Source organism: Xyrauchen texanus, chromosome 6 (genome assembly GCF_025860055.1).
Source record: "Xyrauchen texanus isolate HMW12.3.18 chromosome 6, RBS_HiC_50CHRs, whole genome shotgun sequence".
In the NCBI taxonomy this organism is placed as follows: Eukaryota; Metazoa; Chordata; class Actinopteri; order Cypriniformes; family Catostomidae; genus Xyrauchen; species Xyrauchen texanus.
In genome coordinates, this window is record NC_068281.1 from 22,899,720 (window position 1) to 23,043,898 (window position 144,179).

The following is a 144,179-nucleotide window of genomic DNA, read 5'->3' on the forward strand; positions in this document are numbered from 1 at the left end:
CACTGACCTGCTGTGTGCTCCATAACATTTGTGAGGAACATGGTGATAATTTCACTGAAGAGCACCCAGACAGGACTCTAAACATTGAGCCTCCTGTTCAGACATTACCTGAACGTGCGAACACAGAAGGGGCTGGCATCAGAGCTGCATTAATGATGCATTTTAACGGAGGGAACGAGTGATTCTTTGAATACACCAATGCCATATTTTTGTAACACTGCCGTTTGTGTTTGAGGACATCTGCACTTTCATAAATTGTATTATATCCTCATCCATTGAATAAACCCTATTATCTCTAAAACTATGCATTTTGTGTATAATTTCATTTGGATTTTAGTCATATTTAATGTTGAAATGTTATAGAATTTTATATGCAGCTAATCGCTTCACCTGATTAACATGTTTAATATACACATTATTAATGAAAAAACACCAAATCACATTAAAAAAAAAAACACAAACCATATACGATATTTGCCTAAGTGTTAAAGAAACTGAACCAGACATTTGTATTAATAAACATGTTTATTTAAACAAAAACAACCAATACAAATCTTTATCAAACTTTGAAAATGTAAAGTGCAGTTAAATAAAAAAATTTACATAAAAAGCAGCAACCAAAAATACTGTGGTGGTATATTTGCAATCATTTTTGCACTTGTGCCTCCATTACGGCCACCATGCGTCCCATGAGTCCAAGCAGAGTATGTGTGTCCGCTCTCATGTCCTGACGCAAGGCATCGTCCATTTCTTTCCTGTGCTGCAAGAACCTCTCATCTGCCCTTTCCAAATATTGCACCAGTTCTGAGGTATTGTCTCTCTTCCTTTTTCCTGTGTACAACAATAATAGCAGAAGACAGATCATCAATGTGTTGTCATAGCATTGCAAATAATTGTTTTCTGCAGGGAATTACGGGTATGCATCTGCTATATTAGTTATATAAAAAATATGTATAGCATCATACTACATCACTATCACTTCAGATTTTGCTCATGTCCATATAAAAGCATCAACATTATATTGTATATAGCAAGTTAATAACTTTTCGGGGCTGGCAAGTTTCAATCCCTGAAGAAGCCTATGGACTAGTGGAGGAGTGATCCAGCTCTTAGATTTCATCAAAAATATCTTAATTCCTGTTCCGAAGATGAACGGAGGTCTTACAGGGTTGAACAACATGAGGGCGAGTAAATACTGACAGAATTTAAATTTTTGGGTTAACTAACCCTTTAAATTAAGAAAAAATATAAACATTTCAGTACCTGATAATATATAGTAATATACAGCCACATCTCAATGTTTGCATAGTGTATGATGTGACCAGTTGCACACCAAGTCTTACCCCATTCTGAAGATGCTTCTCCAGAGCTGCTACACGACGGCACGGGAGAGCTGCAGCCCAGCGGTGGCGGCAACTCAACGTTGTCATCATCACGGTCGGTGATGGCAGACAGTTCTATAAAAAAAAAACAAGACAGTGCTTTAAAAAATATTGTCCATTACACTTTACACACTGTTCTGTGCTACTTTATACAATGATATCACAGATAATACAATCCTAGCTAGCCACATTGCAAACACTGATGTAAGAAATTAGAACCTCACTAAACAGCTAAGAAACATGCTCGGAACAAGTAAAATAATCTAAAAAACAGAACTTACCAGGATCGGTGCAACTTTGCTGTAGCGAATCATCCACCATTGACTCGAGCATTATTGTTGCCGAGTTCAGCGCCCCGGTCACCTGGCATGCCGGCCTATCGCCGAGAACATCGAAATGTGGGTTTTGACGAGGGCGACCATTGCCGCTTCGACCGAGGTCCTTTTTTTGGTCCCTGTAGTCCTTCTTTAGTTTTAGTTTTTTTAGTTTGTTGCTTATCTGTTGGAGGTTCTGGTCGAACCCCGCTACAGCTATCTCTCGCTGAATTTGCTGCAAAACCGGTTTCGTCCGAGAAGCCCCGTCTAACTTACCCTGGACTTCTGCAGAGGACCAGAGTGCAACAAAGCAGCTTGTTTCCTCCTCTGACCACAACTGTTTTTGTTTAATCGCGTCCATCGTGTTTATCTGCTAATTCAAAAATGGCGGTCACAAGTTTCTGTTCGTCTTGATGGTCACGGTAATCCCGCCCCCAGCCGCTGACGTAAGCGGTTCTTACTTCTAGACCAGCAATGATTTGGTGCTACTTAAGAACCACTTTTACTGGTTTGGAGCTGGTGCTTTGGTGGTCGAAAAACAAAGAACCGATTTGAAACTAGGCTCTGGCTCTGAACCAGCACCAGCTCTGCCTTGGTGGAAAAGGTGTATCTGAACCAATTGAAGTTTATTTATTGATCTTGCTGGACATCCTCCCAGTAATGCGTTACAATAATCTAGTCTTGAGGTCATGAACTCATTAATTCGTTTTTCGGCATCAGCAACAGAGGGCATGTGCCGTAATTTAGCAATATTTCTTTAGTGGAAGAATGCTGTTCTACAAATATTGGTAATTTGATTTTCAAAGGACAGATTGGTATCAAATATAACACCTAAGTTCTTCGCTGTTGAAGATGATGTAACAGTACATCCATCGAGAGTCAAATTATATAGCGGCTTATTTTTAGAGTTTTTTGGTCCAATAATTAGTACTTCTGTTTTGTCGGAATTGAGTAGAAGTAAATTTCTGGCCATCCAATGATTTATTTCATTGATACACTCTGCTAATTTGGAGAATTCTGAAATCTCATCAAGTTTTGAAGAAATATACATTTGGGTATCGTCAGCATAGCAGTGGAAACTTATTCCATGATTCCTGATAATATCTCCCAGGGGAAGCATACAAGGAGAGCAGATGCCCTAAAACTGATCCCTGTGGCACTCCATACTTTACTTTTGTTTGGTTTGACAATTCCTCATTTACATAGACAATGTGGTAGCGGTCTGCTAAATCTGACCTAAACCATGCTAATGCAACTCCACAGATACCGACATCATTCTCCAGCCTATTCAAGAGAATGTCGTGATCTATCGTGTCGAATGTAGAACTAAGATCTAAAAGCACTAGAAGAGAAATGCAGCTGCGGTCAGATGATAAGAGCAAGTCATTTGTAACTCTGATAAGTGCAGTCTCTGTACTGTGATGGGGCCTAAATCCTGACTGAAATTGTTCATATATATACTATTTCTTTGTAGAAATGAACATATTTGGGAGGATAGTAACTTTTATAGTATTTTCGACATAAACAGGAGATTTGAAATCGGTTTATAATTAGCCAGTTCTCCAGGATCAAGTTGTGGCTGTTTAATAAGCGGTTTGATAACTGCCATTTTAAAGTTTCTTGGGACATGTCTTGGGAATAAATAATAATATTTGCAAGCACAAGCTTTGTTGATGATAATGAGGCAGCATAAACACTAGTTAAAATATAATCTAAACATTTACACAGCATACATTTTAAATACCTGCTTTAGCCGAAAAACAGCATTTGAATGTAACTAAAACTTGCTTATTAGAACATATTTCAAATATCAATACTCTGAATCCTGGCTGACAAGTCTGGAAACAGTCCCACTAGTAAAATATGTATATGTTTATATAAAATAGCATGTCAACACCATGCACCAGCAGTCCAGCTCTTCTTCTGAGGAAAATGTGAACTCTTCATCACTATCCAGTTTTCTCACTTGTGTATCGTGCTGTCTTTCAAACACGCAGAAAAATGAACGAACTTGTTGTTTTTAAGACACAGTCGGGGGCGTTCACCATTTGCATTGATCGCCTCAGCACATTAGCGTATGAATGGCGTGCTCTGCTGGTGGGTGTGATCACATTAGAGATAATTAGATGAACCAGTAAAACATTTACATTGCTTGTTTTCATACAGATTGAATTGCAGGAGAATATTTGTTTTAAATTTCAATTGTTTTATTTAAAAGTAGACATTTTCTTTAAAAATGCAAATGTGCCATGAAAAGAAAATCCAGAGGAGCGTAGTAGAGACGAAAGCAATGTCAAAGCCAGGAGATCAGTTAACAAGAAAACAAAACACGAGACGAACAAACAGGTAGTTTAAGCGAAACACTGGAGTTAGCAAAGCAGAGTGACTTACAAGCAATAACCAATAAAACTAAAGTGAACAGGCAGGGTATAAATAGAGAACAAAAACAGTGCAGGTGAAACTAATATTTGGGTGATTGGGAACGAGTATGGGAACTGGAAGAAGCGGGGTGGATTATGGAACTGGAGTTCATGACATTGTGTTGCATTTATGGCACATTCACTTTTGTTTCATGCATCCTTGGCTGAGTTCAAGCCTTGGTCTTATTTGGTAAAATATCTGGTATGCGACATTTAGGAAGGAACTTTAAAGTGCTCTCATTCTAACACCATTATATATAAAGATATTTGGTATGCTAAATTTGGAAGGGAATTTATGAAATATGTGAGCTATGAACTAAATTAAACTCTCCTTATTGTAATTTATTAGGAAATGAAATGTATAATGGAATTAGTCTAGTTATACCTATTAACTAGTTTATTCTCCACCATTGAAATCGTAATCCAACATCTAGTTGTATCAGCTCACAATTTCTAATGTAAGGAATTAGCTTTTATGATTAATTCACTTATTTGAGTGATATTATTCTCATGGCTTATTGAAAATAAGCTTTGAAGTGAAATCTTTTAGAAACAGGGATGAGATTATTTATTAAAATATACCACAGTCATGTCATCTTTGAACACAGACAAACTTTATTACTATTCTAAACATAAATCTAATCTAACACATTTATACATGAGACAGGTTGGTGAAAAGAGTGACAGAATGTGAAATAAATGATCAGTACAGTGAAAAGGAACTTTATGGAGTCTGTTGACAATACCTTAAGAACCATTTATCCTTCTTTGAGTCTATATCGATTTGCAATCGGATTACCCACATGTTTTAATTAATACACCAGCACTTTGAGCACAATATTGGTGATGTACTTAAGTGTCTTTGTTGTGTTTCCTTGCATTCTTTGTGTTGCTTGGTTCTTGGCACTTGGACGATAGTTCGTTCCGTCGATGTTTTGGACCTCTGTAAGATCAAAGTTATTGCCTGTATGAATGATGATTTTGGCTTTGATGCGAGGCCTTCACATGGGTGTGTGAACCGTATGGAGTAACGAGTTTCTCGGGACGTTGAGTCCTTCATGGACCTCACATGGCATTGACCTGGCAGTCAGAGGAGCAACCAGACAAAGCACGTGCAGGCAGAAGAGAGGAAGAGAGAAGAGAAGAAGAGGCTCAAGAGAGAAGAGCCGAGAGAGAAGAGAGCGCGTTCTTCCTGTTTGGAAATATTTTAACTGAAATTTGCTGCATCCCCAAAGATGTCCTGCGCCAATAAGAAGTGACCTTTCAGAGTCACATGGTCAACTGTGCTGTCTTTTCTGACAGTTTATTTATGGTCCTTTTTTTCAGATTCTTACAAACCTCTCGCTCAAAATACCAAATATTACATTCTTTCATGAATTGTGTACCTGTATGTAACAAAACATGAAAATCCCAGGTTACAAAATCATATTGGTTTTACACATCATCGTATTTTATCAAGTTAAGCCTTATAGTTTCCATTCTTAGTAGAATGAAATGAAACGTACAAAATTAAAGATTATATTTATCAATTGTAAGTGATTGCACATCGCTACACACATTTTAAAGAGGTCCATCAGTCTATAATCATTAATTTGTCAGGTACAAACGTTACCACAGTTAAAAGCAATTTTCAGCAATATCTAGCAAAGCTAGATTAAGATGAAATGTCTTAGAGTTGAAAAAATCTGATGGTCCTTGTAACCTTACACAGAAAAGCCTGGTTTAACTCTGTGTGGGTGTTCCTGCCGAGGGCCTATAATTTATGACATTGAAACATTCCAAATTGCAAGGCTGGGTTTTTTCCTAGATTCAAATCATGTTGCTGCAATTCTTCTGCATATATAATCTTACAGTCTCCAAGTTCAAATCTAGCAATCTACCAGATGTGCAACTGCAGTAGCTAATCACATTAGAAAAAATGTGTAAACATTGGTGAGTCTGTAATCCAAGCATTAAAATGTATCCTTTCTAAAATGATGCATTGGAGTAAAAGTGTGTCATTATCATAACCTAGCAGGGTGTGAGTAATAGAGTGAAAAACAGTTTATACATTTATAAAGTCATAATCAGCTGTTGTTTTCATGATTTGTGCAAAAGTAGCACCTCTAGTGTTCACCAAACCATAAAACTGCATCAAAACTTAGAATATGTCAAGTAAAACTCAGTTTTCATAAATGTGTGTGAGTGTGAGGCTGGTAATTTTTAAGGCTTCTCCGAAACAATAGGGGACAACGGTGTTCAAAAACATCCACTGCAGACTGATCTCCAGTGATCCAGCATGTGAGAGGAGAGCAATTTCTTTAAGTATAAAGCCATCTAAAGGTGGATCCTTGTGGTCCTGTTTGGGTTAGGCTTTACATCTTGTAGAGGAATCCTAATATGTTGTGCTGTATTCTAAAAATTGTAAATACATCTGTACTGTGTACTATTCAATAGCAGTCAACATGAGCTAGACTACTGGGGCTGCCGGAGGGAATGAGCAATTTCAGGCTCCAGAGTAACTGTGTGGAGGGAGCACAGAATGTGGATGCTATCAGTTTGAGAGAGAGAGAGACCATCTGATGTAGCTCTATTGTATGTCCCTGTCCCTGGATGGATGGATGGATGGATGGATGGATGGACAGAAGGACAGATGAATGGATTGATTATGCTGTCTAAATGAATTACATGCTTTCAGTTAAACTGTGTATGTGGATGGTGAGGCATTTATACCTTAACTTATTTAAAGCTCTTACTTTAAATGGCAGAAAATACTGTACTGTATGTGAGTGGCACACTTAATTGCAGCAATGTGTGATTTGTCAACTTTTTAGAGGTATGTAAATTAAGATGCATGTGCATTTATCCTGTGCTAATAGCAATCTAAAACTGAAGGGGCTACAGGTTAAGAGCTAGGTTAGTGACATAATTCCGTGTGTAAAAAGACTAATTATGACAGTAAGAAATTGACCATACTCGCAGAGGAATTGGAGGAGACGTCCAGTTTACAGCTCACAAATATCAAGATGTAAGACAGACTGGCAATCATTGGTATAAGTCAGCACTCTGAGACAATCTTTCCAAGGACACAATTGTGTGAAGAGTGGCAGATAAGAATTGTCACGCTACAATAGGAAAAATATTTTAATAGTTTTTTTCTTTTTTTCTGATTAACATTTTTTTATTGATTCACATATTGAACACAGAAAAACAAAAATATATAAACAGAATCAACAATTAACCACCACTATTACCCCTCGCCCTCCCAATCCCCAACCCCACCCTGACCCCCAACAACATCCCAGTGGTCATACATGATTATAGACACACATACAAAAAAAACATTATAATCACACATTCAGAAACATCAGATATCCTCCCCATTTCCCCACAAACAAGTTCAATTTTTCCAATCTTCTAAATGACGCTTCTTCAAAGGCTGCCACCCTCCAAATATCCGAGCACCACTCCTTAAATGAGGGCACTCCAGCTGACATCCATCCCCTTAAAAGTATCTGTCTGGCGATCATGACACTGGTTAGGACCCAACTCCGTGTCTATTCTCAACATCGATGACCACCCCATTGCCCAAAATACAGAGTCTGAGGCAAAGTGAAACCTGAGAGCCCAATATATCACACAAAACTCTGAACCTTCAACCAAAACTCCTGAATCGTAACACACCCCCAAAAGACATTGGTTAGGTCTCCATCCTCTGATTGGCATCGCCAGCAGATGGGTGTGTCTTTAAGACCAAGCCTATACAAACTAGAGGGTGTCCAATAGAATTGATGTAAAATCTTGAATAAGGCGCACCCTTGCGTCTCTAGCTGCAGACTTGACGTCTTGGCATTTGGGGTTCAGCCATTTGCTCGAGGCAACATTTATAATACAAATAAATGTCTGAATTAAACACTCTAGACACTTTTGTCCATACTGAGTGCAAATGTGAGATAAATGGGTGTAATTTAATTTCTCCGGTTAGTTTGATAGAAAGGCTTAGCAATTGTGAAATCATGTTCATTACAAAACCAGGGAGGGGCTCTCTCAAGTGGAAGCGGCAAATTAGTCAAATGTCTGAGACCTAATAAAACAAAATCTTGGTTAGGCCTAGCCCACCTTTGTCAATCGGCCTATGCAGTTTACTGAAATGTAATCTGGGACGTTTCCCATTACAGATGAAGGACTTTGCTATGTATCAAATTGCTTGAAATAAGAGAGAGAGACATCATTAAGGAGAGATTGTAGCAGGTAGTTGAATTTTGGAATAAAATTCATTTTATTAACATTAACCTTCCCAATCATTGATAAATGTAACCCACCTGCCCACGTCGCTCGAAATACTTTTTATTAAAGGGTTTAAATTAACTCTAACTAAATCATACAAATTTGCTCGGATAAAATACCCAAAAACTTAATGCCCTGTTTGGGCCACTGTCCTTTTTAAGAATCAGACTGATCCAGGCTTGTGTCATGGTTGGTGGAAGCTTTCCATTCTTTAATGAGTCCATATAAACTTCTAGCAAAAGTGGAGCCAATTCTGTAATATAAGATCTAAAAAACTCAAAGCCATCTGGCCCAGGAGACTTGCCTGTAGGCAAAGCCTTAATTACCTTGCCAAGTTCCTCCAAGTTTATCTCAGAATTTTAATCTAAATTTTTTGCTCAGTCGTCAGTTTAGGGATGGTTCCACAAAGTTTCTAATATCTTCATCAATAGACGAAGACGTTGAACAAGAGATCAATAATTCTTTAAAACCATTCATAATAACAGTGGCCAGCAGATTTTACTGAGGGAATGGTAGAAAAAGACTCCCTCTGCATTATATATCTAGACAAAATCTTCCCTGCTTTGTCCCCTGACTCAAAGTATGACTGTCTTGTCCTGAATAGCCAAAACTCCACCTTCCTAACAAAATTGTATTATATCTGTATTTCAATTGGGTTAATTCTCTGAGGCCATCAGATGACATTCAGCACTTCAGCTCTGCCTCCCCTCTAACTTCACAAGTTCTCGTTCTTTGTATTTTGATGAATGATGCATACTGTACTCCTTTTTCTCTGTATGTGGCAACATCCCTAAACTCACCACGGCGTGATCTGAGACTAAGCTGTTTTCAATTGAGCAGTCAACAACAGATGAACTTCTGCTAAACAATAATAACTCTTCATAATTCATCTATTCATTACTCTGTTTGATACATTTGAATTGTAGTCTCCTGCTCTTACCTGAGAAAGCACTGAAGACATTTTCCAGCTTCCTGTGGGAAAGGCGCGTTTATTGAAGAAACAATATATAATATTTTTTACATTTAAGAAAATAAATAATCTTCATTCTTTTCATGGGGTGCCCCAACCCATTCACTTTCCACGTGGAGAGAGACAAAATTACTCATATTAACATTTGACATTTTGACATATTAGATAAAATTGATTGTGTCAAAAACTAAATTATAAAGACCACAATCACACATTAGTGCAACAATCTGGGCGTGAATAATAAATATATCGTCATCCGCGTCATCCTCCATTTGCCTGTGCAGAGCAAGAGACGATGCCCCGGGAGATTACATCAAGTGCTGGACTTACTTTTTCAAATAGAAAATGAAAAAAAGGTATTTAACATGTGTTGTCAATATTGTCTATTGAAAGTCTAAATGTTTTAGTGAAGAAGAATTTATTACTTGTAATTCAGTGGAGGGACACACGTGCCTCTCCAATTTCCACAATGTGAATGGCTCAACCGAAATAAAAAATGATGGCAACTGGACAAAAGAAGTAGCACTTCAGCCCACTGTCCTCAGCGATCATAAAAAAAACATTGGCGGTGTTGATAGGTTAGACCAAATGATAAAATATTATGACATCGTACAAAAAAACTCAGAAGTGGAGGAAGACTCTTTTTTCCACTTCATAGCCATTGCCGTCATCAATAGTTTCATATTGTTTAAGGAATGGCAACACATTCATGCAGCACCAGGGGATTAGCATAGACTGGTGAACTTAACCCAGATAGATTTCAGAGAAAACCTGGCTCGTCAGCTGGGAGGTATCGATAGTCACGTAAGTTTCCCTTTCCAAACACTTAAGCCTGTTGTCCCTCATTCGTCATAACTCCACACAGCCCATGTCCCTAAATTTGAAGAATCCTCTAAAGGATGTTGGCTATGCTATCGGAAAAGTAGGACTGAATATAAAACTAAAGTACCTTGTACCATGCCAGAATGTAATGGTAAAAGACTTTGCTTGGTTTGCGATAGGAACTGTTTTCAGTCTTAGCACTCAGCTGAGTGTGACCAGTTTCGCAAAGAGGCATAGGTTGGGCTGTGTTTACTGGTGGTGTTGTCCTCCCTCCCCTCTTTTCTCTCCACAGGTATTGTAGTTGTTGAGTATTTATGAATTTATAAATATTCTGTTCCTGCACTATTTATTAAAAATGTATTTACTGTAGATAATTTGAAAGCTTGATTTTGTATGTTTTGCTGTATAATTTGTGTGTAATTCTATTGTTCAAAATAAATAAGGTTTGTGTTTTATTGAACACATAAAATGTATATTTCAGTGTTTGAGCCCTTCAATTTCAGATACAATTTCAATTTATTATTACAGGTGCTCAAAAGTAGTATTTGAGGGGTCGTCATGTGAAATGTATATTAACATTCTAAAGGTTTGTTTTATTCCGTTTTCACACTAATCACTAGAATGGTCATAACTTTTAAACAATAGATTATATGTGTTGTGGAGGTAAGTGAGGACCCAAGAGCTATGTCAATGAAATAGAGTCTTTTAATGAGAATTCTTATGCAGCAAAATGATGAACACAAATCTTCTCCTTGAGAGGTATAGGTCAACATAAACAACCCGCAGAGAGGGCGATAAGTAAAGGAAGCTTCTTCAGAGCTCTTAGTGAGTGTCCCTTAAGCAGCAGTCGGGGGTTGTAGTGTAGCGCCGACAGGCTGTAGGCTCCCCAGGGGTAGACAAGGGTCGAGGCGAGACAGTGGTGACCAGACCTCTAGCAGCGCAGGGCGAACTGAACAGAACACAAATATATCCAGATAATTATCAGTGAACAGATAGCGTAGTGAGGCGGATGCCAATAGTGCAGGACTGGATTGCGACAAGCAAGACAGTGGTTTGTATCTACGTGTGAAACTCAAGTGAGACTCAGACAACGACAACAGCGAAAGCAGAGAAAGAAGTAGAGATCTTAATCAGCGGGAAGCAGGAACAGGTGGAAAGAGAATTTTTTGAATTTTGGGCTCAGGAATTAAAGGTTAACCCCAGGCACAACAGCGCAAACTGGCGTTCATATATCTAAACTCAAACAGTCCATATACACCTACCAGAGCCCCCACGACATCTTTGCTGTCGGATTGCTCAAGTCTGGTGTTTCTATACAAATTTTGTGATAAAATTGCATAACAGAAAAAAAGTCAATAAAACAAACTCCAGCCAATAGGCAGGATAAACACCAAAGAATGTGTAGATTCATCGACAAAACTGTCCCAAAGGTGTGTTCCTCCACAAAACAAGCTTCAGTCGCTAGTGAAACCAATACACAAAAAAAAATTTGTTCACTTTCCTCAGGCAGTCAAATGAATGTTCAGTGAGCCGGCTGTTACAAGAGTGCAGCAGATGACCAAATCACTCCAATGTGCTTTAAAAAAATACTCCACAAACCAAACTCCAGCCAATAGGAGGCATAACCACAAAGAATGTGCAGATTCATCCATAACTCTGTCCCGAAGGAGTGTTACTACACAAAACAAACTCCAGCCGCTAGGCGGAACCAGCACAAAAATAAACAAAAAAGGCACCCTGCTTCCTTGGACGGTCAAGTGAATGTTCAGTGAGCCAGGCCCACTCAGCTGCAACATGAGAATCACACAATGACTTACTCATTCCATTGACTTAATGAAGGAAAATGCTTGTTGGGGACATGTAAATACTTTGCGGCTATCCTTAGCATCTATTCTCAATTTGGCCAGGAACATCAAATGTTGTGGGAACAAGAAAATGCTGTGGTTTTTCCAAAAAAGAATGCTGTGGTCCTTCCTTTACTCCTCGCCTCGTGTAACACAAGATCTTTTTCTGATGATCTCAGAAATTAGGCCAGAACTGATCAGGGCCTGTCTCCCCAGTGTATTTCCAAACCAGATCTCAGCGAGCCTGCCTGACCCCCAGCCAACAGCCTGCCACGTCAGCAGACCGGGAAAATGCCCATCCAGAAATTCCACCAAATTCTGACCCTCTGCTCACTCAGGAATTCCAACATTTCAGATTCCACTTCACCAGTGACGATTCTCAAGGTCTTTCAACTCTTCCCAAATGCACTTCAAGTCAACTCCTGTTGCTGGAGTGGAATGAGAACCTTGACCTCAACCTTTCAGACAAAGAGCACTCTGTCATCCCCAATTACTGTTGTCATACCCAACATTTAATTGGGGAGGTTTGGTTCCATCTCTGAATGGTCCATACATTTATTGAGGGGGGTGCTGGTTTGGTGGGCTCAAGCCGAAATTAGAAATAGCACTGCCGAGATTGATAGAAAGCAAGTTGATTAGGGGACAAGGGATGATTAAAAAGCTTGCAGAAAAATGAAAGGGACTCCCAGGGGAAGTGTACAGAGGACACAGAGCAATAATATTAAGCAATATACTGTATTTGTCTTCTCATGTGCTAGCAGGAATGTGCTGGCCTCCTCAATATGCCATTGGATTCTCATAATCAATTGCAAAATATGAGTTTGAATTTTCTTCAGCAGAAATATTGTTCTCATTATTCTCTATGTATGCATGCGTGAAGCAAACGTGCTGACACATTCTGAAAGTAAAAAAAGAGCTCACAGGATAGCACAGAATTATCTACCCTTTAAGGGTGTCTTTTGATTACTCTTGCATGACTTGTCTAATCTGTAACAGCCTACAAAACAGAATGCATAATGTGAGGAAGTGTGCATACATTAAAATAGCAGTAACTGGGATAATTTTATGCACAATCACTATGTAAAATAGCTATTTTAAGAAAAAAAAGCTGTTTATACTCCATCTAGTTATGTTTATGTTAGTTGATGAAATATTTCCTTCCTTTTCTAACCTCATTGTTTAAGCATTCTAGGACATCTCTCTAAATATGCAGTCCTCTTTATGAGTAGAGCAGAGTCAATTGCATGGAATAATTTAATACTGTGACCAGCTCTCAAAAACACATTCTCACAATTTAATCCAAATTGACTAATTTTGCCACAGTGGTGAGCTCATTGGTTTATTTTACCCTTCCAACATTATAAAAAAATGAAAACAGTGGTAGATAGAGTGCTTTGGATGCTTTTTCTTTATAAGGTGTGGTGATGCCCTCTGGGGGCCCTACTGAAAAGATCAGCATTGCTATTCACCATTTTGTGTTTTGGGTGTCTGCACATGGCTTTTAAATTTGTTTAATCTTAACCAGATTCACCAGCTAGGTTTTGCTGTTGAAAAGCAGGGCTGTGCTTTTCCACCAGCTAGACCAGCACTAAACCAGCTCTAACCAGCATAAAGCAGCCTAGACCATCATGGGACTTGCATGCTTGTAAAGCTGGTCTTTCAGCAGGTGTAAACACAACACATTGTTTTAAACGGTGGGCTATATGCATTATACAAAGCTTAAGATAAATGTAATAAAACTGGCATTCAGTTTACTAATTACTGGACCTGTAGCCCATTTGTGATCATTAAGAATAACTTATATATCTAGACGAAACAGCATTTCCCTTTGTCAAGAAAAATGTAAATCAGTAAGCACAAATCTAAGATTTTGCAATGAGTTTGAAATAATTTAGATGTTATACAACTGTGTACTCTGGTAAACATAATGTGCACATAAAGACAACACTGCCCATCCAATTACTGAGAAATTCATTTTTATTGTCAATATATCTGTGGATGAGGGTGTATGAATCACACATTGTTGTCAGCAACTAGGTGGAGATGGACTCTTCCATCACATAAATGAAACCGCTGCACTATGATACATGAATCAATATTAATTTCAGTAAAGAACAGAGCCTTAGAAGTAAAGCCTCCGATCTGCTCTCTCCAAGTGGTTCTATTTATCAGGAAAATAACACTCACTTGGCAGGAGAGAGAAAAGCTTTTCATTACCTAACAAAAGGGCATCACTGTATGAAGATAGAAAGACAAAAACATGGTGCGCTTCTCAAAACTAACAATTTGTTCCGCTTTTCGGTTAAGAAAGACTGTAGTATGGCTACAACTTTGTGTAATGTTATCAAGTCAAAATATTTTGCAACAATTACAGGTTAAAATTGACAGAGATATTACAGTACATAGAAAACGTTTTGATGTGAGGCAAAGGTAATGTCTAATTGTAATATATAATTTTATAGCTGCTTCACCTGAGGTGCTATTAACAGGTCTCATCTTATGTATATTTGTATGAGTGGCAATGATGTGAATTGTGCTCAATAAACTTCCTTTCCACCAAGCCCACAGTTGTCAAAATACTATATATTAGTATAGTCTGTTATTTAGTTATTATTTATAATGTATATATTATAGTTATAATCTGCAGCATGTGCATTCACTCAAAATGGTGTGATCTCAAAACATTCATAATGCATCAAAGGTTCTCACTGCTTCTGGAAATTATGTGTCTGCAGTGTTATTCCATTAACCCTTTTGCTGTGTTGAATTTTTTTTACCTAATTTGGTGTTCCCAATCAGAAATGACTGGTCTATTAAAAATAGCTTATAATTCACTCGTTATGCTATATTATCACCAAATATTGGATTATATATTTTTGTTTATTAGAAATTAGAAACTTAATTAACACAGGTTTTGTATTTCTTTCTGTAACTTATTGATTGTAGGCCTCACTGACCTGAGCTTAAGCACCTCAGTTTTTGAGAGAAAAAAACATTATTTGTGGATTATTTTGGTAATATTAAATAAATTAGAACTATTTATCACACTATTGTGTTTTAATGTTTAACCATGAAGTTTATTGTGTACAAAATGGCACATTGTCTCTTGTGGTGTGCCAGGTCAATTAATGACTGGCCATTTAAAATTAATGGGGGAGACCAAAAATAAGATAAAAATGTAGTGTTCAGGAGCATGCTCATCATGTTCACATATGTGCATGTGTGCTTGCAAAAATAAAGGTCTCAGACCTGTGCATGTGCACATACACACACACACGTGCATGCACACACAAACAGACATGATCACATATACACATTTGAGTATTACATGCTTTTTTGCACAGAGATGAACTTTATCCTACTCTGAACTGCATCCAACATCAACAAATAATGCTTTTTTCACTCAAAAACAGAGGTGCATAAGCTCAGGTCAATGAGGCTTACAATCAATAAGTTCCAAAAAGAAATACAAAATTTGTGCTAATTTAAAGAAAACAAGTTGTCAAAAAGATCTAATCCAATATTTGGTGATAATATAGCATAATGAGATATTTATAAGCAATTTTTACAGTCCGGTCATTTTTGACCAGGAACACCAAAATTATAACAAGGTGAAAGATCAAAATCACTTTTTTGAAAAAGTACAAAAACCTTTGTAACTGTTGTTTGTTGATGGAGAGTAGATTCACAACTTTTGACTGCCATCTGTAACAAATTATTGCATCCTTCAACATTAAATACAATACATGTAATATCACCCCCTTGTGGTCTCCCAAAGCTATTACTCCAGAATACATTAAACAGAAAGCCACCTGATACTGAATTGGAAAGCACGCAAATTAGGCTTCAAATTAAAATCCGGCTAATGTTAATATATCAATGTCTCAAAAACATATTGAAAACAACTTTCCAATCAATAATTATATATATCACAAATGAAAATCATGTGAACTGCCAGGTGCCATTTTTTTAAGTTAAAAAAGGCATATGAATAGGCATATGAGGTGTCAGTATACTGAGAACACTTTTAGACCAGCTTTTAATTTGGAAGCAGAAGAGAAAGAGTGGAGCAGGTGCAGAGGCTTACCTCTTAGTCCCACATGGTTGGTGAATACACTTTTTGGTGACATATTTAGAACAATGAATGTGCATGTAATTCAACAGAGACTATAATTTTCATAGGTATCTTACAGAAAACAATGCATTTGTAGTGAGGGGATGGGAATTGGGGCCTTGTTATGAAGTGGAAAATGGAAATATTGCAGAAACAGCCATGTGATGTAAGAAAAATGTCTCTCATTTATATTAACATTACCTATTTATGAAGCAACCAAGACTGTAATTAAGGACTGGATTATACTGCTCACAATAGGGGAGGAATGGAGTGTTGTAACAGAGGATGGATTGTAACACCATCACTTCAACAAATTAGAAATTAGCTACACAGTGTCACGATTCCCTTGTTGTCTGCCCTGGGTTTCACTTGTCATTGTTAAATGTACTACACTTCCCAGAATCCACCTGCCATCACCACTGCCATTTTGTTCATTGTTCTCACCTGTGTCTAATTCAGTCATCACTCCCTGGTTATTTAAGCCCTGCTTTTTGTTCACTCCTTGTCGTTCGTTGAATGTTGTCAAGCCTGATCTGTGTTTCCCTGCCTGAGTTCTTAGTTTATGTTTGTTTCCCCATCGAGGGTTTTTGTTTTGTGTTTGTTTAATAAATAAAGAAGCCTGCATTTAGATCCTCTCTCCTCGCTGCCTCATTCCTAGCACACAGTAACTGATTACAGCCTTCACATTGTGAGCAGGAGCCACAAGGTGTAGCATCCCAGATTCGGCAATGAGAGGATAGTTTCTTCGTTGAGCCCATTTATGCCACGTGGCTCACACTAAACTTGTCACTGTTGACATTGAAGCAACAATTTACATTCATATTTTCAAGGCCACAATGGACAATACCCCACTGAATATTGAGGTTCAGAGTTACGGAGTGCTGTATAACCCTCAGTATTTATTATACAAGTTTTATTGACAAGGAAAATGTTTCGTAAGCAGTAGCTTCATCAGTTTTGTGCAATAAGTTAATGTTTAAATTTACTGTTATGCATGTTATGCATTTATATCATAAAAAATTGTCTACCTAACAAGAAATGCAGTTATTTTCTTACTTATTTAATAATATATGGGCTGGATGCAAACTCACAAACCAGGGACACTTCTCTGTTCTCTGACTGAATGCAGACAATTTAAGCACCCAATATTTGTTTGGGGGTCTATGTGAATTACTTTCCATTGTGATGTAAATTTGGTCCTACTCATGGACATTTTTCATGTACAAAAAAATGATAATTTATGGCCTTTAAAAATTGTTTGTAAGAAACCAGAGATAATTTGGGTAAATAATTTTTGCATAAAATAAATTAGCATTTTGTGGCAATCAACATTATGCAACAAATGGTGTAGTGGGGTAAGTTTGAAAGCACTCTTTGTGCTTGACACTAATGTACTCAGTTCAGAGACATGTCTTAACTAGGCCTACTTTATTTTGTAGCCAATACATATGGGAATATTATATCAATGTATACAAAATAAAAAAAATAAAAATAAAACGACTTGGAAAAAAAGGATCTGTAACTAAACCTATTGTAGTTATTAGCCTCAGTAAAACAGATACATACATTGATTCAGATTCATTTCAAAGCTGATTCAAAGGTTGACATTGCATGTGGTAAGCTTTGTGAGATACTAAATCCACTAATTAGAGAGATGTGGAAAGGATGTTCCAGTATTCTGGTGTAGGTCAGCAAAGACCTCTCAAGTCTGTTCTGAGCCTATGTGTCCTCTGCAGAAAGCATTGCATTTCATTCTGAACAGACAAGTCTGGTGTGCTTGATTTTGCATTCTCATTTGAAGTAATCTGACTCAGCTGGTGGGTACATGTTTGATGTGGATTTTGTGTAATGTGAAATTTTTTTTTTTTGTCTGTGCAATGGTCCTAGACTGCATGTAGTAACAAAAAGCTAACTCTTTGAAGTCTAAGTCAACTACAGTACTTCTATACGTTTTATCAAGGACATTGTCAAGCATCTGGTTGACATTATCAGGTGACAAAAAATAATCTCTGCAAGAGCTTGTTCATGTACAGGTGAAACTCAAAAAATTAGAATATCGTGCAAAAGTTCATTAATTTCAGTAATTCAACTTAAAAGGTAAAACTAATATATTATATAGACTCATTACAAGCAAAGATATTTCAAGCCTTTATTTGATATAATTTTGGTGATTATGGCTTACAGCTTATGAAAACCCCAAATTCAGAATCTCAGAAAATTAGAATATTGTGAAATGGTTCAGTATTGTAGGCTCAAAGTGTCACACTCTAATCAGCTAATTAATCCAAAACACGTGCAAAGGGTTCCTGAGCCTTTAAATGGTCTCTCAGTCTGGTTCAGTTGAATTACCAATCATGGGGAAGACTGCTGACCTGACATTTGTGCAGAAAACCATCATTGACACCCTCCACAAGGAGGGAAAGCCTCAAAAGGTAATTGCAAAAGAAGTTGGATGTTCTCAAAGTGCTGTATCAAAGCACATTAATAGAAAGTTAAGTGGAAGGGAAAGTGTGGAAGAAAAAGGTGCACAAGCAGCAGGGATGACCGTAGCCTGGAGAGGATTGTCAGGAAAAGGCCATTCAAATGTGTGGGGGAGCTTCACAAGGAGTGGACTGAGGCTAGAGTTACTGCATCAAGAGCCACCACACACAGACGGGTCCTGGACATGGGCTTCAAATGTCAAACGTCTTACCTGGGCTAAAGAAAAAAGAACTGGTCTGTTGCTCAGTGGTCCAAAGTCCTCTTTTCTGATGAGAGCAAATTTTGCATCTCATTTGGAAACCAAGGTCCCAGAGTCTGGAGGAAGAATGGAGAGGCACACAATCCAAGATGCTTGAAGTCCAGTGTGAAGTTTCCACAGTCTGTGTTGGTTTGGGGAGCCATGTCATCGGCTGGTGTTGGTCCACTGTGCTTTAAGTCCAGAGTCAACGCAGCCGTCTACCGGGACATTTTAGAGCACTTCATGCTTCCTTCAGCAGACAAGCTTTATGGAGATGCTGACTTCATTTTCCAGCAGGACTTGGCACCTGCCCACACTGCCAAAAGTACCAAAACCTGGTTCAATGACCATGGTATTACTGTGCTTGATTGGCCAGCAAACTCGCCTGACCTGAACCCCATAGAGAATCTATGGGGCATTGCCAAGAGTAAGATGAGAGACATGAGACCAATCAATGCAGAAGAGCTGAAGGCCGCTATTGAAGCATCTTGGTCTTCCATAACACCTCAGCAGTGCCACAGGCTGATAGCATCCATGCCACGCCGCATTGAGACAGTAATTAATGCAAAAGGGGCCCAAACCAAGTACTGAGTACATATGCATGATTATACTTTTCAGAAGGCTGACATTTCTGTATTTAAAATCCTTTTTTTTATTGATTTCATGTAATATTCAAATTTTCTGAGATTCTGAATTTGGGGTTTTCATAAGCTGTAAGCCATAATCATCAAAATTATATCAAAATAAAGGCTTGAAATATCTTACTTTGCTTGTAATGAGTCTATATAATATATTAGTTTCACCTTTTAAGTTGAATTACTGAAATTAATGAACTTTTGCACGATATTCTAATTTTTCGAGTTTCACCTGTACATACCTGCGTGATGGGCATACTGTATATCAAACTATACAGGAGAAACCTGGCCTAATTTTCACATGAGGAAGTTGTATATATATATATATATATATATATATATATATATATATATATATATTTTTTTTTTTAATGATAGTTTCAAACACTTTTTGCTTGCTTGTTTGTTTATTTATTTGGTGAATTCTGTCCTTCAAACTGAAATCGCTATATGATCATATTTTGTAACAGCTGTTCGATAAACAATTGAACACATTAAAATCACTCTATAGCATACACTGAGGAAAAGTATGGTTAAGTATGTATGGTAAAAGTATGGTATAAATGTATGGTTAAGTCTATCTGAAAAGCTGAAATGTTTTCACAAAGGTACTCCAAGTATGTTTTCTAAATGTCAGGTTGGGGTAGGTTGTCCCAAAATGATCCCAAATGATAATTTTACATTGTGTTTCCTTTTATATTGTTGCCATTTCATCAATTGTTTCATTAATATGTTTTGCTGAAAAGCCTCTTCTATTTAACCTAGGTGTAGGGAATTGTTATGTATACCTTGCCTTGTCTCACGTTTGCCCTTTGTTTGTCATTTTTGTCACTTTCGTAGTTCCGTAGTTTTCATTTTGTCCCTTTTGTAGTTCCATAGTTTTCTTGTTAGCCTCGTGTTCTCTGTTCATTGTTTGCACCTGCCCTCGTTAATTTGCCATTTGCCTCTGTTTGTTCATTGGCCCCTTTTTCTTATGTTAATGTATTTATACCCTGGTTTTTGGTTCAGTCCTGGTCAATCGTTGTATGTAGATGAATGTTGTCAAGCCTGGTCTGTGTTCCCTGCCCGAGTTCTCAGTTTATGTTTCATCGTGTTTTGTTTATTGTTTTCACATTGTGGCTGTTTCCTTTGTGTTTATTTGTTTGTTTATTTAATAAAAGTTAAAGCTGCATTTAGATCCGCTCTCCTCGTCTGCCTTCCAAGCCTCCCGTTCGTGACAGGAATAAAGGAAATGCGACATTTAGGAGTGAAGTTTAAATTAATCTCATTCTCACACCAGTAAGGATATTTGGTATGCTAAATTTAGAAGGGAATTTAGGGTCTCGAAATAATATGTGAGCTATGGACTAAATTAAACTGTCCTTATTGTACCGTATTAGGTAATGAAATGTATAATGGAATTAGTCATGTTCAACAACCACTATAAATTAGATAGATGACAAATAACTAGATTACTTGTCTCAATAGATTTTCCATCATTGAAATCGTAATACATCTAGTTGCTCACATTCTACTGTAAGGAATTATCTTAAATAAGTGAATTATGATTAATTCACTTATTGGAGTGATATTATTATCATGGCTTATTGAAAATAATATCACACATATTTAGGTACAGCTTTGAAGCTAAATCTTTTAGAAACAGGGATGAGATTATTTATCAAAATATACCACAGTCACGTCGTCTTTGCACACAGACAAACTATCAGACAAATGCACACAGACAAATATCGTGCGCCCGGTCCCCAATCGGCCTGATGAGGCGCGCGAGGGATAAAGGCGGCTGGTGACGATGGTTCGAGAGAGAGAGAATTACGGGCATGTCCGTCATGTGTGTGTTTATGTGGTCTTTTGAGTTTATCATTAAAACTATTATTTATATTGAAAAGCCGGTTCTCACCTCCTTGCCCATATTTGAATATGTTACACACATATATACACGAGACAGGTTGGTGAAAAGTGACAGAATGTGAAATAACTGATCAGTACAGTGAAAATAAACTTTATGGAGTCTGTTGACAATAGCATAAGAACCATTTATCCTTCTTTGAGTCTACATCGATTTGCAATTGGATTACGCAAATTACTGAATTAATACATTAGCACTTTGAGCACAATATTGGAGATGTACTTGCATGTCTTTGGTGTTTCCTTGCATTTGTTGTGTTGCTTGGTTCTTGGTCGAAAGTTCATTCCGTCTATGTTTTTGACATCTGTATGAATGATGAGTTAGCTGTGAAGCAAGGCCTTCTCACACCTTGAGCTTCCATGGATCTCACATGGTGAGGACCTGGCTGTCAGTGGAGCGACCAGACGAAGCATGTGCAGGCAGAAGAGCAAAGAGTCGAAGAGCCTCAAGAGCCATGAGAAGAGAGGATGTAGAGAGAAGAGACAAGAGGGCATATTCTTCCTGTTTGGAACTATTTGAACTGAAATTGGCAGCATCCCCAAAGGTGTCCTGCGCCAATCAACAGTGACTTTTCAGAGTCACATGGTCGACTGGGCTGTCCTTTCCAACAGTTGATTTTAAGGTCTTACAAATTTTCCGCTCAAAAAAAGTGCATATTTAATCATGAGCTTTTATATCTTGAGAATGGTACAAGAGACATGATATTAGTTCTGCCCTACAAAGGCAAAACGCCGTAACATCATGTTTGGTCAAAAATGAGTTAATGTCATTTTTGGGGTATTCAAGACCTCCTATATCATGTGAATAAATATCGTGAGTCAATTTGATTGTTTTAACGAGAAATTAAAGGGCTATGACAACCGTAACATCCAAAACCATACGAGAAACCACAGCAGAACGCCGTAACAGTTGTTACGGCTCTTAGCCTTTGTTCCGGCACGCTGAAGTTGAGTTAAGGTGTTCTGACTTTGTTTCGCCTGGCATCAAGAGAGATGTTACGGTGCCGCTGTGATTTTACTGTACTCTAGCTTTGTCATACTGTCAAAGATTACCGCTCTTTTATTGTCACCAAACCACGTAACATACACACGACACATCTTTGAAATAAAGTGTAGACTGCCGACTGCTTGTTTGTATTATTACTCTGTGATAGCGATGTGATAGGGCGATGGTTCAGATCTGTCAATGTCAGTGACAGCCCGGAGCTTGCTAAATTTAATCTGTGTCACGTAAATTAGCGCTAACGTTGACGCTGACACTCGCCTCACATCAGATGCTGAAAACCAAATATTAAATACAGAGGCATCCTACCTTTCCATGCAATCCGATATAATCCATAGCAATGCACATCATCTGCTGTATCCACAACAATCCATACGTGTTTGAGCCATATTTCCTTCTTGCAGGTGTTCACGTCAGATTTTACAGCTGGTTATCGCTAACGTCCGTACAAAGTAGGCTAACCTAAATAGTAAAAGTAATTCCAACTTTTTTTCGGTATACTAAGTCTATATTATCTCAGAATTAAAAAGTAGTAATCCAAGTCGAGTTCGTTGACTGAGCATCTTGAGCAGTTTGGTGGCCCTTAACCCTTTAACTGTCACCCTCCCCTTTTTTCGCATAGACATGAAAATCACTATCCAAACTTAAATGGTTGTATTTCAAGAATGCTTTGTCATATATACCTATGGACAAGTTGTGTTCCAAATTTTAGGTTGATATCTCAAAAAATTAGCTTTCAGTAAGATTTTATTTGGAGCAGTAAAAAACTTGGAATGAGCAGTCTCTAATCTCTAATGTATTGGTCCAATGTTTAATTAATTATTACTCTATATCTTGCATTTAAATACATATACCTTTGTATTCAATTATAATTAAATTATCTTTATTGTGAAAATATTTATTGTATTTATTCATACTGTACATACTGTACTGCAAAGTAACTTATCTGTTATACTGTTTAACTGTGTTAGTGTTGCCACACTATCCTGATCATTATAGCACTAAATAGGAACAACCAAAGGTCTTCTATATAATTTAAAACAAATACCATGATGACTAGACCTTGGTTAGGTGTTCTTATAATGGATGTAAGTATGGTGAACAGCAAGTATTGATTATATGTCAGTTACGGCCTTTTGCCTTTGCATGACTCCTGATTTTTGGCACATGATACAAAGGCAGAGTACAGTAACTGCCAAACAAGGGTCAAAGGTCAATTTTGAGCTCAACATTTTTTGCATACAAACATTTCTTCAGTATAGCAACTAGTTGTGAAATTTTGGGAGTCCTACCTATAATACGTTTGTCTGGACAAAACATAAACTTTAAAGTCATTTTTCTCAGTTTCACACTCTAGTGAGTTAAGGTCTTTTGCTTTTGCAGGGCAGAGTTGTCAACAGCATACACCAGCGAATGCCTACATACTAAACATGACATTTTTTATGGCTGTTATACGTGTAGGTAACAAAACATGAAAATCCATGGTTACAAAATCATATTGGTTGTACACATCGTTGCATTTGATCAAGTTAAGCCTTATAATTACCATTCCTAGTAGAATGAGATGAATCATACAAAATTAAATATTATATTTATCAATTATAGGTGATTGCACACCACTACACACATTTTAAAGAGGTCCATCAGTCTATAATCATTAGTTTGTCAGGTACAAATGTTACCACAATTCAAAGTGATTTTCAGCATTATCCAGCAAGGTTAGATTAAGATGAAATGTCTTAGAGTTGTGAAAATCTGATGGTCCTTGTAACCTTACACAGAGAACTCTGCTTTAACTCTGTGTGGAAGTTCAGGACATCAGGCTTCAGAAGGGCCTTTCTGACCAATAAGAATGCCTGGGGCGTTTGATTTATGAGGGTGAAGAACCTGTATAATACTACTTAGGCCATCTGTGCCCCCGACCTGTTGACCACTTCGAACATAAAAGGCTGGAGAGCTAGATACCAACGGTGATCCGCAAGTTGGCATCCTTCATGCGATGGAGCCATTGGAGTGGGCCGTGGTCCGAACAGATGTTGAAAGGACGCCCCAAAAGATAGTACAAGAAGGTGAGGTCCAGCCACTTGAAGGCCCAACACTCCTTCTCCATTGTGCTGTACTTTCAACTAATGTACAGAACAGGGTGTTCCTCCACCTCCACCATCTGGGACAGTACCACTCCCAACCCCTGTATAATTTGTCCGTCTGCAAGATAAAAGGGAGAGAGAAGTCAGGAGAGTGCAATAATGGCCCACCACAGAGTGCAGCTTTTACTAGCATGAACTCCTGCTGACATGGCTCCGTCCACTGGACTGGATCTGGTGCCCCTTTATAATAAGATCAGTCAGTGGGCTGGTGACGGTCAATTAATTTGGCACAAACCTATGATAAAAGACAGCTCCAGGGTCTTGGGCAGGTTTCAATTACCACGGTCTTATCAATTTGCGGCCGCACCTGCCGCTCCACTACTGTAAATTATGATATCATCCAGATAGGCTGTGGCATAAGCAGCATGCAGTCTGAGGATTCTGTCTATGAGCCGCTGAAACATACCCGGGGCCCTAAACAATCCGAAAGGAAGGGTATGATGCAGTTCCCATTCTGTCACTCACTCGACATTGTGTCGATGTAGTGACACTATGGGTCACTCTTGAGAGCCCCGAAACACCTCATATCTTTGAGAAAAGGCCAATGAGAATTAGCAATGCCACTCCCCAGACATACGGGTATATAAGGAGCTGGAATGCCCACTCTCATTCCGATTTTTTCTTCGGAGCCGAGCGGTTGTGTATCAGTGAGCTGAATTCCACTGCTGTTCCATTCACCTCTGAAAGAAGCATATGCTGTTAGATATGCGGCGCATTCCAGCGGCTTTCTCTCCTTCTGCACGATTAGTGCAGATTTATGCGTCTGGGCACATCGACATCACTACTGAAAGAGTGTATATTTCTGAAAAGAGTATATTTTCCTCTATTAGAGCAACACATCTACGTGAATGTCTTTTTAAGACGTGCCATTTTAAAGATGCCTTTCCATCTTTGTGTGATTCCTGGATGCGGTAATTATCTCTCTGTTTCAAACAGCCACGGGCGCTGTCTCATGTGTCTGGGCCGCGATCTCACTGAGGCAATGTTCGTGGATGGTTTGTGTTTGCATTGCGAGGACATGACCATGGCAACACTGCAGTCGCGGCTTTCCTTCTTCAGGGGGAAAGCCACTTCAGCCATCCTGGCGATGTCGGACACCGAGGACTCGACTGGGCTGCCACCTTTGGTCTTGGAGTGCCTGCTCAGTCTGAGGCCGAGGCAGAGGTGACCAACATGCTTGCCCGGGCTGCAGCAATTGTCGGGTAGAACTGGAACTCTCTGTCCTCCCCTGAGCCCTCACGGCTAGATGATTGGTTCCTGCGTTCAGTGTGCCACTCGGTGCACCTCTCTGGCAAATTCCCCTGAGTAAGGACCTTATCACATCCACATCTCTACAAGGTGTGTGGCATCCTCGTAGGCACTGGCCAATGGCACCTCTCTAGCAGACATCTGCAGAGCAGTGGGCTGGGCAACATCCAATACCGTTGCGAGATTTTACAATCTCAGGGTTCAGCTGGTTTCGTCCCATGTTTTGTCAGGTGCGAACAGATAAGATCGTTAATACGGAACAGCTGGGCAGTTGTATTGCTTGTGTATAGCACCTTTCTCCTCCATGAGGGTAACACGGTTAAGCTGTTGTGGCATTTTTCTATAGGGGCCCCTAGTGCTACTACATCGACACAATGTCGAGTGAGTGACAGAACGGGAACGTCTCAGTTACTGTTGTAACCTTCATTCCCTGATGGAGGGAATGAGACGTTGAGTCTATATAGTGACACTAGGGGTTGCTCTTGAGACCCCCTAAACACCTCAGATCTTTGAGAAAAGACCAATGAGAATTGGCGAACGGAATTTGCATGCCACTCTTCCGGACATATGGATATCAGAATCAGAATCAGCTTTATTGCCAAATATGCTTACACATACAAGGAATTTGTCTTGGTGACAGGAGCTTCCAGTGTACAACAATACAAAAACAATACAAAATCCTCAGCAAGACATAGATAATTAAAAACAAAAAAGAATAATAAAAATAAATAATTATACATATACTGTAAGTACATACACTCACCTTCATGCATATCCACATACACACAAGTAGTGCAAATCTATTACAAATCCGTTATATAAATAACAAAAAAACAGTATTTTATGTACAGTGCAATGTATGTAATGGCAGAAGTGGATATGTTGGATAATATAAATAGACTTAACTGTGTATTGCACATAATTATTGCTCAATGGGGCAATTTAACTGTTCATGAGATGGATAGCCTGAGGGAAAAAACTGTTCCTATGCTTGACAGTTCAGGTGCTCAGATCTCTGAAGCGTCGGCCAGAAGGCAACAGTTCAAAAAGGTAGTAGGCAGGGTGAGTGGGGTCCAGAGTGATTTTACCAGCCTTTTTTTCCTTACTCTGGAAGTGTATATGAACAAGACTTTGTTTTCCTCTTGCCACAATGCTGAATCTAGCCCCTAAAATGGCCGGGACTTTGTCTCGGCTCCTCAGCACAAAACCTGAATGAGAGTGGGCATTCCAGCTAATTTCATACCCATATCTCCAGGGGATTGGCATGCAAATTCTGCACGGCAATTCTCATTGGCCTTTTCTCAAAGATCTGAGGTGTTTTGGGGGTCTCAAGAGTGACCCCTAGTGTCACTACATCGACACAAAATCTCATTCCCTCCATCAGGGAATGGAGGTTATGACATTTTTTCACAGGACATGGGACTTAAGGGGATCTTCCAATATCCCTTTGTTAAATCCAGTGTCGAATAAAAGCAAGCTATGCCTAACCATTCGAGTAGCTTATCAATCTGAGTCATCGGGTATGCATCAAATTGACTCCACATTGACTTTTCTATAATCCACACTGAACCGGACTGAGCCGTCTCTCTTCAGAACCAACACCACTGGGCTGGCCCAGACACTATGTGATTCTTCTATTACCCGCATATCTAGCATGACCTTTAATTCATCCTGAACCACTTTTATTGTGTTTGAATAATCGGTAGGGGTTACTACGTACCACTACCCCGGAGTCATATTGATATGGTTCTCTATGAAATTTTTATGACCGGGAAGAGGCGAGAACATATCGGAGAATTCTCCTTGCAACCTCTATGGCTTGTGATGTTGAGAGGTGGTCTCCACAAGTGAACGGGGTGACTTGATCGGTGACTTTGAAGTTCACCTCCAGTCCGAGCTCCTCCCTATCCAGAAATCACCAGTGGATGGGGACTGCCTCACTCCGTGGTTTTAAGAGATTGAGTTGGTAAATCTGATGTTCTCTGTCTCTATCCGTTTACCGGCAGATTCTCTAGCTGGCATTTATGGCATGCCACACACCTTCTTTGAATATGCCTGTGAATGCCCGGCCAATAGAAACGGGCCATTAGATAGTTTAGTTTTTTTTAGCATTTCTCTACGGCTCTTGGGTACTAACAATTGGGTTGTATTTTCCTTTGTCTGAGCATCCTGTGTCACTTCATCCTTGATAATTGAGAAATACGGATATGTGAGTGCAATGTCTGGCTGGAGATGGTGACCATCAATCACTTTCACTTGTTCAAGGGGTGCCTAAGGGTCTCGTCTTGTGCCTCCTCTAGTTGTCTGGACCACCCTTTAAATCACTCTCCACTTTCATTGAAAACACAGCAACATAAAGGCACACACAGTGTGGCCATGTCTCTCTCTCTCTCTCTCTCTCTCTCTCTCTCTCTCTCTCTCTCTCTGGCATCCCCGGCTCTTCCCTTATCTCCCTCCCGCTGATTAGGCTACTTAGCACCTGGCGTGTATCCTCACGGCACGGCCACGCCCTTCTCCTCGTCACAATAACTTTTTTTTGTTGTTGAGAAAAATAGAAAAATATTAACCTCCCAAATAAAGATTGAGAAACATTGAAAATGTATAAAGCTGTTTTACAACAAGCATTACCTTAGCAGAAGGACAATTCAATGTTGATACAAGAAAAAATCTTATAGCGTTCCTGGAGCAAGACCTGTCAGAAGTTAAATCACCCTTATTTTATTGTATTAAGAGCCTGACTTGTATGACAATTAAAGTTCAAACTTGTCTGTCTCATTACAACAAGACTTAGATCTTGACATTTACAACCTACTTAACATTTCTAAGTGCAATAATGGGCTTGAAGAACTGAAGCCAAGTCATCTTTCTAAACACTGGTAATGTAACATCTCCTCTTTGGAATGTGAGAGCACAAAAAAAGCCTTAGATGCTGAAAAAGGATGGAAATGGAAAGTGGAAATGTGTTTATGAAGAACATGCCTTATGCGATCAACCAGTTGATTACACTAAAGGAGAGCCAGAAATTGTGAAAGCCAAAAATGCATATGCAGCCGGAGGAGTAGAAGTAATTTCCTTTGCTGTTTTTCAGTCTTTTTATGCAGGCATTGAATAAGGCCATGTATTCATTTTGTTACACACACCCATGTTAGAAATGACTAAATTTTGTTGGGTCCAACATTTTTATAATGAAAGAGTAAGGTGTACAAGTAAGTTTACTTGTTCTTTGAGCTGTTGTACAAAAGCAATATCACACTCGCATCATGCTGTGTGGCCCTAAATCAGCACAGCTGTTATTCGTCCGCAGGTAATATACTGATTTATTATTCTTTGTAATTTTGGTCATAACAGTACTGTAACTGGGCAATAAAATCCAAACCTAAAGAAAAAGGGAAGATCATTTATCACAAACATAATAACTTTATTGTCCAAAGTCTTAATTTTAGTTATAGACACACGTTTATCTAATATACTGTACATAACTGTGGAAGAGATTGTTCAAATTATCTTGTAACAAATCAAGGTATTGACAAACAGGTACCATTAAGACCTCCATCAATGACACTTTGATAGAAAATGTCAACAAAATTTACATCTGAATTTACAGGCCAGTACAGAATTACTGGAATAATAATGATAAAAAAAGAATGTCCACAGCTCTGATGAATTGCTTGTATGTTGGTGTCAGTGTGTAACCAAAACTTTTAGACAGGAAGACAGCAGGACCACAGAGCCTGTGACTGTTAAACTGGTGGCAGAGGGCAGGAGGATATAGGGGATCACCACAGAACTGGTGCAAACAGATGGGGCATCAGTGAAGAGTACTAGACTGTGACATACTGTTTTGGGAATTGCCCTCACAGAATTCCTCTTAAGTGGTTGTAAATATGTTTGGAAAGAGTTAGCAGGGTGGATGACTTTATTAAATGTGATGTATATCATATTTTCCTCCCCTCTAATTAGTCCACTTGAGCCTCCGAGATCTCTCGGATAAATGCAAACAGTCAAAGGACAAATAAAAGCAGTTTATGAGGCACTTTTCATTTCATAGGGGTGTCTCAGAATCCCCAAAAGAGATTTGTTGGTTCTTTGACTCTAAGAAATATAAAACCGACCTTTCACAACTTTCAATCAATTAATGAATGGAAGAGTGTAAAATATGCATGAGGTATAGGAAAGGGGCATAGGCTTTCCCTAGCCATAGGAATACTTCTTGATTGAAGAGGCATGCCTGAAATTAATATATGTTGTATTTTTCACAGAGCTCCTGCAAATGCTATAAGTCCAGTGTCTCATTTAGTGCCTCAGTCTATGGTTTAGTTTCTGAGTTCTCTGTTGCCTTAGACTCCTGCTCTTTAAATATCCCAGCCAGTGTTTTGAAACGAGGCCCCCAGTCATAGATGCTTCTGTAATCCTCCTTGGAATTAAGCACCCAGGACTCAGTGGAACTGAGGGAATCTGCAACTGAGCCCTCTCCTTCATATGCATATGTGACTAGAGAGTCATATAAAGGTGTTGAGTTACTTATTTGATTCTCTAGAAGACAATGATGGATGTAAGATTGGATGTCCTCACTGTCCTCCATGTGTGCATCAGTCTGATCCTCTGATCTTATTATTTGCAGCTGCGCAGTCTCTTTGAAACCTTTGGGATTGCGTAATATACCTATGTCAAAAGCCTGGGTGTCCTCCTCCCCGCCCCCCTCATCATGGTAGTGGATAACACTGTCCCGAACATCCTCTTTGGACAACATCAGAGTGTCCTTCTTGTGTCTTCTCAGTCCTATATAGAGCATCACCATCACTGCAAGAGAAGCAAATAAAATTTTTACTTACACTTAACTTGCTCTGTGACATTATGTTTGACATAATGTGCTTTGACATGCATACAGGACCCTTAAATGATAGGAGACTGGTGAAAAAAAGGGAGGTCACATGATTCAGAGCCATTAGCTGATTTCTTTTTTTCTTCTGACGTGGGTTTTCAAACCGTAACAAAGAGAACGTCAGCCTGAGGGTTGCCATAATGCAGTTTTGACATGCTGTCTGTCACTATTGTGGTGCCTCTGTTGTGTGAGAGGAGGGGAGGCAGTTTTTCTGTGCTTTCATCCCCCTCCTCAGAGGCAGAGAGTGCTCACTCACCCCACTCCACTCAAAGAAATTAGGGAAGAGTGAGAGGGATTGGAAAGCACAGACTCTGCTCAAACAAGAACTTAATATTTGACATGAATTAAATTAATTTAAATAAATTCATTTAAAATGAGGCAGAGGGTAAAATTGGTGAAATAAACCTGCAATTTGTTGTTAAGGAAAGATTTTCTCACATATTGTAGAAAAGATGCATTAAAAGAAATCAAAACAACTTACAAGAGTTTTATATCTCTAATCTCTGAGACTCGATATATAATAAAGTAGCATTTTCATGGAAGAATTTTGAGGCATGTTATTGCATATTAAGTTTGAAATATTGTTCATATACAGTTCTCATGAGATTAGGTAACGTAATCAAGTATAAGCAAAATGTCATTGAAAGTGACATAAATACCCCAAATATTTCAAATTTGGGGGGAAATGATTGCCCCTAGAGTTCATTTCTTTGTTTTCTTTGTATTTATTAATTGTTTGTTTGTGTGGTTGTTTGTTTGTTATCTAATATATGTTATGTACTGTTTGATTAAATTCCTTTCTAGACGTATGTCTATTGTGACTCTAAATTAATTTATTCAGTTTAAGAATTTGCATTACATTACATTGTATGTTAGAAAAATAAATATGCCCTCATAAAGGTAAAGAAAAAAATGCCCCTGAAAATAAATTCTGAGGAGCCCCTTATTAAATGTACATTTATGATACTTATCAATATAACATGTTTTAATTGTATTTTCATGCTATTAATATGCCTTTGGGTCTCACAGATCCCAAAACAGGAGGTAACCCCTCCATTATTTTACAGAATCTTCTAAAAGACTATTTAGCACATTAATTGCATATGTCTTTATTTTAATTAAATACATGTGTCAAGCCACATGACACAATATACTGTGTCCTGCACATTGTACCACATGGAACTCACCCATCAGAATGATAATGCACAGCAATATGGCCATCAGAGCTCCAGTGCTGAGTCCCATGGGAAAGAAGTCTACTTCCACATTGCAGGAAAGTAGGGAGCCATTGGTGTCGCAGGTACACACCTGCACAAACACTGTCCCTGTGCTGCTTTGGATTGGGTACCCACCATCCTTAACCACTACTGGCACAAGATACATATTCTGCTCTAGTCTCCGAAACCCTCCTCGCCTGGTCACCACTCCAGCTGTGTTGTCTGAAATTGAGCCCAAGAGACCATAAATCATTAATACTAACAGATATAGTTGAGAGCTTAAATTATTTTACTTAATGCATTTGCATCCATAGATCATCTTGAATAATCACACTGATGCTTTTGGGGATCATAAACTGGCATTCCAACATACTATTTCTCTGTGACTAAATATTATGAATTCTCTGTGCTGCACAGCAACTAGTTTTATTCCAGAATAAATAAGAAAAGTGGATGCCTTTGAAGTGCAAATAAGTGCAGAAATAAAGTGGTTCTGGTTAATAGTATAATAAGTTTACAAGAAGTACTCTAGGGAAAAGCATGCTACACCTTTCTAAAGGTGTCTCCAACACAGCTGGATTCCAAATAAAGCTAGGATACACAGAAGGCTGTTAAAGAGGGTTTTAATCTTAGTAGGATTTCTGGAAATTACTGTAATTCATATTGTTAACTGTATATATAACATCGTCCTAATTGAAGTTTTACATTGGTTTGTGTGGCCTAGTGGATACAGTTTAAGGCTGATAAGAAAAATGTTTGGTGCCTTTAAACAAGGCACTTAAACCCAGGTTGCTCTAGGGGGATTTTTCCTGAAGTATGTGTACTGTAAATTGCTTTGGGTAAAAGATTCAGCTAAATGATAAATTACTAATTACCACTTTCTGTATGTCTGCCAGAATTCGTTTACTTCTACAGAGAGTCTATTTGCTCCCCGGTGTAAATAGTATCTGCTACACTGGGCAACTATCTGCACCCCAATAGTCTGGTGAAACCACAGCAATATACAACAAATTAGCCAATAGATGTCACTGCAGTGGTGTGGATTATAAAGATGGTGTATGAGTGTGTACTGCTGTCCTAACAACCCCGGTTTGAATCTGACTTTTGTCTCACTCTTTTTCCCATCCGATTTCCTGTTTCCACTCTTAATGTTATTTTTAATACTACTTAAAATAATAGATAAAAATTCATTTAAATGTTGATTTCATTGCAGTGATTTGGTCACAGTGAATGTCAGGGAGGGCAGAGAAGAGTTTGATCCAGAGGCGGGGTCTATCGATAGCACTCATTCCTGTGGCTCGGCATCGCTTGTGTTTACATTGTATCACTATATTACTAATATTGTAGTAAGCATGTTTTTTTTTTTGTGAAGAAATCATCTAGGTTACGGATGTAACCTCCGTTCCCGGATGGAGGGAAAGAGACTTTCCCCTTCTGTCGCTCACTTCGACGTTGTGTTAAAGAAGCGACACTGGGAGTCCAATTTAAATCACACCATGTGCTGAGCCGTGTACGTGTACTGCTGACACAGGAGCGGGCAGGTCATATACGTGACACGATAGCAGCTATATACACCTTCAAGGTGGAGGGGGACAGCCTCCCCTCCAACCTCTCCTGCAGGAATGAAAGCACTGACCTAACTGCGGACCTCTGTGGGTCTTCAGCCCAGGAAGAACACCAATTTGTGAACAAGTGCCACTTCAGGGCGTAAAGTTGCCTGGTAGAGGGAGCTCTGGCTTGGTTGATTGTGTCTACGACAGCAGGTGGTAGATCTGCTAGATCTTCCGCGTCCCATCCAGGGGCCAGACGTGGAGGTTCCAGAGGTCTGGGTGTGGATGCCAGAGCATGCCCCGTCCCTGAGAAAGAAGGTCCTTCCTTAGGGGGATTTGCAAGGGAGGGGCTGTCGTGAGGAGTACGAGATCCGAGAACCAAGTCCGAGTGGGACAATAGGGAGCCACTAGAATGACTTTTTCCCTGTCCTGCCTGATCTTGAACAGCACCTGTGCAAGCAGGCTCACTGGGGGAAATGCATACTTGCGCAACCCCGCGGGCCAGCTGTGTGCCATCGCGTCTGCCCCGAGGGGAGCCTCTGTTCGGGCGAACCAGAGCGGGCAGTGGGAGGTCTCTCGGGAGGCAAACAGGTCTACCTGGGCCTTGCCGAACCGTTCCCAAATCAGCTGGACCGTCTGGGGGTGAAGCCTCCACTGGCAAACTGAATTGCTTAACTGAGTCGAATGGTACTGGCCAGCTAGCATGACGGATTGGGAAGCGATAGCCTTTTTTTTTTTTACGTACCCAGCGGGCCTTCACAGTGGGGCGGAGTAGGTAATGTGGCGTCGGGAGGCAAAAACACGTCTCGAGGCTCTGGTGCTGAGAGAAGACTCGAAACACTTATCTCCCTCCGCACACCCGGCGCGGGGCGGGTTAGTGACTGAAGAGGAGGTCCCGCGGAGGCGTCCTCTAGACTCGTCAGAACCGGCCGGCCGGGGGACAACAGTCGTGGGGCTGGAGGCGAGAGGTCTGCGTCCAATGTGCCGGGACTGTTGTGGTGTTGCGCAGAGTGCCGTGAGAATGGCATTTGCAGGCCAGGTGACCCAGATATAAAGGGAATTGCTCTTATATTGAGAATGTGGGTACCGCAGCCTGAAGGGGGAGCGGAAAAGTAAATAAACTTAACTGAGTGGTCTGCTTACCAGATCCGGAGCAAACGTCTTGGTCCTTGGGTCGTCCGTCTCAGGAACGTTTGGGAGCCTTCCGGGTCCTCAAAGTGGTTTGTGAGACGGGGGGCATGCGCCTCCTTCGGGGTGCTCGACGCTGGGGCTGAGAGCTGTGGTGTATTTTTTATCAAGTTAAGTATAAATTAATCAAGTATAATCAATGTAATTTTATTCTAAACAGTCGTTTACTGTATGTGTCTGAGAGATTTTAGAGGCCTATGCAGGAACAGGAATAGCCTCACATATGTGCTCTCATGACTGCTGAGAGAATATATGGTGAGGATCTTACACAGGTGTCTCCAGTCCACTTCTTAAAATAATTAGAGTCAAAGAAAAGGATGATGGATAATGGTGACACTTTTGGAATGTATAAGCCACACCTTGTTAGAGGACGTGTATTTAAATGAATGAAAACCCAGAGATGCTTCAGTTGCTCTGCAGACTGACTCGGCTTGTTATTTCTAATTATAAAGTCACATTTTCTGGCATCAAAACTTGAATTTGAGAGTGATTCTTCACAGATTAAGGCAGAAACGACAACAGTCGGGTTGGGGTGGCGCTGTACGTTTATTAGGTGCTCGGTGGGCAGACGGGGCACGCCCCGTGCTGGAGGTGCGACAGGGCATGATGTGAGATATGGACTCCGTCTGCTCGATGGTGTCGCCGAAAAGGCCGAACTGGGAGACAGGTGCGTCGAGGAAGCATGTTTTGTCCACTTTGCGCATTTCGACCATGTTCAGCCACAGATGAAGTTCCTGAACCACGAGAGTGGCCATTGCCTGCCCGAGTGACTGTACTTTGACTTTCGTGGCCCTGAGGTCGAGGTCGTTCGCTTAGTGCAGTTCCTGCAGCACATCAGGATGAGGACTTCCCAAATGCAGATCTTTAAGAACCTTGGCCTGGTAGACTTGCAGGAGGGCCATGGCATGCAGGGCGGAAGCGGCCTGTCCGGTGGTGTTGTAGGCTTTGGAAGTCAGTGAAGACATCATCCTACAGGCCTTGGAGGGGAGCACAGGGTGACCCACCAGGTGGTGGCGCTCTCGGGGCACAGGTGGATCGCAACCGCTCTGTCCACCTGGGGGACCGCCGTGTACCCGTGGGCTGCTCTGCCATCGAGGGTAGTGAGAGCGGATGAGCGAGAGGCACGGTGACGGATGGAGAAGGGTGTCCTCCACAAAATCGTCAGCTCATCATGCACTGTGAGCAACACGCAGACCTGAGGAACCAATCATCCAGCCGCGAAGGCTGTGGTGAGGACAGCGGCCCGGGAAAGCATGTCGGACATCTGGGCGTCAGCCTCAGAATGGGCGTGATGACGCTGTCGAGTCATCCTGGTCAGACGCCGGACCACTCTCCGATGCAGCGCCAAGCTCATCCGGCTCAGGGGGCTCAAGACGATAGGCAGTCTGGCTGTGAGGCGAGCCGCTGTTGCCTCGAGTCCGGACGGAAGTCAACGAGCGTGTCGGGGGGCGGGTGGTTTGCGGGGTTGTACCCGGCGAAACAGAGCCCGCTGCCATCCCCAAATCGCCTCCATCGCCAGCCAGGTCATCCTCAATCCCGTGGGAAGAAGGAGCAACGCGGGGGGCGGCTGGAGTGGCATTCCTTCTTAGGAAGGAATACCGTGACCGCAATGTTGCCATGGTAAGATTCTCGCAGTGAGAACACGAACCATCCACAAACGCTGCCTCGGTGTGAACGCTGCCCAGACACACGAGGCAGCGCCTGTGACCGCATCCAAGAACTACATAGGGGCGGAAATCTTTATAAAGATGCCTCTGTGTATTTTGCTCTTTTAGAGAAAATAACTCTTTTAGAGAAATAAACTCTTTTAACTGCGCTGTCAAAGCGCCCAGGGGCAAGCTGCACTACTGTGCAGAGAAGGAGAAAGTCGCTGATATGCGCCGTAGATCCAACAGCAATCACTCAGAGATGGGAGGAAACAGACTGTGACTCGCAGCTCGCTGCATACACAACCGATTGGCTCCAAAGTAAATTTCTGAATGAAACGGACGCATTTCCCTCCCTTTATACCTGTATGGCCGGGGGCGGGACATGCAAATTCTGTCTGCCAATATCTCATTGGCCTTTTCTCATAGATCAGAGATGCAAAAGGCTCTCAAAAGAGACCCCTAGTGTTGTTTCTTCGACACAACGTCGAAGTGAGCGACAGACAACATTGTTTTAATGCAATTAACCATGGTGTTAGTACAGGAATATGATATGCATATTTTATCATATTTTATTATATAAAATGCCATAGTGAAACCAAGGTTACTTTAGTAAAACCAAGGTTATTTTTTTGGGAGATAAGGTTAAGGTTAGGTTTAGATATCTGGCACTATTTGCAATGGGGTGTAAATAGCATATACCATTATTTGCACCAGGGTGAAAATAGCATCTGCCCTAATTTAATATCATAAATTGGTGATTTTTCATTTGTTTTCAAAATTTTAAAAATGTAACCTCTTCAAGGTTTTTCTGTGTTACATTTTATTCAAATGGACTTAATCAACTTTCAAGTGGATTTTGTTATAATGTGTGATTAAAAAATATATATATATTATGTTGTGTGTTATGGTAATGACTTTATTGTTTTTAGAGAAAAAGTTGGATTAGCCTTGAACTTGCTAACATAACAAGTTAGTTACACTGTAAAATACAGTACTTTTTCCCCCTGTTAGAGCTACAGTAAAGTACAGATTGCCAACCATTTTACTGCAAATGTACAATATACTAAATGTAAAAATATCCAATACACTCTTTTTATAAATTTACTATGAAGAGAGAAAATTCTGGAGTCCAATGTAAGGAAAATATGGTAAATTTAACAATTCAACATTCCTACAAATTAGGGGGGAAGTATTTAAAGAGACACACTGTAAAAAAAAATAAAAAACTACTACAATCTATTGTTTAAAACCTGGAATGTTTTTTTCTTCTTCTTTCTATAAAATCATCCCAGGGGACGGAAAACTTCCCTAAATTAAGAATCACCCACATATCAGCAACAATCTAAAACAGGTTTAAATGTGAAATGTCAAGGAAATTTGGACCACCCTCTTTTATTTCCCCACTTTACAAACACTTAGTCTAGCCAAATGTTCTTTGTGACCCAAAGGAAATTGTAAATAAATTTAAACCAAGCACCGAAAAGGGGGTAAGGTGCCTGCTGGTGAGGTAACGTGTCGAGATGTGCTTGTCTTTGCCTGGAAGGTCAGCTGACCCTGTCATCAGGGGTTTGTTATGCCTGGGCAACTGGGGGATTTCTCTTGACAAGGTAGGGGCCATTAAAGCACACCTTGTGCCTGTTTGGCTGCATAGCCCTGCAAAACCCTGTCTCTGTAAATCAAAGTTGATGATATTCATGTGGTGAGAACACTGGAGACTGAGCTTGGGAGCATAGCAGTGAGGCTGTAGGCATCTGTACAAATGGATCACGCTGTTCTGCGCTGAGACCTGACCACTATTCGCAGCACTAATTCAGTAAGATTAAACGGATACTGTCCTCCCTGTAGCAACTGCTTTCTACACATTCTGTGTGTTCTTTATCTAAATAAAGTGGCAGATGAAAGCTATCTATTATCTTGCTTTTAGAAAAACATCACAGCAATAGGTGATGAATACATACTGAACATCAATAGTATCTGTGGAGTTTTACTAATTAACAAAATTATACAACATTTTTAAAAAATATTAATTTAAAAAATAGCAACAAATCTGTAACTTTGCCTTTAATAATTTCTGTGCCAACAACACCATCAGGCAGAATTGCAAAGAGCTTTCCCAAAGACTCCTGCGGGAAAAAAATGGAAATAGGCAGTACATGGGAGCATAAGAGGCAAGGGGATGAGGGGAAAAGGGCAAAGACAGGGCCAAGATGGAGCCGGAGACCAGAGCGTATGACGCAGAAAGCTAGGAGACCCAGAAGACCAGAACATATCAGGTGGACAGCCACAGGACCAGGGAGACCAGAGCAGGTCAGGCGGATGGCCAGGAGACCCATCAGACCAGAGCAGATCAGGTGGGTAGCCAGAAGACCCAGAAGACAAGAGCAGATCAGGCGGACGACCAGGAGACCCAGAAAACCACATCAGAGTAGACACTGGATCAAGAGGCCTGGTTGTCAGCCACAGGGCCGAGACAGGATCAGGAGGCCCGGAAGGTGGCCGTAGGGTCGAGACAGAGTCAGAAGGACAGGAGGCGGAGTCTCTGGGGGAGCGGGCGGAGCCGCTGGAGGAAGGCTTCCAGCTAATTGGCCGTGGCAGGCTGAGGTGAGATATTGCATGGAGCAGGCTGATGCATGACATGGCATGGAGCAGACTCAGGCGTGGAAGACGCAGAAGCCAAAACCGGGATTGAATGAGATGGTTCCTCTGCAGCGAGTGTCTTTAAAACCAGCCTCACATACTCCTTCCATGTGCAATCTCCTGTCTCCGGCAATTTCCTCCACCGGCATGTTGGTAGCCCAATCCGGTACGTGGTCTTTAGGGTTGTGTCATCAAAACCAGTGTGGACGGCAACGGTGGAGAAGATATAGGAGGATTCTCGGATTGTTAAATCTGCCTGGCTTAGTTGGACGAAGTACGTCGCTAGATCCATTTGTGGTCCGTTGTTCTGTAACGCTTGAAGAAGATAGTCAAGACAGCTGGATCTAGCTGCAGCTAGGGTTTTTAATGAAATGATAAACAAATATAAATAACGGGTAGACACAGGAACAAATAAAACATCCATGATGGCAAACCAGAACATTAACAGGTGCAAACATCTACGAAAGGCAAAGGTAACACACGGGAGGTCAAACACATACAACAACTGAAATGGAATTAGCAGACAACAGGGCTTTGAATACACAAATGATAATGACTAAATGAAACACAGGTGAGGAGAATGATGGACAGCTGGCAGTGATGAGAGCAGGGAATTATGGGAAGTGTAGTCCCCGGACAGCTAGATGACAACAGATGACGGGTGAAACACAGGGCAGACAACAGTGAATTGTGACAATTGTACACAATTTAAGTGTATTTACTGTAAACACATTTTCTGTTTGTACATAACTGAGGGATGAGTGAAAACAATGTTACAATTATTAGTTAAAATTAGTTAACTACATTAGTTTACCTTTTACTAACAATTAACAATATTTTAACAGCATTTATTAATCTTGGTTAATGTTAATTTCAACATATACATTTTGAACATTTTGAATACATTTTGAAAATGAAAAGTGATATATGCTAACATTATTTAATGCATTATGTACTAGCATGAACCATCAATGATTAATAATTGCATTTTCATAAATTAGCATGGACCTAGATGTATAAAAGCCGTAATAAATGTTTGTTAATATTTAGTTAATGATAACTAAATTTACTATTTACTATTGTGAATAAATACAACCTTATTGTATAGTGTTGCCAACGTTGTCTGCGGTAATAGACAGCATTAAACAGATAGTCTAAAGACATTAAGTTGAAAAAAGAAAATAAAACCTTTTTATATACCTGTAAGTGATGCGTCATGTACTTCTTTAAAGCTTTCCAACTTACTTCCAAAATCCCTGATTGTGAAGTTTCTGTTTCTGATGTCTGAAGGGTATTTGAAGTAGAATTGGTGTTCAACAGCGGGTATGTCTCTGTCTGTGGCACTGATAATCTGAATCACCTAGAGAACAGAGAAGAGAATGATCTGAATAAAATATCTGGGAAACACCACAGATAAGAGCTTACATATTTCATTAAAGCACTTATAATATTTAAAAGCCAGCAACAGAGCTGACATTTTTGAGTAATCAAACCTTAGATTAATCATTTTGAGGTTGCTTACTGCCTTTATGAGTCATTAGCATGGGGCATAACTAATGACTTGAGAGCTGTCAGCCCAATAGACCAAGCATACTGAGTAAATGACTGAATGATTTAGCACAGCAGAAAGTTTTTCTTTTTTTTTTTTTTTTTACAGTTGTCGGTAACAACTACGGAACAGTTGTTTTTTTACATTGTTTATTTTATATAAAATAAATTAGAATTAAAAATATACTATAAATTTGCACAAAGAATTTATATTTAATGTACTAATAAAGAACAATACTTTTACAGAACTTAATAATCTTATTTAATGTTATTTTCAATCTGTAACAATACAATGAAATGAAAAGGTGTGTAAATTAAAATAGTTAAAGGAATGGTTCACCCAAACATTTGAATTCTCTCATAATTTCCTCACCATCATGCCATTCCAGATGTGTATGACTTTTATTCTGCTGAACACAAACAAAAATACTTAAATATTGATCTGTTTCTCACCGACAGTTAGCTTATCACTTCTGAAGATATCTGATGTATTTAAACACCATATGGATTACTTTTATGCTGCCTTTATGTGCTTTTGGAGCATAAAAATGTTGGTACCCATTCACTCGTATTGTATGGACCTACAGAGGTGAGATATTCTTCTAAACATCTTTGTTTGTGTTCAGCAGACGAAAGAAAGGTATACACATCTGGGATGGCATGAGAGTGAGTAAATGATGAGACAATTTAAATTTTTGGATGAACTATTCCTTTCATGCATTATGAACTAGAATGAACTAACAATAAACAATTGTATTTTGCATAAATTTATATTAACCAAGATTAATAAATGTTGTAAAAAAAAATTTGTTCAACATTGCGTTGTGTGTTGTAAAGTTAATAATGCACAGCATGAACTTAAATGGATTAAATGGATTGAATCTTTATGAAAAGTGTTACCAATAACTTTAATTAAAACATCAACTAAAATTACACCATTATATAATGCATATCAGATCATTATCTTTAATGTTAATGTTCAATTAAATACTTCAATATGCTCCACATTTTGTAAAGAAAATCCTGTATGTTTTACATATCTTCACTCAGGACCCACTGCAGTACCTTGATGGGCCCCTGGGGACCACAGAGATTGGTCTGCACACTTTAATAAAAAAATCTTGTTGCATTTACAGTAAAAAACTGCTGTGGTTGCCATAAATTCACAGTAAATAAAATAAAATTAAATGGTAACCACGTTTCAGGCTTCACAGGATGTAATTTTGAGGCCTGTGTATTTTAAAGTGTATTACTGTTGTTTATTGTATTAAATTATGAATTTGATATATTAAACTTTTGAAACTAACAATCTGCTTTTCTCTTTATAATATATTGTTAATCACTGTAGTAATTACAGAAGGGCACACGATGACATGAAGTTCATCAATACTGGTCTTTCAGAAGCAATGACCAATAAATATGTAGAGACATTGCTCAGTGTCACTCACACAAACACTAAACACCATCAGGGTAACACATGTGAAATTGAAATAATGTAATAAAAATTAACTAAACTACATCAGGTATAACACAGAACACCCTAATGAACACCCTAATGTACAGAACTAATATTAAAAATAAGAAGAAACATAACTATTCCCACAAAATATAAAGAAATGTAATGTGTCATGCAGGGAATCCTGGGAACACCGATTATTGTTTTTTTACCATAATTTTAACAACAATTTAATGTAAAAAGTACATGTACTCTCTTGTTAAACATAATATACATTTTTGGCATTAATTATATGGGAAAATCATACTTTGTTCATCAAAAACATTTTATTTTTACAAAATGTTACTGTAAAACTACATGCAGTGTCTTTTTAAATATATAAAAAAATTTTACTTTATATTTTAAGGTAACTAGGCTACCTGTCAACCAATTAAGGTTTTTATTTATTTTATTTTTTTACTGTAGCATTTTTAGACTGTGTACTTATGTGACTAAGACTTATAGATCCTAACACATTTTGCATTTGACAAGAATAAAATGAGCCTGTGAGAGATATAACCTCTATAGTCAGGGTTATAATGTTGTGTGCCTTAGTATTGATTGTTTAGTTAAAACATTGAAAACTTTTCTTTCCTAAAACATTTCCAGTGAACACAAAACTGTGGAATACATGGGTTATATAAATTCTATCATCATTTAATCATCCTTATGTTGTTCCAAGCCTGTATGACTTTCATTGTAGTGGAACACAAAAGAAGATTAACAGACTAAGTTCACTCACTGTCATTGCATAGAAATAAAAATAAGAATAATTGAAGATCATGGTTACTGAGACTGACCAACTTACTGCCTAACATCCACGTCCAAGTCAAATGGGTTTGGAACAACATGAGGAAGAATAAATGTTGACAGAATTTACATTTTTGGGTGAACTATCCTAAAATAGCAATACAAATTAAATTGACATTTAAATGTCAGTAAGCGTCAGAAATTAACTTTTAAAAGGTGCCCCTCGGAATTAGACAGTACAACCTTTTAAACAGAACGGACATCTAACTCTCACAGGTACATTTTTATTTTGTGTCAAATTGAATATTTTATTTTCCCCGACTAAGGTCCGTTGCATCACAAAAAAAATAAAAAATAAAAAATAAAGGCATATACCGTATTCTTTTCCAAAAAATTGTCTTGATTGGTTGACTTTAACTGTATTTACTGAATTGTGAAAATGCTTAATTGTGTCATCTATTTCACACATTTTTGCATGAAACATGTTTTATTTTATTTTTTACTTATCTAACAGAACTTAGAGTTAGGTGTAATGGTCTCCTCCATAATTCTTGTACTAGAAGTAAACTTTCAGAAAGAAAGAAGGCGGCACACTTTTCTAACATAAATTCACAAGAGCACTAATCAACAGGTCCAAGATCTCAGACATGAAGCATGGGTACACACACATGCACACACACACACTTACCCGCCCTACTTTTGTATTTTCACAAACAAACGTCTTGTATAAAAAGGCAAGCTCTGGAGGGTACTCATTGACATCAAGCACCTTGATTGTGACAGTAACTTTGCTGGACAGCAGGGGGTTGTCTGAAAGATCACACAATATACTGTTCAGTGAGAAAAGTAAGACTGGGAATTGCAAAATGTTAAAATTTTTCAAAAGACAGGGCTAATGAAAGTCTTCTACTTGTAATACTGACACTCACTGACACTCTTGAGGATCTGATAATTTTGAAGTTGCTTTCATGTTATAACATATCCTTATATGGAATTTATTATAGCTACAAAAGTTAAAACATTTTCAAAATGGCTTGATTAATCTGTTTGTAGCTTGCAGATGCATTGTATTATTTTTACAAATTGGTAATTGACTTATCAAATGACAAATCTCTTGAATTGTAACTTTATTGTGAGCTCAGTGTTTTATGAATTTACAATTTTATTGTAGCTGTGACGTGAAGCTGTACTCTCAATAATGTCCACCAGATGGGGATGTGATCTTTATAAATGTTTGGAAGCAACTGGAATTCATCCCCATTTGAATTTAGTTTTAAAAATGCATGCAATGCTCTTATGATCAGGTATCTAGGCATCCCACATTGTATCTGGATGAAATATACACAATCATACTTACTAACTTTTGTTGCAACAACAGTTATGTTGTGTTCAGCAATTCTCTCTCTGTCCAGGGCTTCACTGACAGATAGAGTTCCTTCAATAGAGTCAATGTCAAAATGGTTTTCAGAATCCTTTCTCCACTCAATAGAGTACCTACGAATCAATAAATAAAAGACAACAGTGAGGGATATTGATTGGCCTACTTTTAATATAGAATGTATAGGAAAAGTAAACATTAATACCACTTAAATTGCTGCACTGGCTACTTTAAATTCTCAATTCTTGGAATCTCATCATGTCCCTGTGTTTGGAACAGTCTCCTACTGTGTTATTACATTTCTCACATGAACTGTGTGCAACCCACTGGACAGTTACTTTTAACTAATTAGAATTAAAACCTTAAATGCTTGGTTTTGACATATTGAGTTATCTTATACTGTCATGGCTATGCATGGGAAATTAGATTATTTTAGTTTTACCCTCATTAATATTGAAAAAAAAAATTATTTGATTTTTATCTTTATTTTAACTTGACATTACTGTAGCATCTGGACCAATCAGACACACAATAATCCATTTTTTAATAAATAATCCAACAGATGTTTATGTTTAACCACTAGATAATGTAACATTATTAGTATTATGCTTCCTATCAAATTAATCCTTGTGTGACACCCTGCACATTGGTGTATAGCACCTCCTTATAGCATGCATTGTATGCTTATTGTATTAATCAGAGCATAAAGGGGCACAAACTGCCAGCTTACTCCAATCATGCAAATGAGTCATCTTCCATAAAATGAACTTTTCCCACTGGAAAATGTAACCTTTCTCATTGGTCAAGCCAAACTGGAGAGGAATGACCTACTTCAGGAGTTAAAGGGCACTAAAGGGCACTGTCCTCCCTCCCTCTTCCTTCCTTTCGCGCTTCTCTCTTCTCTTGGTTGCTGGTCGTGTTCTCTTGGTTGCTGGTCGTGTGGGACAGGAAACGTCTCGGGTTACATGTGTAACCCTTGTTCCCTGAAAAAAGCGGAACGAGATGCTGCTCTGCTAAGCGCTACGGGGAACAACCTTAGTTGTTACCAAGCTTAATAATGTGTGCAACACGTCAATGAACATTGACTGGAATTTATAGCCTCGGCTGATGTAATCATTAGATGCACCTGCGGCCAGGCTATAAATGGATACGTCACCGGGTGTCTTCAGATACTTCTTTTTTAAGGACAGTCCTGGGACGTCCCAGTGCGGCAAAGCAGCGCAGCATCTCGTTCCGCTTTTTTCAGGGAACAAGGTTTACACATATAACCCGAGACGTTCCCTTCACAAAAATCTTTACTATGATGCTGTGCTGCTAAGCGCTACAGTGAACACAATACCCACGCCGCCGCACTTGGGGCTGTCCGGACCCCTACGGTTGTGCAGTGTACTCACAAAAACACGAGAGGTCTCAGACATGTGCTTGAGATGTCGACTCAAGGGCATAAGAGCCCGGAGTAGCATAAACATCTAAACCGTTACATTTTGATGAATGTGTGCGAAGAGGACCAGCCTGCTGCATCACAAACTTGTTTAGGCATGGGCTGAGATGTCGACTCAAGGGCATAAGAGCCCGGAGTAGCAAAGCATCTAACCCATAAAGTACGATGAATGTGTGCGAAGAGAACCCGATCACAACACAAACTTGTCATAAAAACTGATGAATGTGAGCGGAGAGGACCAGCCTGCCGCATCACAAACTTATTCAGGCATGAGCTGAGATGTCGACTCAAGGGCATAAGAGCCCGGAGTAGCAAAGCATCTAACCCATAAAGTCTGATGAATGTGTGCGAAGAGAACCCTATCGCAACACAAACTTGTCATAAAAACTGATGAATGTGAGCGGAGAGGACCAGCCTGCCGCATCACAATCTTGTTCAGGCATGAGCTGAGATGTCGACTCAAGGGCATAAGAGCCCGGAGTGCAGAACATCCAAACTAGAAAAGTCCAATGAATGTGTGTGGAGAGGACAACCTGCCGCATCACAAACTTGTTTAGGCCTGGGCTGAGATGTCGATTCAAGGACATAAGAGTCCGGAGTAGCAAAGCATCTAGCCCATAAAGTTCGATGAATGTGTGCGAAGAGAACCCTATCGCAACACAAACTTGTCATAAAAACTGATGAATGTGAGTGGAGAGGACCAGCCTGCCGCATCACAAACTTGTCCAGACATGAGTTTGAGATGTCGACTCAAGGGCATAAGAGCCCGGAGTGGCAGAACATCCAAACTATAAAAATCGAATGAATGTATGCGGAGAGGACAACCTGCCACATCACAAACTTGCTGCAGAGGGAGACCTCTAGCCAAGGTTTTAGAGGAGGAGAGCCCTCTGGTAGAGTGTGCCCTAAAACCTACTGGCGAAGCTTGACCGTGCGCATCATAGGCCCGGGCAATAATGAGGATGCCTCTTTGAGGGCACCCCGCCCACCAAGCCATGGCAAACCGCAGTGGCCACATAGAACCTGGCAGTGGCGAGGCAAGTGCCCGCTGACAGTTCTTTCTACAGAAAATCCAGAACTGAAGCAAACTGGCAGTTAGCTGGAAACGCATGCAGGTGCATTTGTGCTATGAATGCGTTATTACAATCGGGGGGGGGTTGCTGGGCGACTCGGGGAGAAGTAGAGGAGACATTGCGCTATCAACAGAGGCGAAGAGGTCCTCTTCTGCCCTGTAAAATAGGGAGGGAGCCCTAGCACTTGAAATGGTCTCGATAACCTCAAGAGAAAACCCTGTGAACCTCATTTGGTACCCTTAGGGGCCAGACATGAAAGGTTTCACAATTCGGGCCAAGGATGAGAAGGTCCTCCCTGTTCGCAATCGCACAAGGCAAGCCGTCGAGGAGAGGAATTAACTCCGAGAAACATTTCCTGTTCGGCCAGTGCAGCGCCATTAATAGGAGGCAAGACCCTAGCTGGTGAACATTGCCAAGACTCCCAGGAGCAGAGAAACCGGGGAAAGAAATACATACAGATACATTCTGGGTCATGTATGTGTCTTAACGTCCAGACCCAAGGGGGCTAGGTGATTTCAGCAAGAAGTAGAGGAGACATTGTGCTATTCATAGAGGCGAAGAGGTCCTCTTCTGCCCTAAGATCTCACCCAAACTTGTTCCAAGTGGAAAAAGCCCAGCATTTAAAAAGGTCTCGATAACCTCAGGAGAGAGCCCTGTGTCCCTCAGTTGGTACCCTTAGGGGCCAAACATGAAAGATTCCACAATTTGGGGCAGGGATGAAATATTGCCCTGTGCCTGAGATAGAAGATCTTTCCTGTTCGGAATCTCCCAAGGCGAGCCGTCGAGGGAAGAGATTAGCTCAGAGAACCAAGCCCTGTTCGGCCAGCGCGGTGCTATCAGTAAGAGGCAAAAACCCTTGCTGGCGAACACTGGGCAACTACTACCTTAGGGTGGAGTTCTTAACTCCCCCGTTGGTATTTTCTGTCTGGACCGTAAATCTCCCATATACAGGCATCCAGGGATATAACTGACCTGAGTGACAGGAGCTTGCCCTGGGCCCTAAGGAGAACCCGACGTGTCAGAAATACAGCTGACAAGAACGTGGGTCTCCTTGATGATTTATGTAAGAGGCTACCGCTGTATTGTCCACCCGCAACAAGACATGGTAGCCTCAGGAGGAGGTATTTCAGGGCCAGAAATACAGCCATCAACCCGAGACAGTGACTGTGACAACCGAGCTGACGACCCTCCTATCCCCTTAAGCTTGTCGACCACCTAAGGCCGCTACCCCGCCCATCAGGGAGGCATCTGTTGTTAGCAGCCTGCGACAACAAGACGCACCTAGAGTGGGACCCAAGGCAGAAAACCGGGGTCTGAACCACATAGAAAGGGAACAAAGCCTGAGGCGCGTAATCCTTTTTAGCCTAGGGGTTTTGGCCCTTGGAAGAAATCCCCTGGCTTTTGGCCACAACAAAAACGGTCTCATGAGCAGAAGGTCCAGAGGGATCACCGTGGACGCGGTCGCCCTGAGACCTGGAAATCGTTGATACTGATATAACAGTGCAACCTTGACCTAGCCTGACTTTGCTCAGGGTGATCTGAATGGACTCAATCCTAGCAGGAGACAGTTGTGCCCGCATTGTGATTGAACTCCATACGATGCCCCGATAGACAGTGTTCGAGTGGGAGAGAGGACGCTTTTCTTGGCATTGAGCCTCAACCCCAGAGAAACAGATGAGCTAAGATGATGTCCCTGTGCTGAACTGCCAGTTCCTGGAACTGCGCTAAGATCAGCCAGTCGTCTACATAATTCAGAATGCAGATGCCCCGGAGTCGTTTTTTTACATAAAAAAAATCCGGTTTACGGTAGTGAGAACACGCCGTTGAAACACGGAAAAGCGGCGAGAGAATTAAATCCTGACGCCCTTATAAGACCCACAGAAAAGAATATATCTGACAGAAGTTTCCACGCTGCCAGGATCTCTGAGATGGGTATTATATTTTAACACTTCCTGTTGAGGGGTTGTCGAGTGTTTCGCATCCTGAATAAAATGTAGGAACAGCGAAAACACCAAATTTTGATGGAAGCCTCTGCAACCCGAAACACCAAGAGGTGGCGGGAATGGAGGGGCTTCGAGGGGGTACCGGGAGGGGTGAAGTGAAGCACGCGCCCCGTCCCGAGGGGAGCTACCCCCTAATCTAGGCGCAAGACCGTCAGGGTTTTCTCTTACTAGAATTTATAGTCCTGAGGTCTTGCTTTGGGGGCTAGCAAGGGTGGCGAGACTGTCCCCAATCCCTGGGAGGAGGAGCACGACTCACCACACTTTGCTTTTGAGCCTCCCTTCAGTCAGGACCGAGGCGGGTCTGAGGCTTGCTCATCAAGCGCAGAACCCACACTCAGGTCGTCCAGGAGGTCAGCCTGGTACGCCTGTAAAACAGCATAGTGTGCAGAGCAGCACCAGCCTGACCTGCTGCTTGATAAGCCCTTCCATTTTTTTTTTTTTAGGGGTTCTCCATGAGCGAAAAAGCTCTTCATGGAGGTTATCAAAGAAGGGAAGGGACCCATGAGGCGTTCCCTTTCTTAGACTGGAAGATAAAATCTATCCCCTAATTTGGAGCATTTGGGGGTCTCTTTTTCACGTGGCCAGTCCAATCTGGCAACCGCACGAGTAACAACATCGAGCAATTCCTCCGTAGAGTTTTTTATCGCGGACGGAAAGCTCGGAGGCAGGAAGAGAATCGCGATCCTCCTCATGATCCGAAGAAGCGTCGGAATGCGCTTCGAGATCTTGTTAAGGACCAGCTGGGTTTGGGGAGAGAGTGAGAGAAAGTGATCAACCCGTCTCTTGCTCCTCAGCCAAATCCATGCAAGAGCCCCACGAACAATCTTTTTTTTTTTCTGTGAGTGCTGACTCCCAGAAGCAAGCGAGGCGAGCACGAAGCACTTTGCCTGTTAAAGCAAATCGCAGTGCTCGCACCCGCCCTGCTGCAACACGAGAGCAGCGTGCTCTTACCCCCAAACAAACAGCAAAAATGTATGCAGTGTTTGCGGCTTTCAGTCATTCCCTCTTTTTTTCTTTTCTTTTTTTTTTTTAAATATATATATATATATATATATAATATTTTCTAAACAGAAGAGAAAAGAGGAAAATATTCACTGCGCACTGTCTAACCAATTCTAACTCCTAACAGAGGAAAGAAAGTTTTGACAGCGTTTGTAAAGCACACAGAGACAGAATCGCTCTGAAAAAAGAGTTTCTGACGACACCTGGTGACGTATCCATTTATAGCCTGGCCACAGGTGCATCTAATGATTACATCAGCCGAGGCTATAAATTCCGGTCAATGTTCATTGACGTTTTGCACACATTATTCAGCTCGGTCACAACTAAGGTTGTTCCCCATAGCGCTTAGCAGCGCAGCGTCATAGTGAAGCTTTTTGTAAAGGGAACACCCGGTCTGACCATGAGATCGTGGGCTGGCAGGCCTCAAACACATCAAACCATGTGTAACTTTCTCGACCATAACAGTCAAACTAACACCGCAAGTTCATCATCATTTCTTCATTCAACACGGAAGAAATTGATTGCAAATTCAACCCCATCGACACAAGGAACCATCAAGACTTTATCCTGAGACTGCATCCGGGCACTCTCTCAACCGTCAAGGCATTGCAAGTATTGTACAATTAACTAACTAAACAGAGGTTTAGTATAAGCTGTGAACCCCTTTGTTAACAAAGGTGCTTTGAAGTAAGAAACTGATGGTTCTTTCAGATGGTTAAATTACTGTTTTCATAGCTTCATTTCCCTGTTCTGTTCCGGTTTCATTCACTTACACTTTTCTATTTCCCATGTATGCATGATTTGTGTGTATGTGTTTGTTTAGATTAGTTATGTGTTTATAATTTAATTAAATAAAGCTTTTGTGTACATTCTTGCAAGTTGATTCTGGTCTGCTTGTAAATCAACGTCAATTTAACGATTTCACACAGCTACATGCTAAGCAAGAATAATTTTTCTGTGGCCATGAAAAATATCCTTTCCGAGAGTTGATAGACGATCAATACTGAGTGTTCGCTTGACAAACAGATTAATCGAATGTAAGATTAATTCAGCTACATCAAGTTAATTCTATTAACCGATCCAAATATTTAGAATTAATTATAATGAGTTATGATTAATTATTCATATTTCCTTTTTAAAGATAATTTGACTTTGGTATATTTTGATAAATATTTTTATCCCTTTTTTTTAAAGATTTAGATTCAAAGCTATATCTAAATATGTGTAATATTATTTTTAAGAAGGCATGAGAATAATATTATTTCAAAAGAGAATTAATCATAATTCCCTTTTTAAAGCTAATTCCTTACTACAGAAATTGTGAGCGGATACAACGAGATGTTGTATTACGATATACATTGTGGACTGTTTCCACAAATATAATGGTGGCGGTACGTGGGCACTTTAACCCATCCCGAGAACATTTATGCTACTAAATTCGCTACATTACAGTAATATGCTAGTAAATATTAAAATATTTTATTTTGTTTCGTTACATACAAATTTGTTTATTTTGTGACATCCAGTGAGTGACAGGTTGACAGGTGAGAGGTAGTAGGGTAATCTTTTGATTGTTCAATGTGATCTCATGAGAACTGGTATATACCCTTACGTAAAGTTTGGTTTTAGCAAACTTACATTTTCTAACATTTGCATACACACTGAAACGTCATGGTTACTGTTGTAACCTCCGTTCCCCAAGGGAGGGAATGAGACATTGTGTCGAATGAAGTGACACAAGGGGTCTTCCTTGGATGCCGAATCATACCTCTGAACCTGAGAAAAGGCCAATGTCAAGTTGGCAGACAGAATTTGCATTTGCATTACTTTAGGGCGTAGAGTTGCCTGGTGGAGGGAGCTACGACAGCAGGTGGTAGACACACTAGACCTTCCCCATCCCATCCAGGGGCCTGACGTGGAGGGTCCAGCGGTCTGGGTGCGGATGCCAGAGGGTGCCCCGTCCCTGAGAAAGAAGGCCTTCCTCAGGGGAATTTTCCACGGAGGGGCTGTCTTGAGAAGCGTGAGATCCGAGAACCAGGTGCGGGTAGGCAAGTAGGGGGCCACCAGGATGACCTGTTCCTCGTCCTCCCTGATCTTGCACAGCACTGATGCAAGAAGGCTCACTGGGGGAAATGCATACTTGCGCAGCCCCGGGACCAGCTGTGTGCCAGCGCGTCTGTCCTGAGAGGGGCTCCTGTCTGGGAGTACTAGAGCGGGCAGTGGGAGTTGTCTTGTGAGGCAAAGAGATCTATCTGTGCCTTGCCAAATCGGTCCCATATGAGTTAAACCACCTGGGGTGGAGCCTCCACTTTCCGCTGGGCGAAACCTGTTGTGACAGAACGTCCGCCGTCCTGTTGCGGTTGCCAGGGATGTGAGTGGCAAGCAATGACTTGAGTCACGGCTGGCTCCAAAGGAGGAGACGGCGGGCGAGTTGTGACATATGACGAGAGCGCACACCGCCCTGGCGATTTATGTACGCTAAGACGTGCTTGCCTCGGATTAGTAGGAGAAACTTCCGTAGGGCAACAATTACAGCCATCAACTCTAGGCAATTGATGTGCCAACGCTGCCGGGGTCCTTTCCAGGGGCCAGCGACAGCATGCCTGTTGCACACGGTGCCCCAACCCTGTGGAGAGACGTCTGTGGTTACCACGACACATCTGGACACCTGCTGCAGGGGGACTCCGGTCCACAGAAAGCAGAGGTCTGTCCAAGAGTTGAAAGTCTGATGGCAGGAAGAGGTGATTGTCACATGGTGTGTGCCGTGGCGCCATGCCCATCTCGGGACTCGAGTCTGTAGTCAGTGATGTAGCAGTCTCATATACATCAATCCGAGTGGCGCGACAACGGCTGAGGATGCTATATGCCCCAGGAGCCTCTGGAATTGTTTTAGAGGAACCTCTGTGCCAGGCTCCAAGCAAGCAAGGCACCTGAGCACTGACTGATCGCGCTCGTTGGTGAGCCGTGCTGTCATTGAGACTGCGCTGTGACCTTCTTGGCTCTGAGAGCAAGGTCGGTGGCATAGCGCAGTTCTTGTAGCACATCGGGATCGGGACTACCCAGGTGCAGATATTTAAGTGCCTTGGCTTGATGGACCGGCAGGAGAGCCATGGCATGCAGGGTGGAGTAGCACTAATCCTGAGCCCGGATGGAAGCACACTGAGAGGAAAACTCAGACTCTTTTAGAGAAAATATAACTCTTTTAAGAGGAGACACTCTTTTAAACAGAGAGAAAGCGCTGTCGAAGCGCCCAGGGGCGTGAACTGCACACCGTGCAGAGAGACGCCATCTGGAAATGCGCCGTGTGGATCCAACAGCAATGCTTCTCGCTGGTAGAGGTGAGTGGCACAGGAGCGAAACTCAGCTGCTTGCTGCACAACCATTCGGCTCCGAAGAAATATTCTGACTGGCATTCGCTGCCCTGCTTCCCTTTATACCCGTATGTCTGGGGCGGGGCATGCAAATTCTGTCAGCCAACTTGACATTGGCCTTTTTTCAGGTTCAGAGGTAGGATTCGGCATCCAAGGAAGACCCCTTGTGTCACTTCATTCGACACAACGTCGAGTGAGTGACAGAAGGGGAACTTACAATATGACAGCATGTAAACGTCATAATTTTACATATTAACACTTATAGAAATTTACAAATGTTTACATGTATTGTTTGAATTGATTTATATTGAACAATTCATAGAATTAATCAGTTAAATACATTTAATTTAGAACCAATGAGAATAGTTAAATGCCATCACATTTATTTAATGCAGTTGACATATGACATTTTAACAGTTTAATTCAGTTCTGCTGCCCTATACATCGTTTTAAAGGATTATAACACTTTAACCAAGACTACACTTTAAAATTTTAAAATGAATAAAATCTTGTTTAATCATTTATTAAACATTTTATTTTTATTTGTTATTTTATTTATTGCCATGGGACACAAAAGGAGTTTTCAGAATATGCCAAAAAATTAAATAAACCACAAAAATCAGCATAAAACAACAATCAAATTAATCCATACATTTGTTGGCAATAATTTCTGTGAAGAACAGACCCAAATTCAAGCCTTTTATTCAATGATCTCATCTCTATCCACCGTCGCACCCACTGTAACCGTCAACATACGTTGGTTTCGTTTTCAAAATTAAAAAGCTGCTATTCAATGGCCCTAAAGTGTCTCGTGACCCTTTGCTACACATGATGTATTCTGCGATGTATCTGTTTGAATGAGATATGACAGCTTTGTTATGGAATGCATTGAGAAGATATATAGTGGTTAATAATTTCAATATCACTCTCCACCTCACACAAAGCTATTGTATGCCATCAGAGAGCAGCGGATGCTGTTATTGGACTACTTTTGTACTGAATTTAGCTATTTTTCTGAATAAATTATTTTGATTAAATGTATCTGGCTGTTATGTGTTTAATATGCTTAATAAATGGTTATGGTTAGGTTTAGGATTAGGTGTGGGGTTAGTGGATGTAAAAATATATATAAATTAATATATTTTAACAAACATTATTGTTAATATACATTAATCTACTAGTTACATGTTTTATATTGAGGTTTACAGCCTGGGGTAGGGTTAAGGGATCTAAAATATCTATAAAACAGTAAAAATATATGTATAATCGATTCGCGTATTCTGACAGATGCTATCAAATGTCCATATTGTAAGTTTTAGTGTCTATTTTAAATGTAAAAACATGTAAGTTTCATGTTACAAACATTAACACACAAATAGCTATGTATATTAATGAGATCTGGTTGGATTATTCGAGACTTAATTTCCCACATACACACACAATTTAGCGAATTCACAAACTGGATTCTCCTGAATTGCACATGTGTATGAAATATTTCAACCTCTGGAAAAAAAAAATCAGTTATACATGTTAAAAATACAGCATGCACTTTGTAAATTGCAAATGGTGTGCAAATGTTCTGTATGCATGGTGTACATTGGCATTTCACATATATTCATGTTAAAACAAATACTTATTTCAAAAATAAACATTTTGCGTCCTGCTCTCAGATGCTTTTAACATCAACATTGTAACACTTTCTAAGGTGCTTAAATGAAGATGGGACTAATAAGGAAGCATGCCACATTAAATAAGGTTCACACTTGCATACTCCAGCAGAAGTTTGTCAGAATGGATTCAATCAAAGCACTGAACACTCACTGTTCATAACAAAATGGCCAAACCAGGTCCCAGATGCTGGAGACAGTTATGGACTTAACCCATAGGACCACAGGTTTGTTATTGATATAATTTGTCTGCTTGGACTAGTCCATATAATGTGTTTTTTAAAATTAATTCCCACAGGGAGCCATGTTTAAAAGCATGCATGTAAGGTTGAGTCTGTAGGCGTATAAGTGTGTGTCTTTGTGTGTGTGCTACTTGCATACCTAACAGGACTATTGCCTACATCTAGGTCCTCAGCTGTGACTGCTCCGATTAGCATGCCTACTGGTGTGTCCTCATATGTCTCCATGCTGTAAGACTTTCGGCTGAAGACAGGAGGTTCCTCAACATCCAGAACATTCACTTTCACTGTGGCAGTGTCTTTAAAAGGTCCCAAATGTAGGAAGCGATGATCAAGAACTGCGTTTGAAGCTTCAATTTTAAAGGTGTAAGCGTTCCTGGTCTCGTAGTCTAGGTGCTGTAAAATAAGTAATAAGTTATTCAATCTATCCCATATAGTTTACGTGTAATTCACTGATGACTTAATTTTTTTAAGTAGAGGAAGTGATAGTAGAACTGACTGGATAAATACCACTATGTAAAAAATAATTAAATAAATATTTGGAAAAATGTATATATGAAATAGGAAAGTTTTTATTTTTTTATCATCCATTTTTTTGGTATCTGAATTAACTGATATTGCTTGATTCAAAAATGCTATTTAGTCTGACTAAATCAACCCATTAGTAATGTCACCAAATCAAAATCAATAATTTACAGACTTCTTACAGAGTTATTGAGCCAGCCAGAAATTATTGGTGCAACATTTATTGTTTTCTCAGTTTATTATGTATTTATTTATACAGTGTCTCATAACAGAAGACAGTACATTTAACTTTATTCAGGGTACGAAATTGAAAGGCATGATCCAACTGATAATGCTTTCCACAACGGAGGACTCATGCAGAGATCAGATGTGAGGGGATCTGAAAGCAAAGGCTGGCACTACCCTGGTTTCACAGAGAGAGAGAGAGAGAGAGAGAGAGAGAGAGAGAGAGAGAGAGAGAGAGAGAGAGAGAGAGAGAGAGAGAGAGAGAGAGAGAGAGAGAGAGAGAGAGAGAGAGAGAGAGAGAGAGAATAAATAAATTTTAAAAAAGCAGGGAGAAATGTCTTTGGCCAGTGGGTATTGTATCACTGTGCTCATTCCAAATAAAGGCTCAATTTAACATAGTCACACCTGAACTACACTCTTAACAGACAGCAAAGTTCAAAACTCCTGCAAAGATATTAAACACAGTTTAATCCATTATAAATAATTAAATGCTAATAATCTTAGTATGCTCTAAAATAAAAGACTATAAAAATGTGTGATATTCATGACATTAATGTCTAAGGAATGGCATGACAGAATGGAATGAGCAAATTACCATACTGTAAAGATTGTAACCTTCATCTGTTACCTGAAAAAGCTTTTTTATGATAGAACCTTTACACAATAGGAGTGTTGGTGTACCTTAATATATTCAGCTTGATTCACTGATGTTAAATAATATTTGTGGCTTCAGTGAAGCGATTTAATTTAGATGATACCACATGAAGCATATTTTTAGGTTAACGTTTTTTTTTTTCAGTGAACAGTTAGCTTTACTTTACCGAGATAATCAAGTCCTACTAATTTTATTTGTATTCACTAATAGCTATATGATTGACTATATTGTTTAATTGTGGCTTCTCACAGTAGTTTGAGTGAGACTATTTACTATATTTGAATCAATAACAGGCTAAATAACTTCTTGTTTTGCTTATTAAAGTATATTTACTAGAAACAAAAGCAATGATCTTTGCACACATTCTATTATAACACCACAAAAAATATATATATAGATATAGAGAGATATATCTTCATCATTTTTCTCATATATATATATATACATATAAAATATTCATTTTCAGCATGCCTCTGCGTGAATGAGGAACTATTTTCAAGTGCAGTGGAGATTAATATGGAAATACATGTTTTACTGCAACTCAGTGTAGACTACCGGCAGTTGAACAGCAAGACTCGGCGAGATGCTTTTCCTTTACCCCGTATTGAAGAATCCTTAGATGCATTGTCTGGAGCCAAGTGGTTCTCTACTCTGGATTTGGCGAGTAGATATAATCAGATACCAATGGCCGAAAAGGATAAGAGTAAGACTGAATTTTGCACCCCCTTTGGCCTGTTTGAATTTAATCGCATGCCGTTTGGATTGTGTAACGCGCCGAGCACATTTCAGAGGCTAATGGATCGTCTTTTTGGAGCACAACATTTCCAGTCTTTACTGTTATATCTTGATGATGTTATTGTGTTTTCCTCTACTGTAGATCAACACCTTGGCCGTTTGGAATCGGTGCTGTCGTGTTTACAAAGGGAGGGGCTTAAAGTAAAGCTGGAAAAATGCTGCTTCTTCCGGACTGCAGTAAAATACCTCGGTCATGTCATCTCCGAAGATGGTGTTTCTACAGATCCTGAGAAGGTGTCTGCTGTGTCCACTTGGGGCCATCCTGCCACAGTGTCTGAGTTGAGATCCTTCCTAGGGTTCGCTAGCTATTATCGTCGCTTTGTTCAGGGGTTTGCCAGATTGTCTGCTCCCTTGCATCGCCTCGTTGCCGCTCTTGGTGGAAAACACAAGAAGGGGAAAGAACCGTTGATAGGAGCAGCATGGACCAAAGAATGTGAAGAAAGTTTTGTGCACTTGAAAGCCTCCCTGACTACAGCACCAGTGTTGGCATATGCCAACTTCTCTCTGCCTTTTATTTTAGAGATCGATGCTAGTCATAGGGGCCTCGGAGCTGTACTGTCCCAAGACCAAGGGGGAAGAACAAGACCTGTTGCTTATGCTAGTAGAGCTCTCTCTCCTTCCGAACGAAACATGTCCACCTATAGTTCTATGAAGCTGGAGTTCTTGGCCTTAAAATGGGCCATGACTGAGAAGTTCCAGGAATATCTGTTGGGGCATAAGTGTGTCGTGTGGACTGACAATAACTCTCTCAGTTATTTGAATAGATCTAAGTTGGGGGCCACTGAGCAGAGATGGGCAGCTCAATTGGCTGCCTTTGATTTTACTATCCGTTACCGGTCTGGCCGAACAAATGTTAATGCTGACTCCCTCTCTAGACAGGTGCATTCTGCTGATAAGTCTTCCAGGCTACAATCCCTCCTCCTTGGGACCCCCCTTCCAGAAAGTTTGCAAGTCCATTCTGACTTAAGGTCTACGGAGGTAATGCAAATGGCCATTTCTGTATTGCCGACATATTCTACTGATCATCTGGCCACTCTCCAACAAGAAGATCTGGTTATCGGCATATTTCTGCAGTTTTGGCATCGGAAGAGGGTCCCTGAGGGGGGCTCCCCAAGCCTGTGCAAGAATTGCTGCGACAATGGGATCGTTTGATTGAGTTGGAAGGGCTCCTATATCGTAGAGTTCTCCGGTCTGATGGAGGTGAGCAACAATATCAGTTAGTTTTGCCCGAAGCTCTGAGGGAAGAAGTGTTACAGCAGTTGCATCAGGGCCATGGGCACCAGGGTATTGAGAGGACGACCGAGTTGGTGCGACAGAGGTGCTACTGGCCCGGGATGTATGAACATGTAAGACAGTGGTGCTATCGCTGCCAGCAATGTACAATGGCAAAACCCATGCAGTCAGCGGCCCATGCACCAATGGGGCATCTTCTGGCTTCTAAACCAAATCATATTTTGGCCATAGACTTTACACTCCTTGATCGTTCTAGGGATGGTTCTGGTCCTGATTATGACTGATGTTTTTCTAAGTTTACACAGGCGGTTTCTACTAGAGACCAACGGGCCAATACAGTGGCCGGGATACTAGTTCGTGAATGGTTTTATAAGTTTGGTGTGCCGGCCCGCATCCACTCTGACCAAGGTCGGAATTTTGAAAGTGCTTTGATCCGACAGCTGTGTGAACTTTATGGGGTTCAGAAGACCCACACTACCCCTTACCATCCGCAAGGGAATGGACAATGTGAGAGATTCAACCGAACACTGCATGGACCTTTGCGAACCCTCCAGCCAGACCAGAAATGTGATTGGCCTCTCTATCTACCCCAGATTATTTTCTCATATAACATTACTATTCATCAGTCCACGGGTAAGTCTCCTCATTTTTTAATGTTCGGCCAAGAGCCCCATTTGCCTGTTGATTTTCTCCTTGGTCGAGTTAAGGAAACACCAGTGGGGTCGATAAACGATTGGGTGCAGGAGCATCAGCAGCGTCTGCAAGTAGCTTTCGATACAGCCAAGGAACGGCTGAAGGCTGCAGCACTCCTCCGAAAAGAGCGTCATGATCGACAGGTGACTCTTGGAAGTTTTAGAGAGGGGGATTTGGTTTACCTGCGAGATTACAACATTCGTGGAAGAGCAAAAATTCAAGATGTTTGGGGGGCTACCATCTATAAAGTAATTAAAGCTCCCAGGGATAATGGATCAGTGTATTCGATTGCGCCCCTTCATGGCCCTGGTGCCGTAAAACATGTGCACTACTGTCATCTGCGATCTGCCCCGGTAGATTTTCCCCCTGCCTCACAGGGCCCGTTGGTTGAACCGAGTCCTCTAATGAGTGATGAAGAGTCGGAGGGAGAGTGGTGGATCGTTCCTCAAGCGGAGGCCAATAGGTTGGGCACCACTGATAGCTCTTCTTTAAATCCTCCTACAGAGCCGCAGACGATTGAGGTCTGTGAGGCCCCTAGTGCTAGTGGGTTCCAACCTAGACGGAGCGTCCGGGAGACAGCAGGAAAGCATTCTAACGTCTACCATTTGCCAGTGGGAACAAGGACTAGGGCACATGGGGCTGCAGTCTCTCCAGTCCCTGGGTCTAGTAATATGATGCTGGCCATCTTTAGACCCTGGATTTAGATGTTCGCTACATACCTCCTGGTATTTTATTCTTCTCATTTCCATAGTCCCTTGATCTTTCTTGTTATTGTCGGGGCGTCGATACAGAGTGGGGGGTGGGTTGTAGCAAGGTAAAAGGCGCATGGCCCCTTTAAGAGCATTTCTTCATGGGCGGAGATTTCTGTTTGCTTTATAAGACCGGAAGAGCAGTTGTTTGCACGGGCTACGGGATTTGTTCGCCGGTCGAGACTTTAAAGAAGGTAATCATTGTTGCTACTTTCCCTCATTCTGTATGTGTTGCCCATAAAGTGAAGTGCACCTAGTATCATCCGTTAAGAGATTCTTGTTTGCCTTGTTTGTAGGCTGTTTCCCCTATGCTCGTGTATGGGCGCTGTATATTGAGTGAGAGGTAGGTCAGTATGAATTACTTCTTTTGAAGGTTATGACTGGTTCTTAACCATGTTTATGGATTTATTTTAGGCTGATTAGATCTCCCTGATGGTCGTGGGGCTGGTGGATGTATGTTAGTGACCATTGAAAGTGGTGCTGTTCAACCCATTAGAGCATTGGTAGGGGTTTTATGTGTTTTTTTGGAGTGATTTAGCTGGGGGAGTGGCAATATTTATTTGTGTAGTCGATGATCATTTGATTTTATATTTATTAATGTAATATTTGTTTATTTTGTTTTCTCTAGGATTTCCAGTTTCTTTGCCACTGCTGTCTTTCCTCCCCCTTGTTTTTTCCCTTTTTGGGATATGGGTGATTCTATAATTTAGGGTTCACTGCATGTCCACTGATGTTAAATATATTTATACAATCAAATTTCTTCAAACAAATTGCATTTTATATGTAAACTTGCTTAATAAAATAACATCACACAGACAATATGTGCAATATATTCTTCATTTTGCTTAAAATGTGCCATTATGGCCCTAAATGTACTGTTTTGTCCATGTCCGATTTCAATGTGAGAAAGTTGAGGGTCCAAAAACATCCATTAAAATCATTAAAATAAATCAATTATTTTTGCAATCGTTTACAAATGTCTTAATATTAAAGGAAAATAATAGTTTCAAATATAAATTATTTATGTAAATACTTAAAATATATTAATTTATTCGTGTCCACAAAATGTTAGTCAACTATGTTACAAACAAAACCTCCCCCAGCAACTCAAAAATGGTTTGTCCCAAGACCATGTGAACAGCACCATGTGATGTCATTTTCCTCTGTGGAGGCCATTTCAAACACACCATGGTGAGTCTCCTCTCAGTTTTTTCAATATTTGATGTAGAAAAGCATATTGTCAATGGCCGTATTATTAACCATCAACTATGTTTTGTACATTGTCATGACTAAAAAGTTTTATTTATTATAATGAAATTTTGTGTTGAAGTCTTACATTAACCTGCTCAAAAAAATGCTATGTGGTTAGCTAGGCTAGGTCCACCATTTCTGTTATGGGGAAGAAATATGGAAATTGTCAACTAAGTTATGGTCAACTAAGTTACGGTCAACTATCTTTCAACTAAGTTACATCAGTGCTCTATGGCATATCATGATCATTAATTGTTTGTATGTTATTTATATGGACTGAACATGTGTATATATATATATTATGTATGTAGATATATTATTTTACTTTTAAAAATGATACATTTAAATAGGTCTCCGCAGCTGAAAGACAGCGGAGATACAGGGCTCGCTGTGATGCAGATCCTGAAAGAAGGGCAGTATGTTTGGAGAAGCAGAGAGAGGCATGGCACAGGCTCAGGTCACAAGGAAAGGTTAAGACAGTGGCAGATATGAGTGAGAGAGAGAAAAGAAGAAAGAGGGCCTACTGGAAGAAAGCAAAACAGAATAGCAGAGAGAGAAAGAGCAGGCTTGAGAACGTAATTACACCACCGGACAGTCCAGACAACCATCCACCTCAGAGCAGCAGGTAGAGTTCATGAGGCAAGATAGAAACGGGTTTATGCATTTAATGTTCCCAGTTACCCACATGTTTTGTCTGTACATTAATATACAATATACTGGTTGTTTTTTTCAGACAGAAGAAGACTGGAAGAATAAAGGCCAAAAGATGAAACTCAAAATTACATAGAGAAATTCAGAAACTGAGAGACTTGCTTGAAAAGCAAAACAGAAAATCGGATAAATTTCGCAAGAAACTAAAAAGATACAATAGCACTTCAAAAGAGCATGTGTCAGAATCCCCAGGATCCAAGACTAGGCGACAACTTCAACATGCCTCTGTTTCCTCTGAGGTGCGCAGGTCACTGCTTGTGCACAATGCACTCATGGCCAACATGAAAGATGCCTTTTTCACCAACAAGAAAAGGGCACATAGGCGGATAATGTCAGGGCTTGTAACAGGAAGAATCCTGAAAAGTATGGCTTACAGCATGACATAACTAAAACACTACACCTGTCCAGAAAAAGAAGAGACTAGCTGATGCTGAAGGGAAAATTAAGTACAGAAGCCTGTGCTATAGATTGCAAGAAAAAGTTCACGAATTTTTGACAAGGGATGAAAACAGCCGTTTGACGGCAGGCAAAGCTCAAACAATCACAAGAGGGAAGAAGAAAAAACAGAAGAGGTTTTTAAATGACACCTTGAGAAACCTCCACAGGAAATTTCTCATTGACCATCCTCATTCCAGCCTTTCCTACTCCTTGTTTTGCCGTCTGCGTCCATTCTGGGTAGTTCATTCAACAATCGCAGACAGAGAAACCTGTCTTTGCAAGGTCCATGAGAATTTTTCATTTCTTGCCGAAAAGCTTCACACGCTTAAATTAATTAAGGGTGTGGACATGGAGGATATGATGACATCCATAAGCTGCAATACAAAATCAAAGGACTGCATGTACAATGTGTGTCCTGATTGCAAAGGGCAGGAGTTTGCTATACTAGCAGAAGGTGACCTGCAGAAACGTGTCGAGATCACACAGTGGTTGTCTGAAACAGTGGTTAGAGAAAAGAAGAACAATGATGGTGTCAAAGAAATGGTCCCTATGAGAATAACAGCGAAGAAGAAAAAGGAAATAGAGTTAGGAGACGTGCTGGAGATGTTTCAAGATCAATTGACCCATTTGAAACGGCACGTATTTAACATCAAAGTCAATTTTCACATTACCGTGAATTGAGACTAAATATGTCCAACAACAAATGTTTAATTCACGTGGATTTTTAAATAAAAGAGGTTTTCACCAAAAGCAACTTTGCTAATTCAATTCTGTCTCATGAATAAAATGTTGTCCATGGTTAACAATATGTCCAGTCAACTAGGTTACTTGTGTCAACCGTGTGATTTTCATTGTCACCTAGGTTACACTTAGATTTTTAAAGTTAAAATGGCCAATATTGATGTTTCTGACATTTTTAAGCATTCTACTTATTTGCATAGGTTGGAGTTTACTATAACATCTTTTTTAATTATCAAAAATAACTTTAATGGAGATTTATGATGAAAAACATCCTTGTCCATAAGGACAGTTATAAATGCATTGCATGTTCATCTTTAAAAAAAGGTTAATTATGAAAATCAATTTAAATAACAAATGTATGTGTGGCAGAAATAGACTCAATAGCCTTCTAAATTGCATTTAATTTCAAGTGCAAGACTGAATTGAATGGTTTGTATAACACCCTGTTTGTCCGTAACATAGTTGACAAACTCTGAAGTAAAAACATGTTTTTAATTAAAAAAAAATGTAAAAACAGTTAATATTTAAGCTCTGCAGATAACAGATATGTAACACTGAATTAATATACTATTTTGAGACACTTAATGTTCCACTGAGAAAGGACAGTGCTCTTGTGCTTTTTTGCTGACATGAAATGTACCCTAAATTAGAGAATGACCCATATGTAACCCTTCTCTTTTTTGTTTTGTTTTTTGTTTTTCCCGGTTAACGTCGGTTTATTAATTATAAATTTAATTTTAAATTTAATATTGTGACCCGTCTAGTATGGCTCGGTATTGCTGCTGTTATTAGTTCGCATTGGGGCTGTTTAAACTGTAATGGTCAGTTTTATGAGCATCATTTTTAACTCTGAGAACCAACTAATTTGTTTTATTGTTTTTTTTTTATTGTTTTAGCGGATCACTGAGGGGTGCTGGTTGGAACGCGGGTGTGGTCTCTTTTGGTGGATATTCTCCGAGGGTGCTACATGTTCACTGTGTGGTGCACATTGTTTCTTTTGTGTGTGTGTGTGTGTGTGTGTGTGTGTGTGTGTGTGTGTGTGTGTGTGTGTGTGTGTGTGTGTGTGTGTGTGTGTGTGTGTGTGTGTGTGAGAGGGTGGTGTGTGTATTTTCTTTTTTTAGGTACCTGTACTGGTGAATGTCACAGGTAATAGTGTGGGCTCACGCCAGTGGCCGGTCAGTCCTCCTCGAGTGTCCGCTAGTTTTCTTTGGGTTTGTTTTTGTTTCTTGTAGTTGGTTTCTCTATTTTAAGATTACCTCTCCATGTGTGAATACCCAGATGCAGAATTAAGGCCCATAATTGGGTGTGTCATTTTTTTGTATCATGCCTGTTAATAAATTGTGAATTTTGTTATTTGAGAAACACGTCTCTGTTCCTTCTGTTGATAAGGTACACAAGGAATCTGTGTTTATAATTTAACTTAACTCTCCCTGAGAGGGATTCAGGGTGGCGTAGTCAGGCTATGTTGGATTGGGCACCTCCATTTCCCATAGAGTTTATAGAGCCCCTTACACCACTACATCAGGAAACATTGTCCAGTAGTTCTGTTTAACATTGTTAAAAGAGATACTTTCAACAAATAAGACAGCTACAGAGTCAAGACCAACTTTGTTTTAATTTTCAGCAAATATATGATATTTCAATTCCTTTGTGCCATGAAATAAACCACACTGTTGTTTCACATCCCTCCTGCAGGAGGTATTGTCACCAGTGACAGTGCAGACCAGTTGTGTCTACTGTCAGCAAGCCGGTGTTTAGATATGTCTCTGCATCATTGCCCACAGGCTGAGCTAAGGATTGTGCTTACCATACAAAAAGAATAACAGACATGACAGAACAGAGATCCATCTGGCCAATTAGATGCACACAGCCTGTAACAAGCTTTGGTTTTTGTAAAGTCCATTTAAAACTTTGTTCACAAATTATGATCTGAGAAAGTATATTACATCTGTATGGGATGGCAATTTCTACCTGGTTTCAGTCTAATGGTAAAGTAACTCTAGCAAAAATATTTGATTAAATTTAGGAAAACAGAAGGCAGTTTAACTAGTTTAAAGGAATAGTTTACTCCAAAATAAAAATTCTGTCATAATTTACTTACAGTACCTTCATATCATTCCAAACCATATGACTTTCTTTCTGACTGCATTCGGCACACAGTCTGTATTTTCACATTAAAGCTTAAAAAAAAAGGAAAAAAGTATCAATAAGAAGTGGTTTGTGCGGCTCATACATCATATTCAAGTCTTCTGAAGGCATACATAATTTATGTCACTATTCAGTGAAAATCTTGAGGAAAAAAGGAGAAAAGTATCAATAAGAAGTGGCTTATGCTGCTCATACATCATATTCAAGTCTTCTGAAGGCATACAAAATTTAAGTCACTATTCAGTGAAAATCTTGAAGTCTGTTCATGTTCATGAGCATGATCAGAGAAGCTCATTCAAAGTAGCTAACGTGTTCACGCCTTCAGAATAAATTTGAGTCCTTTTATGAGCTTTAAAGTGGTTCACTATCAACTGCCACTGTATTGAAAAGATGGACTGAGATATTAATTAAAATTAGGGCTGTCAATCAATTAAAATTTGTAATCGAATTAATTACATGGTGTCCCAATTAATTAATCATGATTAATCGCATTTAGTCGCATATACAAATATTTGCTGACAATGCTCCTCATATAAATATAACTCAATATATAGTTATGAAATAGTGATATATAGTTATCTTTAAATATTTAAAAATTATATATATATTAAAATGCATTACATTCTTGTGGCAGAAGAGTTAATTATTGATAAGACTTTAGAATTCAATGTATTGTTTACTACCATATTATTGAACATAAGCCAATCATTGGCATACAGTTCACAGCAATCCATTTCACAAGTCAATTTGTCAATCAGTTGGAGATTTTATTTTTGGACCCGTCAATGAACAGCTGCGTCAGACATGCTTGTATAGATGCTTAGATGCTTTGCGTCATAAACAAAATTTGTAATTTTGCGTTAATTCAGTGTGATTAATTTGACTTAAAATAACGCGTTAAAAAAATTAACGTCATTAATCGTAATGCCCCCGGACCGTAATATGGAAGATTCCTGAGAAATCTGTTAAATCGACAGTCCTAATTAAAATGTATCCTTTTGTAGTCTGCATAAGAAATAAAGTGCTACAGGTTTCGAACAACATGAGCGTGAGTAAACTAAGACAGAATTTTCATTTATGGGTGAACTATTTCTTCAGTTAGAGTAAATGTTAATAAAGATCTATATCACGAAACTATAGACTGCGCTACACATTAATTTTATTCTAAACCTGTCCTGTTGTGGTTCTTTTGTAACAAAGTCATATTGCCCCCCTTTAGATGGCACTGTTTATCTGGTCGTTCCAGGGTCCTCTGTGAATGTTCCATAGAGAATTAACACAAAGGCTCTTTTTCTATGTTGGATCCTCTCCATGCAAAAGAGAATGCTAATCAGATGCAAGTCCTTAGAGTTCAGATAATCCCATGTGTTTCAAGAGCAAAGCACACCTTTCACCATGTTGATCATATAGAGACAATAATCCTTTGAACCCATTACCAAAGTAGATCCTCTTAGTGCTGAAAACCAACCCTGAGCCCATAAAGCCACAAGACCCCAAATGTTCTGCTACCGCATTTCAGCAAAGTCCCTGTGTAGCACAGCGGGGAAATGATGGAACAGCTCATCAAAGAGAAGTAAAGGGGGATGGAAGTCTGTTACTGAGAACAGAGGGAGGAGGGGGCTTTGTCACCGACCCTCTACCATGCCTCATGGTGAGTAGCTCATATCTGGTGACCCCAAAAAGTATTTTTGTGGCCACCAGATATGGCACACACATTTTGCAATATAAGGACTATGTCACTTTGTCCTATCCAGACTCAGCTTGGGGAATAAAAAAGGCAGAATGTAAAAGAGGAAGCGAAGGACAGAATAAAACTATCATGATCTACTGTCTATGAATTATTTATTGTGCTTTTATTGTCCTTTCTTTTCTTCATTGTTTCCTTTCATTTTGAAACAAGGCACAGACCCCTAAAATGGTTTGACATTCCAGATATGCATCTTGGCAGTAGAAGCAGTTAGCATGTAGTGGTGTAAAGCTATTGACTGTCATTATGTGTCCACAGACTACTAGCTTTGAATAATGAAAGAGTAGCCTCTCTACTCCCTGGAGGATAAGAGCACTCCAGCCTCATCCACAAGCAATTACCAAGGAATTTGTTTTAGCTAAGGACTTATACCATGCCCAGCGCATCAGTGATTGGCCATGTTACGGGGTGTCTGAGGGGATTTCTACTTGTCACATCACTTAAAGAGGTAGATATATACCCATATATATATATGGAATGTTGACCTCTCGAGGGATTTTTATATATATATATATATATATATATATATATATATATATATATATATATATATAGATTGGGCTCTTTTTATTTATATATATATTGAATGTGTGTTTTCTCACATGTTGGCAAAACAGAAATAGAAAAGAGACGATCTAAGGACAACCACAACCCACATAATGAATGGATAAGTCCAAGAGCAGGTACTGCAAGGAGTGGGTTAGGCTTTAGAACTTTTATGGCTTAGTACATTATTCATTTAGGATGATGTGGGTGTCCACTAATAAGATATGACTCACTTCAGGGTAAACACACGAGCTCCTGAATTAGGGAGCACTATGAGTTATTGCAATTATTCTCAGATCCTCGTGTATGTGAAAAAGACACATAACGTTCTGATCTGTATCTGATGTCTCATTCAGTCATAGACAGGACAGATACAAATGTAATCATTACTGGAGCATCCTGCGAAGTACTGCGAAAAATGTATTTACTGTGCAAAGAATGTGGCCCTCCCTCCAGTACAATTATACATAAACAACACATAGAAATAATGTAACTACAATGTAATAAATGCATTACTGATTACTAATAGTAACACATTTTCTGATAAGGCTCCATTCATTAACATTAGTTAATGCTTTAATGCTATATATATATACACACACAGTGCATCCGGAAAGTATTCATTAATTATTTTGATATGAGGTCGTGGCGGGCACATTTTACTACCCATATCCGAACTCCTTGCTCGTCCGCCCTCACTACCCTTGACGGTGGGGCGGCCCACGGGTACATGGAGGTCCCCCAGGTGGATAGGGCAGTTGCGTTCCACCTGTGCCCCGAGAACCCTGCCACCTGGTGGGATCGTCCTGTACTATTTGGCATATCCATTTCCCGACCCCATTACCAAAGTAGATCCTCTTAGTGCTGAAAACCAACCCTGAGCCCATAAAGCCACAAGACCCAACATTTTCTGCTACTTCTGGGGGCGTTGGGGAAGGTTGAGTGTGGTTGATACAGTTGCTTCTAGCACACATTAGCTTGCTTGCACCTGTGTTAGCAGTTCACGTAACACGGTCTAGTGCATGCCGTATTTAAATGGGACCCCTTGTGTCACAACATTTTACCCAACATTGAGTGAGTGACAGAAGGGGAACGTCATGGTTACTGTTTTAACCTCTGTTCCCTGATGGAGGGCACGAGACATTGTGTCCCCCTTGCCATTACACTAGACCTACCACTGTAAATGGCCGTACCTTATTCTCGGCTCCTCAGTGCAAAAACCTGACTGACAGATGCACGCCCACTTCCATTTATACCCGTATATCCGGGGGCGGGACATGCAAATTCTGTCTGCCAATTTCTCATTGGCCTTTTTTCAAGTTCAGAGGTGCGCAAGGCTCTCAAGAAAGACCCCTTGTGTCATTACATTTGACACAATTTCTCGTTCCCTCCATCAGGGAATGGAGGTTACAACAGTAATCATGAAGTTAGGTATAGTTCCATGCCTGCAGTGCTTTGCGTTCAGTTAATTGTGCGAGTAAATGCACCGGCTTTGCATCACACCTTTTACATTAAAAGATTAAAAGAGAAAACATAAACACACATCGTGGGGTTCAAAAAGTCTATCAAAAAGGAGTGGTGGTGGTGTAGTGGTCTAAACCACATAACTGGTAAACTGGTAATCAGAAGGTTGCTGGTTCGATCCCCACAGCCACCACCATTGTGTCCTTGAGCAAGGCACTTAACCCTCTGGGGTCGACGGACACGCCGGCGCGTCCTGCTGGATATTTTCGTCATTACAGCTGAAATAACTTAAAATACTTAATCATTTTTGGGTATACAGATAAGTGTAAGACATCATTAGAGACTATAAAGGGTCTACTTTTATTTGTGTACACTCACAATAACAACAAAATCTTGTGCTTTTGTAAAATAAAGAAAATAAAAAGGGTGAGCTTTCAGCAGTCTCTGTGTTCACAAGCATATTTCAGAAACACGTCACAAAAATGAACTGAAACTCTGCAAATACTTATCACACAAACATGCAACATATGTCTAAAGAAAGCTTAAAATGTCTACTTTTAAATAAAACAATTCAAATTTAAAACAAATATTCTCCTGCAATGTAATCTGTATGAAACCAAGCGATGTAAGGTTTTCCTGGCTCAGCTCATTATCTGTAATGTGATCACACCCACCAGCAGAGCGCGCCATTCATACGCTAATGTGCTGAGACGATCAAGGGAAATGGTGCACGCCATTGATTTTGATCATTAAGTCTCCTCTCATTCATTCTCTCTCTGTCACATTCCTCATTGATGGGCCCAGAGGAGGGGTCTTTGTGTCCTCATGTGTGTTATCAGACTTTAGCCATTAATATGTTTTAAGCAACTGAAAAAAGCACAAATGTCAAGCCATTTCAAAACTTCTCCAGGGCCCAAAACACCCTCAGACCCCAGAGGGTTAATTCCAGGTTGCTCTGGGGGGATTGTCCCTGTAATAAGTGCACTGTAAGTCGCTTTGGATAAAAGTGTCTGCCAAATGCATAAATGTAAATGTAAATATATGTTAAACCTGGAAATAAAGTTTTAGGATTTTGCAGGTGCGATTCACTGAAAAGTGCTAAATAGTTGATCGGCTTGTGATGCGTGAATTGCATGAACACGCAGCGCAAGTCTCATCACACTTTAATAGCGTTTAGCCTCCCATTCAGTTCATTAAAACACGCCATGTGATCATGAAGAAGGATTACATCAAGATAAGATTGGAATTCTGGTGCGAAAAACTTCAAATAATTAAAAGAGCCTGCTCCTCTCTCGCTTGCTGTTTCTTTACTAGTGATTACCCCTCTGTGTGATTATGAAAAATGGATGACATAATATGAGAAATATTCCACTCGAAATTCCACACAATTTTGTGATCAGTAATCAAATTAGCACATTTGTGACATTAACCGTGTTAACTCATTTTATACAAAAAGACAGGTTTTCTTTCATTAAAGCATCTTCACAATTCTTAAGCAATATTTACATGTGAGTTATGCAGATAGTATAATTTATAATGAAAAATAAACTATTAAAATAGAAAAGTGGACTCAAACTTCAGAAAATCAAATACATTCACGTTTTGTTTTTTGTTGTTTTGTTTTTTTCAACGGCACAGCCATTGACCAATAAAAGTAAAAAAGTCCAGCATTAACCTTTAAAATAATGGGTTTCCACAAAACGTGTAGTGAACTATGTATATTGACCAATGTCAAATGTAGGCTATATCAAACTAATAGTAGAATACACAATTTCAAGGATTGTATATAGATATAGATTGCTTGCATATTCAGTAAATACAAGCTATACTGTTAAAATTTCTCAGTTACAACCAGAGTGCAAATTACAGGGGTCTCGGAAAAAAAATCGGACACAACACTACCCAAAACAATCTGTAAGGTGGGACGTAAGTTCTACATCCGTTGAACGGTTGCTGCCGTTGGGCATTCCAATTTCTCCTATTCATTTTAACAGACGTGTCGTGTCTTTGCTAAATAGTCTCTATTCTGACAAGCAGGAAATGTTCTTGGATCACTTGACGTCACGGTCCTTGGAACAGTCCTTGAAATGTTTTATACAGGCATTGCAGAGATGTTTAATATGATGAATGCCATATTATAATAAATCAAATGGTATATAAAAAAATACGGTCACACACTGTAGCGAGTCTTCAGCAGAATGCGCTGTCTTGCTGTCTCTCATTAAGAGGGCATCCACAGGAGAGAGAGTAAGAAAAATGTAAGTAGTCGATGGGAAGGGAAAGAGAGAAAAAAGAAGGATGTAGTTGACTTGTATGTGGGACATTTTGTTGTGAATAAGAAAAAGTTAGGAAAACAAACAAACAAAAAACTCCTGGGAAAGCAGGTAGACAAACACCAAAGTGATATATGCTGTGAATTAATTTCAGTTAAATTAATTAAGATCTGTGGGACAATCAAAGGACTTCGAGGTCAACGAGCTCGAATTACCTTCCTTTCTTTTTACTTTGATCTCAGAATTCTTGCTGTTATAACAGATTATTATATTTTTTTACCCCATTTTTTCCTGAGTTTTCCACGTCCGCAAGTGGCCATTCATTTTTTCTCCCCGTGCAAAAAACAAATCTGCGATTTTCTTTTTCTGTCTCCCTATTTCTGTTTATTTTGCACATACTATATTTTTCATTTTCATTTGTTCTTTCATGTGAATTTTTACACATTTTGTTATATTTTGGGTAAAGGATGGACATTTGTTTATTTATTAAAGGGGTCTCCTGAATGAACTTTCATTGAAAATTCCTTTTAACCTGTTACAGGATTTATTTTTCATTAAACCCAAATTAAACAATTTGCTAATTATTTTCTTTTGTTCTAATTGAAGGACTAAATAAAAGGGATTATTTTGGAACTGTTTTTTGATATATGCAGCAGAGTTTTCTTTTATATTGTGGTTGAGATCTAAACTCTGCCTGGTTTTATCATTCAAATTATATATCAGGTTTCCCGTCACCACTACAACACTTAATCATTGTTTTTTTTCTAGATAATGAAAAAAAACTGAAGGAAGCCTTACCCTACCTTTTTCAGTACTACTGTTCCCTCTTGAGTGTGCTTATTGCTGTAAATATCGAACATGGAGCCCCCTGCACCAGGAACAATGATGTATTCCACATCAGCATTTTTCCCAAAGTCCAGATCATGAGCTTTGACCCTCCCCACTGATGAGCCCACCGGTGAAGACTCAGGAACTCGCAGGTGAAAGATACCTGTTACGATTCACAAGCACATTTAGAAGTGGTAGGTATTGATAATCAGGATCAATCTCTTCCCTCAGGAATAGACCTATATTTAATAGACCACTGCATTTAGACATCACTGTGTTTGGTATTTAACAATAATCCACAAATCACTTCAGCAGCTCTGGTGAAAAGTGCAGGAATGCGTATCATCAATTATTTCAGGTGGGCATACAAAAAATCCTAAGAAAGATAGGTGTGCATACAGTGTATGCCAGCATATGCCCTAGACTAGACTACTGGGTAAACCCCAATGATAAACTGCAGCTGATATAGAAAATGCTGACTATATAAGCCCAACACATTCTCACACCCCAACTCGTCACATATGGACGCTTGGCCAGGACCCCTTGGCGTCACTTATTGACGCACTGGGTATACCTTTGCCGTCATTTTTCAACGTGCAGGGTAGTCCGATAGACTTCTATATTGTTAAACTCACCGATGAATGCGGTTAAACTCACCGATGAATGCGGTTGCCTATGAACGCGCTAAACCTTTGCTGAGAGGGCACTTTGATATCAGATTGTGAGGGTTTTTAAACATAAAAAAACAGTTGGAGGGCCAGATAAAGATGATCTGGGGGCCACCATTATACTAGCCCTGGCATAGATCATTTATTGTAGCCTATTCCTTTTTATTTTTATTTATTGCAGTCTCGACTCTCGACCCATTCGCAGCCCAAGACATCAAATTTCAATGCTACAGGCTCCGGTTCTATCGGACTACCCTGCACATTGAAAAATGACGCCAAAGGTATACCCAGTGCGTCAATAAGTGACGCCAAGGGGTCCTGGACGCTTCGTCCATATGTGACAAGCTGGGGTGTGAGAATGTGTTGATAAGCCTCAGTGCACTCTATTATGATCCCATGACTTCTAGAAACATCTGTTTATGAACATACTTTTGGAAAAACGTGGTGGGTTGTCGTTGACATCACAGAGAGTAATATTGATCGTTGTCATCCCAGCTAAGCCCCCGAGCTGACCGCCCATGTCCTTAGCCTGTATGACCACCTGGTACCTTTCTTTAACCTCCCTGTCCATATTGGATAAGGCAACTCTTATCACTCCTGATGCAAAGAGAGAGACAGAGAGAGAGAGAGAGAGAGAGAGAGAGAGAGAGAGAGCATTGCAAAGAGTAAATGAAAAAAAAAAGTTAATTATTTTCCAATTAATTAGCCATTGAAAAAATTCAGATTCAATAATAATTCAAATTGCATTTCAAATTGACAAGAGTTGAACTAAGAGATGGACGGCAAGATTTAGTGGTTTAGAGTTTTAGAATTCAATACTCCTGATAGACATAAAATACCTACAGCAAGATGAAGAATTTAAAAGGCCTTCATTAACTGGTGTAGCAATGCTTCTTTGAGCTGTATCATAAAAAGGCGAACCTTTGACATACTTCTAAAGACTAATCAATCCTAATAGTTCACCTCTCAGGGAGCTGCTTTTTTATCTGGAGATGATGGCATGACATGAGGTGAATAAAATGCCAAAGTCAAAGCAGTAGAAAGGATAGGCTTTGCAAAGAGACGTGCGCTGAACTCTGCAGAATGCAAAAGATAATGTATTAAATACAATAACCCCCACAAAAAATGACTGTTGCCTCACCGGTTTTGGGCTCAACTGAGAAGTAGGGCTGTCCATGTAGGATGCTGTACACAATCCGTGCACTGTTTCCATAAGTAGGGTCATCAGCGTCAGTTGCGATTATTTGTGTCACGTATGTGCCTGCACACAAACACGAGAGACACCATAAGAGAAAAGCGAAATTAAAAAAGGCAACATACAACAAATATTTATGAACAAAGAGTTCCTGTATTTAAGGAAATGTAAAATAGGGAAACAATTTAATTATTTTGGTAATATTAAAAAAATGTGTAGAAACAAGAAATTCTTGGCAAAATGTGTATCTTATATTTTATTTGAATCATCCCTTTTAAGTTAAGCTATGTCTTTGGCATATTTTAATAGCAGCTAAATGACAGATCAAAACAAGGCAAGGCTTGTAATGTGATAATTATGTACTGTTACAATATGGTTGCAGAAAGGTTTCTGAAATTTAGAGGCAAAGAGAAAGTTAGGGGAAACTTAATGCACAAACAAAAATAAATGTAATTTTTTTTGTAAAATAATAATAATAATAATAATAATAACAACCCTGGTTTTCATTGACTGAAGCGAAAAGTCGCTCGTGGCGCGAGCACGGCCGGCTACGCAATACTCGTTCCCTCATCTAGAGAGAACCGAGGTTACGTTAGGTAACCGATACGTTCTCTTACGAGAGGTTCTCTCGTATTGCGTAAGCTAGCTTACGCTACGGGAACCCATTGTCAACGCCGTGCGCGCCAAGCATCCACTGTATGAGCCCCAGGGAATTAAGGGAGGACCCGTGGGAGCCCTTATGAGTGGGGAAATAATATTTGGCCGGCAAGAATGCGGGTCATTGATTGTGTAATACATAAGCACATAGTGGGAAGGGAACGACAGAGCGGCGGTGCCGGTCTGTGTGGAATGTGTCCCATCAGTGCAGCTCACCAGGGGAGCTGTAGCGTATTAAACCGCTAGTAGTTTTGCCTGCAGAGCGGGCACTTCCATATTGTAAAATCTGACAAAGGTGGAGGGAAGTCCATCACGCTGCCACACATATGTCGTGAATGGAAATCCCGCTGGACCATGCCCACGAGGATGCCATGCCTCTAGTGGAGTGAGCCCTAATGCCCAACGGGCATGGCAGGTCTTTTGACGCATATGTAGCAGCAATAGCGTCCACTATCCATCTAGATAGTGTCTGTTTCGAGCGGCGAGACCTTTGGTGCGCCCTCCGAGCGAAGCGAAAAGCTGCTCAGAGCGTCTGAAAGCGGCGGAGCGCGCAGTATACAATCTCAGTGCTCTGACCGGGCAAAGGAGATTGGCATCGCGTTCGCTAACGGGTGCTGGCAGCGCCGATAGGGAAATGACCTGTGCTCTGAAAGGAGTACCGATCACCTTGGGAACATAGCCGTGTCTAGGCTTTAAAATGACCTTGGAGTCACTTGGTCCAAACTCAAGACACGCAGCGCTGACAGACAGCGCGTGAAGGTCTCCCCACGTTTGACTGATGACAGGGCAGTCAGAAAAGCGGTTTTGAGTGAAAGGTATTTCAAATCCACGGATTGAAGTGGTTCGAAAGGGGGCTTTCATAGTTTCGAGAACTATAGAAAGATCCCAGATAGGAACCGATGGGAGCGCGGGGGTTCATCCTTCTAGCTCCCTGAGGAAGCGGATGACCAGCTCGTTTTTACCCCATGACTGGCCATGCAGGGGTTCAGCGAGCGCCGCAGCGGCCGCCACATACACTTTGGCGTGGATGGGGATCTGCCCTTATCCAGCAGCTCTTGTAGAAATACTGAGCAGCGACGACACCCCACATGTCCGCGGGTCCAGGTCTCGGTCGGTGCACCATTTTGAGAACACAGACCATTTTGGCGCATAGAGTCTTCTCGTGGAAGGGGCTCTAGCGTGTATGATGGTGTTTATTACTCCTTCTGGCAGAGCGACGGGTAGTCGTTGATCACCCACGCATGCAGCGCCCAGCGCTCTGGGTGGGGATGCCAAATTGTGCCGCGAGCTTGAGAGAGGAAATCTGCTCTCACTGGGATGGGCCACGGCGCTGTCAGTGACAGCTGCGTAAGCTCCGGGAACCATGTCTGATTCTCCCAACGCGGGGCTATGAGGAGCACCGAGTGGCGCGTTTCCCTGATCCTCTGCATTACCTGTGGCAATAGCGAGACGGGAGGGAAGGCGTAAAGCGGGCGTCTGGGCCAGTCCTGGGCCAGCGGCGTCCTCGCTTTCGAGAAAAATATTGGGCAGTGAGAGTTCTCTTTGGGCGCTAAAGAGGTCTATCTCCGCTCTGCCGAATAGGTGCCATAGCGTCTGGACTGTTTGAGCGTGCAGGGGCCATTCCCTGGGGAATATTGTCTCTGGACAGTCTGTCCGGGCCGTCGTTCAGGTGGCCTGGCGCGTGCGTCGCCCTCAGCGGCGCAGGTGGCACTGGGACCAACTCAGCATGCGTTTCGTCAGATGGAAGAGGTTCCTGGATCTGACACCGCCCTGGCGGTTTAGGTAGGATACCACAGATCTGTTGTCCGAGCGGACCAGGGCGTGGTGACCCTGAATGACCGGGAGAAAGCGCACGGCGCGTACTCGACCGCTATCATTTCCAGACAATTTATGTGAAGGAGCTTTTCCTGAACTGACCATAGGCCGAAAACCGGAGAGCCCTCGCAGACCGCGCCCCAACCCGTGTTGGACGCGTCTGTCGAGATGACTTTTCGGCGAGATACAGCTCCCATTGTCACTCCCGCTGATACCATTCGGCCACTGTCCAGGGCTGCAGAGCTGAAATACAGGTCTGAGTCACCTTGATGGGCTGGCGGCCTGTGGCCCAAGCCCGGCGAGACGCGCGGTGTTTAGCCAATGCTGAAGCGGCGCATGTGCAGTAAACCCAGCTGAAGTACTGCTGCGGCTGAGGCCATGTAGCCTAGCACTCTCTGAAATTTCTTCAGAGGTGTGAGGCTGTTCATCTGAAATGACGCTGACTAGTCGCTGCACACGGCATGCGCGCTGTGTAGATAAGCGAGCCGTCATTGCCACTGAGTCTAGTTCTATTCCAAGGAAGGAAATTGCCTGACTGGGCTGTAGTGAGCTCTTGGTCCAATTGACTGCAAGGCCCAAACTGTTCAGATGACTGAGGAGAACTGTCCTGTGAGACAGAAGCTCCGTATGTGATTGTGCCAAAATCAGCCAATCGTCCAAATAGTTCAGAATTCGCAAACCCTGACTCCGCAGGGAGTGCGGCGCCAGCGTCCATGCACTTCGTGAAAGTACGGGGTGCTAAGGACAGGCCGAGCGGAAGGACGGTGTATTGATAAACCTGGCCGTCGAAGGTGAATCTCAAGAATGGCCTGTGACGGGGATTTATCTGAATCTGAAAGTATGCATTTTTCAGATCGAGAGAAATAAACCAGTCCCCTGGCGCACATGCGCGAGGAGTTTGCTGGTTGTAAGCATTTTGAGCGGTCTTTTGCAAGCGCTTTGTTCAAAACCCTGAGATCTAATATTGGTCTGAAGCCGCCGTCTTTCTTGGGGACAAGAAAATAACGGCTGTAAAACCCCGACTCGCTCAGGGGAGGCGGCACTCTCTCTATGGCCCTTTTGCACAGAAGGTTTGCTATTTCTGAGCGAAGCATGCACGCTGCTTCCGTGTTCAAAGTAGTTTCGAGCGCAGCTCTGAAGCAAGGAGGACGGCGATCGAACTGTAGCAAATAGCCCTGTTTTATTGTGCTTAACACCCATTCGGATATCCCTGGAATATCTTCCCACGCTTTGAAGCGTAATGTTAGAGGGTGAATGGCCAAATCGCTCTGATTGCCGCACACAGCGCTGAACAGAATGTGTGAGCGCTTACTGTGCTTATGCTGGACTGCTCGCAGACAGCATGGACAGGCTGTTCTGTGAGTGACTTCCCGATTGAGGTGAATGGGGAAAGAGTCACGTCTGTTAAGTGATGCGCAAGCATAGCCACGAGCACGGGACTTACATACAGAGAAGTGTTTGCTGGCCGTGTGACAGAGCGGGCAGAGAATGGGCGCGCGCACGTATTCGTGGCGCATTTATTGACTCTAACACTCGAGTGGTTCAGTAACCGCTTTTGAGTGTGCTCTGATGGGGACACGGGCGTGTAATGCTTGTGTGTAGAGGTGAACACTAGATCGTGGGCACATTTTCTACACACAAGGCTGGTCGTGTGACAGAGCGGCCAGAGAATGGGCGCGCGCACGGATTCGTGGGTGCGTTTATTAACCCTAACACTCGAGCGGGTCGTAACCGCTTTATGTGAGTGTGCTCTGATAGGGACACGGGACGTGTAATGCTTGTGTGTAGGGGTGAACACTGAATCGTGGGCACATTTTCTACACATAAGGCTTTATTTTGGGCGTTTGAGTGCAGGCAAGCGGGTAATATCACCGGCTTGTTGGCTGCTGAATCCACCACTGCAGTAGCCTGAGAGAAGGGGACGGACAGGGGGCGTACTGGACTTACATACAGCTGGCCGTGTGACAGAGCGGGCAGAGGAGGGGCGCGCGCACGGGCTCGTGGGCGCGTTTATTAACTCTAACACTCGAGCGGGTCGTAACCGCTTATGTGAGTGTGCTCTGATAGGGACACGGGATGTGTAATGCTTGTGTGTAGGGGTGAGCACTGGATTGTGGGCACATTTTCTACACATAAGGCATGTTTACTCTTTACAAGATTTCTTTGGGTCGCCGTGAAAGCGGCGTTTGAGTGCTGAGCAAGCGGGTAGTATCACCGGCTTGTTGGCTGCTGAATCCACCACTGCAGTAGCCTGAGAGAAGGGGACTGACAGGGGCGAAGCTTTGGCGGTGGTCCGGCCGTGGCGGGACTGAGCCGTCGTTTTCTCAACAGCGCTAGGAGGACTTCGGTTGCTCAGGTTTCAGTACAATCTTAGGCCGAGGCCGCAGGAGGCGGCTGTCTGAGCCGCGATCGAGGCGGCCGCCCTGTCGGCGCTGAGAAGTCTGGCTTGTTGAGCTGAGGCTGTGAAGAGGCTCGTGCAGGAGGCTGGTCACGTGGGTGGCCTGCAGAGGAGCTAGCGCGATGAGGCAGAAAGAGATTCATGGCTTGGGCTTGAAGCGGTCAACAATGCCACTCACCGCGGAACCGAAGAGACCGGACAGAGAGGCGGCGTAGTGCGTTCAGCTTCTCCCAAGTCGGCTAGTCAGATCTGAAACAGCCTCTGTCTGTAAGATGGCCATGGAATGCAGAGCAGATCGCGGCTTGGCCGGCGGCGGTATAGGCAGCGGCCAACACAGGCGGGCGTTAGTTCCCGCTCGACTCGGCGGGTCCTGCTGGATTCCTGGGCGAGGAGGAGGCGTGTGAGCCTGACCACTCCTCGCTGTCTGAAGCCATGATGGAACAGCCCTTATCCTCCGCTTCTTTGTCCGAGATGGCAGCAGAGCAGCGGCTCGGCGGCAACTGGCGTCCGAGTGGGCGGGGAGGGTGAAAGCGATGCTTTCGAGGAGGGGCTCCGGCGAGGCAATCGCTTCTACCACTGGTTCCGGCAGCCTTTGAGGCGGCGCTTTTACTGCGCGGCTGAATGGAAAGCGGCGGCGGCTTCGGTCCTGGCGCTCGAGTCGAGCCCGCAGGGTCGACATCGGAAGCTCCTCCCAGAGATCGCATCCGCCTTCAGCGGGCGAGCTCTGCATGCCCTAGTCCCAGGCAGAGGCGCCAGATGGCGTGGCGGTCTCCGGTGCTGAGAGGCGCGGCATGAGGCGCAAGTGGAGCGAGGCATCTTTAAAAGAGCGCTTCGTACTCTTTTGTGAAGTTCATAAGAACTAGCTTGCTTTAAAAGGATACGTCGCCGGATGGCGTAGCTCGCAGGGCGGCTGAAGGTGGCGAAGACGGCCGGCTTCTTCGAGCACTGTCCACGCTTGCTTGATGCCCCTCGAGCGGCGACGCAGCTTCCAGTTCAGAGATGCGAAGAGCTTCGCTGAAGAGATGAAAATCAGGGTTCCAGCCTCACGAACTACGCTTATATGCACTCTAGTCACGCCCATTTTGGCGGGCTTTGTTGCAGTGAGCGCGGACGCCTCTCATTGGATCGCGAGTTCTCCCAAGCTCGTCTATAGGCTGCAGCAGTTGCCGCAGAGCAACCTATGAGCTCGCTAGCTAGCCCGCTCAAGGTCTGCAGCTGCCGCACTGCGTTGACAATGGATACAAAAATTAAGGATAATTTTTTGGCTTCAATATCTCAGAAAAGATGAATCTTTCCCGTAGCGTAAGCTAGCTTACGCAATACGAGAGAACCTCTTGTAAGAGAACCCCAAATTCAGAATCTCAGAAAATTAGAATATTACATGAAATCAATAAAAAAAAAGGATTTTAAATACAGAAATGTCGGCCCTCTGAAAAGTATAATCATGCATATGTACTCAGTACTTGGTTTGGGCCCCTTTTGCATTAATTACTGCCTCAATGTGGCGTGGCATGGATGCTATCAGCCTGTGGCACTGCTGAGGTGTTATGGAAGACCAAGATGCTTCAATAGCGGCCTTCAGCTCTTCTGCATTGTATGGTCTCATGTCTCTCATCTTTCTCTTGGCAATGCCCCATAGATTCTCTATGGGGTTCACGTCAGGCGAGTTTGCTGGCCAATCAAGCACAGTAATACCATGGTCATTGAACCAGGTTTTGGTACTTTTGGCAGTGTGGGCAGGTGCCAAGTCCTGCTGGAAAATGAAGTCAGCATCTCCATAAAGCTTGTCTGCTGAAGGAAGCATGAAGTGCTCTAAAATGTCCAGGTAGATGGCTGCGTTGTCTCTGGACTTAATAAAGCACAGTGGACCAACACCAGCTGATGACATGGCTCCCCAAACCAACACAGACTGTGGAAACTTCACACTGGACTTCAAGCATCTTGGATTGTGTGCCTCTTCATTCTTCCTCCAGACTCTGGGACCTTGGTTTCCAAATGAGATGCAAAATTTGCTCTCATCAGAAAAGAGGACTTTGGACCACTGAGCAACAGACCAGTTCTTTTTTTCTTTAGCCCAGGTAAGACGTTTGACATTTGAAGCCCATGTCCAGGACCCGTCCGTGTGTGGTGGCTCTTGATGCAGTAACTCCAGCCTCAGTCCACTCCTTGTGAAGCTCCCCACACATTTGAATGGCCTTTTCCTGACAATCCTCTCCAGGCTACGGTCATCCCTGCTGCTTGTGCACCTTTTTCTTCCACACTTTTCCCTTCCACTTAACTTTCTATTAATGTGCTTTGATACAGCACTTTGAGAACATCCAACTTCTTTTGCAATTACCTTTTGAGGCTTTCCCTCCTTGTGGAGGGTGTCAATGATGGTTTTCTGCACAACTGTCAGGTCAGCAGTCTTCCCCATGATTGTGAATTCAACTGAACCAGACTGAGAGACCATTTAAAGGCTCAGGAACCCTTTGTAGGTGTTTAGCTGATTAGAGTGTGACACTTTGAGCCTACAATACTGAACCTTTTCACAATATTCTAATTTTCTGAGATTCTGAATTTGGGGTTTTCATAAGCTGTAAGCCATAATCATCAAAATTATATCAAATAAAGGCTTGAAATATCTTACTTTGCTTGTAATGAGTCTATATAATATATTAGTTTCACCTTTTAAGTTGAATTACTGAAATTAATGAACTTTTGCACGATATTCTAATTTTTCGAGTTTCACCTGTATGTGAGCTAGGAAATAATTTAAACTATCCTTATTTTATATCATTATGTAAGGACATTTATAATAGAATTAGTCATGTTTAACAACCATTATAAGCAAGATAAATGACAAATAATTAGATTATTTGTCTGAATAAAATTCTCCACCATTAAAAACGTAATACAACGTCTCGTTGTATCCACTCACAATATCTATTGTAAGGAATTAGCTTTATTAAGGGAATTATGATTAATTATTTTATTTGAGTAATATTATTCTCATGGTTTTTTGAAAATAATATCACACAAAATATTTTAAAAACAGAGATGAGATTATTTATCAAAACATACCACAGTCAAATTATCTTTGAATACAGACAAACTTTATTGCTATTCTAAACATAAAACTAATCTAACATATTCAACATGAAACTGGATGAAGCAAGGCCTTCTGCAAGGAGGACCCATGACTCCAGTTGGGTGTCTGAACCGTAGAGCAGAGAGCATCTATGTTACTGTTGTAACCCCCATTCCCTGATGGAGGGAACGAGACATTGTGTCGATGTAGTGACACTTGGGGTCGCTCTTGAGAGCTTTGGTTGCCTCTGTATTTTCACTGTATATGCTTCCTCTGAGCTCTTTTTTCAATAAGTACAGTATATCTTATCACTGTTATGCTGATGATTCCCAATTTTATTTCCCAGTGAGTGTAGACAAGAATTGTTCATCTGAGAATGCCCTAAATTGCTTCAAAGAGTTTAAACATTGGCTGGCTAACAATTTCTTACAATTAAATGAAAGCAAAACCTAAGTTCTTATTTTAGGTTCCTCCATGCCCTCCTTACCTGGCCTGGTTGTCCAGTTAGGTCCTTTGTTGTCAAATGTACAAGATCATATGAGGAGTCTCGGAGTGATTTTAGACTCCTCGTTACTTTTCAAGAAGCAAATCAGTGCTGTTGAAAAAGGTAGCTTTTTCCATTTGAGATCTATTGCTAAAATAAAAAAGAATTCTCCATAATGACTTGGAAATTGTGATCCACTCACTTATTACATCATGGTTAGACTATTGCAACTCATTGTACATTGGTCTACACCAAACTGTGTTATCCCACCTACAGCTATTTCAAAATGTGGCAGCTAGGCTTTTAACAGGGTCAAGAAAGAGGGATCACATTTCCCCGGTTTTAGCATCTCTACAATGGCTTCCTGTGAAATTCAGGGTTGATTTTAAAATTATGATTTATGTCTACAAGTCACTATATGGTCTCTCACAAGAATATATCAGTGACATTCTACACCCTTACTCACCCACCAAAGCGCTCAGTTCTTTTGATCAACTTTTATTAAGGGTTCCTCTTTGTCGCTATAGATCTAAGGGTGAACGTGCCTTTTCTATGATAGGTCCTAATTTGTGGTCTCTCAGTCTCTCCCTTTCCATGTGAGGTCAGCTTCATCATTAGCCTTTTTTAAATCCTATTTAAAAACATATTTTTTATTCTGTATCTTTTGAATAGATCATTGAATAGTTTGAAATGGAAAATATATTATGTTGTATTTTAAATGTTTTTATTTATTTTATTGTGTTTTATATTTAACTTTAAATCAACTGTTTTATATCACTCTGTCGTTTTGTTTGTTTGATATGTAAAGCACTGTTGGTTAACATCTGTTGTTTTTAAATGTGTTCTGAATAAGAATAAGCCGAGAATAAGGTTCAGCCATTACAGCAGTTGGTACAGTGTTGTGGCAAGAAGGACATAACGTCTCCCTCCATCAGAGAACGGGGGTTACAACAGTAATCTAGACATTCCTCTTCTGTCACTCCCCCGACGCTGTGTCCATGTAGTGACACTAGGGGTCCCTATCCAATAATGCCATGACACTGAATCATTACGTGAACTGCTGATGCAGGTGCAAGCACGCATCAGGCTGCACGTAACCTTCCCTTACGCCCCATAAGTTGTCATATACATTTGAAGTTCCCGGCATCCCTGAGGGTGGGAACAAGCGACGTAACAAGCATGGGAGCAGGCTGTGGCAGCTGCTGCCTTTTCTCTATCTATGTTTTCTCTCCATAGATTGTTAGATGCAGCTGGGGCCATCTAATGCTATAACACACATTGGGGAAGGTGTTCTTTTCCAATCCTATACTTTCAGGGGGAAAGGACACTGCGGAGACCACATCCCGCCCAGGCTGGGAGGACAACATGCGGCAAATACGTCACATGGGCTTACAAGCCACACATGGAAGTGGCACGGTGGTAGGTACTCCCTAGTGAGGGAGGAGCTCTACAAACACAGCAGCCGGGGGCAGAGGGAACTGCCCAAGCGAGACACGGGTCCGCCAACAGGGGGACCATACCGTAGAACATACGACACAGGGGGTTACCGTGATAACCGACACCCATGGAGCACATATTCCAGTACAGAGTAATTAGTCTGGTCGGAAATTCCTCCGCCAAATTCACGAGCAAGAGGGCTAGGGAGGAAGGACATCTAGGGAGCTCGAGTTTGTGGGATGCCTGGGAGTAAGAGCGCATGTTTTCACCTCAGAGGAGGGGAAAGGTGCTATGCGCAAGTGGTACACCCAGTCAGCTATTCCGTATTACTGAGTTCTACATGCTCAGACCTGACAAAACAAGGGACGAGACCGATTCAACCAAGATATTATAGAATCTCGCAATGGTATTGGGTGTTTTTCAGCCCGCTGCTCTTCAGATGTCTGCTAGAGAGGTGCAGTTGGCCAGTATCCACGAGGATGCCACACTCCTCGTAGAGTGTGCTCGGACCCGCTAGGAGGTGGGCACGGCCAGGGACTGATGGGCCAATGCAATGGTGTCAAAGACCCAGTGGGCAAGCCTCTGTTTGGAGACAGCGTTCCTTTTCTGCTGTCCGTCAAAACAAACAAAGGGCTGCTCTGAACTTCTAAAGCTCCGTATGTGGTCCAAATAGGTGCGCAAAGTATGCACCGGACACAGCAACGATAAGGCTGTGTCTGCCTCCTCCCAGGGAAGCGATTGCAGGTTCAATACATGGTCCCTGAACGGGGTCGTAGGAACCTTGGTCACATAGACCGGTCGGGGTCTTAGGATCACATAAGCATCTACCGGACCGAACTCCAGGCAAGTGTTGCGAACGCTTGCAGGTCCCCAACCCTCTTGATGGAAGAGAGTGCAATCAGGAGGGCCGTCTTCAGGGAGAGGGCTTTTAGCTTAACTGACTCTAGCGGCTTGAAGAGAGCTCTCTGAAGGCCCACAAGGACCACGGAAAGATCCCATGAGGGGAACAGGCATGGCATGGTTGGATTCAACCTTCAGGCACCTCTAAGGAACCTGATGATCAGGCCATGCTTCCCAAAGGACTTACTGTCCACTGCATCATGGTGAGCCGATATAGCAGCTACATACATTTCAAGGTGGAGGGGGACAGCTGCCCCTCCAACCTCTCCTGCAGGAATGAGAGCACTGACCTGACTGCGCACCTCTGCGGGTCTTCTGATTGGAAGAGCACCAGTTTTTGAACAGACGTCACTTTAGAGCGTAAAATTGCATGGTAGAGGGAGCTCTAGCTTGGTTGATTGTGTCTAAGTCGGCTAGTGGTAGACTACTTATATCTTCTGCTTCCTGTCCAGGGGCATAACGTGGAGGTTCCAGAGCTCTGGGCATGGATGCCAGAGGGTGCCTCGTCCCTGAGGAAGAAGGTCCTTCCTCAGGGGAATTCACCAGGGAGGTGCTGTCGCGAGGAGCATGAGATCTGAGCACCAAGTCTGAGTGGGCCAACAAAGGGTTACAAGAGTGACTTGTTCCTCGCCATCCCTGGCCTTGCACAGGACTTGTGCAAGTAGGCTCACTGGGGGAAATGCATACTTAAGCAGCCCCTGGAGCCAGCGTGTCTACCTGTGCTTTGCCCCATTGATTCTAAACCAGCTGGACCACCTGGGGGTGGAGTCAGCACTCTCGCTGTCGTATTGAGGCTGCCCGGGATGTAAGTTGCGCACAGCAACCTCAGCCGCTGCTGACTCCAGAGGAGGAGATGGCGGGTAAGTTGTGACATGCGACGAGAGCGAAAGTTGCCTTGGCGAGTTATATATGCTACAGTAACAGACCTGTCTGAGATCAAGATCAAGATGTGCTTGCACAGAAAAGGTGGGGGAAATCTCCGAAGGGCAAGAAGTACAACCAGCAACTCTAGGCAGTTGATGTGCCAGCCCAGCCGCAGTCCTGTCCAGGAGCCAGCGGCTGCGTACCCGTTAAGCATGGCGCCCTAGCCCAGATTCGAGGTGTCTGTGGTGACCGTGACGTGTCTCTTTTAGAAGTGCTGTCAAAGCGCCCAGGGACGTGGACTGCTCTGGCATGCAGAGAAGAGAAAAGCTGCTGGTACAGGGCCATAATATCCAACAGCCATGTTCTGCAGAGTTAAGTGGAAAAGTTGTGGAAATGTCAGCTTGCTGAACACACAACCACTTGGCTCTGAATGAATCTGAAAAAATCTGAATGAACAACCATATTGCTCCCTCCTTTATACCTATATGTCCGGGGGAGGGATATGCAAATTCTGTTTGCCAATTATTCATTGGCCTTTTATCAAGTTCAGAGGCAACTGAGGCTCTAAAGAGAGACCCCTAGTGTCACTACATCGACACAATGTTGAGTGAGTGACAAAAGGTGAATGAGAGGCTTCCTCTGGACTTTTTTGTGCGTAGTTTCCCTGGGCTCTACATGGCAGGGAGGATAAGGAACTGAAGAGGCAAGAGAGCAGAAGAAGAGAGGAGACCAAGCGACAGTTAAAAGAGGGAGTTCCAAGACCGAAGAAGAGCAGTAGAGAGAGTTTTTCCTGTTTTGGAAACATTTGAACTGAAATTGAAATTGGCCACACCCCAGAAGTGTCCTGAGCCAATCATAAGTAGCTTTCCAAAGTCACATGGTCAACTGTCTGTCCCTTTCAAAGTTGATTTACAATCCTTTGTGTGGAGAATACATACATTCTTCCTGCTCAAAATAGTGAATGTTTAATCATGAACTTTTATATCTTGAAAACAGCGCAAGAGACATGACATTCATTGTCATCAACATTCTCTACGTAAACAAGCAAGAATTTACATACTAAATGTGACATGCTTTCATGAATATTACATGTGTAAGTAACAAAACATGAATATCCCTGGTTACAAATCATATGGGTTAATTCATTGGATTTACAACATGGATAATACATTACATGCTATGAGAAACCTGATAGTTGGGGTATATTATCAAGTTGAATAGTTACCATTCTTAGTAAAATGAAATGAATCATACAAGATTAAAGATTATAATCATTGATTTGTCAGTTATAAGTGATTACAAATCACTACACATATTATACAAGGTACATCAGGCTATAATCATTAATTTGTCAGTTATAAAAGTAATCACAGGTCATACAGTCATTTTCAGAATGATCTAGCAAGGCTAGTTATGGTGTATATTTTTGGTAATACAATTTTAAATAAAATTATTTCACACTGAGTGCAATGAATAAACCCGTTTTATATAAACTACACACTATATGAAATACACAAAGCAATATTTATCCTGCTAATGTGAAATAATAATATTAATAATAATAAAATATGATTAATAAAAGTGCTAATATATAACACTATTACAAATCCCCTATACACGTTCGGTGATTAGGCATTAATTAATTGTTTTCATTATTTAGTCTTTTTACTTATTCTGCATGTCTTTTTGCACCAAATAAATAGCATCAGCCACAGAAGGCAGCTATAGTATTTGCACCCTAATACCCTGGTAGAACCACACAAATACACGACAAACTAACTAATAGTGTGTGATTGTATACTGTTGTCCTGGGTTTGAATCTGTTTTTGTCTCACTCCTTTTACAATCCAATTTCTTATTTCCATTTAAATATTTCCTTTAATATTACTTAAATTAATAGATAAAAATGTGTATAAATAAATTTGGTCACAGTGAATGGTTTGATCCAGAGGCGGGGTCTGTCGAGCGCACTCATTCCCCTGTGAAACCATGGTTCATTAGGTTCAGGAGTAGGGGGTCATTTAATTTGTTTGTTGTACTCTAAATAAACACAATAAACACACTGCAGTGATGGCCATACTGTATGTTAATATTTAAATATGGGTCAGATAGTGGGCCTATCTGAAACTATTTGCACCAGGGTGCAATTATTATCTACCCTTATTTGCATTAGGGTTGGGTTGCAAATAATATTTGCCACTATTTGTACTGGGTGTAAATATCATATATCATTATTTGCAACAGGCTGCAGATAGCATCTGATACTATGTGCACCATGTTGCAATTACTATCTACCATTATTTGCACTGGGGATGGGGTGCAAATAATATCTGCCACTATTTGCACTGGGGTGTAAATAACTTATACCATCTTATACCAGCAGCTGATTTTTTTATTTGATCTTATTTATGTTACACTCTTCATTAGAAGAGTGTAAATAATACTAAAGAGGTGGGGGTATAACTTCAAAACACGGATGAGGAAGAGGGTGTGGATTAAGGTCTTAGGTCACTGAAAAATGCGAGGTAGGCATTTAAGAGGCAGTTAAAACATTTGGAAATGCTGCCACAAGGCTTTTGAGTGGCTCGCAAGGGTACTGCTTTAAAACATTGGATTGAGATACAATTCATTTCAAGACTTTGTTTAGATAGACCTGCATAATAGACATATTTCCAAAGTAATAACAGATTGGTTTGAGACACTATTGAACAAGATTAAGCTTTTGGGATTAGATATCAAGCCATTCCATTAATCCTCATGTTGTGTTCTGGTCATTTTGACCCGAAGAAGATATTATTATGCCTGAAAATGTGAGTTAATGTTATCCTATTGGACTAAAACTTACAGACTTTTCACTGGTATAGTATTTCTTTTTGGAACTCATTGGCCTCATTAAATTGAGTTTATGCACCTCAGTTTTTGAGTGAAAAAATAAATGTTTGTGGATCATTTTGGCAATCTTAAAATAAAATATGAAAACATTCTATAATGTTTAACCAGGAATTTTGTTTTGAAATGCTTTTATTTTGTACAAAATGGCACAAAGACACACTTGTGGTGTTCCCAGTTAAAAAAGACCAGCCATTGAATATGAATGGAGGAGAACAAAAATTTGAGAAAAATGTTCTGTTCAAGAGCATGTACGTACTGTTAATTTTCACATATGTGCATGTGAGCTTGCAAACATAAAGGTCTCGGACCAGTGCATGCGCAGTTACACACACACACACACACACACACACACACACACACACACACACACACACACACACACACACACACACACACACACACACACACGTGGACACAACACAGACATGCTCATGTACACTAACAAATTCTTTTGAGAATTACATGCTTTCTTTTTCACACAGATGAACTTTATCCTACCCTGAATCCAACCCTAAATCCTACCCTGAATCCAACTGCATCCAACATCCTTTCATCCATCCAATATTACCACACACATGCGCACGTACATGCACAAACTCTTTGAGTATTACAGGCTTTCTTACATGTTCATGTTCACATATGTGCATGTGTGCTTGCAAACATAAAGGCCTCAGATCTACACATATACACACAAATGCACACTAGCACACACACACACACACACACGTGCACACAAACACACACATACATGCACAAACTCTTTGACTATTACATGCTTACTTACATGTTCATGTTCACATTTGTGCATGTGTGCTTGCAAAAATAACATCCTTGAATTTGTGCACATGCACACACACACACAAAAACACACACATGCTCACGTACATGCACAAACTCTTTGAGTATTATAGGCATCCTTACACGTTGGTGTTCACATACATGCATGTGTGTTTGCAAATATGAAGGCCTCTGATCTGTGCACACACACATGCAAACTACACACACACACACACACACATGCCCACGTACATGCACAAACTCTTTGAGCTTTACATGCTTCATTACATGTTTGTGTTCACATATGTGCATGTGCGCTTGCAAACATAAAGGCCTTGTATCTTTGCACTCGCACATACACACGCACACATACATGCACACACACACAAACACAAACATGCTCATGTATATGCACAAACTTTTTGAGTATTACATACTTTCTTATATGTTGGTGTTCACATATGTGCATGTGTGATTTCAAACACAAAGGCCTCGGATCTGTGCATGTGCACATATACACAAACATGTGCAATAACCCACACTCAAACACACATACATGCATGCACACATGGAGACACACATACTCAAGTACACGCACAAACTATTTTGAGTATCACATGCTTTATTTTTCACAGAGATTAACTTTATACTACCCTGAACTGCATTCAACATCCATTTATCAATCCAACATTACCACACACACACATGCACGCATGCACGCACGCACGCACACATACACATCAGAACTCTCTCCCCACAGTAACTTCTCTCCAATAGAATCAATATAATTGTGTTCCCATTCAAAGATAAATTTTATTTTAAATGCTTTTATTTTGAAATGCTTTTATTTTCTGGAAAGGGGCACAAAGTAACACTTGTGGTGTTCCCTGTCAAATCTGACAATTGTGACAAAGAAAACTGGCCTAAGCCTATTTACACATTAAAATTGTCATATATAGAATATTTTATCGAACACAAATACATACACTGTTGATGTTTCTGCTATTTTTTCTAATCAACAACAAATTAAATCAATGAGCACCTGCTTGTTTTGTGTCTTCATGCACATGACTGACAATAACTTTTTGCATGTGCGTTTCAAATGTATGCTCTGCATTTGAAACACACAATGCTTGAAAGAAAGATCATCAAAGAAAGATTCTATTGGAGAGGGGTCACTGTGGGGCAAAGACCATTTGCCACATGTGTGTTGGTGTGTGTATGTGTGTGTGGTAACGTTGGACAAATGAATGGATGTTGGATGCAGTTCAGAGTAGGATCAATTAATCTCTGTGAAAAAGAAAGCATTTAATACTCAAAAGAGTTTGTGAGTGTACGTGTGCATATGGGGGATCTTTGTGTGCGTGTGCACGTGCACAGGTTTGAGACCTTTATGTTTGCAAGCACACATGCACATATGTCAACATGAATGTGATAAGCATGCTGAACACTAAGTTTTTCTCTTCGTTTTGATCTCCCCATTCTTTCATGTTTGACCAGGAACACCTCAAGTGTGACTTTGTGCCATTTTGTACAAAATAAAAGCATTTCAATACAAACTTCCTGGTTAAACATTAAAGCACACTAGTGTGATAATAGTACAGAATGTTCTAATATTTTATTTAATATTGCAAAAATTGTCCACAAATAATGCTTTTTGTCACTCAAAAACGGAGGTGCATAAGCTCAGGTCAATGAGTCCTATGATCAATAAGCTCCAAAAAATATTTGAAAAAAGAAATAAAAACATTTTCAAAACTTGTTCTAATTGAAAGAATACAAGTTGACAAAAAGAGCTAATCCAATATCTGGTGATAATACAGCATAACAAGAGATAAGCAATTTTTAATAGGCCGGTCATTTTTGGCCAGGAACACCAAATTAGGTGAAAACGTTTAACACAGCACAAGGGCTAAATTAAGCTTGAGTGTAATAGTACAGTCTACAGATGGTATTGGATTTCAGCCAATTAGTGATTGAGTGATGTTCAGAGTGTCAGTATTGCATGTATGTAATACATGTATATGTAGGCTGTTGTATATTGCATGAGTGAGTTTACATGCACAACAAAATGCTTATAATAGTTATCAAATCAGCTTTGTATTTCGGTATATATCCATTTTAGGGATTTGCGTGCAAATTAATTAACCAAATAAACAAGAGAACAACAATAAAAGGGTTTTAACCTTGATGTCAAAACTATTACATGGTCAGACATAAACACACACTGATTAAGCTGACAAAACGCAAATAAGGATGTTTACATGCAAAGCAAAATCTGGGTTTTGGTTAAACTATTTATGCTCCTTCCACAATAAAATATTATCATACAAGACATCTGCATGACCTTGTTGGCTTATTAAGCATAATCAATGTAATATCATGCATGTAAACGCATTCATAGTGCACCCCATGCTATGATACAATAAGTTGTTTTTATTTTTTTTTAAATGTCACAAATTAACTCATTGATATTCTGTGTTTGTGAGCACATGAATGCAATGTTAAAGTGATTAATCCTGTACCAAAATGAATTGTCTGTCATCTGTGGTCATGTTCCTGTATTACACTGTATGTTTATTCAGGTCACCTAAAAATGTGCTACTAACAACTAAATTAACTGGTTTTATTCAAGTCAAGAATATTATTAAGCATCACTGAATCAAATTGAATAAGGTTACACCAACAAAAGTAATTTTTTAAGGGAAGCATAAGGATCTCCAAGGTAACAAGTGAGGGTTAGCTCTTTTCACAGTATACTGAGAGCAACACACATCTGACGTCGTTAATTTTAATCTAAATATGTATAAGTTATCCATTTATACAATAAAGACAAGTTCACATATTAATGGGAGTCATCTAGAGTGGATGGCTCCAAGGCTATGGTTGTAAAACTCTCATCACACTTCCAAGAAGAAAGATTTGAGTCCATGATTTTCCCACAAATACCCAACCAAATGGGACAAAATGAGAATTAAACTCACCAACAGGTGACATCTCAGGGATGCTGGCTGAGTACGGGCCCTCCAGGAACCTTGGCTCATTGTCATTGATGTCCTGTACTTTGATAATAAACTCAGTGTCTGGCTCTAAGGGTCTGCCTGTGAGCATGTCCACAGCCTGTGCTCTCATTGTGTAATAAGGCTTCTCCTCTCTGTCCAGGCTCCTCAAGGCATGGATGTCTCCAGTGCTTGGCTCAATGGCGAAAATAGAGCCCACTCCTTCACCTGACAGTGTGTACTTTAGCATATTATCCCCCTTATCCAGGTCAGAGTGAAGCTAAAATGTGAAAAAGTGAAAAGTAACAATGAGGAATTTGATCAGGAGCTCATGCTAATCATTTTATTAACTCAATAATATAATTTACATGTAAACAAAACCAGACATATGCAAATATGAAATAAAGAGTAAGCCAGGGGAATTTGCATACAAGAAATAATCATTAAAAAACATAAATGAAGTATATCAAATGGGACTATAACAATTTATTTTAGTACATTTAAAAATACTTTAATATATTTACTTTACTAAAAATACTATACAGTAAGTAAGGGATAATCCACAGCTAGGTGTACGTTAAGCAATTTTAAATGCATGACGTAGAGATGTTGGGTGGTTACCTCCACGAAGTACATTTCAGTAGTTTGCAAGTTAATGTAATCCTGCTTAGAGTATAGCGTAAAACAATTGTGGCTCGCTGTCCTGGGTGAAGGTCTTGAGGCTTGAGGCTTGACCTGAGCACGAATTGGAGGAGAAAGGGGAGGTGGAGGAATGCCAGAAGACTCGACGCCATGTAGAGGTAAACGGCTGTTTATATACTTACTGTAGTGATGTGATTGGACAGATTAAATTACCTTGCTCCTCCTGAACCTTGTTTATAAAACTCCATTTACAATGTTTAATGCACACAACCGTGGACTATCCCACCTATACCGTTTGCCAGAATTGATTAGTAACAGCTGTAATTTTGTTTTGTTTTTTGCAGTGCAAATTTATTAAAAAAAATACTGTTAATTTTTATCTAAGGGAGGTTAGATCTACAGCTCCGTCTGTTCTAAATCAGACACAGAGAAAAAGTAGTGCAACCACACACTTGGTCAAAACTATTAATTTAAATGCATATTCCAGTAATAATAATATCCTCTGAACATAGAGGGGTTGGCACTCCAGAGAACATGTATTATTGTATTCATTGTCAAACAAATAGCGCTTCTCCTATAGTGTTTGAATCAGATATGTGTGTGTGTGTGTGCATGGGGTGGGGTGGGGTGGGGAGGGGGTACTTCAGCACAAAAAAATAATATACAGTACACAACACATTACAGTTTAAATCGTCTAGCATTTTTTGCTGGACGGTGCGGCGAACGCCCAGCCTTTGGCACCTAGCACTTCAGTCACCTGGAAAAACTTGAAGTTCTCTTACGAGAGGTTCTCTCGTATTGCATAAGCTAGCTTACGCTACGGGAAAGATTCATCTTTTCTGAGATATTGAAGCCAAAAAATTATCCTTAATTTTGTATCCATTGTCAATGCAGTGCGGCAGCTGCAGACCTTGAGCGGGCTAGCTAGCGAGCTCATAGGTTGCTCTGCGGCAACTGCTGCAGCCTATAGACGAGCTTGGGCGAACTCGCATCCAATGAGAGGCGTCCGCGCGCTCACTGCATCAAAGCCCGCCAAAATGGGCGTGACTAGAGTTCATATAAGCGTAGTTCGTAGGCTGGAACCCTGATTTTCATCTCTTCAGCGAAGCTCTTCGCATCTCTGAACCAGAAGCCGCGTCGCCGTTCGAGGGGCATCAAGCAAGCGTGGACAGCACTCGAAGAAGCCGGCCGTCTTCGCCACCTTCAGCCATCCTGCGAGCTACGCCATCCGGCGACGTATCCTTTTTAAAGCAAGCTAGTTCGTAAGAAATTCACAAAAGAGTACGAGCGTCTTTTTAAAGATGCCTCGCTCCACTTGCGCCTCATGCCGCGCCCCTCTCAGCACCGGAGACCGCCACATCATCTGCGCTCTCTGCCTGGGACTAGGGCATGCAGAGCTCGCCCTCACTGAAGGCGGATGCGATCTCTGCGAGGAGCTGCCGATGTCGACCCTGCGGGCTCGACTCGAAGCGCTCAGGACCGAAGCCGCTGCCTTCTATTCAGCCGCACAGAAAAAAGCGCCGCTCTCAAAGGCTGTCGGAACCAGTGGTAGAAGCGATTGCCTCACCGGAGCCCCTCCCTCGAGCATCGCCTTCACCCTCCCCGCCCACCCGGGACGCGCAGTTGCCGCCGAGCGGCTGCTCTGCTGCCATCTCGGATGAAGAAGCGTGTTCCATCATGGCTTCGGACAACGAGGAGTGGTCAGGCTCACACGCCTCCTCCTCGGCCCAGGAATCTCCGCGAGATGGTGCCCTCCGCGAGATGGCGGTCTAAACCAGTGCTCCTGTCTAAGGCCTGCAGAACAACTTCCGCCTGTATTGGCCGCGCCTATTCCGCCGCCGGCCAAGCTGCATCTGCTCTGCACTCTATTTTACAGATCCTCCAAGCGGACCTTCTACGGGAGTGGGATGAGGAAAGCAGGCATCCAGAGGCGGTTGCAGACATAAGAAGTGCGACGGACCTCGCCCTCCGCGCTACCAAAGCTGCAGCCCAAGCTATAGGGAAGTGCATGGCCGCACTGACTGTGACCGAGAGACATCTGTGGCTAACGCTAGCCGACATGGGAGAAGCAGAGCGCTCTACGTTCCTCAACGCACCGCTCTCTCCATCCGGTCTCTTCGGCTCTGCGGTGAGTGGTATCATTGACCGGTTTTCAGAGGTCCAAAAAGCCACACAAGCCATGAATCTCTTTCTGCCTCGTCGCGCTAACTCCTCTGCAGGCTGCCCATGTGAGCCTCCTGCACGAGCCTCTTCACAGCGCCCAGCTCAGCAAAGCCAGACTTCTCAGCGTCGACAGGGCGGCCGCCCTCGATCGCGCTCAGACAGCCGCCGCAGACCGCCGCCCCACGGGCCTCGGCCTAGAATCGCGCTGAAACCTGAACAACCGAAGTCCTCCTAGCTTTGTTGACAAAACGACGGATCAGTCCCGCCGCGGCCGGACCACCGCCAAAGCTTCGCCCCCTGTCAGTCCCCTTCTCTCAGGCTACTACAGTGGTAGATTCAGCAGCCCACAAGCCGGTGTTAACACCCGCTTGCCTGCGCTCAAACGCTGTTTTCACGGTGACCCAAAGAAATCTTGTAAAGAGCAAACATGCCCTATGTGTAGAAAATGTGCCCACAACCCAGTGTTCACCCCTACACACAAGCATTACACATCCCGTGTCCCTATCAGAGCACACTCACATAAAGCGGTTACAAACCGCTCGAGTGTTAGAGTTAATAAACACGCCCACGAGCCCGTGCGCGCGCCCCTCCTCTGCCCGCTCTGTCACACGGCCAGCAAACACCTCTCCACATGTAAGTCCCGTGCCCGTGACTATGCTCGCACATCACTTATCAGATGTGACTCTTTCCCCATTTACCCCAATCGGGAAGTCACTCACAGAACAGCCTGTCTCTGCTGTCTGCGAGCAGTCATGCATAAACACACTAAGCGCGCTCACACATTCTGTTCAGCGCGCTGTGTGCGGCAATCAGGGCGATTTGGCCATTCACCCTCTAACATTATGCTTCAAAGCGTGGGAATATATTCCAGGGATATCCGAATGGGTGTTAAGCACAATAAAACAGGGCTATTTGCTACAGTTCGATCGCCGTCCTCCTTGCTTCAGAGCGCGGCTCGAAACTACTGTGAACACGGAAGCAGCATGCATGCTTCGTTCAGAAATAGCAAACCTTCTGTGCAAAAGGGCCATAGAGAGAGTGCCGCCGCCTCTGAGCGAGTCGGGGTTTTACAGCCGTTATTTTCTTGTCCCCAAGAAAGACGGCGGCCTCAGACCAATATTAGATTTCAGGGTTTTGAACAAAGCGCTTGCAAAAAGACCGTTCAAAATGCTTACAACCAGCAAACTCCTCACGCATGTGCGCCAGGGGGACTGGTTTATTTCTCTCGATCTGAAAGATGCATACTTTCAGATTCAGATAAATCCCCGATTTACGATCTGGCATCCCCACCCAGAGCGCTGGGCGCTACACGCGTGGGTGATCAACGACTACCCGTCGCTTTGCCAGAAGGAGTAATAAACACCATCATACACGCTATAGCCCCCTCCACGAGAAGACTCTATGCGTCAAAATGGTCTGTGTTTTCAAAATGGTGCACCGACAGAGACCTGGACTCACGGACATGTGGGGTATCGCCGCTGCTCGTGTTTTTACAAGAGCTGCTGGATAAGGGCAGATCTCCATCCATGCTCAAAGTGTACGTGGCGGCCGTCGCGGCGTTCGCTGAACCCCTGCACGGCCAGTCACAGGGTAAAAACGAGCTGGTCATCCGCTTCCTCAGGGGAGCTAGAAGGATGAACCCTCCGCGCCCCCCATCGGTTCCTATCTGGGATCTTTCTATAGTTCTCGAAGCTATGAAAGCCCCTCCCTTCGAACCGCTTCAATCCGTGGATGTGAAACACCTCTCACTTAAAACCGTTTTTCTAACTGCCCTATCATCAGTTAAATGGGTGGGAGATCTTCACATGCTGTCTGTTAGCGCTGCGTGTCTTGAGTTTGGACCAAGTGACTCCAAGGTCATTTTAAAGCCTAGACACGGCTATGTCCCCAAGGTGATCGGTACTCCTTTCAGAGCACAGATCTGATCAGCATCTGATAGCGAACGCAACTTCAATCTCCTTTGCCCAGTCAGAGCACTGAGATTGTATACTGCGCGCTCCGCATCTTTCAGACGCTCTGAGCAGCTTTTCATTTCGTTTGCTGGGTGCACCAAAGGTCTCGCTGCCTCGAAACAGACACTGTCCATCTGGACAGTGGACGCTAATGCTGCCGTGTATGCGTCAAAAGACCTACCATGCCCGCTAGGCATTAGGGCTCACTCCACTAGAGGCATGGCCTCCTCGTGGGCATGGTCCAGCGGGATTTCCATTCATGACATATGTGTGGCAGCGGGCTGGGCTTCCCCCTCCACCTTTGTCAGATTTTACAATCTGGAAGTACCCGCTCTGCAGGCTAAACTGCTAGCGGTTTAATACGCTACAGCTCCCCTGGTGAGCTGCATTAATGGGACACATTCCACACAGACCGGCACCGCCACTCTGTCTATGTGCTTATGTACTACACACACACTGGCCCGCACTCTTGCCGGCCAAATATTAATTCCCCACTCACAAGGGCTCCTCCGGGTCCCCCTTAATTCCCTGGGGCTCATGCAGTGGATGCTTGGCGCGCACGGCGTTGACAAAGGGTTCCCGTAGCGTAAGCTAGCTTACGCAATATGAAAGAACCTCTCGTAAGAGAACGAATCGGTTACTAACGTAACCTCGGTTCTCTCTAGATGAGGGAACGAGTATTGCGTAACCGGCCGTGCTCGCGCCACGAGCGATTTTTCGCTTCATTCAATGAAAACCAGGGTTCCAGCCTACGAACTACGCTTATATGCACTCTAGTCACGCCCATTTTGGCGGGCTTTGATGCAGTGAGCGCGCGGACGCCTCTCATTGGATGCGAGTTCGCCCAAGCTCGTCTATAGGCTGCAGCAATTGCTGCAGAGCAACCTATGAGCTTGCTAGCTAGCCCGCTCAAGGTCTGCAGCTGCCGCACTGCGTTGACAACGGATAAAAAATTAAGGATAATTTTTTGGCTTCAATATCTCAGAAAAGATGAATCTTTCCCGTAGCGTAAGCTAGCTTATGCAATACTCGTTCCCTCATCTAGAGAGAACCGAGGTTACGTTAGTAACCGATTCGGCTTTTCATTCCGAGGTAGCAAATCACCACGTTCTGATTTGATCGGACAACATGAAAGTGGTAGCTTCTGTGAGACGCCTCTATGCGCTAAGTGCTGTGTGTTTATAAATTGGTGCTCTTCATGTGGTGAAGACTGTGTGCTTTCTCTAACACCGCAATCATATTGGCTATGACCTCAGTTAAATGGATGAGTGATATGCAGGTGCTGTCGGTTGACAGCTCATGCTTGGTATTTGGTCTGGGTCTTTCAAAAGCCACCATCAACCCAGAAAAGCTAAGTGCCTAAGGTTCTATTCACGCTCTTTGAGGCTCAGGTGGTCCGCCTACAAGCCTTCTTTCCGCCTACAAGCCTTCTTTCCCCCACAGTCGATGCATTTGTTTGTTATGCCCTGTGCAGGCATTACACATGTATGTGGAGCACACCCACCAGTTTAGGCTGTTTGATCAGCTATTTGTTTATTATGGAGGACACACAAAATGCATGTCCGTCTCCAAGCAAAGGTTCTCTCCCTGGATTGTGGATGCGATTGCCCCAGCTTATGAATCATAGGGCATTAGATGCCCTGTTGGTGTAAAAGCACACTCAACTAGAGGCATGGCATCTTCATCGGCATGGACAAATGTGTGTCCTTGCAGGACATATGCTTTGCAGCATGTTGGTCATCACAAACACTACGTGGCGTCCATCTCTTCTAAAGTCCACTCTGTCTAGAGCGCTTATTGATCCAACACTCAGCAGGTGAGCCCAGGCCGTTTTATTATGGGCAGGCTACCTGATATATGAATATTTTGGTAAAACCACCTGTATATGGGCTGTTGTTGAAATTGACCCTCTTAAATGTCACATGCACTTCCAATTAGGAATACATTTAATTTCCCAACCTTTGGTTGTGAAGGGGTTACATTTTTATTTTTTGTATTAACATGGTTCATGTAGATTCCCAGGCTGAGATTAACTTCCAACTGGCTTTCACCGTGTGGTGTTATTCATTCATTCATACACTTGAAGATATGTCTTTAAGTCAACGTCCTGTAAGCCTGTGACTTCCTAATCTTTTTCAAGTATTTATACCTCAAGGGGTATGTTGTTACGTATAGCGATTCTCACAATGTTGAGTGAACTGAATCGAAGGGGAAAATATCTGGTTACACATGTAACCTCAGTTCCCTGAGATGAAGGGAATGAGACAATTGCAAAATCTAGCCGCATTACTACTTCAGAGTTTCAAGGTTTGAGCAATGCGTTCTTGTCTCTCAGTTAGAAAATTCTGAAGAAATAGTGTTCGCACACCCACTTATATAAGCCAACTGCTCACCTAAAGGGGTGGGGCTAAAACACTATTGCCAATCTCAGGATTGGCATTATTGTACAAGGGTTGGAATGAATTCCCCATTGTGATTCTCGCAATGTCTCGTTCCCATCATCTCAGGGAACCGAGGTTACATGTGTAACTGGAAATGTTTTAAATTGATATAGTTTACTCTGCTTGCACTGTAATGTTATTTGGCTATTGTTACAAACAGCAATTTAATATTGAACAGTGGTTAAAACTGACTTTAACTACCTGTGCATTCAACGGTTTAAACTGCGTGCCTTCCATACAATCAGAATCAAGTATTAGAACAGACCGTGGTATAAGTTTTGACATGGCATGGAGCAGGCTGAGGTGCGGCTTTGACATGGCATGGAACAGGCTGAGGCGTGGCCGAGACATGGCATGGAGCAAGTTGAGGCATGACCGTGACATGTCATGGAGCAGGCTCAGGCGTGGCTGTGACATGGCATGGAGCAGGCTGAGGCTTGGCTGTGACATGGCATGGAGCATGCTGAGGCATGGCTTTGACATGGCATGGAGCAGACTGAGGTTCGGTGGTGACATGGTATGGAGCAGTCTGGGGCTTGGATGTGACATTGCATGGAGCAGTCCGGGGCTTGGCTGTGACATGGCATGGGGCAGGCTGAGGCATGGATGAGACATGGCACGGAGCAGTCCGGGGCTTGGCTGCGACATGGCCTGAGCGGGCAGAGGTGTGGCTGTGACATGGCATGGAGCAGGCTGAGGTGCTTCCTTGACTCAGACACATTAGTAGATCAGCTGGGTTCATTTTGGTGGGTCAAGTATTCTGTAACGATGTGCTGGCACTGGAAATGACGCAGACGATGGCATGAAGTTGAAAAACCCAAGTGCAGTTTATTTACAATAGTGCAAACCAAAAACCGTAAATCAAATGTGAAAACATGAACTAGACATAAAAAAGACTTGGGAAACAAGGTACATTAACAATACTTGACAAGAGACAATGGCAAACATGAGGACTTAAATACACAGACATTGGGTAAAACAATAACAAGAAAACCAATAAACAGACAGAAATATAAACAAGATAACAAGAATAATAACCTTAAACTAATGACAAACTAGAACTGATAAGACAATAAACCAATGACTACAAGACAAATGAACATGGAGGGAAACATAAAATCACATGACAAGGGAACCACATGACATGAAACAGGAACTAGAATTCCAAAATAAAAGACCTGAAAACAAAACATGAACAAAAACACATGTAGACATAACAGTTACTATAATGACATTTTCTACCAATGTCTCCATACTAAGCATGGGACCAACAGTCTCAACTATCTAATGCCTTTGCAGTTAAAAGAAGGTTGGATAAAAGCTAATTTATACGTACACCAGAAAGCTGTTAAATGTAAGAAAGGTTCTGAAAAACAGGAAAGCTGCATGCACTTTATAATTTGATAGATACATATACTGCAATAGGTCACACAACTGTGTGATACTGTTTGCGAACGTTCGTTGGAACTACGGTTTTGAGAAACACCTAATCATTAAACTATGTTGGTAATGATGGAACTTGCGACCATAGTTGGCTAGTGATGCTTTTAGGAAACGCACCTCAGCATTGCACTTATGTATGGTTGGAAATACTGCTCTTTTACCTGTAGTTAGAAGCATAATTCCCTGTTAGTTTGCTGTATGGACAGTATTTGACTTAGCTGAGGCTTCATATATTTCATTCCATATATAGCTTTCATTCTGTCAACACTCTGACCACATTTACTTTTACATTTAAGAAAATGGCTTATTCTTGGGCTTTGCAGAAAGTGGCATTCTGAAACATCACATAAATATGAATGCAGCCCTTTAAGTGATTAAATGCGGTTAAGAGAAAGCCCTTTATCACACAGCAGAGAACACAGCATTTATCTTTTTATGTTAACGCATAAGTGCCATTTAAATGTTTTTGTGGCATTTGTTAAATGTGTATATGAGCTCAAGGTCTGATTTAGATTGAATCTAATGAAGCACAAATTATAATTACAATGTTTTCAGGAAACAGCTGTGACTAGCTTGTTAATTTCTCCAACGATGCATCATACTATAGTAGTTAAGCAATGAGTAACGTCATTTTGAGCATAGATCTAAAAACAGGTAGCGAATTGAGCAGTTCTAAAATGCCAAGACATATATTCCAGAGCTTAGGGCCAGCTATGGCAAAAGCCCGGTCAACTCTTTGCTTCAATCTGGATCCTGGAACAGAGAGACATCTTTGATTACTGGATCTAAGAGATCTAGAGGGATTGTGTAGGCACAATACATCAGACAGATATGATGGTGCTAAATTGTTTAAAGATTTATAGATAAATCATTTATATATTTTAATTCATATTTTAAAATTTACTCTTTATCGAATCAGCAGCGTTGAAGTGGGACTAAAATTGGAGCAATGTGTTCACACTTACTGTACGTGACATTCAAGTGCCTAGAGGCAGCATTTTGGGCCATTTGTAGACACAATAGAGATGATTGGGTAACTCTAATATAGAGGGAGTTCCAGTAAAGGAGTTACAACTGTGACTAAATAAAAGCATATTATAGGAAGCATATAAAAGGAAAATAAAACGAGGGCAAGAAATGGAGTATTGCAGTATACCACAAGAAAGATGGGCTGACCAAATCTAATTGAAAACCTTCAGCTGGTTAGATATTTACATTTACATTTATGCATTTGGCAGACGCTTTTATCCAAAGCGACTTACAGTGCACTTATTACAGGGACAATCCCCCCGGAGCAATCTGGAGTTAAGTGCCTTGCTCAAGGACACTCAGAACGTCCTTCTGATTACCAGATTACCAGTTATGTGCTTAGACCACTACACCACCACCACTCCAGTAGGATTGGATTGAAACCATTTGAGAACTGTTCCTCTTATACCGGCACAGCGTTTCAAATGGGAAATAAGAACGTTAAGGTCAACCGTATCGAACACTGCACTAAGATCTAGAAGAACGAGAATAACAGAATCACCAGAATCAACAATAAATAAAATGTCATTTAAAGCTCTAGCGATGTCAACTTGATTGAAGAGGATTATTCTTTCATCACTTCTGCAGGCAAATGATTGAAAATTGCTCGGCGGTCTGCTTCGGATCCTTTACAGTGTTCAGTGGAACACAGAGTAATCCCAACTCGTCCAGCAAGATTTCAATTTCAAGTTGCACGTTACTTCCTTGTGCAACGAGGCAACACCTGAGAGCTGCGATGAGCTACGTCTACTTACGGCACGCAAAGTCACTGGAAGCCAGGAACAGAAAGATTTCCGAGGTATTTCTACTCATTATGACATCATAGTTGAGGTACGTTCTGTTGAGTGCCTCGTCCAATAGGAGTTGAGAGTTCGATCCTTTGTAATTTCACACAGTTGTAAAGTGAGCAAGGCTTCTTGGGATTTGTAGTCAGTTTTGTACTCCCTTTGTTTGATTTTGCCGTGGTTTTTATCAGCAAGATTTATGACTTCAGTCAGATTTATGGGCCTGTGATTTATGGGCCTGTGGTGTGGAGAAGTGGTGGTGGCATAGTGGGCTAAAGCACATAACTCCAGGTTGCTCTAGGGGGATTGTTCCTGTAATAAGTGTACTGTAAGTCGCTTTGGATAAAAGCATCTGCCAAATGCATAAATGTAAATGTAAAAAATGTATGTGTGTGTTGTGTTGTGCACACACAGCTTTGCAACTAAGCAAGATGAGGCAATAAACAAAAAGTTCTCCTAGAATGTCTCCCTATATTTAGTCTTTCATAGTGTTGCCAAGACTAATTAGTTTATTGATCAATTTACTGATTCATTTGAATCCCTGCACAGAAGTTCATGTGCAGCATTTTGTCTTCTTGCTGTAACTAGTTAAACATTAATCTTTGTCAATATGTTTTTGACTGTGTGTTACAACTTTTGCAACAAGAACAGTGTGATTTGTATTTACTGTAAAGTCATCTGTTCAAGTTTAATGCCGTCACCCTACAGTAGTATATGTAAAATCAGATTTTTTTTTTACCAGAAGAATACTAGGCTAACTTGATTGCAAAAATACATTTTATAATCTGAACATATTACTACGTTAATTAATTCTTTAAAAAGTGATTAAATATTCCAGTTATGTCTAAGATGTTATCAATTGTTAACAGTTATTCTTTAAATAATATCTCACATTTGATGATGAGCATGATCTAATTTATAAGTAGTCTGTAAGCCATGTTTTTCCAGTGACCTATTTATAGCGACAGCCTTATATGTCTGTTTCAAATAAATCTTCACTCCCTCTTGCAGCTGCTGTTGTCTGGGTTTAGATAAATCAGAAGTTGCAGGCATGGCTCCACCATGTCAACTGGCTTATCTTCAGTTAAGAAGGGTGAGTAGTTTTATAATGCAGCAGCTATCAGATGTGGTTTGTGGTTGAGAACATGACTGTGACAAACTCCTGTCTCCCAGTTTACATTTGCACAGACAGCACTAAGTTAGGCTACACTGAATGCACTGGCATTGAATGCAGACTATTTGATTTAGCTCTGATCCCATTTAAGCAGGAGGTCCAATTCCAACTACTTTGTGGAAGACCTTGATATTGAATTATGAAAACATAATAATATATAAAAAAAATAAATAAAATACAGAGTGATACAATATAGAGTCTATTTAACCTTATCCCTTTGGTAAGAATGCTAATTAAATGTTCAGAGTGGTTTCAGGTAAAAACAACTGCGTTAATAATGTTTCTAATTTATCAGTGCACTCAGTTCATAGCCTGTATGAAATCAAAGGGCCTTTTATCCCTCACTTTTTAATTTTATTTTGGACCTCTAGTTGTATCAAGGTGCTTTTTTAAGTTGACAACTAAGGGGGCTTTCACACTTGGTTCGATTGCCTGTTCCGAACCCGAGTTCGATTGCTCTCCCCTCCCCCCTGCCCCCGATGGACTGTGTTCACATTATATATTTGTATCCGAACCGCGGTACGCTTGCGTCATCAAGCTGCAGCTGGTGCGTAATCGTGTTGCTTGATAACCGTGAAATGAAAAGGCGTCAAAATTCAATGAATAGACTTGCTCGGTTCACATTTTTTCTTCTTTTTTTTAACCTTTGGTTTTGTTTTCAACATAAAGATACAGAAACACACTTGCGTCTGTCTGCTGCAAAAATACTGAAATCGTTTAAAAGACAGCGGGCTGTCCGCCGAAGACAATTTTTGCGAAGGCAAGCAGAAATCACCTTTTTAAGCGGACCCGAGTACGGTTCGCGGGTGCGCACCCGAGTTCGGAAGACAGCGTTCACATCATCCAAACAAACCGAACTCTGACGTCATTCAAACCGGGGTGCGCACCAAAAGTGCTAGTGTGAAAGCCCTCTTGTCCAGTCAACTTAGCATATTAATTTATGATCCTATCAACTTGTACTTTAGATGAATTAGCACTTATATTTGTCATGTCAACTCACTTAACAAAGTTGTCTGAACAAAGATGTACCAGCTCCCAGCATGCATTGTAACATGAATAAATAATGAGGTTACACTGTAAACCCGATTTCATATCTAATCAAACATTTAAAGTATAATGTACTTACTCAAATCGATTAAGTTTTGATTGCATTACTAGCAAATGTAAGTATGTTAAACTAATTTGTAGACCTAGTTGAGTCTGTGAATAACTTTAAGTGAAATAGCTTAAAATTCCCAAGTTTTAGTCATGCAATGCACGATGGGAACGTGAAAGCTGTCACTTTGCCGCCGTTTTTGCTGAGAAGACGACGGCATTTTCCTGCCGCACACCGGACAGTCCAGTTGCTACTAAAACTCGCCAGAGACGGTAAGTAGCTTTGGTCTCGCCCTCCCGATGTCCATTGTTTAGCTAACGTTGCTGCTGAGGAGTCAGTCAAATTAATTTGTTTGCGTGTGGATATAAGGGGATGTTGTTGTGTAGTGGGACGCTATAACTTTAACTAACGTTAGGTCGGCAGCCATTTTCACCTGCTAGCTAACGTTACAGTTTGAAATTTTTTTTCACTTGGTGCGCCGTAGTGAGAAGTCCAAGTGAAGCAGCCGTCACCCGTTAAGGTACTTACCTAGCTAGCTAAAAGTTAAGTAAGTTACTTTTATCACTGGAGGGGCTTTTTGTGACGGTTCTTGACCGAACAGACGTTTTCAACGTCAAGGTCAACGGACATCACCTGTAGCCACTGGTTTGATGGCTTAGCTAGCCAAATTACCTTTCTCGCTTGACGCGCTTTTTGTGAACTTGGAAAACTGTCGTTTTAACCAGTTCAACGGGACATTTTTCACCTGTAACGTTAGCGTATTGGCGGACGCCGCCCCGCTTTGAACCGCCTCTCGGCAGATTAAGAGACAATGCGGACGAAAACCACGCGCATTCATGGCGGGGAAGGGAGCGCAACCACGTTGTAACATTGCTAACTTTTTTTCTTACTGGAGGGGCTTTTTTGAGCAGTGTAAAACCGTTGTTGTAACCAGTTCAACTGGACGTTTTTAACCTGTAACTTTAGCGTCTTGGTGACACCGCCCGATCCACGCTGAACGAGGGACACGCACTGTTTTTTCCCTAGTATTAAATGTGAATGACAACTTTGACCATTCATTTTATTATTGTCTTATGCATGACATAGTCTCCGCTTTAGTGATTATTTTACCTTCAAGCACTTAAGAGAAAGTGAATTGCAACCGGATTATGCAAACTGAGTATATTAGCAATACACACCCCTAATAATGACATTATAGCTTTAATGTTAGCTTATTTGAAAATACAGGTATATTGTTTCAATAGAATACTGTAGCTTATATAAGTTCCCTTGTCTCTTATTTTCTTTGCTTTATTGTGTTGCAGGTCATGGGAAGAGATTCTTTTGAACCCAATATCCTGAGATTAGCAACAAACTGAATATCAATCTCTGAAAAATATGCTTTGGAAGTGTAAGTATTGCGCTCTTAGCAGTGAAAGGAGAGCACAGCTATTTAAGCATTATAGGCTAAAACATGGAAGTTATGCAAGAACAGAGCCTTTTCCTTGTTTACATCAGGAATGTCCATGTACATTTAAATCACTCAATGCACTAAAAGTACATTTATCCCGCCTTGACACCAAAACTCCCGATCAGCAGCAACCAGGTGCACCAGTTAAATTTTGCTGTCTGTCATGTGGGTTTGCCGAGTCTTGTTCTCAGACCGACTACTTTACTCACCTGCGTACTGCACACTTAAAAGTAAACCATAAAGTCAGGTGCCCGTATAAAGACTGTAACTTGGAAACCAGTATGTACTCCACTTTCAAAGCACACAAGAGTAAAGTACACCAGGACCAGAACTGGAAAAGGTTCAAGTCAGAAATCATTGGATTGGATACTGTAAGCGATGACAGTGATGCTGCACAAGACCAAATGTCACATGCTGATGATATGGACGATTTAGAAGATGTCAGTGTAGAAGCCAGTGAGACTGATCTTCGTGATTTAGAAAAACAGCTTGAGCACAACTTATTATCTCTTCTGTTAAAGATGCAAACTGTCCTGCACATACCAGAGACTTCTGTGCAAGAAGTAATACAACAGCTTTGTCAAATCAATAAGCTGTCACAGCCACTTCTGCATAACAGAGTGAGGGACGTTCTAAAGAAATATTATGTTGACATCAATGAAACAGTTGTGAGAGAGCTTAACAGTGTCGTGTCAGAAAGTAACATAATGGCATTTTGTGCCAAAGATGGATCCCTAGGAACTGCTAAAAGGAGAGCGGCCTATGTACGTAGAGAGTTTCCACTGGTGAACCCATTGAATACTGTGTGGAAAAAGGCAAAAAAACACTTGCATATGTCCCTATTGTTCCCATGCTCCAGAGGTTGCTGAACAAAACTGACATATTAGATAAAGCCATGTCAGAAAAAGTACATGTCCCACAGGAATATAGATCATATGTAGATGGCCAGTGCTTTAATGAAAACTCTCTTCTTGCAAGGGACGAGTTCACAATTGCTCTTGGACTTTACATTGATGACTTCAAAGTAGCCAATCCTCTAGGAACATCAAAGCTGAAACATAAAATGTGTGCCATATCCTGGGTCATTGCAACATACCTGCAAAATATAGGTCAACCCTTAACTCAATCCAACTTGCACTACTGTGCAATACCTCAACAGTCAAAGAGTGTGGTTACGCTAAAGTTCTGCAACCTCTTATCTATGATCTAAAGTCATTGGAGCAAAATGGTGTTTACTTGGAGCAACTAGGTGAGAGTGTGAAAGGCACAGTCTTATATGTTGTTGCTGATAATCTTGGTGCCCACTCCCTTGCAGGATTCCTGGAGAGCTTCACTACTGAAAAGTTCTGCAGATTCTGTTCGGCAAGCAGTATTGACACACAACACCAAGAGGTATGTTTTGGTTTCTTTAAACTCCGAGACAAAGGCTCCCATGATATGCAGGTGCAGGAGGTGATAGAGGACCCAGTATTGAGTCGGACTTATGGTGTGAAAAGAGCATGTCCTTTAACTGAGAATCTTGAGCACTTTCATGCAGTCACTGGTTACCCTCCTGACATCCTGCATGATATATTGGAAGGCATTGTTCCAACTGAGTTGTCCCTTTGTCTTAAAGACCTGATAGACAAGGGGTATTTCACACTAGAAATGTTAAATCAGGCCATCAGAAACTTTAACTACACATTTACTGACAAAACAGACTGACCTCAGATTACTGGAACGGGATTTTCCGCCAAAGGGACCATTGGTGGAAATGCCCATGAGAATTGGTGTCTCATAAGGCTTCTTCCATTTTTTATTGGTCACTGTGTCCCTGAGGGTGACAACACTTGGGAAATTGTCATGCTTTTCAAAGATGTGGTTGAGCTAGCTGTTGCACCAAGGCATACTGAGGAGACTATAAAATAGCAGAGCACAGACAGCTGCTGCAGTCAACATTTCCAGATTTTCGTGGCCAAAGCATCACTTTGTGGAACATTACCCTCAGCTTGTAAGGAGATTTGGTCCCCTGTCTGATGTTTGGACAATGCGCTTTGAGGGGAAGCACAAGTTCTTTAAAAAGGCAATTCGCAATGTGCAAAACTTCAAAAATGTTGCCATGACACTTGCTACCAAACACCAGAAAGCAGTCAGTTACCACCTTGACTGTAGCTCTTTTTTCAGACCATCAGTTGAGATGACAAAGGTTACCCCAGTTTTGCTCGCCTCTTTCCCATTGAACGTTCAGAGAGTAATCGCGCAAAACATTACAAAGCCTGGGTCGGTTCTTAATGCATCATCTGTCTGTGTAGATGGAATAAAATATCATCCCGGCATGATACTCTCTACTGGCTCATGTTCATGTCTCCCTGAATTTGCCCAGATTCAAAAGATTGTGGCTGTTAACACAGAAATTATGTTTATTTGCCACAAAATGACAGCATGGTATTGTGAGCATTTAAGATCTTACCAACTTGTCTGTAATGAGGTCCCCTCTTTGGTTGTGGTTCAGATGTCAGACTTGAATGATGTCTTCCCATTATCAGCATATAGGGTACAAGGAGAACTTATGGTAACACTGATACGATATGTTATTTGCTAAATACCTGTCTTTTATCATGGTTTCACAGATGGCTGAGCAACAGAATATAACCATGAGGGTTATTGTCTCCGATGGAGATATAAGAAAGATGACGAAAAAACGACCTGACACACTTGATAATTTGATTGGCTGGCTCAAAGGCACTCTCCAAGCGAACTATATTTTCACCTTACAGTACCAGGATCCTGAATTTAAAAATGAACTGTGTAACCTCACCAATCTCTCTGAGCTCCCAGAGAAGCCAACAATCAAAATCATCCCTATGATTGAGCTTGTACCAATCTCAGCAAACACTGAATCATTTGGTGACACAAGCAGCCAGGCTGACACCGAGATCCTGTCCAGCTCCCCTCTGGATAGAAGTTTTCAGTGGCCAGAGGTATTTGACGTTCCCAAATTTTCGGTTGATGTTGAGTACAGACTTTGTCAAGGTAACCTGTTGTATCTCAGGGATGGAACCTATCTTAAGGTGACTAAAGAGTTGAAACATGATATCCTAGAGAAACTGGCTGAGACCATGTATGCATTTAAAGCATACCCAGAAAAGGAAGATTTTGAAGCCGTTGCAAAAGCCTTAGTACAAACCCACCCGTGTCTCCAAGAATCAGGGTCATCCTGCGGCTGGATTGGATGGAAGAACAGTCTGAAGTTCAAGATGGGTAATTATAGAACTAAAATGTGCCAGATTGGACAAGTTGATGTCACTGTCAATGGTGGTAAACGTGGAAGGTACACTGCAAATGCCGACCCTCCTCACAAAGGCATAAAAAAGCCAAGGAAAGGGGAAATACATTACCTGAATATCTACACCTACCTGAATATCCAGAGGGGAAGGATGACCACAACCTGGAAGAAGCTCGCCAGGTTTTGGTCAATGAAATGATTAAGACAAAGCCAAATGGGTCCCTTGTTAAGAAAGAGATGGACCTGACGTTTGCACTTCGGAGAAAAGAAGTTGTCCAAAACAAGCCTGCCATCAGCCAGATGGTACATCGATGGCCAGCTCTTTTCACAGAAAGCCAGGTATGTATTACTGTTTAAAAACGACGTATGTGTCACTGTAATGTTGAATACAATTTGTCCATAGATTCTTGTTTTTAGCTTCTTATGCAATACATGTTTTGTTTCAGGTTTTTTAGAGTTCACTCACCAGAGTGGTGGGGAAAAGTCTGCAAGAGAATTTCTTTGATGAACTTGACCATTTCTCTCCAAGGCTGATGGACCTCTTTAGGAAGAAGAAAGGCCTGACCGGCCAGCTTTTGGCTGAGCTTTTACGTCACACAAAGCTGGGTTTGACTACATTAGTCTACTACATCTTTCCTTTCTCTGTTCATCTCTTTTGTCTTTTCTTTTCTTCTATGCTCTATCTCTTTCTTTCTTCCCCTCTCATTTCCCTTAATCGTCTCCTTTACTCTCTTCATTCCCTAATTTTCTTTTTTGTCCTCTCCATTTTCCTCTCCTTTTGTCTTCTTGTACATAAACATTGTGGTGAATTTCTGGAATTTATTTGATAAATACATGTGCAGTGTTTCCCACAGAATTAGATTATATTTGCGGTGGTGTGGTGTTTGATTAAGGCACAACAAAAGGGTTAAATATATCATATATTTTTATTTTATTTTATAAGTACACATTTCCATTGCCAACACTTAGTGTCAGATAACTTAAAGACATTGCTATTGCTACATTGCTATGCCATTGCTACACTTTCTATGACTGCTCCGCAGACTTCTTGTTGCAAATTTTGCTCATACACACACACACACACACCAACCTGGACCTGGAGGTGGACACACACACACACACACACACACACACACACACACACACGCAAACACAAACAAACCTGGAGATGGAGGTGGACACACTCACACCAACCTGGAGGTGGACACACACACACACACACACACACACTCAAACTTATTGATACACTCAAACACAGGCTCACACACACTCACACATTCAAAAAGACTCGTGCACACAGATTCAAACACTCACACACACACTCAAACACAGACTCAGACACACACACACACACACACACACCAACCTGGACCTGGAGGTGGACACACACACAGACTTACACACACACACACACACTGATCAGAATCAGAATCAGCTTTATTGCCAAGTATGCTTACACATACAAGGAATTTGTCTAGGTGACAGGAGCTTCCAGTCAACAACAAGACAAACAATACCAAAAACAGCAGCAAGACATAGGTAATTAAAAACAAAAAAAGAACACAAAATAAATAATTATACATATACGTACATACATTCACCTTCATACATACCCACATACACACGTAGTGCAAATCTAATACAATCTGTTATATAAAGAACAAAAACCTGTATATTATGTACAGAGCAATGCAAGTAATGGCAGAAGTGGATAAGTTGGATAATATAAATTAAAATTAAAATTAAACTGTGTATTGCACATAATTATTGTTCAATGGGGCAATTTAATTGTTCATTAGATGGATGGCCTGAGGGAAAAAAACTGTTCCTGTGTCTGACGGTTCTGGTGCTCAGTGCTCTGAAGTGCCGGCCAGAAGGCAACAGTTCAAAAAGGTAGTGGGCAGGGTGAGTGGGGTCCAGAGTGATTTTACCAGCCTTTTTCCTCAATCTGGAAGTGTATAGTTCTTAAAGGGGGGGCAGGGGGCAACCAATAATCCTCTCAGCAGACCGAACTGTCCTTTGTAGTCTTCTAATGTCTGATTTCGTAGCTGCACCAAACCAGACAGTTATAGAAGTGCAGAGGACAGACTCAATGACTGCTGAGTAGAACTGTTTCAGCAGCACTGGTGGCAGGTTGAACTTCCTCAGCTGGCGAAGGAAGTACAACCTCTGCTGGGCCTTTTTCACAATGGAGTCGATGTGTATCTCCCACTTCAGGTCCTGTGAGATGGTAGTGCCCAGGAACCTGAATGACTCCACTGCTGCCACAGTGCTGTTTAGAATGGTGAGGGGGGACAATGTTGGGGTGTTCCTCCTAAAGTCCACAATCATCTCCACTGTTTTGAGCGTGTTCAGCTCCAGGTTGTTTTGACTGCACCAGACAGCCAGCCGTTCAACCTCCTTTCTATATGCAGACTCATCATCATCTCGGATGAGGCCGATGACAGTGGTGTTGTCTGCAAACTTCAGGAGCTAGACAGAGGTGTCCTTGGTGGTGCAGTCATTGGTGTACAGGGAGAAGAGAAGTGGGGAGAGCACACATCCCTGGGGGGCACCAGTGCTGATGGTACAGATGGTGGAAGTGAATTTTCCCTGCCTCACAAGCTGCTGCCTGTCCATCAGAAAGCTGGTAATCCACTGACAGGTAGAGGTGGGAACAGGGAGTTGGTTTAACTTAGTCCGGAGTATATCTGGTATGATTGAGTTGAAAGCCGAGCTGAAGTCCACAAAAAGGATCCTTACGTATGTCCCCGGTCTGTCCAGATGTTGCAGGATATGATGCAAACCCATGTTGACTGCATCATCCACAGACCTGTTTGCTCGATAAGCAAATTGAAGGGGATCCAGAAAGAGTCCAGTGATGTACTTCAGGTGGGCCAACACCAGTCTCTCAAATGACTTCATGACCACAGATGTCAGGGCGACAGGTCTGTAGTCATTAAGTCCTGTGATTTTAGGTTTCTTAGGGATGGGGATAATGACTGAGCATTTGAAGCAGCATGGGACTTAACACTGCTCCAGTGATCTATTGAAGATCTGAGTGAAGATGGGGGCCAGTTGGTTAGCACAGGAACGAAGGCAAGCTGGTGAGATGCCATCTGGTCCTGGAGCCTTCCTTGTCCTTTGCTTCCGAAAGACACGGCACACATCGTCCTCACAGATCTTGAGTGCAGGTAGTGTAGCAGGAGGGGGTAGGAGGGGGGTTGCAGGAGGTGTTAATGGTTGTGTGAAATGAAGGTCTGAGTGCATGTGGGGTGTGAAATCGGGCCTTTCAAATCTGCAGTAAAACACATTCAGGTCGTCAGCCAGTCGTTGGTCCGCCACATGGTTGGGAGTAGGAGTTCTGTAATTAGTAAGTTGTTTCAGGCCACTCCACACTGATGCAGGGTCGTTAGCTGAAAACTTGCTTTTCAGCTTCTCAGAGTAGCTTCTTTTAGCCACTCTGATTTCCTTATTCAGTGTGTTCCTGGCCTGATTATACAAGACTCTATCCCCACCCCTGTAAGCCTCCTCTTTGGCATGACGAAGCTGTCTGAGTTTTCCTGTGAACCATGGTTTATCATTGTTGAATGACAAAAATGTCCTAGTAGGGATGCACATTGATATTGTGGCGGGCCACCACAAATTAATGAACGTATGGGAAACCCTGATGTGAGTATCCTTAGCAAGATATGTTTTAACTCTTGTGTCCACTATCTTGCAGACCACTGAGCCAACAGACATCAGGTGCCTATGTCTTCTGGGACTGCCTGTCATCTTGGCGGATGATTATTCTGCCTTCTTCAAGACATTCTCTGTAAGTTAATTTGTTTTGTAAATGTTGCAGGTGCATGCGCTTTTGGTCTAATTTTTAGCTGTTAATGAACACTTCCATTCATTTTCAGAATTATTTGATCAGCATCAGTGTCTTCATTTAGTCTCTATTTAATTGCCGAACAAAGATAGTTTACCCACTTTCAGTCCCAGTCCTATTGAAAAAGTAGAAAATTTCTCCCAATAACTAAGGTTGTATGAATCCTTTTACGATTGCCCCAATTAGTTTTTTACTTTACTGTCACTGGTTGGAACTTGTGAAATTGTTTTTGGGTCTAAAACTCAAATGGGGAGTTCTAATTGCACTTGTTAGATTCTGGTTGCTCCAGTCATCAAATATCTTATTGTGTATGTTACTTTCAACTGGTAAAGTAAAAAAAAAAGCAATTAAGGTGAAAGGTACTGAGAGTCATAAAAAAATGTTTCAGCACGACTGTGCCCAAAATATGGAGTTTACCCACTTTCAGTCAAAGTGTTGCAAACTGTACAGATCCGAATATGGCATTTGATAAAAATTCAAGACTGGTATCGTCCCTTTAATATAAATTACTTTCAGTGTGGTTCATATTGTACAATGCTTTTCATTATAAACAGTCACAGGTTATTTTTGGTGGACAAAACACCATTGTCTAACTGGCATGTTTATGTTCTCTGCTTGTCAAAACGTTTCTTTCACTGTTAGGATGTAACTGACAAGGCCTCGTACATTGAAACTCCAGTGGGAATTCTCTGCCTTGGTCAAGAAAATACCCAGCTCAACCCATCCAGAGTAGGGATCATCTTGGAAGGGTCTGTGGTAATGGATGAACTGGCCAACCTGCCTCAGGCCTTCTGTGTCCTTTTCGGACTGATCTATGCCCTGCACCTGGACTACCCCAAGTGCATGAAAAACACTTTCAACTTTATTCACCAAGTAATGCTCAAACTGGGTAGAAGTGAGCTGGTACCCAAAATTCAAACTTTGAAAAATCAGCTGGAAGCATAAAATGGGGTTCGAAGTGGCTCTACTACTGTTCCAGATTTGTTTGCCACAGTTTGTAACGTTGGACTTTTATGAAAATATGTTTACTGTTGTGTATGGTTTGGAGTACATGTGTCCTGTGGCATTTGCACTGATTTTTTGCACAAGATTCCATGACACAGGCTTTGATAAAATTTCATTTCAAATTAGTTGGGTATTTTAGTGACATTACCAAATAAAAGGCAGATGTCTTGGTGCATTTTGGATTTTCAAGATATATAGAGTAGATATTTTAGTCATATAAATGAGAATGTTCAACTATATAAAAATTTTCCCTTACAGGATTGTAAGTTATAATACAGTTTTAATGTGATTTGTTGTGATAATGATGTACACATGCTTGAGCACGATAAGTGTTTTTGTTGGCATGATGGTGCTTTGTTTTATGCAATGTTCAGGGCATGAATGACAAATTTTGCCACTGTTTCAGTCTTATGATTCAAGGTTGTTAAAGCAGGGGGCCTGTAAGTTAATGCTGTTTTCAAATAAAACGGTAAAAAAATGACTTTTGTATTGCGTATTTGTCTTAATTTAAATGTTCTAGTTTAGTATATTCAATGAATACAAAGGTTTAGTTACTTTAACTTAAAATAGTAAGTGGAGTTCATGTGACAAGACAATTAATATTACAAGAGATTGTAAGTTAAATCAACTTGGCATTCAGTGTTTTGAACTTAAAATAATAAGTCCACCCTTTCATTAATTTAAGTTAAATGCACTCAAGTTTTCATAACCCATTACTTAAAGTTTTTAAGGCAACCGGTTTCCTCAAATTTTTTAAGTGAATTCAACTTATCCGGGCTTACAGTGTAGTGTTGTAGGCTTATTTTTATTTTATTTTATTTTTGCTCTTTACAGACTTTGTGCTGCTGCTGTTTTTGTCATCACTGTTGATTTAGTTGTGTGTGGAGTTTAAGAGCTCATCTTTTACTTTTTTTAATGATGTTGGTTGTGTATCATTACTGAAGTTTGTGTGTCAAGTGTTGACATATATATGCCTCCTAATAAAACTATTACATGTGTAGCCTGTATCTCAAGAAGAGGCCATCCTGCAATGTAAAACTTGTTTCCTTGATAAATAAAGTTAGATTCACGGAACACTTACTTTACAGCGGCAAGCCTTAAAGTTCAGTAGATTAAAGTGAAGTTGTTATAAATTACCCAAAGTTAAGTTCAACAAACTAAACCGATTAAGTTCAGTGAAATAAACTGATGAAGTTCAGCAAAATGAATAATATTGGTTACTGTCGTAACCTCTGTTCCCTGATGGAGGGAACAAGATGTTGTCTGGTAGGGCAATGCAATGGCGTCCACAATCAAGTGGGCAAACCTCTGTTTGGAGACAGCGTTCCCTTTCCGCTGTCCACCAAAGCAGGCAACGAGCTGCTCAGAGCATCTAGAGCTCTGTGTTCGATCCAAATAGATGCGGAAAGTACACACCGGACACAGCAACGAGAAGCATGGGTCTGCCTCCTCCTGGGGTAGCTTCGCTTGCAGGCTCACCACCTGGCCCCAAAAAGGGGTGTGGGAACCTTGGGCATATAGTCTGAACGGGGTCTCAGGATCACGTGAGTGTCTTCCGGACCAAACTCCAGGCACGTTCGCTAACAGAGAATGCTTGCAGGTCCCGACCCTCTTGATGGAAGTGAGCGTGGAAAGGAGGGCGGTCTTCAGAGGGACAGCCTTTAGCTTTACTGAATCACAGGGCTCCAAGCGAGGTCCCATGAGGGAAAGAGGCACGGCCTTAGAGGGTTCGACCTCCTGGCACCTCTTAGGAACCTGATGAATGGGTTGTGCTATTCAAGAAACTTACCTTTAACTCTTTCCCCGCCAAACACGGAATTTTCCGGGTTTTATGAAAAAACGCTTCCCCGCCAAACACGGAATTTTCCGGGTATCCGTGTTTTAGGTGGTATACGGTAAGGAAGACCCGCGCGCATGTTTTGAAAGAGTACGCAACTCTTTGATCAAAGAAACAGACTGCGATCGTCTCAAACGTGAAGTGGAACACCATACTAATACTAAAGCACTTGTTTGATAAAATGCCTTTTTCTCAGCTTTTTGTCCGAAATGTTGTTTTTGACAAAACCTACCTCTATTCAAGTGGCAATAAAAAAAGAACAAATGAAGATAAAATAAAATCGCTTTTTTGCCTAAAAGCAGAGGCTCAGATCTTTATTTTGATATATAGCATCTTCATATATTCATGGAAGAAAATATTTTGCGGGCCATTAAAGTTTAGCGAAAATCGTCAAAAACCCTGGCGGTGGCTGGCAACTTTTTTTAAAAACGCTGGCGGGGAAAGAGTTAACAGCAATGTGTTGTGTTGCAACATTGCAACTACAAGACCTCGAGAGTGGAGCGGTACAGCTGCCCCTCCAATTCTTTGCAGGGAGGAAAGCACTGACCTGACTGCGGGGGATGCATACTTGATTAGCCCTCGGGGTCAGCTGTTTGACAGCATGTCTGTACCGAGGGGAGCTCCCGTCAGGGCATACCAGAGCGGCAGAGGGAGGACCCCCAGGGGGGCAATCAGGTCTACCTGTGCCTGGCCCAATCAACTCCAGATCAGTTGGACCGCCTGAGGGTAGAGTCACCACTCTCCCGTGAGTGTTACATTCCATGACAGAGCATCTGCTGTGACAGTGCGGTGGCCCGGGATGTGAGTGGCATGCAATGAGTCGCTGCTGAGGTGATGGGCGAGCTGCGACATGAGACGGGACCGTAAACCACATTGGTGGTTTCTATAGGCTACCGTTGAGGTGGACCAACACATGCTTGCCCTGAATCAACGGCAAAGAGCCTCCACAGGGCAAGCTATACTACCAGCAACTTGAGGCAGTTGGTGTGCCAATGCAGGTGAGGTCCTATATAGGAGCGCTCAACCTATCTTGGAGGCGTCTGTCATAACCATGACGCTCAAGGACAATTGCTGTATGGGGACTTTGGCCCACAAAAATGCAATGTCGGTCCAAGGGCTGAAAAAGGCAACGAGTAGCAGCAGTGAGAGCCACACATGCGTACCTCGGGACTCGTGTCTGGGGCCAGTGCTGTAGTGGTCACATATGCATGAACCCGAGCGGCGTAACCACCGTTGAGGATGCCATATGCCCCATAAGCCTCTGAAAGTATTTCAGTGGGACCAACATTTGCTGCCTGGATAAGTTCAGGCAGTTCATCACCGACTGCACATGCTCGTTCATGAGGCACGCTATCATTGACACTGAGTCTCCAATGACGAGAAAAGAGATGCGCTGAACCAGGGAGAAATTGCTCTTTTCCCAGTTGACCTGAAGCCCTAAATGGCTGAGGTGCGTGAGCACTAGGTCCCTGTGTGAACGCAATAACTTTCAAGAGCGTGCTAGAATCTGCGGTCGTTGAGGTAATTGAGTATGCGGATGCCCACTTCCCTTAAAGAGCAAAGGGCAGCCTCTGCGACCTTCGTGAAGGCACGAGGAGACAGGGACAAGCTGAAGGGGAGGACATTGTACTAATATGTCCGGCCGTTGAACCCAGGCGGGACCTGGTGAGTTTAATCGCATAGCTGAGTCGGATAGTTCTGGCCAACCAGCACAATGGGTTGGAAGTGATAGCCACGTGTCCAATCACCTGGCAAGGGGCACTAAGGGAAGGAATGCATCCATCATTCCTGGGGGTGGGGCTTCGCAGCTTTGCGTGGAGTGCTGCTTCGGGGATCGATTCTCTGACCCGAGGTGGGCAAGCTGAGGGAACACTCGAAGCACTTACCTCCCTCTGCGTGCCCAGCATAAGGCTGAGGAGGAGTGTCTCTCCGGCCGTACTCGAGACTTGTCACCACCGGCTGGCCAGGGGTGTATTTTGTGTGGTGTACGCGATGGCAGGGGTGCCACGTTCGTGATGCCCAGGCTGCGAGCATCAGGTGTTCAGTTTCCGCAGGGGTAGGGACCGTGAACGGCGGCGCTATGACCAGAGCACAAAGTAAACAGCTCTTTTCTTTGAAATGTAGGTACCGCAACCCATATGGGGGGGTGGTTGTGGTGAGAGAAGGGGACAAGGTATTTACCTCCCGGCCCTCAACCGGGGGAGGAAGTGGACTGGTTACTAGCTCCGAAGTTCCAGCTGATGTCTTGGTCCTCTGGTGGCCTGTCTCAGGGGCGCTTAGGAGAAAAGCAGGGGACGTCTCTCTCCTGAGCCAGTTGGGTTTGTGTCGCCACAGGGGCATGCCCTCGGTACGCACTCTTGAACCGAGCCGGGGCAGGACGTGCTGGATCGTCTGTTGTCTCACCACTGAGAACTGCTAGGCGAAGTGCTCAACGGTGTCACCGAAGAGGCCGACCTAGGAAAATGGGGCGTTAAGGAATCGTGCCTTGTACGCATCTCTCATCTTGACCAGGTTCAGCCTCAGGTGGCGTTCCTGGACCACAAGCGTGGACATCATCTGCCCGATTGCGCACACTGTGACCTTAATCGCTCAGAGGGTGAGGTCAGTTGCAGAGTGCAGGGACAACATCATCCTTCAGGCTCGGGAACCAGGTGGCGGCGCTCAGCGGGCACAGGTGTGCCACGATTGCTTTGTCCTCTTGGGGTATTGTGGCATAACCCTCAGCCGTCCCCCCGTCAAGGGTAGTGAGAGCAGATGAGCCAAAGGACCAGGTTCGGGCAGTAAAAAGTTGCCCTCCACTATCGCGTCAGCTCGTCATGCACTTACATTTACATTTATGAATTTGGCAGACGCTTTTATCCAAAGCGACTTACAGAGCCCTTACTATAGGGACAGTCCCAAGTGCCTTGCTCAAGGACACAATGGTGGTGGCTGTGGGGCTCGAACCAGCGTCCTTCTGATTACCAGATTACCAGTTATGTGCTTAGACCACTACACCACCACCACTTCCGGGAAGAATGAGACTGGAGCGGGTTGTGGCTGCGAGCGGCGCGCCAAACCTAAAACCCAGGCAACCCGGGCAAGCATGGTGGTCAGCTCCGCGTCAGCCTCAGACTGGGCTGCCACAACTGAAGACGGCAAAACGGTTGAGTCCTCGGCGTCTGACATCACCAAGGCACTCTCAACAGCAATCGACATTTCATCCTGCTCACAAGCTCCGGAAAATACATAAGGCTGGCGGATAGGCAAGCCTGTCACATCCCAGTGCTGGACGTAAGCAAAGGAGCGTACCGGGGAGTGAAGCCCCCGAATCACCTCCAGCGTCAACCAAAGTGGTCTTGTACCCGTAGGTAGGAAGAGCCGCGAGGGGGATGAAGTGGTTTTCCCTCGAAAGAAGAAAAGCTGTGACCGCAATGTTGCCATGGTTACACTCTTGCAGTAAGAACATAAACCATCCACGAATGCTTCCTCAATGCGCTTATAGCCCATGAGGGAGTGATCATGACCATCAGAGGCGGAGATGTAACGACCGCATCCAGGAACGGCACAGAGACATAAAGGCATCAGAGACATGAGGCAAAAAGAGGTTCAACATCACTGCGCCTGCTCTAGTAGAGGAAACAAAAACTATTTTAGAGGGATAGCTCTTTAAAGTGCTGTCAAAGCACCCAGGGGTGTAGTCTGAAGCGGAGTGCAGAGTGGAGAGAGAATCGCTGGAATGAGCCGTGTATCCAACAGCAATGCTTCACAGAGAGGTGATTCAGCTTGCTGTAAGTACAAAACACTCGGCTCCTTGAATCAACAAAACATTTTTACAGTGCTGCAAATTCCCTGCAAGTTTTGTTGCTATTGTTCAGCTCAATCTACTGAAATATTGAAGTCTTTTTTCACTGCATGGAAAAGATGACCTTTGACAACATTATATTTGCTCAGCTTGTTTTATCGAACCACTTTATGTCTCTAATGTTTTTTTTTTATTTTTATGCGATCCAAAGCTAGTCATGAACAAAGAAGAGCATAACAGAACAAATGGAATAAGTAGAGGCAGTGACTGAGGATTTCCTCACAAAGAGCAGGAACAAGCCTTCGAACTCCTCCACAATTTTTATCTCAAGCACCAATCTCAATATATAAATATCTTTGTTTTGAGCATTGACTTTGAGAATCAATAACATTTTACCTTTCCAACATACTGTGGATCAGATCCCATGTATTCTTCCAGGACAAAGAACTGATTCCACACCCATCCTCTCTTGACTCTGTGAGCTTCAAAAATGCCATGTTTCCTATGTGACATCAGATTCCTGTGGTGCTCCTTCCTCATCCTGTTCTGGGATGAGGAGGGCAGGGGAGACACAAAGCTTTTGTCTAAGACGCACCAGAGGAACAGCAGCAGGCAGTTCCCCATGAGCATTGGAACAACCTTTGGTGCAAAGTGGTCGCTTTGATGACTTCTATGGTGAAGACAGAGGAACAATAAATCCAATTTGAAGTACTCCACAATCCCTTGGCAGCATGAAACGATAAACATCCATGAAACTGCTTAAAATTCACCTCCTGCAGGAAAGAGAAAGCAACAGTGCTTTAAATCAATGAGATTATAATGATTTGTAGGGGTGTCTGGATATAATGTTGGCATGCAATAAAACAAGAAGGCCATCATGTCTGTGATGTTTTAATTTTTTTTGTGGCAGCGTAAATCTCTTGTCTGTTCAGCTATAATATAATCTCACTTGAAGGGCTTTTAAAAATACAGGAAATCTGCAAATTGGCTCAATTGAGTTTGTTTAGAACATTTAACACCAGGAGGTTTTTGATACTAGCAAATAAAAATGATTGCAAGAAAAAACTGTTGGCAGACCTCCAAGAGAATGCTGGATGTGCAATGTGGTGTTTATTTTCAGTGCACTGGTCTCGAAAATGAGGTGGTCCCGCTTGAATAGGTGGGATGTTTTTTTTTTGACCTGGCGACACAGCCTGTCCAGATGCTTAAGGTCAAAAATCAGTAAACTTTCCTCTTAATCACCCTCCAAATGGAAAGAACCTGAGAAATTAGGTACACGAGAACTATCCATTACTGCACCAAGTATGATGAGAATTAAATAAGGCTATACAAGTCAGGAAGCCATTGGAAAACATAACTGGAATCCTTTAAAAAATGTATTGTGTTGCAATTGGAAATATTTTGTGTGAATTAATTTAAAGCTGCTCAAGTGTGTAATTTTGTACCATGTTAAAATAATTCTCATCTCAGAGTCAAAATAAGTGAAATCTTTTTGGACATTTTATGTTTGTTCTTATTGCCAGTCTATGTGGAGAAGGGATAGAACAGGTGATTTCTGGCTGAAGGAATGCAACGTGATGTAAGTGAATTTGACTCTGTGGGTCTGTTGCTGGATGAAGATTCTGAGTAAACACGGGACTTTCAAGCATTCATCACCCAGCAAATTCACTGAACTTATGCTGTCATATCATGTTAAGAAGAATGAGAGTGCTGTTAACAGACACTGAGGATGAGAAAACCAGAGACCAAAGCAGAGGAAGGACAGGGACACACACACACACACATGTTTACTTAGGTATCTAAATCGGGACATGTCATAGACCTCCATTGTTTTAAAAAATTTAAATGTTTGATTTTAGAGAGATTACAAAACAATAAAATGTTTGGACACTGTACAATATTGGATTGCCACTGTTATACCTAATGTGAAATCTGGGACCTGAAGCAAAGTCAACTGAGAACCACACCCTTAACCTAAAATAATTTTTTCAGCATTTTTTAAATAATGATAATGATAATGGTGATAATATTAATAATAATAATAATAATACATAAAATTAATACAAATATTATGTATTGTTTTATTGTTTTAATCATTTTGCAATAGAGGAAATCCCTGGAGTTGTGTAAGATTTAGCTTGTGGAGATAATGTGGCCCCAAACTATAGCTTAGTATGCACACACACAAAGTACTTTAGGAACGACTGCATATTCTGTATCACCACAGAAACACATGATACACCTAAATATGTTCTGTGTACCATCTTACAAGCTGAACAACAATGTGTCTGGGTTCTACAGAGCAGGGAGCGAGATATGCAAATGAAGAAAATCAAATAATTAAATCTCATAAACTTCACTGAACATAGTAAAGTTGAGATGCCCAGAGTGATTAAAGATGATTCCAATTAATAATCAAGCTAGCTCTGTAAAGCTCATCAAATTCAATCACGTTTAGACACAGGGATTACAGGACAGAGAGAGTACTATGTATTCATTTAAAGGCTTTAATGCTTAAACTATTGTTCTGTCTGGGCAGTGCACACTTAAAAACGTCTAGTTACTGTTGTAACCTCCATTCCCTGATGGAGGGAACGAGACGTTGTGTCGATGTAGTGACACTAGGGGTCGCCATTGGGAGCCCCAGACAAGAAAAGGCCAATGGGAATTGGTGAGTGGAATCTGCATAACACTCCCCCGGATACGGGTATAAAAAGAGCCGGAATGCAACCACTCATTCAGGCTTTGTGCTGAAGAGCTGAGACAAGGTCCCGGCCATTTCAGCGGGTAGGTCAGTGTTGTGGCAGAAGGGACACGCAATGTTGTGTCGATGCAGCGAAACTAAGGGTCCCTATACAAAACGCCACGACTAACTGACCTGTGTTACATGGACTGGTGGTGCGAGACAGGCAGACCTCTGTGTGCCTTGTTGACAGCGCACCAGGCCATCATGTAACCTTCTCCAACACTCTTTTTGGCGTCAAACGGTCCCCTACACCTCTGGGAAAAGTCGGCTGCTCAAAAAATAAGGACCGGCTGGCCCAGCTGTGGCCTTTTTTCTTTTTTTCTCCCCAAAAGTAACAAAATCGTTCAGCTGGGGGCCATATAGGTTCCACGTGAAGGGGTGTCCCTCCAAAGAGGAGGACAACGCGGTGACCACACCCCACCTGAGGTGGGGGAGGGGTGGGGGTTTGAGTGGAAATACATCAAATGATCTTACTGAACCCTGTCGGAAGCATCACATGTGGAGAGGTTCCGAGGGGGGAGGAGTTTCTACAGAAACGGTGAACAGGGGCAGAGGAACCTCTGTCCAAGGAAGACACGGTTTACCAACGGGGAAACCACTTTGTGGAAAATATATCACACGAGGATACCAATGGGGAAACTAGGGCATGTGGGCACCTACCCCAGTACAGGGCCTAGTTAGCACAGGTACTGGGCCAGCAGCGAGTTTCTATGAAAATTCGCCAGCCACAGGGCTAAGGAGGAAGGACATCCAGGGTCCACGCCTTTGTGAATGTGACTGGGAGTAAAAGCGCACGTCTTCACCTCAAGGGAGGGGAAAGGCACTATGAGCAAGAGGAAAACGGCCAGCTGTCTCGAAACTTACCTGTTCGTACCTGACAACACACAGGACGAAACCGGCTCAACACGGAGGTTGTAAAACCTTGCAAGGTGTAAGGTGTTGCCCAGCCCACTACTCTGGTAAATTTGGGGCATGCAGCCCCGCGGAGGGTGGCACACCCTGGACATGATATGCCATAGCCACAACGATGGTGTCAATGACCCAGAGCCGTGGCACCATGCCATCTCGTGACCCGAATCTGAAGTCAGTGCTGAAGCAGTCTCATATGTGTCAACCGGAGCGGTGTGACCACCACTGAGGATGCCATATGCTCCAGGAGCCTCTAAAGTAATTTCAGTGGGACCGTGTTTTCCTTTCACCAGGGTGGACATCGCTTGCCTGAGAGACCACGTCATGACCTTTGTTGCCCGGAGGGCGAGCTTGGTCAACAAGCGCAGCTCCTGTCTCGATCTCGAGTCAGAACTACCATTGTGCAGTTCTCTGAGTGCTTCGGCTTGGTGCACTTGCAGGAGAGCCCTGGCGTGCAGGGCGGAGGCGGCCTGTCCAGCGGCACAGCAGGCCTTAGTCGCCAGTGATGATGTAAACCTACAGGCCCTGGACGGGTGTCTCTGACAGCCCCACCAGGTAACGATGGCAACCAGGAAATATAAACATAAAATATAATATGTGTGTGTCGCACTTTTAGAAGGGAAATATACTCTTTTAGAGGAAGAATAAACTCTTTTAGGCTGCTGAAGCACCCAGGGGCATTCTCTGCCCTCAACCGGTGCAAGAGAGAGAGAAGCCGCTGAAATGCGCCATAAATCCAAAAGCGTTTGTAGACATTAATGGATCGGCAGAGGAATTCAGCTCACTAAAACACAACCGCTCAGCTCAGAAGAAAAATTCTGAATGAGTGGTTGCATAGAAGCTCCTATTATACCCGTATGTCCAGAGGAGTGTCATGCAAATTCCACTCGCCAATTCCCATTGGCCTTTTCTCAAAGATCAGAGGTGTCTGGGGCTCCCAAGGGCAACCTCTTTTGTCACTACATCGACACGATGTCGAGTGAGTGACAGAAAAAAACATATTACATTTTTGTTACAGAAGTCATTAGGAGGAATTACTCTATGAACGATACACTAAAATGTGTCTGCCCATCTTTATCATGAAGAACACCACATTTGGTAGTTATGTGTGTGTGTGTGTGTGTGTGTGTGTGTGTGTGTGTGCGTGTGCACATACTTTTTAATAAAATGCTTGTTCTAATTGTTTCTGATTCAGAAATGTATAATGTTGAAAGAGCAGACTTTCATGACCCTTTAAATATTTCTGCTCATAAATCCTGCAAGAGTGTCAAGCTGATTTCTTATTCTTTTGTGTTTGGAAGAGTAGAGTGATTTTTCATTCTTTACAAAGAGTTTCATGGCCAGTATTGAATTTGGAGTCCAGACCAGCATCTTTTTTAAGTGGTTTGGCTGGTATTTCATGTCACAAAGTATACATTTGGAATTTTCCAATCTAGTCCTATGACAAAAACTTAAAAAATGTACACCCAATTTAAATGTTATTGTGATTTTCCCTAAATTTAACCTCAAATCTAACCATAAAATGTAAAACCTTACCCAAACCTGTCCTAGATTTTAATAAGAAAATCATGGTTTTGTACCACTATTTTGTAAACATTGGGGATTTGATCTAGTGTGCTAAGTTTAACCCCTCACCAAACCCAAAACCTAAACCTAAATTTAAACAAAGTTTTACCCCTTACACAAACATTACAACTTGGATTTTAGGAAAACTTGTAGTGTTCCACAGAAGAATGAAAAGACCAGGGTTTGGAATGGAGGGAAGGGTGTTCCATTTTTTCAATATAGTATACATCAGTCATTTGTATTGAATAAATTACGATGGAATGAATAACATCATTTGCTCACTGACAATTCCTTTCTTTATGTCATATTCCCTGTTGTATTTTGCGTTTGTGCTTTTATGTTGGAATTCTTGTTTATTTTCCTGTTTCCTGTGTTAGTTTTGTAGTCCTTGTAGTTTTATTCCTTGATTGATTCTCCCTGATTGTTTCTCATTTCCTGACAGTTTCCCCAGGTGTTCCTTGTTTTCCCTTGTGTATTTAAACCCTTGTTTTCCCTGTTTTCTTTGTCAGTTTTTACATGTTTTTTTTTCTATGCTCTGTGCTAGGTTCCCTGTGTTTTGCTTTTCCTGTTATTGAGTTAGCGTGTTTATTTTTCAGTTTAATAAAGCTGTGTGTATATATCCTCATTCCATACCTGCCTCGTCACAGAAAATCTGACCATGGATCTAGCAGCCGTCAGAATTCTCCACCTCAAGCAAGGGGACTGCCCAGTTGAGGATCATGTCCGTGAGTTTTTAGAGCTGGCGAATTTAGTGCACTACACAGAATACTCTTCTTCAGGGTGGGTCTCAGTAGTGCACTAAAGGAGCTATTGCCACCAGTGGATCCAGTGGTTCTGCAAGTTAGTGGCTCGCATTTAGCTCTAACATCAGCTCTGGTCTCCTTGCCGTCCGCCTGATAAGCTCTGGTCTCCTGACCGTCCTCCTGATCAGCTCTGGTCTCCTGACCGTCCGCCTGATCAGCTCTGGCCTCCTGACCATCCGCCTGATCAGCTCTGGTCTCCTGACCATCCACCTGATCTGCTGCCGCAACGTTGTCATGGTCATGTTCTCGCAGTGAGAACATGAACCATCCACAAACACAGCCTCGATGTGATCGCTACCCAGACACACGAGACAACGCCTGTGGCCGTCTGAAGCGGAAAGCACTCTACCGCATCCAGGTACAACACAGGGGCGGAAAGGAATCTTTATAAAGACACGTCCTTAACAAAACATTCAACGCCGCTGTGTTTTGCTCTTTTAGAGGAAATTACTCTTTTAAATAAAATCATTCTTTTATGAAAAAGGACTCGTGAGAGTTCTTTTATAATCTGCAACTGTCAAAGCGCCCAGTGGCAGGAATGCACAGCCGTGCAAACAGGAGAAAGCCGCTGTTGTGCGCCGTAGAATCCAACAGCATGCAGTGCTGTGTGTAACACGCAGCAATTGCAGACACGACCATCGGCTCCGAAGAAACTTTCTGAATGAACTCATTTGCGCCACTTAAATACCCGTATGTCCGGGGGCGGGATATGCAAATACCAGTTGCCAACTTCTCATTGGCCTTTTTTCATAGATCAGAGGTGGATATCGGTGCTCAAGAGAGACCCCAAGTGTCGCTTCTCTGACACAACGTGGAGAGAGCGACAGAAGGGGAACTTATATTTTCAATTCAATTTGCCTGGTCAATTGTTATTTTCTTTTTTAATTCCAATTTATTTTGAGGGAATACTAACAGTGTTTTTGCCATCCAGCTGGTCCTATTGCAAGAGTATAGTGATGACCACAGCAGTTGTTTTTATACTTTTCCTCATTAAATAAGATTTTCAGTTGATCACCTAATCAGCACCTCGTTAAGTAAAATGAGGTGTGCTTGTGTTGGAATTGAACAGACACTGGAATGGAATTGCTGCAATATATGTAGAGATGCCGATTTAAGAAAAATTTGGAGTGGCCTCTTAATTTTTTTCAGAACTCTATATACTGTATATATATATATATATATATATATATATATATATATATATATATATACAGTAATGCAGAAAACTGAAGTTTACATTAACTTTTAATCGATTAATATCGATATATATATATATATATATATATATATATACGATTTAACGCAATAAATCGCAATGCCCCCGGACCGTCATAAGGAAGATTCCTGAGAAATGCAAGCTTGTAGTACCATTTGTTTACTCCAGAGGGCAGTAAGTGAAACTCCAACTATATGGGCAATGCACAGTTTATATAGTGAACAAAACATCCCTTCAACAGACAGCACAACACAAAAATGCATTACCCCAGATAGCAAAAAATGTCCGCACGGCTTCTTTTTGCGGCCGACCCTAAGCTGTCGGCTATAGGTGCGTCCCACTGGCGGGGATGAAACGTTTGCCGCCGAATTCGTCACTCCCATTTCTTGTGAGATGCCGCCCGCGAAAAGCCGGCGGGCCGCCTGCTTAATTTTCTCTGGCAGTTGCCTCGGGCTAATCGACCGAGGCCGGCTGGCGGCAAGCCGCTTTGAAATACAAGGACAGCTTAGACTCTCAAAATCGACCAGCCATGTTGGCTATTATTTTTTGCTCCAAAGCCATTAGGGTTTATAACATAGTCTTGACTCTTGATTCCATGATAAGGTAAGGTTTAGGAAATGACATTTAAATTACTTTGAAACTCTGAAGCGATTATACAGTAATATATGTAAAATATATTGAATTATTTTATGCACTTAAGTGAAAATTGTTTACATTTCTTTGATTGATGCACATTTGAGACATGCACCAATAAACCAAAAAGAATTCCTTTTGTAAAACTTACTTGGCAATAAATATCTTTCTGATTCTGATTAGGTTTTAAAATAGATATTTAATTCATGGTATGAACAATTTAGCAGAACAAATTGATGAAGTTAGACTTTTCACCAATGCCTGTATCAGTGAACAGTGAAAGACATCTGCAACATGGCCAAAATCTTGGGTATACTTTATATTTTTTTTATTAATTTGCAACCATGGTGATATCCATCATAAACATGAAAATCCCCGTTTTGACATGAAGGATAAACTCAATGAAAAAGCTAAATTATCCTCTGGTTTCACAGTTGCGCAGAAATTTCGTTTATGTCTTTAAATTTTTTCCAACCTCGATTTTTTTTTGTTATTTTACCTTTTGCAGGTAAGGGATTCATTTGCAATTATGACCTGTACAAATGTTTAAGAAAGTGTTAAAGTCCCTGTAAAGGCAATAAAAAAACAAATCGTAAAAAAGGGGATAAAAATTGCTAAAACACATTACAAAGACTGTGAACTGTGGAGTACTGAATAGCCTACGTGAACAAGCGTAGTGACGAACTTCCGCTGTCGCCAGAAGTCGGCATATCTTTTTACGGTTTATTTGCGCGTCGCCCAAAATGTCTGTTTTTACTCGATGTCTCCATGATCTTCTGAAAATTAGCATCAGCGATGTTCATCGCATTGTTGATGCCTGGTCCCTTGCTCCGACAAGCAAGAGGGACAAGGGCTTTAAACTCTACATATCGAGTTATCTGCACAACTACAAGGGTAAGTATTTTAATATAATGTGGTGTGCCGGCAGATAGCGGCTAAGCTAGTTCGCCGCGTGTTCATTTTTAATGTAACGTTAGTATAGAAGCTTGTTTTTTCTTAGTTTTAAAGCAAACTGTTTGTTAATTTTTGTGATAATTGTAATATCAGTTATATTAACTTGTATGCCATGCATAACATACTGTGGATAGAAATTACAGGGAAAGTTACTGGTATGATAATTGTGGTTATATTATATTACTATTATATTTAGTGTATTGCTAATCAATAAATTGTTACTTCCCAGGTGACAGCGGCTCACTTATAGAGCAGGTGAAGCAAGTTGGGACAATGTTGAAGACGTTTGCTCGCACTGGGCAATCAGGTACAACTTGCAAACAACACCTGTGGTTGTTGGTTTAATTCCCACTTGGGCCACCTGTACATGTAGTAGACCTAGATATAAATGTCATAGTTTAGTAGTTGAAGGACCAGGACTGACTACTTTATTCTTTTATTCTGGGAACCCCTGTAGGTGCAGATCAGACCCTAATGCTGCAACGTCTTGGAGAGTTTGGCGATGTTGTGCGTAGCATGGACAACAAAATGGACGCTATGCTGCAACATTTCAGTGCCAATGTGTCTGTTGGAGAGTTATCCCTGCCAGGGGATCTGTTACTCCCCCCTAGACACCCAGGAACATTTGGCGTTGCTTGACAACAGTTTGAGGCAGGATAAAGAGCTCCAGCAACGATTTGTAAGTGTGCCGATTTCGTTTATAATGCCATAGGGTAATCTAAAAAGTAAAATTAAGATTGTACACTGCATATTCTACAGTCTGAATCCACAGCCTGTCACATTTTAAATTTATGAGAAGCTTCAGAGAAATGTAATTTGTAACATGTTTTTTTTTTTTGTATTTTCAGCTTCGGTTTTTGGCAATCAAATGTGGGAGGGACCTAAAGACAACCGTGTGGCGAATGCTCCAGAGTATCTTCTCTAATCACCTTTCCATCAATACAACCTGGACTGGTGTAGGGGATAAAGCATGTTTTAGAGAAATGTTCCTGAAGGCCATTGTTCAAAGTAAGTTGGATATTTTTTTTTTTATATTTAAGTAGATGTGTATGACTTTATGCCATTCAAATGGAATGACAGATCTTTATTTTCTACAGGAGCCATCTGGAAGAACCCGGCAACCCAGGATGCCACTGATGAGGCGATCCAGGTTAACGTTACACGTTACCTGAAAGGAGCATCTGAACGTGAAGGTGGAAAAAGGCGCCGCACAGCTTAGAGGGACCCACAGCCAACCCCTTAAACCTAGGCTGACTACTGACACCCCAGCATCACTGACAACTGGAACCCTTTCTTTATCCTGCAGTCAGTAACATCAAGACCCCTAAAAAAGCCTGCTAAGAGTGTCAGACTACACTCACCCAATCCACACTGTTCACTGTGGAAAGTGCTTTTTTTTTCTTTTTTCTTTTCTCTCGTGACCCTGCTTTGAGGGCAGCTCCTTGGATGAATATGGGATGGTTTGTCCTTTTATACCTGTTATCCTGCACATTCTTTGATACCAAAGATCCCAATTATTTAATATACAATTAGCTGCTTATTTCATTGTTACAGTGCTTAACTATTCTATTTTTAAATATAGCTTGTACATCCTAGATTATACATCTAATACTTGATATCTGCACATTATCTGGTATCAAATATTCTACTTACCTTGACTTTAGTATTGGCTTATTTCATTCCGTCAGTGCTTAACGATTCTATTATAGTTTGTAAATCCTATTTCATACCTCTGATACTTGATATTGCACATTAACTAGTACCAAAAATTCTACTTTCATTCCGTCACAATGCTTAACTGTTATTCTATTGTTAAATATAGCTTGTAAATCCTTGTGCCACAGGTCAGCATTGCAGTTATAATGGTATATTCTACTCCAGAGCTTTACTCTAAATTATTACCACTTATCCTATTGTTAGAAATGACTTGTAAATATGATGTTATACCTCCATTTATTTGGTACCAAATATCCTTTTTGTGTTTCTGTGTTTCTGTGTTGTCTGCCCTATGTTCTCTGTTTCACCCATCACGTTTATGTCATGTTTCCGTGTTGTCTGCTCCGTGTTTTCCGTTTCACCCGTCACCGATCCCGTTCCATGTCACGTTTTCCCTGTTGTCCGCCCTGAGTCTCACTGTCCGTGTGTAAAACTACAATTCCCACAATTCCTGGCCTCTCTCACTGCCTGCACTCTTCATTGTTCTCACCTGTGTCTCGTTTAGTCTTCATTGTGTTTGTGTATTTAACCCTGTTTGTTTCTCCTTTCCCCTGTCGGTCTTTGTTGTATGTAGATGCCTTATTCCCATGTTTTCCATCGTTGTTTTTTGCCGCTGTAATCTCCTTGTGTGCCGTACGTGTTCCTGTTAACTCCTTGTGTGCCTTCTGTGTTTTTGTTTACCTTTTTTCCCATCGTGGATGTTTTCTTTTGTTCATATTTTTTTTGTATTACCCCTTTGTTTAATAAACCGCCGCTGCAAATAGACCCTCGTCCTGTGTCTGCCTTCACCTTCACTAGCAGCGGTTTTCCTTGAGCTGGCCCGGGCATATTTTCCCATCCGCGAGTACTCACGACTCTTCTCCACGATCGCCATCCACACCGGGTTCGACGACGACGCCCTGAAGACCATCTACTGGGTCGGATTACCGTCATCCCGGCGGGGAGAGGCGCCGGAACCCGGAGACCACCCGTGGAGGGAGTACGTGTGTCTCGTTCTGAGAAAACTCGCGCCCGAGGAACCACCCCTCGTGATTCCGGCTGTCGAGCCTGAGCCCCTGCCTACCCGGATCGATGAGCCAGCGCTACCAACTTCTTCCGCCCGGAGGAGGAGAAGGAAAGCCTCCGCTCTCCAGCTCACGTCTGCCACGGTCAGCGAGCCAGCGCCTACGCCTGCCACGGTCAGCGATCCTGAGCCCACGTCTGCCACGGTAAGCGAGCCAGCGCCTACGCCTCCCACAGTCAGCGAGCCTGCGCCCACGCCTGCCACGGTCAGCGAGCCTGCGCCCACGCCTGCCACGGTCAGCGAGCCTGCGCCCACGCCTGCCACGGTCAGCGAGCCTGCGCCCACGCCTGCCACGGTCAGCGAGCCAGCGCCTGTAGCCTCGACCGTCCCTGAGCCAGCGCCAGCAGCCTCGACCGTCCCTGAGCCAGCGCCAGCAGCCATGACCGTCCCTGAGCCAGCGCCAGCAGCCATGACCGTCCCTGAGCCAGCGCCAGCAGCCATGACCGTCCCTGAGCCAGCGCCAGCAGCCATGACCGTCCCTGAGCCAGCGCCAGCAGCCATGACCGTCCAAGAGCCAGCGCCAGCAGCCATGACCGTCCCTGAGCCAGCGCCAGCAGCCATGACCGTCCCTGAGCCAGCGCCAGCAGCCATGACCGTCCCTGAGCCAGCGCCAGCAGCCATGACCGTCCAAGAGCCAGCGCCAGCAGCCATGACCGTCCCTGAGCCAGCGCCAGCAGCCATGACCGTCCAAGAGCCAGCGCCAGCTGCCATGACCGTCCAAGAGCCAGCGCCAGCTGCCATGACCGTCCAAGAGCCAGCGCCAGCTGCCATGACCGTCCAAGAGCCAGCGCCAGCAGCCATGACCGTCCCAGGGCCAGCGCCAGTAGCCATGACCGTCCAAGGGCCAGCGCCAGTAGCCAGGACCGTCCAAGGGCCAGCAAGGCTCTGCCTCTCGAACCTCCAGAGCCTCCCAGGGCTCCACCTCCCAAGTCTCTCGAGTCTTCCAGGGCTCCTCCTCTCGAGTCTCCTAGGGCTCAGCCTCTCAAGCCTCTCGAGCCTCCTAGGGCTCTGCCTCTCAAGTCTCTCGAGTCTTCCAGGGCTCCTCCTCCCGAGCCTCCCAGGGCTCCGCCTCTCAAGCCTTCCAGGGCTCCACCTCTCGAGCCTCCCAGGGCTCTGCTCCTCAAGTCTCTCGAGCCTCCCAGGGCTCTGGCCCTCAAGTCTCTCGAGCCTCTCAGGGCTCCACACCTCAAGTCTCTCGAGCCTCCCAGGGCTCCGCCCCTCAAGTCACTCGAGTCTTCTAGGGCTGAGGCCTCTCGAGCCTTCCAGGGCTCCGCCTCTCGGGCCTTCCAGGGCTCCGCCTCTCAAGCCTCTCGAGCCTTCCAGGGCTCCGCCTCCAGAGCCTCTCGAGCCTTCCACGGCCCTTCTCCCCGAGCCTCATACGGCTCCACCTCCCGAGCCTCCTACGGCTCTGCTCCCTGAGACTCCAGAGCTTTCTAGGGCTCCGCATCCTGAGCGTCCTACGGCTCTTCTCCCCTAGCCTCCTTCGGCTCCGCCTCCCAAGCCTCCTATGGCTCTTCACCCAGAGATTTCAGAGCCTCCTACGGCTCCGCCTCCCGAGCTGCCTACGGCTCTGCTCCCAGAGACTCCAGAGCCTTCTAGGGCCCCGCCTCTGAAACCTCCTACGGCGCCACCTCCCTCGGCTCCACCTCCAGAGCCTTCCAGGCCTCCGCCACTAGAGCCGCCTACGGCGCCATCTACCACGGCTCCGCCTCCAGAGCCTCCTTCAGTTCCGCCTCCTGAGCGTCCCCTGGCTCCGCCTCCAGTGGCTCCCTCAGCTCCGCCTTCTGAGCCTCCTAAGCCATCACCTCCCTTGCCTCCGCCTCTAGGACCTCCCACGGCGCCACCTCCCTCGGCTCCGCCTCCAGAGCCTTCCAGGGCTTCGCCTCTGGAGCCTCCTACGGCACCACCTTCCTCGGCTCTGCCTCCCGAGCATCCCTCGGCTCTGCCTCCCAGGCCTGCCACGGCTCTGCCTCCCGGGCCTCCCACGGCTCTGCCTCCCGGGCCTCCCACGGCTCTGCCTCCCGTGCCTCCCACAGCTCTGCCTCCGGAGCCTCCCACGGCTCTGCCTCCCGAGCCTTCCAAGGCTTCACCTTCCAAGGCACCCCCAACCGGTCCTTGCCCTACAGCCACCTCCTAGGCCACCTCAACCAGCCTCTGTCCTGTGACCACCTCCCAGGTCCCCTGAACCGGCCCTTGCCAAGTGGCCAGCTCCCGGGCCATCTAAACCGGCCTCTGTCCTGTGGCCGTCTCCCAGACCACCTAAACCTGTCCCTACCCGGTGGACGCCCCCCAGGCCACCTGACCCGGTTCCCTTCACACACCCCCAGAGACTGCTTGCCTGCCCTCTCGGCCTCCCTGGTCTGCAAGTCTGCCCTCTCGGCCTCCCTGGTCTGCCTGTCTGCCCTTTGTGCCCCTGTGGACTGCCTAATTGCCCCTTTATCCCCCATGGACTGCCTAATTGTTCCTTGTGCCTCCGTGGTCTGTCTCTGTGTCCCTTGTGCCTCCTTAGTCTGTCTTTGTGTCCCTTGTCCAGCCCCCCTCTCCTTGAATCTTTGTTTATTTTTTCTATTCCTTTTCTTAGGACCGTCTGGAATCCGGTCCTTTTGAGGGGGGGCTATGTCACGTTTCTGTGTTGTCTGCCCTATGTTGTCTGTTTCACCCATCACGTTTATGTCATGTTTCCGTGTTGTCTGCTCCGTCTTTTCCGTTTCACCTGTCACCGATCCCGTTCCATGTCACGTTTTCCCTGTTGTCCGCCCTGAGTCTCACTGTCCGTGTGTAAAACTACAATTCCCACAATTCCTGGCCTCTCTCACTGCCTGCACTCTTCATTGTTCTCACCTGTGTCTCGTTTAGTCTTCATTGTGTTTGTGTATTTAACCCTGTTTGTTTCTCCTTTCCCCTGTCGGTCTTTGTTGTATGTAGATTCCTTATTCCCATGTTTTCCATTGTTGTTTTTTGCCGCTGTAATCTCCTTGTGTGCCGTCCATGTTCCTGTTAACTCCTTGTGTGCCTTCTGTGTTTTTGTTTACCTTTTTTCCCATCGTGGATGTTTTCTTTTGTTCATGTTTTTTTTGTATTACCCCTTTGTTTAATAAACCGCCGCTGCAAATAGACCCTCGTCCTGTGTCTGCCTTCACCCACAATCGTGACAATATTATTAACAATTATTGTAAGTGTTACAATAGTGTTTTTTATTTTTTTACCAAAATTGAATTGGAAGTGTGTGTGTGTGTGTGTGTGTGTGTGTGTGTGTGTGTGTGTGTGTGTGTGTGTGTGTGTGTGTGTGTGTGTGTGTGTGTGTGTGTGTGTGTGTGTGTGTGTGTGTGTGTGTGTGTGTGTGTGTGTGTGTGTGTGTGTGTGTGTGACTTTGTGGGGACCAAATGTCCCCATAAGGATAGTAAAACCCGAAATTTTTGACCTTGTGGGGACATTTTGTCAGTCCCCATGAGGAAAACAGCTTATAAATCATACTAAATTATGTTTTTTGAAAATGTAAAAATGCAGAAAGTTTTCTGTGAGGGTTAGGTTTAGGGGATAGAATATAAAGTTTGTACAGTATAAAAACCATTATGTCTATGGAAAGTCCCCATAAAACATGGAAACACAACATGTGTGTGTGTGTGTATATATATATAATGTTTGTATTTTTCTGTTATTTATATTTCAGTGATCTGACATCTTGTTTCAATGACAGTTACTGTACTTTGAAATGTGGAATTAAAATGCCAAATGGAAATTTGTCTGGTTTGATCAATCATTATTATTGATAAACTGCATTGTATAAATATAAAAACAATAAGCGTGCAGATCACTGAAATAGCGTTTGCCGGCGGTGCGCCGTCAAACGTGTTTGCGATATCACCATTCTGCCGCTTCTACTGCCTCCGGAGCACCGCCAGCGGCCTGCCGACTCATTGCTATCTGGGACATTGCATTCAAAACACTTGATAGAGCGCAATTCCAAACAAAGGGATCTCAAGATGTTTTCTAAGTATTAAACTATATTTAACTTGACACAGTGACCTAAAAAGTTTATGTTTATGATGCAATGCACCCAAGATGCTGCACAAGCATCTGTCTGATGCAGGTGTCCATTGAGAGGTCCTTAAACAAGCCCTCATAATAAATCTCGAACTGATTGACAAATTGATTGCTGTAAACTGAATCCACCAAACAAAATCAGGTTAAAATGATTAAATACATTTTAAGTGTTGGATGATAATAAAAGATAATAACGACACATTCTCACATTTAACAGTGATGAATTCACAGAGCATTTGATTTAATTTAATTGTAACGTGCCTTAACAATTAACCAGAAGCTATCTTTAGAATTCACATAAAACATTCTGTTAAAAAGAGTAGCATATACCTTCAAAGTGTCCCACAAAGAATACGCAGAATTAAAGTGCCATAATCCAGACCTCCGGTCGCTATTGCAATAACTCCTCAGTGCACGCAAACTGTTCTCAGATGCTCTCTTTCACTGGTCTTCTCTTTAATCACTCTCTCTTTGCCTCTCTCTATAACTTGCCCTCTCTCTTTTTCACACTGTTTATCCCTCTCTCTGTTTCTCTCATTTGAGCATTGTGCAGAGCTCTGAGGATGAGGAGGAGAAGCTCAGCTGAATTCAGTATTCACCCCTGCAGAGTCAAGGGGACAGGAGAGAGAGAGAGAGAGAGAGAGAGAGAGAGAGAGAGAGAGAGCGTCTGTGTAATGCTGGATGCTGTAGTGCTCATGTGTACTCAGGACTGATACTCTCCGTACAGAGTGCCAGCCTTCCGAGATAGGCTCTTCTCTCCTCTTAAATTGCCGGATTAATGCGTGTCCAACCAGCGCTAAACATAGTCAGCATAGTCAGCTTTGCTTTGTTTCTCTCAGGGAATACAGAGCTTTACAATGAGCGAGCCAGAGATTTTTGTCATATTCATTAGTTTTCAACTTGCTTGCATATGTGTGTTTCTATTGACTGAGATTACAGGGTTTAGTATTAAAAAATTACTCAGCGAGATGCTCTCGCTAATTGACCTTTCCAACTGATTTATTTTTCATTTCAAAATAAACACACCTTCTCTTTGACAATTAATATAATTGTATGTGAACCCTGGTTGATTGACCTAATTTACTGTAAATAGACTTTTTAAGTCTTTATGGTGGAGAAAGGGGGTGATGTAGCCCACACAATGATAATTTTTTATTATTATTTGAAAGGTTACTATGATTATTGATATGAGAATAATTGTTTTTCTTATCCTTAAAGCTATTGGTTGAAGTAACAGTAATAACCAAAGCAATTCATTAATATGGTGATGAAAAACTTTGATTATCATAATGAAATGCTCATCCACTCACACATGCACACAGATTACACATGCATTGTATGCATGGATAACAAATTCTAGTGCCTGCATCCTGTTCTTTTAAAAAATTTAATCTTGCTGTACAAGCCCAGCGAACCCTCCTGCAGCATTGCTAAAGTCACACCACATAGTTAAAAGTGTTGATGCCCAGCTGAAGCAACACACATCAAGAAATTTCAATGTGTATTTTTTGTTTTAAACAACTGAACATGAGGTCAGAAAAACTAAAGATCCCAATCAAAGACACATTTAGCCAGACCAAGCAAACATATAAAGAAGTGCTTGAGATGGAATAATTAGTGTTTAGTATGTAAACAGCAAAATGGGATTTAAAGGCATCTTCCCAGATAGCAATAAGTCGGCGGGCCGCTGGCGGTGCTCCGGCGGCAGTAGAAGCGGCAGAATGGCGATATCGCAAACACGTTTGACGGCGCACCGCCGGCGGCAGACGCTTTTTAAAAGCGGCAGCCGCCTTCCTACCGCCTTCGTTCCAGCTTTTCGCGGGCGGCATCTCGCAAGAAGTGGGAGTGACGAATTTGGCGGCAAACGTTTCATCCCCGCCAGTGGGACGCACCTATAGCCGACAGCTTAGGGACGGCGGCAAAAAGAAGCCGTGCGGATATTTTTTGCTATCTGGGTTTGCTTAATGGGGTAAATGTGTGCTGACTCTGGGCAGTTAAGACCAAGATCCAATGCAATCAAACAGCACACAAGGACACATACACAGATGCTAAGTACCCCTCACTACAACATAGTAAGCAGTTAATAAGGCACCATTATCTTCTGTAATTGAACCATTAACCGAGACTCTAATCTTGGTCCTGTTTGCTGTTTACTTACAACCAACTTATGCAAAGCCATTGTGCACTAATGGTGTAGCTAAAAAAGAACAAGGACAACACAGAGTGGGGTTATTTGTTTGTCTTGGTTTCCTCATCACACTTTACCATAATTTACTGGTGTACAGGCTTTGGCATGAATCCCTCAGTCTGATCATCCTCAGAGCAGATGGCATGGCCAGCTTCCATCCTGAGTTAGACTAAGAGATAATCTTCACAACACATGGTGGTCTAACAGAAGTGTGGGGGTAGAATGTCTCAAAGGTCCAGACAGCTTCAATAGAGGCTAGTCCATCAAGGCGTTGAGATCACAGGCTTCCAAGTGTGGGTCAAGCATCTACTCGGCACCAACTGTGTTCTAGTAATCTCTTTACTTCTTAACTCAAACACATATCTAAATAAAATTGTACCAATACAAGTAGACATAAGCCCTGTTTTCACCTGGTTATAACATCTTCTTTGGTGATCTGTTCACAAGTGGTCAGTGCTAAATATATGTGTAAAAGGGGTCCTGAATGTTTTGTGATCTGACCATTGAAACCATGTTCAGAAGTAATCAGAAACACATATGAAGCCTGCACGACTGAAGTTCAGTTAATACAAGCGATTGACAAAAATAATGAGCACTCTACTCTAAACATTTAATTTGTGGTAAAATTACTATTTTGGACATATATTTGAAAACAAAAGAGTATGTTTTAAAACTTACAGAGAAACAGTAATGTGGGGTAATAATATATGTAATCTAGTACAAAATCAGAGATCCTCCTCTCTAAATCTTATAACAAGTGACACAGTAGACGAAAGCATATGTGATGATTCTGGCAGAGGACTCGTAGAATGCATTGCATCATCCTTTTGTTCAATTTAGGCATCTAATCTAATGACAATCCAGCCTATGCCATATAAGCTTTATCGATTCATTATGTCACCATTGCTTTTACCCTCCATCACCCCATCAACACAAGTTTAGATCCCATCCTGCCATAAGGGGTAAGCTCCTCTCCCCTACCGTCATGGCATTCCAGCAAAATCTGAGGTTTGAGCAAGAATCCCATCGCTGAACAGTACGAAGAGGCTTACGCCAAAGGGAACTATTCTTTCACTAAACTCATGTCATTAGGTGTGTTCAACTTGAACTGCATCTTCCTTTACCGATCATTGAGGCTTGCCTGTTGCAGTCTAGAATATTTGAAAAGATACCCATCAAGCCAGACACTTTTGTGCTTCCCGTTGTATGCTAAACCTACACCAGTCACGGTAGATCGCATGATGTTTGTTTTCTTTATTACAGACAAAGTGGGATTCAGATATACAGAGGTTTGCATTTTACATAAAACCTTCAAAAACATTGTTCATTTGAAAGGATTATGTACTGCTTAATAAAGTGCCTGCAGTGTGTACAAGAAGAACACCAATAAAATCCTAAATTACGTTAATACCATTAAAGGAGTATGCATTTGAAATCATTATTAAAGTTTTTTTTTTTTTTAATGAATAAACATGGTACTATGATAAACATAAAATCACACAATATAATTGTGAAGTATTGTTATAAGATCATGGATTTATGAGAGTTTAGTAGAACTGGAGGTGTCAGAATATATGCCTTGGTACTGGCACACTTCCATACTACTCATACTATTTCTAACTGAGAATGATATAGCAGAAGTAGTAAGATATAAAATGTGTAGTATGCCATTGTAAACCTAGTCCATGAAACACGTCACCGCTGTCATGTTGTGAGTCTGGCATATCGTGAATATTCTTTGTCGTCATTAAGAGCTATTGCAGCTCCTATACTATATATATATATATATATATATATATATATATATATATATATATATATATATATATATATATAATTGGCATAGAGAGTTTGGCAGGTTATTTTGGAATTATCTTCATGTCATCCCTTATTAATGCACATTTTTAAACACTTCATTGAAAAGCAAAGTGTTTACAGTGGGGGATTCAGCATAAAGTTTGGACAGATGGGTAGGGATTAGGGGAGTGCCGCAAAGCCATATCTCTATCTGTATCTGTTCATATGACAACATTATCTGTATCTGTCTCTGTATTCAGATAGAACAGGGTGTGGGTGGGGCTTCACCTGGAAATTTGTCAAAACTAAATGAAACACACATTTTTAAATGTTACTCTAACATTTATAGTTTCTATAAATAAAAATGCCTTTTCATAATAATAGCCTAATAATAATAATAATACAATTAATAATAATAATAATAATTAGTATTATTATTGTAGGCTACAGATGGTGTTTACTTAAATTATTATTTTGTTATTTTACCAGATGAAGCTGAATTTGTAGGCATCATTAACTGTGGAATATGTTAACTGTGGTTTCTCCTTTTTCTGATATTAATATCTGCTGAAACAGTATTTTTGTTTATGTCTGTGCCTATATAATATTACTGTAACGACTTGTGTGGGAAGGAGGAGGCAGACGGGAGATGCAGATCTAAATGCAGCTTTATTGGGCAAGCATATAAACAAAAACAAACTCAGGAACAAACGAAAAGTCCACGATGGGAAAAAATAAACTAAATGAGGAAAACATAAAGGGGCTAAACAGGTTGGGGAAACATCCATAAAAGACAGGGAAACCTCGAACGAAGACAGAAAGTACAAGAGCATGAAAACCAAACGTCAACATTCAAATTACAAGGATAGACAAGGAATGGAAAACACACAGGGTTTATATACACAGACACAGGAGGATCACAAATGACAAACAGGTGCAAACAATGACACAATAATAGCAGTGAGAAGATTTGGGAATTGTGGGAAGTGTAGTTTTACACACGGACAGTGAAACTCAACAGGGAAAACGTGACATGGAATGGGATCGGTGAAGGGTGACACAGAAAACATGGGGCAGACAAACACAGGAATGTGACAATTACTCAGGCAGGAGGTGTCAAGCAAAATGTGAAATGTCAAGCACACATTTTGCAATTCATATTAAATACATATTAAAACATTAAAAGCTATTAAAGTAAACTGATATAGCCTAGGAACAGGTGAAAGTCCTAAAAGTCAATCAGGTATTTGTACAATAGGACAGCAATATTTAGTTAAATGCTACTACTGCTACCACCACTACTACTACTACTACTACTACTACTACTACTACTACTACTGCTCAGGTTTAGGCAATACATGAATACATGGGAATCATTACATGTGAATAGACATTTCAAGAAGTGTAACGTGTATATGATGTCATGTCTTAATTAATGTTACACTTGACAAGCTCCAGATGTCCACAATAAACGGAGACTGCAAACTGAGTCGAGACTGTGCCCATCCATTCTGAAATCACACCATACGCATTTTCAGTCACAAGGTCTATTATTCAGATGAATCCTTTATTCGTTATGAAGTCATTATTCGTGTTTTTCCGAATATGGTACTCGGCTTCAGGCACATCCCTAGTAGGGATAGCATCTGAATAAGGGTATTTGAAAGCATTGCTGATGAAAGTCCACATGCAATTTATCAGACAGTAGAGAAACATTTTTTATATTTCCCTGTGCTCCTTGAATCAGATGGCATCTGACAGCATTGGATAATTTCTGTGGTGAGGGTAGATGCATATAGATTTCAATGTGATTCAGTTTCTTTGAGAGAAGAAAGAGCTTGGAGTTCAAGCGTGGTATCTGAGAGCCACAGGAGGAGTTGAGGAGACCACCTTCAAACCCCATCAGCCCTGCTGGGTGTGAGGAGTGATGATGTCTGCATCCAGTGTGATAATTTGACCGCTGAGGTGCCGTCATTGGAATGCATGAGAGAACTCTATTTTCGCTGTCTATTTCCCCTCTTTAATTTGTTTTGGCCTCCTCACTTCACACTCACTTCATCTATTCAGTCTCATTAGATGCCCAAACACAGCACTTGACTGTGGCTGCTTGATCATCTTTTTGAGGGAGATAAGGGACCTGCCAATTCTCGCAATTTGATTTGCTGGAACACTCTGACCTGCTAACAGTATTTGGTCTTGGTGCAGTTTACCCAATATGGTCATGCATACAGGATAAAATTGTATTTGTAGAGGATATTATTTTTACCTGACCTCATTTCTGGCCATTCACTTGGCTTACGGGTTTAGACTGGGGGCTAAAATCCCATGAGCCTTATCAAATATTTCACATGGCACTCACCTACAGAAAAATCTGTAATTTTAGAAAAATAATTTTAAATGAATTTTCACCCACTAAGGAAAATGATCATCTTTTATTCACCCAATTGTTTTAAACCATATGACTTTCTTTGTTCCTTGGAACACAAAAGAAATATCAAATAATGCACTGATAATTTTTTCAGTGCATTTAAATGGAGTTTCAAAATGTTTTATATAAGGTGTCCTTCAAATTATCGCTGTGTTCCACAGACGAAAATAAGTCATTTGAGTTTGAGACAGCATGAGGTTGAGTGAATGATGACAGAATTTTATTTTTGGGTGAAATTACCCTTTAAATTATTTTCCTAACAAGAAGCTTTAGTATGCCATATATACTTATAGACCATTTAAAGAAGGAAGTGGCATCTTTTGTTCCTTGAACATTTCCTGCTACTTGTTGAACTCAAGAAGGGATAAATGACCCTCTGACGGGCACTTCAGTAGTTCGCAAATTATTGTAATCCTGCAATGAGGATTGTGTAAATGTGTTTGGCTAGCTGTCCCTAGAGGAGGGCTCAAGGCTCGAGACTTGATCCAAGCTCGAACACCCTCCTTGTTGAGTTACTAATGAATAGATAGGAGGAGTTGGGGTGGTGGAGGGATGCTGGAGGAATCATCACAGCATGGATGTAAGTAGCTGTTTATATATGCTTACTCTGTGATTGGTCAGATTAAATGAACATGCTCCTCCCAAACATTGTTGAAATTTATGAAATTCTGTTTCTGAAAGATAATTTCAAACATAATTTCCAATACAAATTTATTAAAAAGGGAGTTCCGAATGACCCTTATTTTTGAGCTCCACATCTTATATTCTCTCAAAGCTGTCACAGTGGATGGTAAAGGGAATAGGGCACTATCACTTCAGAATGGAACACACCCTCATTCAAAACAACAATGGGAGGCGTTTCATTCACAGTGACTTTAACATGATTATCGTTTCTAACATGAATTCAATGGCCATAAAATATAATTATAAAAATATGAACCATGTTGTCCGGTGGCTGGATGCTCCCTGGATGCCTGTAACTAACAGAAATTAAAGTGTTTAGATCTTCGAAAAGCAATGACAAATGGACACATGAACAGCCTCAGTGAAGCAAGACAGCTGCATAATGCTGTCCTAACAACTGTAGCACACGTCTTATCTCTGGTTTGTTAATGACATTTATTCCAACTAATTGTATGTTTGATAAGTAGAGCCTTAAATGTGACTCGCTCCATTATAATGAATGAAGCTGTCCAAGTAATTTACTATTATATTTTGCAGACATTTTAATCATCATAGACTTACAAATTAGGAACAACAACAACAACCGCCATTCGCCACTAAGTGCCAGGCTATTCAACACTTGTGCCAGGCTATGTGCACGTTGAGGCCACGTGAAGTGTTGAACGCCCACTGGCAGGAGGTCACGTGACAGATCCAACAGGTGACACGGGTCGACTGACTGAGATGACTGGCTGATGCACCACCTGTGCCCCCTACTGTGCCACTTTTGCCACCCGGCGCTCTGCTTGTTGTTGTGAGCATCGCTCCTCTGCCCTCCGTTTTTGTTGGAGGGCGAATGCCACCAACTGGCCAGTAGTGTCCTTCACGAGCCTCCTCCAAAGAGGCCGATCTTGACACCGCTGGTACCAGTCATCGGCAAGTCCACTTAGCTCCACATCCTCCTGTACCACATCACTTCATCTCTTCTCCAGCTGGTGCCATGCCCGCTTAGCCCCCCCGGTGGCTGGGCATGCGGGCTACATGACCCAGCCAATGCAACCTTGCCTGCCGGAGGAGCTCACCGATGGGACTTTGTCCACATCTTTTAAAGATTTGTGAGCTCCTCACACAATCCAGCCTGGTTAAACTCTGGATGGATCTTAGGCAAGCCAGCCTAAATGTTTCTAACCGGCGAACCAGATGTTCCATTGGGGGGTTCACGTTTCGTATGCGTAGAGAAGGGAGGGAATAACTGTGGCTGAGAATAACTGAAGCTTCGCGCGGAGCGACAAACCAGGTAGCTTCCACACAGTGTTACACAACCGATGAAAAGATAATCTTATCTTATTTTTTTCAAATTAGGAACACACACACACACACACACACACACACACACAAATAAATCTTAACTTCAATTAGTATGAGAATTAATGAATTAATAATGAATTAGTAGCTGGTGGGTTATGAATAAACA

The 144,179-nt window shown here is 42.0% G+C and overlaps 1 protein-coding gene across 2 annotated transcripts; it reads right to left on the reverse strand.

The window, feature by feature from the left end:
• Positions 1-29,852: 29,852 nt before the first annotated feature.
• Positions 29,853-120,609, reverse strand: cdh12a (cadherin 12, type 2a (N-cadherin 2)). 2 transcript variants are annotated; one of them, XM_052128162.1, is made up of 11 exons: positions 120,376-120,609; positions 92,046-92,340; positions 73,714-73,833; positions 73,002-73,169; positions 71,880-72,067; positions 55,025-55,278; positions 44,066-44,202; positions 43,397-43,518; positions 40,161-40,275; positions 31,862-32,113; positions 29,853-30,592 (listed from the first exon to the last, which is right to left on the reverse strand). In XM_052128162.1, exons 1-11 carry the CDS (start codon positions 120,607-120,609, stop codon positions 30,099-30,101), a joined length of 2,379 nt encoding a protein of 792 aa, XP_051984122.1. In that variant the 3' UTR covers positions 29,853-30,098. The 2 variants fall into 2 exon arrangements, with proteins under 2 accessions (XP_051984122.1, XP_051984123.1); XM_052128163.1 differs by lacking the exon at positions 73,714-73,833 and having other exon boundaries at positions 120,376-120,420.
• Between the last annotated feature and the right edge of the window lie 23,570 nt (positions 120,610-144,179).

Bases quoted from the DNA above. Each gene is read 5' to 3' on its own strand.
- cdh12a (XM_052128162.1), bottom strand. From the start codon at position 120,609: ATGCTCATGGGGAACTGCCTGCTGCTGTTCCTCTGGTGCGTCTTAGAC. The intron at 72,068-73,001 runs GTATGTTCATAA...GAATCGTAACAG, and splicing joins CCCACCACGTTTTTCCAAAA to GTATCTTTCACCTGCGAGTT. The intron at 32,114-40,160 runs GTAAGTTGGAAA...GCTCAATTTCAG, and splicing joins CACAATCAGGGATTTTGGAA to ACAACACAGCTGGAGTGGTG.